At 46.9% G+C, this 142569-nt stretch overlaps 17 protein-coding genes across 17 annotated transcripts; 11 read left to right on the top strand and 6 right to left on the bottom strand.

The window, feature by feature from the left end:
• Positions 1–18023: 18023 nt before the first annotated feature.
• On the bottom strand, positions 18024–19077 carry PtA15_5A13 (uncharacterized protein; the record flags this gene model as incomplete). Its single annotated transcript, XM_053168871.1, has 5 exons — positions 18024–18057; positions 18151–18224; positions 18300–18351; positions 18437–18777; positions 18916–19077. 5 exons carry the CDS (start codon positions 19075–19077, stop codon positions 18024–18026), a joined length of 663 nt encoding a protein of 220 aa, XP_053019998.1.
• Positions 19078–19734: 657 nt separating this feature from the next.
• Positions 19735–22275, top strand: PtA15_5A14 (uncharacterized protein; the record flags this gene model as incomplete). The annotated part of the gene is made up of 6 exons (XM_053168882.1): positions 19735–19904; positions 20007–20169; positions 20252–20386; positions 20494–21702; positions 21808–21931; positions 22001–22275. 6 exons carry the CDS (start codon positions 19735–19737, stop codon positions 22273–22275), a joined length of 2076 nt encoding a protein of 691 aa, XP_053019999.1.
• Positions 22276–29660: 7385 nt separating this feature from the next.
• On the top strand, positions 29661–30880 carry PtA15_5A15 (uncharacterized protein; the record flags this gene model as incomplete). Its single annotated transcript, XM_053168891.1, has 5 exons — positions 29661–29875; positions 29975–30070; positions 30147–30227; positions 30302–30671; positions 30761–30880. The coding sequence occupies 5 exons, from the start codon at positions 29661–29663 to the stop codon at positions 30878–30880; spliced, it is 882 nt and encodes a 293-aa protein (XP_053020000.1).
• A 402-nt stretch (positions 30881–31282) lies between these two features.
• Positions 31283–33049, bottom strand: PtA15_5A16 (uncharacterized protein; the record flags this gene model as incomplete). Its single annotated transcript, XM_053168901.1, has 3 exons — positions 31283–31484; positions 31562–32904; positions 32975–33049. 3 exons carry the CDS (start codon positions 33047–33049, stop codon positions 31283–31285), a joined length of 1620 nt encoding a protein of 539 aa, XP_053020001.1.
• A 963-nt stretch (positions 33050–34012) lies between these two features.
• PtA15_5A17 (uncharacterized protein) lies at positions 34013–35444 on the top strand (the record flags this gene model as incomplete). Its single annotated transcript, XM_053168912.1, has 4 exons — positions 34013–34159; positions 34238–34526; positions 34605–34994; positions 35086–35444. The coding sequence occupies 4 exons, from the start codon at positions 34013–34015 to the stop codon at positions 35442–35444; spliced, it is 1185 nt and encodes a 394-aa protein (XP_053020002.1).
• Positions 35445–38877: 3433 nt separating this feature from the next.
• PtA15_5A18 (uncharacterized protein) lies at positions 38878–43060 on the top strand (the record flags this gene model as incomplete). Its single annotated transcript, XM_053168923.1, has 10 exons — positions 38878–39002; positions 39116–39205; positions 39455–40019; positions 40095–40315; positions 40386–40427; positions 40491–40723; positions 40809–40925; positions 40996–41302; positions 41377–41509; positions 41591–43060. The coding sequence occupies 10 exons, from the start codon at positions 38878–38880 to the stop codon at positions 43058–43060; spliced, it is 3303 nt and encodes a 1100-aa protein (XP_053020003.1).
• A 4703-nt stretch (positions 43061–47763) lies between these two features.
• On the bottom strand, positions 47764–48898 carry PtA15_5A19 (uncharacterized protein; the record flags this gene model as incomplete). Its single annotated transcript, XM_053168934.1, has 3 exons — positions 47764–48132; positions 48195–48652; positions 48712–48898. The coding sequence occupies 3 exons, from the start codon at positions 48896–48898 to the stop codon at positions 47764–47766; spliced, it is 1014 nt and encodes a 337-aa protein (XP_053020004.1).
• Positions 48899–51418: 2520 nt separating this feature from the next.
• On the top strand, positions 51419–53601 carry PtA15_5A20 (uncharacterized protein; the record flags this gene model as incomplete). Its single annotated transcript, XM_053168946.1, has 15 exons — positions 51419–51559; positions 51649–51719; positions 51843–51851; positions 51912–51993; positions 52058–52088; positions 52179–52215; positions 52353–52421; positions 52497–52543; positions 52631–52651; positions 52741–52895; positions 52966–53016; positions 53090–53222; positions 53298–53337; positions 53403–53451; positions 53545–53601. The coding sequence occupies 15 exons, from the start codon at positions 51419–51421 to the stop codon at positions 53599–53601; spliced, it is 993 nt and encodes a 330-aa protein (XP_053020005.1).
• A 73-nt stretch (positions 53602–53674) lies between these two features.
• Positions 53675–54084, top strand: PtA15_5A21 (uncharacterized protein; the record flags this gene model as incomplete). The annotated part of the gene is made up of 2 exons (XM_053168957.1): positions 53675–53705; positions 53771–54084. 2 exons carry the CDS (start codon positions 53675–53677, stop codon positions 54082–54084), a joined length of 345 nt encoding a protein of 114 aa, XP_053020006.1.
• A 977-nt stretch (positions 54085–55061) lies between these two features.
• PtA15_5A22 (uncharacterized protein) lies at positions 55062–57372 on the bottom strand (the record flags this gene model as incomplete). The annotated part of the gene is made up of 11 exons (XM_053168968.1): positions 55062–55178; positions 55291–55417; positions 55478–55610; positions 55684–55788; positions 55871–56554; positions 56625–56705; positions 56772–56855; positions 56926–57024; positions 57083–57095; positions 57175–57221; positions 57291–57372. 11 exons carry the CDS (start codon positions 57370–57372, stop codon positions 55062–55064), a joined length of 1572 nt encoding a protein of 523 aa, XP_053020007.1.
• Positions 57373–66769: 9397 nt separating this feature from the next.
• On the top strand, positions 66770–67558 carry PtA15_5A23 (uncharacterized protein; the record flags this gene model as incomplete). The annotated part of the gene is made up of 4 exons (XM_053168979.1): positions 66770–66869; positions 66923–67095; positions 67330–67417; positions 67476–67558. The coding sequence occupies 4 exons, from the start codon at positions 66770–66772 to the stop codon at positions 67556–67558; spliced, it is 444 nt and encodes a 147-aa protein (XP_053020008.1).
• Positions 67559–67687: 129 nt separating this feature from the next.
• On the bottom strand, positions 67688–68060 carry PtA15_5A24 (uncharacterized protein; the record flags this gene model as incomplete). Its single annotated transcript, XM_053168990.1, is given in 2 exon segments — positions 67688–67830; positions 67844–68060. The coding sequence occupies 2 exon segments, from the start codon at positions 68058–68060 to the stop codon at positions 67688–67690; spliced, it is 360 nt and encodes a 119-aa protein (XP_053020009.1).
• Positions 68061–70071: 2011 nt separating this feature from the next.
• PtA15_5A25 (uncharacterized protein) lies at positions 70072–71239 on the top strand (the record flags this gene model as incomplete). The annotated part of the gene is made up of 2 exons (XM_053169001.1): positions 70072–70723; positions 71223–71239. The coding sequence occupies 2 exons, from the start codon at positions 70072–70074 to the stop codon at positions 71237–71239; spliced, it is 669 nt and encodes a 222-aa protein (XP_053020010.1).
• A 29140-nt stretch (positions 71240–100379) lies between these two features.
• Positions 100380–100752, bottom strand: PtA15_5A26 (uncharacterized protein; the record flags this gene model as incomplete). The annotated part of the gene is made up of 2 exons (XM_053169012.1): positions 100380–100438; positions 100512–100752. 2 exons carry the CDS (start codon positions 100750–100752, stop codon positions 100380–100382), a joined length of 300 nt encoding a protein of 99 aa, XP_053020011.1.
• Positions 100753–106017: 5265 nt separating this feature from the next.
• PtA15_5A27 (uncharacterized protein) lies at positions 106018–106697 on the top strand (the record flags this gene model as incomplete). The annotated part of the gene is made up of 2 exons (XM_053169023.1): positions 106018–106034; positions 106421–106697. 2 exons carry the CDS (start codon positions 106018–106020, stop codon positions 106695–106697), a joined length of 294 nt encoding a protein of 97 aa, XP_053020012.1.
• Positions 106698–118423: 11726 nt separating this feature from the next.
• Positions 118424–120259, top strand: PtA15_5A28 (uncharacterized protein; the record flags this gene model as incomplete). Its single annotated transcript, XM_053169034.1, has 6 exons — positions 118424–118497; positions 118824–118964; positions 119061–119272; positions 119376–119486; positions 119562–119605; positions 119681–120259. 6 exons carry the CDS (start codon positions 118424–118426, stop codon positions 120257–120259), a joined length of 1161 nt encoding a protein of 386 aa, XP_053020013.1.
• Positions 120260–121062: 803 nt separating this feature from the next.
• PtA15_5A29 (uncharacterized protein) lies at positions 121063–122844 on the top strand (the record flags this gene model as incomplete). The annotated part of the gene is made up of 5 exons (XM_053169045.1): positions 121063–121587; positions 121657–121872; positions 121932–122262; positions 122325–122635; positions 122698–122844. 5 exons carry the CDS (start codon positions 121063–121065, stop codon positions 122842–122844), a joined length of 1530 nt encoding a protein of 509 aa, XP_053020014.1.
• Between the last annotated feature and the right edge of the window lie 19725 nt (positions 122845–142569).

The raw sequence follows: 142569 nt of genomic DNA on the forward strand, positions 1-142569 counted from the left end.
GAACACAGTACCCGACAATCAACTATAGATACCGTGCAATGACTGCCATCGAGAGACAAATGAAGGAAACTGCGGCTAATCCTAGCAATCTAATAAACGCCAATAAGATGATCGGTCCAATGCAGGCAAAATTCAAAAAATATTGGGAGCCAGCCAAAGAACTCCTGGCCATTGGTCTTGTCCTGGACCCACCATACAAGATGTGATATCTCTGGTTTGATCTCAAACAACATGCAGCGGCTGACAAAGATGTGAATCAGTTCATCACTAAAGTAAGGTCCGCAATTTTCTCACTATGGGACCTCTATGTTCCAGCGCCATCATCTGTCACCAAACCATCTAGCAGTCAACCGCAACCGAGCTCAAAGAAAATCATCAACAAGGAAGTGACGGCTGACAGCTCTGTTTATGAAGCTTAGGGCAAAAACCCGTCAAAATAAGGGTTTTGGGCCCTAGCACTATAACTGTGCTGATGTAAACACTGGTAATTTAAATTACCAAGCTTGTTACGTGGCAAATATGGACACTACAAGGGTTTTAACACTCTGTAACAGAGGAGGAATTAATTATGTAATTAATAATATGTAATTATTAATTACAGGGAATTAATATGGCGTAAAAGTAGGTGGTAAGCGCTTAAACTGATTGGCTGCTTGACAGAGGCGGTGGTCTTACGGCAACTACTTATAAGGATAAAGCTTTAAATATGCTAATAAGGGATTTTTGATGATTTAAAGGGTTTAATCCAGTGGATTTTTACGTGCTGGGGATGGTTTATAGGGAAAAGTGGCTACAAATGTAGCAGAGGAGAATATTCACGGCAAACTTACAGTTTATGGGCGGTGAATGGTCTGGGGGATCTTTTCCTGAGGGCCAAATAGGCCTCTATTTATAGAGGGGACTTCAGTGGGCGTAAACACTGAGTCCTTTTCTCCCTATGGGAGTATCCAGGGGTGTAGCCGTGAAACGGGCTTGGCTGTGGGTAATTTAATTGTATTGTAATAGACTAATTTCCCTGACTCTGTCACATGACATGTTTATAACCAATTGTCATGTGAAAGAGCTTCAGTAGAAGTCTACATAATACTTTCACGGGGTATTTTTACACGATTAATATTACTCATTAATGTACAATAGTTTAATTTTATGTACATTGTTTGTTTTACTAAATTTATGTATGTAATACTATTTTTGGGCGCTTTCTGGGGCCAATTCTTATTTATACAATTAGTACATGAAGGAATAGGAATAAGGGGGTACTTTCAGTGGGTGACCCCCCTTAATTTATGATGAGGAATTTGATTCTGCAATAATAATTTAACAGTTATTATTATTTACTAAGTTATTGCAGTCTTTTGGATACTTGATGTATCTCTAAGGCTGACAACGGCGTTCCATCAATATATGGCCGGAACCATGGAAGCTTCTCATAATGCACCTGCGGCCGAGTTGGATCTGTACCTTGAAGAACAAAACATCCTTCTCCCTGACAAAGCCGATTTGGAGTTCAATGTCCTTAGCTGGTGGAAGATGAATGCCGCACGATTCCCATTGCTATCCGAGATCGCCCAAACCATTCTAATGATCCCAACGACTTCAGTTGCGTCCGAGGCAGCTTTCTCAACAGGTGGGCGTGTTCTTGATGATTATCGAATGCGCCTCAATGAAGACTCCGTCGAGGCATTAATCTGCACTCAAGACTGGATCAAGGCCGGCAAGCGGGCGGCCTTAAGGTGATTTTTCTTGCTTTTTCTTATGACTTTATGTATGTTATTAGCATTACCTCTTCCTGGGTATAAGCTAGAAGCGAATCAACATGCAATACATGCCCTATAGGGGGTCTGAAAGTTAAAAGTAGCTTTCTTTTTTTTTGGCTGGGGCCCGCCGGCGGCCCGCGGGTGGCCCGTGGGCTGCCCGCATATTAAACGGGTTCGGGCTGGGCCGCAATTTGGCTGATAATGGCCCGGCCCAACCTGTCCATTAACTAGTTGGGCTGTCTCGGGTCGGCCCGAGCCTGCCCGATTATCATCCCTAATCCAAATACCCGATCCGCAATCCGTGCATTCCGGTTTGCGCGTGACTTTCCGTAAGCTTTCTTAGTGTGCTTTCCTGACATCATCCTCAGTGCTTATGTCACCGGAATGCACTCTGCCTGAGCCGCTTTGTGCATTCCCGGCCGCTGTGGTATGCTTTATGGTTACCCATCTAGCCCATTTCAAAAATTCCTTTTTTCTCATATGTACACTCTCAAATCAACCAATATGGCGGCACCACTGGATTCTACGGCCAAACCTACACAGGACACCATGGAAAAAACACCTTAAACCCCTCTGGATCACAAGTTACAACCCCTTCAAGACACCATCATTCAGTTTCACACACACAAACACCATACTCAGGTCATGTAATCCGTTACATGAACCACACTTACCCAGGACATGTAATCCGTTACATGAACCACCCTGACAGCTTGTCTAAACCTTTACATATACTTTACCTCATCAGCTTCACTCATTTCATTGTGCTATGCACATGTCATGCAGTGTCATGCAGTGTTATGCACACTTGATGCAGGCTTATGCAGTCTGACAGTTGACAGATGACATCATGCAGGTGTCAAGATAGCAAAAACCCCTCATGCAGCTTGCAGATGACATCAGTTGACAGGCCAGGCCAGCTAAAATACCTCACCTCCTATTTCTCACTAGCTAAATTCTCTCATATGACATCATGACCTCATGTGACCTGTCAACCACCAGCCAAAATACCTCATTGTAGCTTTCAGGGCAGCTAAAACCCCTCATTCTCTTGTTCCCCTGGAGCTAAAATGCCTCACTCTTTTCTATTTAAGGAGGCTCTCCTCCCCCCAGTTGTAATTTCTCTCAGCAAACTACTTGCACTCAGCTTACCCCATAACAGTACAATACTTGCTCACTCTACAGTATTAGCCCCACTCTATATTGTGGTTTTACACCCTTACATACAAATTACAACCTCATTACAACACTTACACATCAGCTACATTACCATAACCCTTAAGCCACCTGCTCAAAGTAGGCTATCTTTTGATACACCTCCACTATCACTACATAAACCTTCCAATCGTAGATTGGGGGGCTTGTTTTAGTGTCTAGTGACCCAGGAAAGGCAGAGGTAACCTCATTCATCTCTTTCTGCACTCAGCAAAAGGTTCTCAGGAACGCTTTTGAGCTTTACACCGCGCTATCCCGGCGTGGACATTCTACTGCGCTTGCCTATATAAATCACCACAACGGCCTGGTTGGAATTGTGGGAGCTGATTGCGCTGATGATAGTGTGGTCGACAATCGCGATCAGGACCAAGGTGCACAAGTTGCCTACGGAATGAATAGGGGTAGAGGAGCCTCAGTTTAAGTGGGTCTGCGGACCTTAGTCTTTCTAGTCTAGGAAAACCAAGTGGGCTTTTTTGGTGGCGGTGGTGGGGAGAGCAGGGAAAGGTAGACTCAACTTCTACGACTGGGCCCAAAAGGTCTATCAGGATCATGAAGCCAGCATTGCTACAGAAAGACAGAGGCAAAGACACGGTCAATGAGCTCTGGAACAGATCTTCGAAGAGGGAGTGTCAAACCTCTGTTAGTTCTGACAGCACAGAGGTTTGCCATGGACCACCCCTTACGCGGCCAGAACAACTTCTGCCGCCGTAATGAAGCGCGGCAATGGACTCGGCAAAGCACTGACCTAGTGGTGCTGCCAAGTTGCGGTGTTGAGTAGCACAATGTGCAGTGTAGATTACTATGCCCGTCTAACAGCGGGCTGGAAGTTAGGAGAAGAAAGGATTCCGCGCGCGGAGATCCTTTCTCCCTTTATATAGTAGGGGAGGCTCTTGTCAAGAGAACTTCCCCCAGAGTTTTTGGTACCAAGCCCGCCTATATTGTTGAGCATACTCAACGATTGGGGCTTTTTATCCTTGAAAACTCGACAACAGCTTTTCTTTTCCTTTCCTTAGCTCTCGAACTCGAAAACTCCGCTTTTCTCGACCAACCTCCTCTGATCTGCTACTTATCCCCGGCTCCAGCTTTGCTTATCGGATCCTCTACAGTCTCCGACAAGGTAAGCTTGCCGGATCCCAACCTTAGTTCTTCCTAGCTATATTTGAGTGGATCCTTTGATCCCGGTACGACTCCGCTCTACTCAGGCCCCTCCATTTTGGAGGAGTGGCTCCCGCCTAGTCGGTAGAGTTGAGACGGACTTTGGTCTCCCCTTACTGGGTGTTCTCCGCTCCGCCAGCGTGTATCCGTAGACACTTAGTGTCGTTGCTTAGTTGGGTGTTGTAACATTAGAGACCCGCCCCGACAGGGGAGGCTCTTACAAGAGTACGCCCATGAAGATGATGCCCAAGATCATCCAAGCGATCGCAGGGTCCTTGACGACTTCAAAGCGCTCGATGCCCGACCGGTTGAGCAGGGGGCTGTGGATCCAGAGAAGACAAAGTGACGCGAGGCCGAGCATGGTCGTCATGAGGTTGGCGTCAAGCAGGCTGTCCTCGCCGTAGAGGCTGGGCGGCGCCGGGCCGTGCGTCCCGTTGTAGCCGACGCCACTCGTACCTAGGCTACATGAGCCCTGACGCCACCTCCTGAACCAGTTGGCCCAGGCTGCGGCGCCAGGGTGCGCCAGTTCTCATAGCCCTGGTTTCAGCCACCCGTAGTTTCTGCCCAGACCAGTTGGTCTAGTTGTACGCGCCTCATGCGCTGATGTTGTTCTTGGTTTTTGTAGTCAAAGACTCGGGTATATAAACCCTCATCTTTTCACTCTTTGTCTCTTTTCCTCAGTCATCCAGTTTCCTTCCATTGTTTTGCTTCTAGCAGCGTTTTAGCTTTTCATTTGCATTGCATTCTCCGTTCTCAAGCGCTCCGCAGCCGTAGCCCTTAGTCTTATCCCCGAGTCCGGTAGCCTTCTGGCTTCACCGTCCGGTTCCAATCTGCCCTTCGGCCGCCCCTGCTCCTCCTCCTCTCCGCCCCTTCTGATCCAAGCGGGGTCAGGGAGGAGGCCAGGTACTCCGGGTCAGCCATCTCGGTGTCAGAGCCGCTGCTCTCGTGGTGCTCGGACAGCAGCAGCTCAGAAAATCCGGACTTGGGAGGGCACATGGAACTTGTGTAGGAGTCCGACCAGTGTCAGGTTGTGGTTCTGCTACTCTTAGCTTTATCATACCTGCTGGTGTCACTCATTCATGACTTGTCATTTACAGGTCTTACCCTCAATTAGGGACCTTCATGTGACACCAGTGGATGTTCATTCACCCACCTGCAGCCATTCATATCCAAGCGTCCTTAGTACAGTGGTTAGTACACTTGACATGGATATAAGAGACATGGGTTCAACTCCCATAGGACACATAATATTTTATGGAGTTTCACAGGTTATGAGCCCAGCGCTACCGCGTGATACCTAGGATATTATGGAGTCTTGGTATGATAAACCCCTTTCATAGCACGGGGGGCTGTCAGGTTGTGGTTCTGCTACTCTTAGCTTTATCATACCTGCTGGTGTCACTCATTCATGACTTGTCATTTACAGGTCTTACCCTCAATTAGGGACCTTCATGTGACACCAGTGGATGTTCATTCACCCACCTGCAGCCATTCATATCCAAGCGTCCTTAGTACAGTGGTTAGTACACTTGACATGGATATAAGAGACATGGGTTCAACTCCCATAGGACACATAATATTTTATGGAGTTTCACAACCAGGCAATCGTGCACTTGTACCAGATCTCGTAGAGGGCGTATCCAATACTGCCGAGGAGGGCGAGAGAGATGCCGAGGATGCGGAGCTCGGCACGCGCTTTCTGGCCCTCGTTGTGGCCGGCGTCGGGGGGGATGGTCGGAGGCGAGGTGGTATTGGTTGATAGCGATTGTGCAATAGTAAAGGGCGAGTTCCTTGTTGAGGGCGCAGGCGAAAGACAAAGATACTGGCGCCGGTGCCAATGCCAACACTGATACTGATAGTGCTAATGCAAGGCTGAGGATGGAGAGGGTAGCTTGATGCTCTGACAACAGTTGCTGATGAGATTCGATGCAATTTTTTTTTTTGGTCGGACAGAATGTATGTGAGCCAAGTTGTGGTGGTCATCACGGTCAATATTACCAAGAAAGACGCATAAGACCAACCTAATCTCACACAAGGGTCTTGTTGGCAACACCTTATAGCCAGTGAGAGCACCGCCCCGCAGGTCAAGAGGCATCGGAGGGGCGTGGCGGTGGCATAGTTGTCATGGCTTGATGAATGCAGCAGTTGAGAGCATCCACATCGGTTGCGTTAAAGCCCGCGCTAAGCCAAATTTAGCAACAGAAACACCACACCGGTGTCGTTAAATCCCCTGGTATCGTTAAAAAATTTGGCTTTCGTCGACAAAGGTCGGCAAATATAGCAAGGGTTATCAACGATGCTATAGCTGCGCATTCCTTCCCCGCATCACTATCCAAGCCAGCTGTGCCAACCCACAACAAGGATACATATCGAAAGAAGGACTTTGATATCACTCAATTTCTCTACCGTCCACAGCCGTCCACCCATCCAAATACAAACAGGAGATTTCCAATGGGATGCGGTTCAAATTTCCTCGATGAAGAAGATGCTCAACTTGCGAGGAGCTGGCTTCAAACTTTGATGCACCCAATCTTTGCAAACTCCATGAAAAAGGATCAGTTTTGGGTGAAATGTGCCGAGCATTTCAACAAGAACACATCCGGTCAGCACCAAGAGGGAACACTCAAATACCGGCAAGTTTTTTTTTTTTTCAAGCTCTACCCCCAATTTCATTGCTGATTAAGATGGTCAAGTCTCAGACCTGCCATCTCGAGATTCTGTGGGATCTATTCTTCAATCAAACAAAACCCCCCCTCAGGAAGCGGACCATCAGACTGGATTGCTCAAGCAAAGATCCTTTTTCAAGATCAGACTGACAAGGGCTTCACCTTTGAACGTGCCTCAATTGAGTTGCACGATAAACCAAAGTGGAAGTCTTCACTTGAGAAGAACCCGGCACCAGCATTGATTCGAACAACGGAGGTCTCTTCACCTGCAGCAACTCCAACTCCATCAACCAATCCTCCGAATAACCCTCCGGAGAACAATCCGGACACCCCTACTCCCAGCGGTGATGGTAGCCGACCAACTGGAATCAAGGCAGCTAAACGAGCCTTGACGCACACGGAACTGCTGAACAAGAAATTGAAGCTGATGGAGACCACAGCTGGAAAGACCCATACAATGAGTCAGAAGAGATACTCAGAAATGGCGCGAGCAGACAACATCCAAGAAAAACTCGTCAACATGGACATCTTGTCCAAAGATCTCTCAACCTGTGTTGACAAGTACAAGCTAGCTTATTTCACCCAAGCAAAGAAAGACATCATCACTCAGATGGAAGCTCGCCGAAATCAGCCCTGTCCTGATTTGAATCCAAATCCGACTTCAATTGAGAACTCTGAATCACAGGCCTCATCATCTTTGGCTCCAATAAACAATCCATCAAGCCATGCTCCCAGCTTGGAGCCCAACAAAAGTCTTCTGAGATCCAACGGGGATGAATATGAACAAACCAGCCGGGAAGAAGATGAACAACCAAATGACAATCATGACCCTGGAAATGCCTGCGACAACAACAAGCTTCCAATTGATCCGGCTATTTTTTCCTGATATTTTTTAAGCTCATGTTTTGATATGCAGTCTGCTCAGATCGACAACTCCACATATTTTTTCTTGTCCCTTTTTTCAAGTTGTCTCAGAAAATAAAAGAGTGTTCCAAAGAAAAACAGCATTATCCATCTCAAAAAAACAATCTCTCCTTTTCATGTCAGGTTTAGTATGTACAAATCTGGAAACAATATAATCTAGTTTGAAAAGAAAAATAAACAGCCATATATGTTTAAGGGGGAATCAGGTTGAGTCGTTATGGGTTCCCCTTTGCTCCCACTGATACTTGATAAGTGCAGCAGTGAGGTCGCAATGGGTTCTCTTGGATTGTATTTGATTTGCAACCCTTTGGCGGTCTTCAAAAGTGTTTGACATTGTTGCTGGCTTGATTGAAACTGAAGGGATGCTTCGTGTGTGGGTGGGATCGCCGGCAAAAAATGAGTTGCGCTCCTCGACCATCATGTTGTGTAGGATTATACAGCAGAGGACAATTGAATATATGTCGTCTTCATACCAGAATCGGATTGGACTCATTAAGATGTGCCACTTGCTTTTTAAACCTCCAAACGTGCGCTTGATGTCCTTTTGTACAGCCTCTTGGATAGTATTGAAGTGTTTTGTTGCTAAGTCCGAAGCTGTTGGTATTGACTTGATAAGAAAATCCCAGGACGGATATATGCCATTGCCCAGGTAGTATCCAGAGTCAAATTGAGTTCCACCAAGTTGAAAGCTAACTGTTGGTGATTGACCGTTCAAAATATTATCAAACAACGGAGAACGATCGAGTATGTTGATGTTGTTGTTGGTACCAGTTGTGCCAAAAAAACTGTGCCAGATCCATTGGTTTCGGGTTGCAACAGCTTTGAGAACAAGTGTTGTCCCCTTCTCTTTCCCTTTGTATTGGCCAGCACAACCTGTTGGGCAGTTCTTCCAGCCAACATGCATACAATCAAGGCTTCCCAAGCAGCCGGGGAACCCTTGAGCAGCGTTTTTGTCAAGTATTTGTCGCATGTCTTCAGCAGTGGGCTGGCGGAGGTATTCAGGTCCGTATAATGAAACAACCAAGGATGCAAATATCTTCAGGGTCTCTCAAGCAGTTGTCTCTCCAATGCGAACATATTCATCAACCACATCGGCAGTGACACCATATCCAAGCTGACGTAAGGCTGTGGTGACCTTTTGCGGCGTGGAGAGGCCGAGTTTACTGGTATAATCCTGGAAGTTTGAAGACACATTTCAGCTTTACTCCAATTACCAAAAATTTCCACCAATGATCATTATCTTACCCGTCTTTGAACAAAGTAGTTTGTTGAGAGTTTGGTCTGAAAGTCATTGCACAATTGGAAAAAGATGCCTTTAGTGACGCAAAATTGGTGTTCAAATTCAAGACTACTGTACACCAAATCTTCATTCAAATAGTCAGTCATCATTTTTTCATGGCCTTCAGTTGCGTTGCAGTTTTTGTTTGGGACACGGTTCAAGATTGGCAGTTGTTCTGCTCTGCAGGTTTCATCGTCAGAGTCATCAAACATTTCCATCAAGTTGGCTTCTGTCAGAATTTGAGCTTGTCAGTCCGCTCACTTTCTTTATCTTATGGTCCTGTCCCCAGTCCATGTTCCAGTCCCAGTTCCTGTTCCTGTTTCCAGTTCCTGTTCCTGTTCCTGTCCCCAGTTCCAGTTCCAGTTCCAGTTCCTGTCCCCAGTTCCAGTCCCTGTTCCAGTTCCAGTTCCTGTCCCCAGTTCCAGTTCCTGTCCCCAGTTCCTGTCCATGTCACAGTTCCAGTTCCAGTACATGTTGTGTTCCTGTTGTCTTGTGTTACATGCTTTTAGGCCCCCTCTGGATCTTGTGCAGGGGGCTCTCTAGTTGTGTATACGTGTCTGCTCCTCGGATAAGAAATTAATGATCGAGTTTGAGCCTTAACCAACCTGACCCACCTGTGTCCCCCACCACCAGCTCCTCTTTCACCACCCCTTGTCTCCATCGCCTCATCACCTTGAGCTGAAATCTCAACAGCTTTTTCCTCACGGGCCTCTTTGTCGATATCAGCAAGGAACTTAAGGTGTTGTTGGAACTGTTGAAGATGTTTTTGAAGTTGCTGCATGTTGTCAAGACCAGTGTAGACAGTTGGTGGTGGGTGTTGTTGGCGCAGTCAAATGAGTTTAACACTTGATTTGGCTCAACCGGTGCGGAGTCCCATCCGCGTGGATTAAATTTAGCTTTAGCGATTGGTACTTTAGCTTAGCATTCAGCTGAACCGATGTGGATGCTCTGAGTTCGCTGCTGGAGTCTGGTATAACTTAACACAAGTCCCCCACTTCGGAGGGCCCTGGTACAGCCTGGGCTGGCGCGAAGCGCGACCTCCAAAGGAGGGACTTGTGACTAATGTCCACTTTTTGGTATGATGGTTTGAGGCCTTTTGGTGGGTTTTTTGTGCCATTCAAAATTTGACCGGCCCCAGGCATGCCCTTTGGATCATGAAACTTGTCTCACTCTTCCCTATCTTTTGCCGCTACAAACGTCTCTGGAAGTCCAAGCGTTCTCCTCCCATGACCCTCCAAACTTATGGTTTTTGGGGTATTCTGGGATGTATAACATGTGTGGATTGAACTGACCTCGTAAAACAGTATGCTCATTCAATTCAATTCCACAGGATCCAAGCTCTCCGAGCTCTGGTCAATACGCCTTGGCCAATCCAGCTCATGCATCCAATCCTCATTATGAGGACATGGATATGAATCCAAGATGGTCAGCTATATTGACCCTTCAGGGCTTTAGCAGAGGCTTGTCAGTTTTTGCTGTGTGGAGGACAAAAGGAAAAAAGGGCATAAAAAGCCACAAAAGCCCCAAACTCTCAGGCAAAAAGTATGACATAAGTCATAAGCCCCTCCTGCGGAGAGTCCCTTCGGGATGTGCCCCCCCCCCTCCCCCTCCGTTCAAGAGGCTTAGCTAGGCTAGGAGTCTGGTAGGGCAGTGGCGGATTGTCTATAAGATGGGCCTTGGCTTGCCTGTACTTCCAGCGTGCGGTTTGTCCTCACCCCCTCCGCTGTTGCACTTGCGCAGTTTGAGGGGCTCTACTCGGTGGCCCCCCTTTGCATAATGCCTTCAATGCGGCGCGCTGGCGGTCATCCTCTCACCATTCTTTAACCCTGCTAGACAGGGATGGATGGTGGGCCACGCTGCATCAGCTTGCTGATTTTAGGTGGCTGGGTGCAGATTTTTGCTCTGTTTTTGGTTGTTGTAACATTGTTGTTGTTTTGTTGATTTTGGCATTTGTAGAGGGAAAACCTTTCATCTTTTTTTCCTGGAGGTTGTAAAGGGAAAACCCTTGATTTTTTTTGTGATTTTTGAAGATTTGTAGGGGAAACCCTTGAAGTTTTGTTTTGTGATTCAGAGGCTTTAATAAACTTGGACTCTAGAACACATTTTCAACTACCTTGCAAAGCAATATCAAATACTTGGCAGAAACAAGGTATTTACCATGGGAATCATATATTTCTAGAGCTGGCCCCTATGATCTGTTGGCGGGTACTTGGCACCTGCGGGCAGGTACCTGTGGAAGTGCGCAGATATCCGCTGGGTGCGGGTGCAGGTGTCCAATCTGGGTCCAAATTCAGACAGGTACCTGCGCACAAATAGCCATTCTGCAAAGCTCTGCTTGCCCCTAGTGCCCATTGGCAGGTACTAGGTACCTGTGGCTGGGTACCTGTGGAAGTACGCAGGTAACAGCCAGCAGGTACGGGTGTCCATTCTGGGTAGAAATTCAGGAAGGTACCTGCACCCGCTGCGGGTACCCGGGTGCAAATTGCCAGCTCTATATATTTGATTCTATCATGTGTTTATCATAAATCCCAAAAATCTCAAGATATATTAGTGGTACACAAAAAGATACGCGTGTAAGTTTGTGTGACACATTCTTTAGTTACTGATTTTTTTCACAAAATATGAAGTTCTGGGAAAAGTCCAGCGGAAAAAACCTCATATTAATCAGGAGTTGTGTATTATTTCAGAAAATATCCCCAAAATCATTTGTATACATGTGGCTGAAGGTTATAAATAATTTTTGAAGGGTCCACCTAAGCCACTGGCTCTGAATGAGCACTCAGGTTGGCATCAGTTAGCTCAGTGATGAAAAATGTGACACACCAGCACACATGTGTAAATTTGTGTGACACATTCTTCAGCTGCTAAATTTTGTCCCAAGGGAGTTAGAATTCTGAGACAAGTCCAGGGGAGCCTCAGATTACCCAGGGTTTGTGAATGAATTCAGAAAATCTCCTCAACAGGATTTCTGTACTGATGGATGAAAATCAGATACAATTATCAAAGGATTCAGCTAATTTGCCCCTGGGATTGCGGGGCACTCATCTTGGCATGATATGGCTGGGTGATGGTCTATGTGTCACACAAACACGCGCGTGTACATTTGTGTGACACAATGTGTCACAGAAACCCGCACAAGTTACATGGTTTTGTGATAGTTGGCCCCACAGCGCCAAAGTCAAACCATAGTACCGGAGCAAAATCAGACCTCCCACTAGAGCTGACACATTGCACCTGGGGACCCGCGGCGGGTCTGGGTACCTGCCTGAATTTTGACCCAGAATGGACACCTGCACCCGTACCCGGTGTGGAACTCCTAAAAGATCAGGAAAGAGCTGTGAGGGGAAATAGTCAAGTACACTACTAATAATGTAGAAGAGGCTACAGGTGCTGGTGAGGCTGCCCTCTTGACTAATGCTGATGGAGAGGGGGTTACACTAAGAAAAAGAAAAGGGTGTGGCTGATGATTCTCTTTGACTTAGATGACTTTAACACTTTATGAGTTTGAGGTGTATCAATCCTACTGAGTGAGAGAGGAGAAGTGAGAAGGGGAGAAAAGCAGAAGCTCTTGGGGAGTCACTCTGAGATGTGAAATGAGATATATGCTGGGAGATATATTTCTATGGTGATGAAAGTTTATCTAAGTGTGATGTGTAAAGGTGCTACAGAGAGTATGGGGGGAGAGGTGCATACAAAGTGTAGTGGGTGAAAAGTGCATATAAGGGTGATGTTAAAAGGTGCTACAGAGGGGATGTAGTAGAAAGTGCATGATGGGGACACAACATCTAGAGGGGTGTTTATATATGTGAGAAGTACTACAGGGGGGTGATACATGATGAGCACATAGTAACAATATCTGAAGATGAGCAGTAATGATGGAGGTGCAATGACCAAGGAGTGTACATGAAAGGTAACTATGTAGAAGATGAAATAATGATGAGCATTTGATAATAGCTACAGGAACTATGAAGGAATGTACTGCTGATACCATATGAAGGTTAAAATGAGTAATGAAGTTATGTAAGATCTGCAGTCCTATGTAGCTATGATACTAATGAATGATGTATGTAATAATGCTAAGGATATGTATGAAGAAAATACCTGCCAAAACTATACATGCCAATAACTGCTGATCCATTTGGAAATCCTAGGTGAAATGAGTGGGTGAATAGGGGTAAAATGGGGTGTAGAATCTGAATATGAAGTAATAATGAGGTATTTATGAAGGGTTTTGGTGATATGAGGGTGATAGTATGAACAGGAACAGGGTTACCACACCGGTACCTGCTGTCAGTTACACGTGTACTTCCATGGGTACCCGCCCACAGGTACCTAGTACCCGCCAATGGGCACTAGGGGCAGGCAGAGCTGTGCAGAATGGCAATTTGTGCGTGGGCACCTGCCTGAATTTGGCAACAGTGGGTCAGCTAAGCTAACAATAGCTTTAGCATAGCGTAGTGTTAGCTGTTTTCAGCTATGCTACAGAGAAGCTACTGTTAGCTTCCATTTTTTCCAACTAACACTAAGGCATTTTCTTGAAGAAAAAAAATATCTGTTAGCGTAGTTTTATCTGAAATTGAAAAAGAAAGTTAACACTATTCAAATTCTTTGGAATTATCATTTTAGCGGTTCTAGCGTTCCAAAAAGCTATGCTAACTGTTGGTGTGGTGCTCTTTGAAGTTAGGCTAACTCTCAGTGTGGTGGTTGTGCTTTGATTACATATGTAAACACATGTTGTGTATTTTTGCCCAAGACCAGGTTCTATTTGAACTCAGTGACCTCAGACAGCATCAATTTTCACTCCTGATATACTATATGAGAGTACACAACCATCATTCAGCACACCAAACATCATTTATAATACTCATTCATCACTTTATAACTTCTCCCTCAATAAACTCTACTCATCTCTTGCTTGATTGCTTCAACTCATCACTCACCCACCCTTGTTTCTCTTCTTTTGAATGGTTTGTCTGCTCATATGTTTATTTCCTGTCTTGTTGTGATGTCTATGATAATGAAATCATGAGAGATCTTGAGCAGACATCTGCCTGGGGGAATGAGTGAACAGTTCTGCATTTTGGCTGTAATCCTGGATCAGACATGTTATGAGAAAAACACTACCCATAATGATGTTTGTGTTATATGTAACAATGGCATAAACATGGGCTCAACTTGAAGTTCATACAAAATGGATACTGGCATTACACAAATAATGGGTCAACCTTTATGCACACCAAATAAATTCCACAAGCACACAATTTTGGTGTGCACACCCGTGCACACACTCATGCACTCCAATAAATTGGGGTGCGCACCAATGCACTCCAAAAAGCTGTAGTATGCAGCCATGCACTCCAAAATATTGGATTGTGCACCCATGCACTCCACAATATTGGATTGTGCACCCATGCACTCCAAAATATTGGATTGTGCACCCATGCACTCCAAAAAATTGGACTAGTACACACTCATGCACTCCAAAAATTTGACAGGCACACTCATGCACTCCATAAACAACCTGAATTTTGACTCCATGTGTTTACACTCCAAAAGCCATGGTGTGCACACCACTAACTGATTGGTTAGTGCATTTCTTTGTATTCATTTCCCATGACTCCATTTTTTCAGCAAAATTGGAGTGCATATTTATTTACTCCAACCTTGTTTGAGTGCACTACATATAAAAGTAAGCAGAACAAAATTACATACACATCAAGACAAATAGAAAGCAGTTTGATTACTTATAAAGGAAAAAAAAAAAAAAACATCATTATTTTGCAGCCCAATATGATTGTTTGTTGACATTCAATAAATACATGTTGTAGAAATGGCACCAAGTACCCATTGGTAACTACCTGGTACTTGTAGGGGGAGTACTTGCTAGCTGACAGAAAGTACTTGTGACTGCAAGTTGACTGCAAGTACTTGCCTACGGGTTTTGGGTGTTGGGTGCCGGTGCTGGGATTTTGAGCTGAAAAACAGGCAAGCACTTGTACAAAGTATCTGCTGTACACCCACCCTTATCACATTATTCCAGAAGGCACTCATTCTGGTTAGGGATGATAATCAGGCGGGCTCGGGCCGCCCGCGGGCCAACCCAAGACAGCCCAACTAGTTAATGGAAGGGTTCAGCCGGGCCATTATCAGCCAAATTGCGGCCCAGCCCAAACCCGTTTAATACGCGGGCAGCCCACAGGCCGCCGGCGGGCCGCCGGCGGGCCCCAGCCAAAAAAAAGAAAGCTACTTTTAATTTTCAGACCCCCTATAGGGCATGTATTGCATGTTGATTCGCTTCTAGCTTATACCCAGGAAGAGGTAATGCTAATAACATACATAAAGTCACAAGAAAAACAAGAAAAATCACCTTAAGGCCACCCGCTTGCCGGCCTTGATCCGGTCTTGAGTGCAGATTAATGCCTCGACGGAGTCTTCATTGAGGCGCATTTGATAATCATCGAGAACACACCCACCTGTTGAGAAAGCTGCCTCAGACGCAACTGAAGTCGTTGGGATCATTAGAATGGTTTGGGCAATCTCGGATAGCAATGGGAATTGTGCGGCATTCATCTTCCACCAGCTAAGGACATTGAACTCCAATCGGCTTCGTCAGGGAGAAGGAGGTTTTGTTCTTCAAGGTACAGATCCAACTCGGCCGCGGGTGCATTATGAGAAGCTTCCATGGCTCCGGCCATATATTGGTGGAACGCCGTCAAGTCCTTGTTGATGATTTTCTTTGAGCTTGGTTGCGGTTGACTGCTAGACGGTTTGGTGACAGATGATGGCGCTGGAACATAGAGGTCCCATAGTGAGAAAATTGTGGACCTTACTTTAGTGATGAACTGATTCACATCTTTGTCGGCCGCTGCATGTTGTTCGAGATCAAACCGGAGATATCGCATCTTGTATTGTGGGTCCAGGACAAGACCAACGGCCAGGAGTTCTTTGGCTGGCTCCCAATATTTTTTGAATTTTGCCTGCATCGGACCGATCATCTTATTGGCGTTTATTAGATTGCTAGGATTAGCCGCAGTTTCCTTCATTTGTCTCTTGATGGCAGTCATTGCACGGTATCCATAGTTGATTGTTGGGTACTGTGTTCCACTCAACAGCACGGTAGCTACAACAAAGAATGAGTTAAAAAAAAGGTGAATGATTAATCAGAGAGCTGACACTAATACACAACATACCTTGATAAAAGGGTTCAAGGAATCTTTCCATGGAAGCGAGTTCTTCCCATTGGAGCTCGGTTGGACAATATTCGTATTTGTTGTCCTGGATGGCTAGCTCTTCAAAGGCTAACTTACAGGGAAGAGCGGCCTCAATCATAAGATAAGTTGAGTTCCATTGGGTCGGAACATCCTGACAAGGATGCTTCGACCTGATGTCAACATTGACCGCAATGAGGGCCTTATCGAAAGCGTCCATGCGACTCAAGGATCCATGGATGTAATGTACACTATCTCGGAGTTGATCAATGGCGGTGCCGGCGAATTTGATTCCATCCTTGACAACCAGGTTAATGATATGAGCTAAGCAGCGCAAGTGGAAATAAGTCAAGGTTGCTGCACTGGGGTTAGTCCTGCAATCATCGACATATTGTTGAAGTCTAGTCATGGCGGCGGTGTTTGAGGAAGCATTGTCAACAGTGACAAATGCAATCTTGCTGATAAGCCTCCAGTCACAAAGCACTAGGCTGAGTCGGTCGGCGATTGCAGGGCCCGAGTGGGGAGGGGGGAGCGGTTGGAAACTAACAATGAGCTTCTCCAGGTCCCAACTCTTGGTGACATAGTGGATGGTCACCACCATGTACCCGGTCTGATAGGAGGCGGTCCATAAATCGGTTGTCAGTGCAACCTGCTTGGCGTCCTTGGAAAGCATCTTGATGAGGACAGCCTTTCGTTTGGTGAAGATTTTGATACAATCGTTTTGGACAGTCTGACGGCCTGGCATCTTGAATTGAGGCTGGGATTCTTTCATGAAGTTGATGAAGCCTTTGTGCTTGGCCATGGCGAAGGGGTATTTGTGTTGTATGATCATTTTGGCCAAGCGGGTGCGAGATCAATCTTGGCTGTAAGTCCAGACGGCCCGGCCAGCGGCAGCTTCTGATGTGGTAAAGTTCAGGAGGGACTGTTTGGCTACTTCAACACCACCCTTTTTGACTATACATTTCTTCAAGTGGCGACGGAGATGGTTGGTTCCAGAGGACGAGGCACCTGTGAGTTTCAGATTGCAGTAGTTGCATTTGGCCTTCTCTTTGCCATTGGAATCTAGATATTGACACAGAAATAAATCATTGACTGAGCTTGTTTGATAGGGAAGCCAAAGATAGAAGAAACAAAAGACTCACCTATTATCTTTGTGAAGTGCTCCCAAACCCCGCTGGTGAGTTTTCGCCTTTTGCTTTGCTGGTCTTTCTCTTGTGATTCACTCTGGCTTTCGGTTGGGCCGGCAGTAACCTGGATGTTGATTTCCTCACCGGGAGCCTCCGAGTCCGCCATGACGTCAAGACTTGAGGGTGGCGGCCAATATTGTCAAAGTAACTGGTAGTCTGGACTCTGGTTGTGGTTCATGGATTGGCCTTGGGAACTCCGAATCGGAACTCCTGGAGTCCATATATCTGCACGGGGGTTGCCCCCGGGTGATACGGGGTCGGCCCGACGGGGGCCCGACGGGCTGACCGCCCGGACCCGAGAACTCTCGCGGGTCCGCCGGGCCGGGCCAACATTCGAGATTTACCAAAAACAACTGCCCAAGCCCGGCCCAAACCCGACCGGGTTCGGGCGGCCCGTCGGCGGACCCTCCCGATTATCATCCCTAATTCTGGTAACTAGAGCTGATCTTGTTGATTGATTTTTGACAGAAATATGACCAGGTGTTGCTGCTGAATGTTTAATTGAGTCTACCTAGAAAAACAAGGAGATGCGGGGGCTCGATTGAAGAAAAAAAATGTTCAAATTCAAAAGCATTTTACAGGCAAGAAGAAAGAAAACCAGAGATATGTAGATGACATGGTATGGCGTCTTCTTATACTCTCACATACTTGCCAGGAGAGTTGAAGCTGATGGTTGTGGTTTTGATGATTGGGAAGAACGGGGGACACTCAGTTTGCCTCCCCAGCAATCATCATTTGTCAAGGTTTAGCGGGACTCACAACTTCCGTACTATCCATACTTGAGTAAATGAGATTCCGATTAGTAACAGACTGATTCCGAGGTTAAAATAAAACTGTAATCAAAGGCAGCAATCCATCTCAGTGGTCCACGAGAACGAGTAATCAGGTACAAGGAAGACAGAACTCACGATCCGATTTTGAGTGTCTTTCACTGTTGCCGAGTTTCGGTTCTCGCGTGTTCTGGATATCAAGTCAAGAGTCTGAGAATCGGAAAAAAGGAGGCGTAGGAAGTGTGAGTGGGAAAGATCAGGGAAAGGTTGGATACCTGAAATACTTCTGAGTCCGTTGGATGTTACTGAGACTGCCGCTGAGTTTGTAGATACTTTCTTCGAGACTACTGGCCTGGTCCAGAAGACTGGTTTGTTTGAGCGGCGGGCTTGATCGGGGTTCGTTTTCGATCATGATATCGAAGTCGACGGTCTTCTCGCTGAAGGAAGACATATCGTTATTGAGGCAGAATGAATATTCTCCTATCTCATGCGCCGTAAGTACAAAGTCGCCCTGTCGCTCCTTCTCTCCCTCGAGTATTATCTTATCTCGAGGATCTGTGATCGACCAATCGATATCAAACGATCCACCCGCTTGAACTGCAAAATAGAATCCCACCTATCAAAGACACCAATCCAAGAATAGATTGCACCACTGGATCAGCTTATCAATAGGACTCGATCGAAGGGGCGCAGGCTGTACATACTGCAGTTGTAGCTGGAATTTGCCATACAATAAACAAACATAGAAACATACCTTCTCCTTTGGTTTGTCGACCCAGGCATGGAAGCAGAGTTTCTCTCCTGGTGCGACGGTAGTGGTAAGTGCTGAGGCCTCGACTTCTGGCCGGCCTAGAGAGGACATGAAAGCCAGCAGGACGCATCCAACGTAAGTTGAGATCGACTTTGTGCGCGCCATTCAGCTTGAAGGTTCTAGGTTGGATGTCTGGAGACTCAATGGATTGCCGCAACGCTTGCTCGATGGGTTGACTGAATTGGTTGGTTTCGTTGGACGTGGAGAGTGAGACGGCGAGCGTGCCCCGGCCGCTTGGCCCCCCGAGGGGGTCGATGCATAAAAGCCTGGCCGGGTGGTGGTGACATGCATATCGAGGTCTGATCAAAGGACAGCTGAGCCGCCTGGCCCCAGGAAGACAGCAACACTGTTCAATAATAATATGTAGCAGGGATGATGGTTAAAAGATATGTGAGGGCCCATCACGCTCGAAAGGAAACATAAAAAAAGAAAACGGATCCTTCTGTTCAGGTCATGAGTTTTTGGGGAGTACATATCGGGAAGCACTGTCTAAAACCAAAAATCACTTCTACAAAAACGCAGGCCAGAGGTTGTAAGGAAATATGGGTTAGGAGACATTCAAATAAGTCTCCATGAATGCAAACAAAATTCATGGCCAGTTACATAATAATTGTGTTTCCATAGAAGTGAAGGATGGATGGGTGTTGTATGGCTATATAGGGTGTGATATGGGGTTAGAGATGTTCACAGCAGCCTCCTCGGCCAGCCGGAGCCAACTCTTCCACCCAAACCTTAACTGTCGACTGCAGAGCCCTCCTGCCGATGGCTTACTCCCCCGGCTCGTCTTCCTCCACTGCCTCGTCGCTCGACGACACCTTCCATCTCCACCAGCAGCGTATCAGCAAGAAGGCCGACCAGGAGAACATGGCCTCCCCCATCATCTTCACCCTCACAAGCGCAGACCATCTTTTTCCTCAGCGCACACTCACACCGTCGGTCTCCATCTCCATCTCCTCACTGCCAATCAGACCCATCGAGCTGACTTCTCTCTCACCCCCCTCGATCGCCCGACCGAACACTGCTTGACCGTACAGTCCCTCGAGCGGGCTGCCTATCATAATCGGAAGGGCTGCTGACCCCGACAAGCAGGCCAAGTTCAAGACTTCTGCCCCTTATCAAGCTGCACCCGATAATGCAAAGTTCCACTGCCCCGTGATGAGCAGGACTCATGCCCAACTCACCTGGATCGATCACCGAGTCTGTCCTCCCTTCCTCAGCCATCCTCATCTTGCTCCCCTGCTGACACCCTCACTATCGCAATCAATCCCTTCGGCCACAGCCTTATCTTCAAGACACTGGATCCACCCATGGTACATGGTATCAACCCAACCGAGTCTTCGTTGCTGACTCGAAGGGCCGCAAGATTCGCGCCGGCTCGCATGCGGCCTGGGAAAAGATCCCTAAATCACTACCTGTGATTATCATCATATCTTAAATTCAAGAATCAAAAGAGGAAAGAGGAAGCGTCAAGAATATTGATTCATTACAATTGCTACTTTTTTCTTCCTGCATCTTCTGCAGTTACAGGAAGGTATGAGCATCCGATTCGGCAGGGCGATCACCAATCCATCCAACGGTACTCGTCACACTCCATTAGAAGTCAAGGTTCGATTCCACAGACCATCCGAGCCGTTCAAACCGGGTACCTACGGCTTAAAGGATTCGCACATCAACTCATCCGATGACAGCGGTGACGAGGATCGATCGCACAAGACTGACGATGATGCTGTCGATGGTGCTAGATTGACGACCGCCTCCAAAAACCAATCTCCTGAACGACTTCCCGGACCTCCTGGCTCAAAGTCTGACCTGATCAGCGTTGCCCGCAATGCCAACCCTCCCGATTCGAGTTTAACTGTTGGACACGCCGCTCCGGAAACCGTCGATCGATTTTTATCTAGCAATTCGCCCTGCAACTCGACGCGATCCTCAGACAAGAATCCTTCTCCACTTTTGGATAGGTCTCTAATCAAGCGTCCCAATGTCAAACTATTGACTCTCGCGGTCCAGCAACCAGACGCATGCCCCAAGCAGCTTTCTTCTGTTGCCTCCCGCGTCGCTAAGCCAACTGAAGAGGCCGCTAATAGCCAAGACAAGGCGGCGAATGAGGAAGAGCCGGGCGAGCTCAGTGATGGACTCGAAGAAGAGAATGGCGAATTCGACTTGCAGTGCACTTATGGTGCGAGAGAAGCACCAAGTCACATCGAAGAAGAGCACAGCGATGTCGACCAACAGCACAGCGCTGTCGAGCAAGAGCACAGCGCTGTCGACCAAGAGCACAGCAGTGCCGAAGAGGATGACAGCAACGACGAAGAAGAACAGAGTGAAATCGAAGAGGAAGATAGTGGGATCGCAGATGATTCAGTTGAACTTCAAGCTGCGCAAGACGGAGAAGCTGCTCCTCTAGCTTCTGTTCATCAAGAACGTGATGTTGATCCAAATGGACGACAAACTCGGAACCAAAACGAAGTATCTCAACCTGGCGCACAAGAAGCCAGTGAGGTGAGCATGGAAAACAGTCAAGAGAGCGTCAACGACGACTCAGTGTCTTCCTCAGCCTCTAGCCAAGAAGCATCTCCGCCGAAGATCTCCTCAGTCGTAGACTCTGTCCAAAAGAAACACGTCTCGAAGTCGTTCAAGGATCTCTCGGTTGTGACTACCATTACCAGCCAAACTAAATTCACAGAGTCATTAAACCGATTACCTGAGAGCCTCGCCAAAACTGTCCAGGTAAGCTTCAAGCTCAAGCCTTTCCATCCAAGCTCCTTAGGCCGAACCCTCACGGAATTTAATGTTTCTAATCGGATGCCGATTATCCATATCGATCTCGCCAAGTCTCCGAAATTCAAACGCTTACATAAATCTAGTGGCGAGCAAGAGACCGCAAAGAATCGCTCTGCTCTTACCGGGAACTCGAATCCAAGCGATGCTCGAGTGGCTCCTGTAGAAGTTGTTGACGGTAAGCCGTAGATTATCTCCCATCCCAACCATTGAAATCGAAACTCAATCCTTGATTTCAAATAACCAGGGCCATCGCCTGTCCAAGCTAAAAGAAAGAGACCAGCCGAGTTTGACGAAGAAGAGTCCGGGAATCTGTCGGCCAAGGCGCCCGTCAGTTCCCGAAAAGCGAGCAAACGTGCACCAGGGAGCGTCTGTCAACACTGCGCTCACGAAGTCCATCCGGCCAAGAAGCCCAAGCTGTCCAGCAAGCTTGTCTCGGCCGCCCAATCCCTCGCCATCTTCGCCCTCGGTGGTGTCGCTACTGTCGCTGGCATCCTCGCGTTTGAAAACGTCATTGAATAGTCCTCTTTCCCCGGACCTCTGAAATGAGTCAGTCTTCATTGCATCCTCAGCATCAAGAGAAACTCACTCATCAACGACAATCATGTTTTTTTTTTTGGTTTCCTGTCCACCACTGGGATCTTCCTCCTTCCCAGAATAACTTCTAAACTAACAATATATATATATATACTTGTACATAATCCTAGTGTTATCGCCGTTCTAAGCTTGTCCAGAAAGACGGAAATTTGTACAGAAAGCTCTTATGTATTTTTATCGTTTGATCCTTTATTTCGTTTTGGCACACATGAACATATAAAGACAGATGCTGCCCACCAGGTGATCACGCTATTTTCCTGCCCTCTTTCTCTCTCTCTCTCTCTCTCTCGGTTGTGGTATATACATACTTTGTAATCAAGTCGTTTGTTGCTAACAAATTACTCGTTGTGATAAGGTTTGGCTATGCTGTGGGCCCTGTAGCACAGGCACATGTGTTTTCGAGCTTAACTAATCGTGGTGAGCTCGAGTCTGAGTGGCAGCCCAGTCTCGCCAGAGAGGCTTACGCGCAAATGCACATAGCTTGCGTGAGCCGGACGTAATGTACACACCATTATTTCTCTCCTGGTTTCTAGGTCACTCATCGTTTTTTTTTTTTTTTTCTAACAGGTTACCATCTTGATTTTTCAGTATTTTTTTGTTGTTGCATTCTCACCCCTTCATGTTCTGAAACTTGACAATAAGAAGTAGTACGACATGGTCCTTGTCATATGTATTATGAGGTGCAAGGCTGATGTGTTCAAAATCTTGAACTTCAATAAAAAAATTTACTTGATCCAATTATCAAGATTTTATAGCAAAAAAGATGTCAAAAAATCAAGAACATGGAGATTATGGTATTCAAAATTGCATAAGATTTTTTCACATAAAATCATAAACTGCAATTTTGGCTGGGAGATGTCACTTTGAGTTCTATGTACACTGACATCTCCCAGCCAAAATTGTCTTTATGATTTTATTTAAACAACAACATATGCGATTTTGAATACCATAGACGATAGACGCATTACATATCCAAACCTAGGTGTTGTGATGGAAACAAGGCCGCTCCCACAAAAACCTTGGATCTGGCTCACACCAGAAAGGTGTTTTAGTATGCAAGGCCCTCCCCCCGTTCCCAAATGCTGCATGGCGGCACAGAGGCTGGGGCTTGTGTCAAGGTTGGTGTGTTTTCCTGGCTCTGTCAGTCAGTTGTGCGGACATGCAACAAGAATGGGAGAAATTCCCGCCAGTCAGTGAGACTACTTCAGCACCTTCACACATCATAGAGTTCTGGTCAAGAGATAGCCCTGATGGATCCAATTGATCAGATTTCCCTAGAAGGCATGGCTATTTTATAGGGGGTTGAGAAATCAACTCCCACAAATCAAAAAATCGACTCCCAAATGCAATTTACGGTGCCCGGACCGCCTCGGGACATCTTTACCAGGTCCTTGCAATCACATTTTGACCCGGGGGCGTATTGGGAGTCGGAATTGTAATTCCGCAATCCCAAACGGGAGTCAGGATTTTAATCTTACAAAAAATCTCAGAAAATAAAGAAATATTTGTATCTCCTCACTGGAGCACCCAAACGCTCCCAAAATTTTACAGCAATCTAGATACACTGTCTAGAAAATATGTTGAGATTTACAGCAGTAGAAAACATCAGGAAGGCCTTGATGAACAGGGGGATTAATTTGGCGGATTTCCTACTAAGGCAAACCCCCGAAACCTTATCTATGGTGCTCCAAATGGTCTCAATTTCTTTCTACCACAAGAATACACTCTTTAAAACATATGCTGAGCTTCACAGCATTATCACACCTCAGGGACACCTTGTGTAGCCGGGGGGTGATTTGGCGGATTTCCTACTAAGGCAAACCCCTGAAACCTTATCTACGGTGCTTCAAACGGCCCCAAATTTTTTCTGCCAGAAGAATACACTCTTTGAAACATATTTTAAGCTTCACGGCATTAGAGCTCCTCAGGAAGACCCTGTGTAGCTGGGGGGCTGATTTGGCGGATTTCCTACTGAGGCAAACCCCCAAAACCTTATCTACGGTGCTCCAAACAGCCCCAATTTTTTTCTGCCATAAGAATACACTCTCTAAAAAATATTTCAATCTCCAAGGAGGTAGTACACATCAGGAACACCTTATATTGACCATGGTGTAGTGTAGCTTATTCTTGTGGCAGAAAAAAATTGGGGCCATTTGGAGCACCTTAGATAAGGTTTTGGGGGTTTGCCTTAGTAGGAAATCCGCCAAATCAGCCCCCGGCTACACAAGTTTTCCCTGAGTTGTGCTAATGCCGTGAAGCTCGGCATATTTTTTAAAGAGTTTATTCTTGTGGCATAGAAAAATTGGGGCCATTTGGAGAACCATAGATAAGGTTTTGGGGGTTTCCCTTAGTAGGAAATCCACCGAATTAACCCCCCTGTTCCACAAGGCCTACCTGATGGTTTCTACTGCTTTAAATCTCAACATATTTTCTAGACAGTGTATCTAGATGGCTGTAAAATTTTGGGAGCGTTTGGGTGCTCCAGTGAGGAGATATAAATATTTCTCTATTTTCTGGGATTTTTTGTAAAATTACAATCCCAACTCCCGTTTGGGATTGCAGAATTAAAATTCTGACTCCCAAAACGCCCCCGAGTCAAAACGCGGTCGCGAGGACCCGGGAAGGACGTCCCAAGGCGGTCCGCGCGACGTAAATTGCGTTTGGGAATCGATTTTTTAATTTGTGGGAGTCAATTTCTGAACCCCCATTTTATATCAAGAAAAATTCTCAAGATCAATTGTATTTAATACTTGAGAGTGCTAAACTGATTTAGAAGACCTGTGCAGGTAAATTGAATTGATTGCACATAGCTTAGACATGATTTACATACAACTACAAAACTGTTTTGCTACATGCAGTCCTGCAATTGTGTTGGGATTTGAACTGAAGACCGCAGCACAACAGAACACAGGGATGAGGCTATGGGCTTGAGAAAGGAAAATGAGGGTTGATTGCTCACCGGATTGGCTCAGATTGGAGGTGCAAAAAAATGGAGGAAGAACCAATGGGTTTGATTTCTTGATACTTGGTGTGGTAGACGGAAAAGTGGAAAAATAAAAAGTTTTTCCTATGCAACATAATTACTCATACTAGGCCTCAAGATACCACCAAATGGACCCCAGAAATGGATTATACGGTCAATCTCACCCCTAGTCACCAATGGAAGCCCCCCTGGGCCCCCTCTAGTGTGGAAGTTACACCTCATGGACAGCTATCACACGGCCAGCCCCAGTAACCCAGCTGTTACCTGCCTCAAACCAAGTTTCACAGTAGTACACTTATACATATCACAGGATACAAACATACATCTCCCTGTCAGGCTACACTCATTACATATTGGCTAAATACACTCCTTTATATACATAGTATGACATCATTTACACTGTTTCTGCAGCCTCAGACTTTGTGTATATACTAAGGGGTTTTAAAGTAGACCCGCACATGCAACTTCCAAGGCAAGGCAAGCCGGTGTTCAACTCAAATGTTGAAAGTCAACTTGCAGTCTCCCCACAAAACTGGGTTATGCAAAGTGACCTGCATGCACCCGCAGGTCTAATTTGAAACCCCCTACTAATTACTCCTGTATGACAGCTCATGCAGTCTACTGTCACTTTATGCATGCATTAGAATGTTCTGTTGTATATTCTGACATTGTGTATGGGCCCCTGGCATGTTTAGAATGTTTTGCTGTATATTCTGACACCATTCATGCGCCCCTGAGGGGTTATGACATCATTTGTATCTAATCCCACCAGCTAAAATGCCTCACCCTGTTGTCTAGATTAGCTGAAACCCTAACCCACAAGCCCCTCTGGGGCTCCACTTTTGTCTATACAAGGAGCTCTCTCCACCCCCAGTGGTCTGCTCCCCAGTTCCTCACCCAGAACTCACAAGTCACCCAACACTCATCCACACTCAAATCCTAAAACCCTTATAATAAAGGAATTCAACCCTTATAACAAAGTAATTAAAACACTTACATGTTGCCAGTCAAACAGATTTCATCTGGAACAGACCAGATCTATCACTTAATAAAACTTGCCAAGCAGAGCTTGGTGGTCAACAGAAGGGCAGAGATTGCAACTCTATCATACCCTTTGAAATTCAGCAAAAGGGTTTCATTACCACTTTTGAGTCTTACATTGGCTATGATATATAGACAAGTAAAAAACAGATCAAATTGTGGGTGACAACATACTGAATATAAAGAAAAATGAACAGAACACTCTAGAATCTCAGAGAAGACTATCAGAGGAGACTAGTATCTGTCACAGGCAGAGAACGCACACACAAGGAAAGCTATCAGTCTATCTGCAAATTTTCCCAACCATTTGGGTTGGAGAAAATGTCAACTTTTTTTTGACAGAATGGTACAGTAAGCCCCCATTTGGCTGTGCCCAGCGTCATATGTGGAAATAAGCTGCTGCATAATAATCCCAAGCAAGTTTTATGAACCTTATTGGGATTATTACCAGGCTTTGATTATTTTACATGGCCGTTTGGGGCAGCCACCGTCATGAGCGCTGAGGCTGTGGTTTGAGGCAGGTGGGAAGCGGAAATTACAGGGAAATTTTGGGTCGGACCAAAATATCCCTTTTGGCGGGGGGAATAATGGAGCCTCAACTCCGGTTGTCAAGTTTATGAAGCTCAGTGGGATGCCAAACAGGGACATGGGATATTGTCATTTCCCCTGTCCCCCCAAAAATAATCTGCATATCTGCTTATTACACTCTCACGTTTTTGGGGCCGGCCAAACGGAGCCGAAGAAAAATTCAGCTAAAAATGAGCTAACCTGAGCATGCTCAGCACCAAACCAAAACTTGCCAGACTGAATAGACATACATTCTACTCAGCTTGAAGTTTTTTCCTGAGGATTCTCAGTATAGCTGAGTTTTTAATTTTGGCAAATTTTTGCAAAATGGGTTGTAGATTTTCCACGCCCCCCAGGTCCTATTTTCTTTTGGGTCATGCTTTATGCACTACCAAAAACTAACACATACACTCCAAAAATTAGTGCATCCTGCACAATCAAAGAATCTTGCAGTGCAGGATTCTACACTCCAACAAAGCTGGTGGATCTTTTGCGCACTCCAAAGGCAGTCTAACCCTGGAGTGTGCAAGATAACTCCCGCTTTTTTGAAGTATAGCATCCTACACTCCTTGCTCATCTGAATATGGCATCAAGATAACTCAAAGTCCGTCTTGATGACTGGAAGTGGACCAACCAGTCACTGAGAGGACTCACCACTCTCAATTACCGGGACTGACTGGTCCTCCCTCAATGAGACTCAGCCCTCTCAGACTTGATGAAAGGGACCTGCTGTTCATTGAGAGGGTTCACCTCAATCATTTTCAATCATCCCCCAAGTAAAATGGGACCTTTGGATGGGGAAAATCTATAACTAATTTTGCAGAAATTCACCAGAAGTAAAAACTCCGCTATACTGACTATGCTCAGTTTTTTTTTTACAAACTGAGAAGAATGGATTTTTACTTAGTCTGGAAAGTTTTGGGGTGGTTTTTAGCATGCTCATTGCTCATTTTAGCTCATTTTTACCTCAATTTTCACTACTGTGCCATTTTGTTAAAACAATTGACAACAGACTATTTTTCTTGGGGAAAAATTCAAGATGATTTTAGTGGCTTTATCTTATCAATTTCCTGTCTTTACTGTTCATTGAAAGTGTTGAGTCCCCTCAGGCTTGATGATTGGTCTGTACTGGCCATAGAGAGGGCTGAGTCATTTTGATGAACTTTCTGTACCAGTCATTGAGAGAGCTGTATGTTCTCAATGACCAGCCTGTACCAGTCATAGAGAGGGTTTTATCCCCTCAATGACTGGTCTACTGATCATTGAGAAGTTTGTATGCTCTCCATGGGTGGTATGACTATGGATTGGTCATTGAGAGGGATGGTAGTGTGTACTCTGTCAATGATGTCCTTGTGTTGAAAAGGTGCCACAACCAATTTACCAAAGGGGGTTGAGAAATCAACTCCCAAAAATTAAAAAATTGACTCCCAAATCGAGGTTACGTCGCGCGGACCGTGTTAAGCTTCATGGCATTAGCACACCTCAGGGAGACCCTGTGTAGCCGGGGGCGGATTTGGCGGATTTCCTACTAACACAATACGCCATGTCCTGAGATAAGGTGATCCAAATGCCCCCAAAATTTTACAGCACTCTAAATACACTCTCTAGAGAATATGTTAAGCTTCACGGCATTAGCAAACCTCAGGGAGACCCTGTGTAGCCGGGGGCGGATTTGGCGGATTTCCTACTAACAAAATGTGCCATGTCCTGAGATATGGTGATCCAAATGCCCCCAAAGTTTTTCTGCCACATAAATACACTCTCTAGAGCATATGTCAAGATTCACGTCATTTGAAAACCTCAGGGAGACCCTGTGTAGCCGGGGGGGTGGATTTGGCAGATTTCCTACTACTTATCCTCACTTGAACCCTCTATATCTTCTGATCAAGAAGAGATAAAAAAACGGAGGGCACTCAAAGGATTCCCCGCCCTCCTATCTACAATAACCAATACAGACCGCAAAAATATTATCTCAGGACATGGCGCATTGCGTTAGTAGGAAATCCGCCAAATCCGCCCCCGGCTACACAGGGTCTCCCTGAGGTGTGCTAATGCCGTGAAGCTTAAAATATGCTCTAGGGAGTGTATTTAGAGTGCTGTAGAATTTTGGGGGCATTTGGATCACCGTATCTCAGGACATGGCGCATTGTGTTAGTAGGAAATCCGCCAAATCCGCCCCCGGCTACACAGGGTCTCCCTGAGGTGTGCTAATGCCGTGAAGCTTAACATATGCTCTAGAGAGTGTATTTAGAGTGCTGTAAAATTTTGGGGGGCTTTGGGTGCCCCAGTGCGGAGGTATAAATTTTTCTTTATTTTCCGGCATTTTTTGCAAAATTAAGATTCCGACTCCAGTTTGGGATTGCGGAATTACAAAATTGACTCCCAAAATGCCCCCGGGTCAAAATTGGGTCATGGGGACCCGGGACAGACGTCGCGCGGCGGTCCGCGCGACGTAAACTCGATTTGGGAGTCGATTTTTTAATTTTTGGGAGTCGATTTCTCAACCCCCTTTACCAAATCATGACGCGTAGAATATACTGTGACAGGTTCAGCATTGGTTGCGTCACCCCGAAGAAAGGACCCCACGACATGCACGCGACATCTCACTCGCCACAGTCACTCTTGGAGTCTTGACTGTTCGATCGCCATCGGATCATTGCCAACGACAAATCGACTTTCATAGAAATACCAAGCAAGATCCGAGTGACAAGAAGTAAAGATGACTCAGACAGATCATGAAGCTAACTCGAACGGCTTCGACTTCTCCAATCATTTGAGGAACTCGCACCTTACCTCGGCCTCTGGTCCCTCCAAGCTCGCTTTGCCCAAGGCGACCAGCACTGGGACGACAATCGTAGGCTTGGTTTGGGAAGGCGGGATCTGTCTTGGTGCTGATACAAGAGCAACTGAAGGCCCAATCGTCGCCGACAAAAAGTCTGTCTTTCCCTCCTTCTCCTTCATAATATACTTTTGAAATCGATACCCACCTAATGTTCGATTTCTCTCCACTCCTTGCCTATTGATCGTCTCCAGTTGTGAAAAGATCCATTTCATTTCTGACAATATCAGATGTTGTGGTGCTGGTACTGCGGCAGACACCGAATTCGTCACAGCAATGATCTCCAGCAAGTTGAGTGAAAATCAACACCTCGTCCGGATAGCCAATCAGCTCAATCCTATTTCCATCATATTCGAATATGTTTAGCATCCAGTTGCATGCACTCTCGACTGGGCGCAAACCCAGAGTCGTAACGGCAATGACAATGCTCAAACAGCATCTCTACAAGTGAGTTTGGGCTCTGCCTGATGTAGTCTGAGTCTGTAAACTGACAGGATTGTGTGGTCTGTAAATGTGTAAAGGTATCAAGGCCACGTCGGTGCAGCTTTGGTGATCGGAGGAGTCGATCCGACTGGACCCCATCTCTTCACTGTCGCACCACACGGTTCGACGGACAAGCTACCCTATGTCACGATGGGTTCTGGTTCGCTGGCAGCAATGGCGGTGTTCGAAACAAAATGGAAGCCGAAAATGGCCCGTCAAGAGGCTATCGATCTTGTCGTCCAAGCCATCTATGCTGGAATCTTTAACGATCTTGGATCGGGAAGCAATTGTGACGTATGCGTCATCGAGGCCACTGGTACTGAAATGCTCAGAAACTATGCGATGCCAAACGAGAGAGTTGCAAAGGAACTCAACTACACTATGCGTCGAGGGACTACCGCTTGGATTGTGAGCCATACAACTGCTTTCTTATTCTCATCCGCTTTCACTAAACGTGCTCAATTGCATATTTCATTTTTTCCCCTCGAATTTTATAGAAGCAAGACATTAAAAAGTTGATCGTCTCCGAATCTATCACTCGTATCGGTGGTGGAGTGGTTGAAGGCGGACCAGGTACGGGTGCTGGCGCGGCTGAGGGCATGGAATTAGACAAATAATCCACCAGTCTCAATTGAAACTGCCGTTGTATCAAACACTGAACGATTATATTCGCTATGAACTAAGAGCTCCTCTCGATCATTTGATGTCAAGTAATGATTCTTTTGGGCATTTTCTGAGGCACGCTGGTACATCTCCTTCACAAAGGCGACGCTATCTTTCCAGATGCGTGTATCACATACATTATGTGACAGATTCAATAAGACTTCGATAGGGAAAGCCAAACAGATATTTTGAATCAAGTTCCACGTAGAGATTGGAAAGCTGATCAAAGAGATATTAGGTATGAAAATCAAAAACAGGCAACAACAGAGAAAGAAAGACAGAAGGGTGTGTGTTATGCCCGTGTGGTAGTCGGTGAATGACCAGAGTTGACAAATTCAAGCCTTCGAGTGAAAGTTTCAAGACTCCGGCGATGCCTTTCGGCGTAATTTTTTAGTGGGTGATCGACCAACGAAACCTCCAGGATAGACTTCAGGGGCAGGTTTGGCTTTCACTTTTTTAGATCCTGACACGCTTGTTCCTTTTCTTTTCTGTCTTACAGAAGAAACCGTGATCGCTGATCTGCTTTTGTGAATTCCGCGTGACTGGTGTCTGGTGGAACTGGAAGGTATGAATAAAGAAAAGAAGATTAGATTGATAGATCAGGGATATATGACCGTCATGACTGAATTACGCACCTTGCTACACTTTTAGTTGCACTGCATGATGGCAGAGGCGGTAATTTTCGACTCTTAGCAGCCAACGGCCTCTCTGAAGAAACATGGCTATCCAAAAGCTGGCTTGAATATTCTGCAAATTCTCGAGAATCGGTTCCCGAGATGGTTGGTTCACGAGATCGCTTTTGTTTCGAGATCACAGCGGTTGAATGTGCATCCCATGTGTAAGCTGGGACTGACGGTAAAGCGATATCTGCCAATGAAAGATCGGGCCTGAGGCCCAGGGGGATGTGGGACTGGGCCTCTAATCCGACGAGTTTTTCGTCATAGTGCTCCATCTCATCCTCATTCACCAATCGCCCAACTTCATTCCATCGTCCCCGAGCTGAATCTTGTCTGACTCTGCTGTGGGCTGAGCCCAGACTGCTGAATTTGGTACGGCCGCTGATGCTGTCCTTTAACCGAGTGAGGAGGTAGGAGACTCCTCCAGTCGGAGGTACATCGCCTTGGTTTGAACTGTACTGGTCATAATCAAATGCGCTGGAAGCACGAGCAGCATAGTCATAGAACAGTTCTTCTTTCTCTTCCTTCTCCTCATACAGCGATTCTCCTGGCGCCATGGAGGTTGCCTCGTGCGTCGACAGCTCGGGTACATCGACCGACCGGCCCACGGCGTATTTGAATCCACGGGATGTGTGGGAACCATATTTTGAGCGGTACTTGCCGACGCCTAAACCTGGAGTTACCAAACGAGTTAGGTTATCTTTGGCAGGTCTAGTCCCCCATAACCAACCTCGTTCCTCGTCAACTTGCTCGACTGGGCCGGCGAATGAAGCTCTCCCGATATGAAAAAAGGTTTGCAATCGACTCTGTCTTGGGACGCCGCGTTCGAAGGGTTCGGCCTCTTTATCAGCTATTAAACCGGCGGTGGATTCTCTCTGGGAGACTTCGCCCATTGATGAAGTCGGTCTTCCTCGTGCGACTTTCCATTTATTTTCTGGGTAACGGGACCAATGTTTCTCCTTCCATAATCTGAATCTTTGGCTGGTAAGGAATCCAGAGATAAAAATGATCCCAAACACAGCCACTATGATAAACACACTGACCACCACTGCAACGGTCGAGCCATGTTGGTTGGGTGGTTTTACTACTCCGATTGGTCTGATGGAAGTCCCGGATGGTGTTGGGATTGATGAAATTGAGGTGGCAGTAGATTGGAAAGAGCTAACGCTCTGCAAGCTGGCCGGACTGCTGATCGGGGAGATCGGTGAAACAGCAGGAAAGTTTGCAGGTGGAGGTTCCGGGATGGTTTCTGGGGCCGGGGCTGCTGCGACTGGTGTGGCCACGGGTGTTGTGGATGCAGGCTAGTTCAATCATTCAAGGAGATTTCTCAGATAGCTGTCGGTGGAGATGATTCAGATCGCTCCCACTCACCGTGACTGCCGGTGCGGGATTCGGAGGGTGGTAGAGGCCATCATCAAAGGTAGGGGTTGTTATAAGTGCGGCCATTTGTAAGGAAAGTGGGAATGAATGGGCGGGGGTATGAAGGTTCTGCTATCGGAACAGATTGGAGTTGCTTGGATGAGAGCAGAGTCAGACTAAAGTGAGGGTAATAGCGAGCGTTTATAAAAGACCTTTGAAGATAGGAAAATGGTGTGGCCGAGTGTCAGACACGAAAGAAACTTGCAGATAGCGGAAGAGCGTCGAGAGGAGATGGAGGGGTTTTATAGAGACAACTCAGGCTCAAACTGAAAGCAGGGACACTGATGCAGACCGACCAGCCATCTTCTTCCAGGCCTGCCCCAAGCTCAGCAGTCGGGCTGGAAATCTTCAAGGCGCGGTGTATGTACCAGAAGCACCCCGGCCCAACACCGCCAGCCCATTCCAACACCGACGGGTTGCAGAGCAGCGGAGGGCGAGCCAGGCTTGCCATGAGAGGCAACCAGAAATCACCCGGAGAGCCTGAGTGACCGGAGACTCGGTTACCAGACCAATAGGATCAACAAGGGCCCGCCGATCCCACCGAGCTCCGAGCTGATGAGGTGAGTGTGAGGAGGAGTCTTGGGTTTCCTTTTTTTCGTTTTGTGCTGACCCGTCCTGCTGTGTTTTTCCAGAGGATGTGGCTGCTATGTTGTTTTGATTGGGTTTTGTTGTTTTGATTTCGTTTTTTGTTTTGATTTCGTTTTTTGTTTTGATTTCGTTTTTGTTTTGATTTCGTTTTTTGTTTTGTTTTGATTTCGTTTTTTGTTTCGTTTTTTGTTTTAATGTTTTGATTTCGTTTTTTTGTTTTGTTTTGATTTCGTTTTTTGTTTTGTTTTGATTTCGTTTTTTGTTTTGATTTGATTTCGTTTTTTTGTTTTGTTTTGTGTTCGTTTTTTTGTTTTGTTTTGATTTCGTTTTTTGTTTTGATTTGATTTCGTTTTTTTGTTTTGTTTTGTGTTCGTTTTTTTGTTTTGTTTTGTGTTTTTGGGGATGAACCTCCACTTCGTCTTCTTCGTGCTCCTCAGCCTGGCCGTCGCCGCCCTCTGTCTCTTCGACATCATCCGCCAGACAGCCTCCGCACTCCGCCCGACGGCCATCCAGCTCACCGCCATCGCCCTCGGCTCCTGCTTCCTCGTCGTCCGTCGCTTCTCTCCATCCCCCCACATCCACACCCACACCCACTGACCCACACCCTTCCCATCCCATCCCATCCAGCTCGTCGTCTCCTTCTTCACCTCCCTCTCCCGCTACCTCACCGTCAAACATGCCCTCGCACTCATCCCCAAGCCATACATCCCCATCTCCCAGCTCGACCTGCCCCGCCCAATCGCCCAGACCATCAACCAAGAGTACGCCCGCATCGCCATCATCGCCCACCTAGCCAGCAAGCCCGACAACTCGCACCCCCACCAACGAGGCGGACTGGCCGGATGGGGCAAACCCGGGACGATCCACCAAGCCAAACGGTTTTCCGATCAGATCCTGAAAGACTTCGCCTCAATCGGTAGGCACACCCCACACCCAGCACACATCACCCCATCTCCTGAACCTTCTTGACTCTCCCTCTCGCTCCAACCACCAGAGCGTGCCCTCGATGGCTTGTTACCCACCCAACCCAAGCCACCCATTCCGACCCGCCAATCCGCAACGCTCGACGGCCCCCTCACCCGATATCTCGACATCCTCACCCCATCCTCACCCACCCAACCCACACCCATCCTCCTCACACCCCCTCAGAAACTCATCCTCAACCGATACGCACTCCTCATCCAGAAATCTCTGTCCCCAACCGCGATCGTCTCCGAAGCCGACTACCAGGTCGCCTGCAAATGCCTCGTGATCCTCGTCGATCAGATCCAGCTCTCCCGCTCGCCTGATTGGTCTAACCCGGAGGGATTCGGTCCCAAAGGACATCCGCTCTACCAGGGCATCAGGTTCAAGGACGCGATCATCGAAACGGCGATCAAACTAGGTACCACATTGTACTATCATCTCCCCGCTTGACTTGCATATTCATCATGCCTCCTCTCTCGCCTGTTGGGATTGGATTGGAACGATCGTAGAGAAATCATTAGCACAGAAGCTCATGGCTCAATCGACCAAACCGGGCAAGCCGAGCAGTCTCACGCCTCCCTCGACGATGCAAACGAGCCGGCCGGGGAGCGGGATGCGGACGACGGTGGCGGGAGGGGGAACGACGACGAGCGGGAAGGAGGCGATCGAGAACCTGCTCAAGAAGATCTTCCCACTCATCTATCCCCCCTTCCTCCCCAGCGCCTATGGTCCGATCATCACCGGCTACGAAGCTCTCATCAGGGATATCTCCTTCATCCATCCTCACTTGGAACGCTCGCTTGAGGAATACGAATACGCACTCAGGTGTATCGGCTCACTCATCTCGCACGTCCATAAAACTTTGTAGGTCTTATTCATCAACTTGATCAACTAGCGCTTGTGACAGTCAATCTTTTCTAGTGTGTACATACCTACATCCCCCGAAGAGAGGCTTCAAACAAAGATTCTGGATTTCACGGCATCGCATACTTGCTGAACGAAATCAAGTCAAAACCATGAGAGGAATGTAGACAAATGATAAAATAACTGCCAGAATCCTCCCAGGGGCGAGGGAAAAATCCATCCCGCCGAGTAGGTACAAAGATGCATGTGTCTGCTTGGTTAGCCAGGCACCCAATTGGGAAGTGCGATAGCTGAGGGTGATCATCCCGCAGGCACATATTCAGCTAAGGTGGATTGGGCAAAACTGGAATTGCTTTGGTTATATTCAGCCCACCCCTGCCAAGATATGATTAACACCGAGCAGTGCCTACCCTCACTATGCTCAAGCAATGCTGTTGCTCGATAACAAGAAAATCCATCACTACATAACAGTCTTGTACTGTTTTCTTTTTGAAGCCACCCCAACCAATCGCCGAGGCTAGATTGTTCTAGCTGGAGTGCTGAGAAGGGGATGGACTGATCATGAGCACAACGATTCCCCGGATGTCTATCTGAGTTAGCGTCTTGTGATGTTCTTCTGATAAGAACGGCCGGGCCGGTCAAGAGTCAGCTTGGAGAAAGATACATAGATACATGCATACATAAAAGCCGCCACTACTGGCCATTTGGCGCGATGGATGTATCCTTGAGCCGGCCGATTGTAATTACCCAGATCTTGCGGTGTGTTGTGGACTGTTTAGCGAGCGGCTGAAGCCACAATCTCTGCCACTTGGCACTGCCTGCCGGTAGATACCCCGCACTCCTCTAGCCTCCTCTCAAAACCCTCCGCTCTCACCTCTTGCCATCATATCGCCTCTTTATTTTCCCCTTCTTCTTCTTCTTCTTCTTCTTCAGACAGAAAAAGGAACTTTGTCCAAGCACAACCCAACAGAACAGCGCCCGAAACGTGGCTACGCCCGTGTACAAACCAGGACCCCTGAGCTCCTCTTACAGGCACCTCCCACCCCCCCCCCCCCCCACCCCCGGTTTGGTGACGACTATGACGATCCAAAAGCCTTCCCGCATCGTTTATTTGCACGATCTCAATGGTTGATGGTGATGGAGATTGCATTTTCCAGTGAAGATGTTAAGATTGGATTGCAGTGAACATGTTAAGATAAATAGGTTAGATACACCAACACAGATACATACGCATTGACATATTTAAATAAATGAACAAATTGACCATAAATATTTAGATATGAGATAACTTGACCTCTGTAACCCAAACATGGCCGTAGTAAGACGATTCCGTAAGACACAGAAATTTGCTTGAAATGTAAATATAACTTTTAACCAGCCATCCTCTCCCGGCCTTTAGCGCATGGAGGGGCAAGCAGATAGTATACATACAGAATCAATCTGGTTGGCTGTTCTAGATATTTATTGTAAATAAACGTATGCACTGGGTGAGCTTGTATGACGGTGGTTTGCCTCTTTTTTCATGCTCTCTCCTTGTCGGTTGAGATTGGAGCGCTTTTGGATATGCCAAGTTCTGTTTGAGATTCAAGCGCCCCTTGTCTTATTTGTAATACGTACGATGGATTCCAAACAGCGGGTTGGTTGCAACTCTCAAGAGCTTGTTGGTGAAGGAGATGAGATCCAGTCGGAATGAGCTGAAGTTGAGGATGAACCCTGTATCTGATGATGCATACATCATATATCTTGATCCTGCAGCCCAGATCCTTTTTTTTTTCTTCTTTCCCTTTTCTTTGAATTCGAGCCAGAAAGAAAGAAAGGAAACCACCGGCAGCTGGAAAGTGAGGGGTTTTGTGGTTGGCGTTAGGGTCTCGGAAGTATGTATACGATAAGATGAAGATTGGCGATAGAGATAATATTTATTTATGTGTATTGGTTTATGATATTATTTATTATTTACCAGATATTATGATTGTTGGAATGGGTTCATGATTTGAGTTCAACCGCGTCCCGGCTCAAAGCGCTGTCGATGTCAATGCTTGTGAAGCCTTGGGAATCAGAAGCTGTAAGGAAAGGAGCTCAATCGAGTCGGAGTCCCACACACATCTCGTGATACATATAGTCGTTTGAGTTTGGGGGGTGGAAGAGAGAGAGAGAGATGGGTTGATTGGTGTCTACTGCATCGCAGGGGAGTTGAGCGAGCCGGCTTGTTGTATGTATTACTTTTACAACTTGAAGTGACCGTGTGGATTGAGGTGCTGGCGAAGGTGTGATTTGTGGGTGTTTAGTCCGGTACAGGTCGATCTGGAAAGTGCGCTGAGATTGATGGTTGCTGTATTCAGAGTTTTAATGCATTGTTACAGGCTGGCAGTGGCAGGCTGGTTTCACCTTTTGTATTTTGTACATGCCGACACCAAAACACGGCAGAAATCTCTAAAAAAAGTATAAAAAACAGCTACAGGACGGTCGATCACTCTCCGCCCCGATTCCCGAGCAGATAGTATACTCGCCCTCTACCTTCCGCCAGCTCTGGATGGTCAGCAGCCCTTTCCCTCTCCCGATCTGGATACTGCATATTGCAGTTTGCAAGCACGATCGAGCTTCTTCTTCTACTACATCATAGCTGGGCAAGTGCAGGCACGGCCAGTCGAGGGCCTGGCTGAAGAGGCTGCCGAGTGCTTGATGCCATTATAGATTTCGTTCTGTTGTACTGTTGTTGTATTATCGTCGATCAGCGCTGGTTTGAGTTGGCTTGTGCTGTGAGTGTGGTGTTCTGAGTTCTTCTCTCCGATTTTTTGTGATTCGCCTGCCGATGGCATCCCATTCCCATGAGCTGGTGAGTCCCTCTTCGTATTTTATTTCGTGAGTCCTTCCCCCGCCAGGCCTCGTCCTCGTCCTCGCCCTCGCCCTCGCCCTCGCCCTCGCGCTGCCGCCCCCAGCCACTCACTGCCCACTGCCAGGCTCGAGCACTGAGCCCATCCAGCTCCTCGGCGGCGGCTTGTCGTGCGCTGCCGAGTCCGCCAACTTCCTCCACCTCCCTCTCGCCTGCTTCCCTCTCCTCCCGCTTCCTCCTCCGCCGCACTCTGCCCGTTCCACTCGATCGGCCACGGCCCACCATCCACTCACTTCACTCTCCCTCTGCAGCCCTTCTTCCCCTATCACGCCCAAGCGCAAACTCGCTCCCTCTCCCCCGTCAAGCAAGTCAGCTTACTCATCCATCCACCCGCTCTCTTCTCCGCTGTCTCCACCCCCACCCCTGTCAGCCCACCCAGGCCAGCATCCTCGCCATGGACCAGGCTGACAGCCTCCCCGAGCACCACCACCACCACCACCACCACCACCACCATTCTCAGTCGCAGCCGCAGGAACAGCCCTATCAGCAGCAGCAGCAGCCACTCCACTCCCCACAGTCCTTCTCTCTCTCCTCCTCGCAGCCCGCCATGTCCCCCTCTGGACAAACCACCTCAACCCTGGCCAGCTTCACCCCCCATCCCGATGACCATCGCCGCCGCAAGAGGAACCGCACAATGCAATCCTGCCTGCCCTGCCACACAAACAAACGCAAGTCAGTCCCATCCACCCACCCACCCACACGCATACACACCCATCCACGCTCAAGTCCGACAGTTTCATTGACTTGCCCCCCCCCCCCCCCCCCCTTGCCTTTCCGGATCACAGGTGCAACCGAGGACGGCCGTGCGAGCGATGCACCTCGCTCGGGATCACTGGAAATTGCGTCTACGAGACCGAGGATCCAAGCGTGATCAAGTAGGTTTATCATTGATTATTATTGATGATTATCCTTATTATTACTATCATTACTATCCTTATTATGATATATATATCTATCTATCTATCTATCTATCTATCTACCTATCTATCTGCCTACCCCAAATGTCCCCCACCCCCATCTCTCTACCTGTCCATCATTCATTATTATCATCACTACAACAATGCCCCTCCAACAATGTTTTGTTTGCAACAACTCAATTCATGCCCCTTTCGATCTCTTTCCAGAAAGATTGACCTCAAAGACCCCGCATGCGAGATTGCCCGTCTGCGGGATCGTATTGCTGAACTCGAAGGGGTCGTCCGGATCCTTAAGGGAAGACCCCATCCCAAGCAACAGCGTCACCCTAATGGTTCCATCGGAGCCCAATCCAGTCTGAATAGCCCAACCCTCGGTCCATCAAGTCCAACTTTCTCTCGCTCCCACTCTCAATCTCTTGGTGCCTGGAGCATCCAAGATGACGGTAATCATCCAATGTTAGACCTCTTCCAATCTTCTTCTTCTCATCGGAATCGGGACAATGACAGCTCTGAGCCCGTCTCACCATCCTTTGGTGGCCTGAACTATAGCCATACGCGCCCGACGAGAAGTTCAAGCTTCAGGACCGATCTGGGCTCACTAGTCGAAGATCTCAAAGAAAACCAACGCCTCGAAAATATACCCTATCTCCGACAGTCAAGTTGTCCACCCGGAATGAAATGCTATGGAGAAGATCAGAACGTGATCGAGGACGACGAAGATGGCCGGAAGATGTTTCTCGGACACGCAGCAGGGGGATCACTGCTGCGAAAGGTCAGGAATTTCTTTGTTCTTCTTTTCCCTTGACTTATATAATAAAACTGATCTTCGCGTGTTTGACCTGCCCAGCTCCAAGGTCTAACCTCTCCCGAGCTCAAACCTCATACCTTGGACTCTGACACCAGCCCGCCACGAAACGAAATGATTACTGCAAAAGTGGCCTACATGGGTCTTTTTGGTGGTAAAATCGGAAAGCGCTGGGCCTTCGAAACACCCGGATCAGTCACTAGCAGTTCAGATATGAGAAATGTATTACTAGATGCTTTGCCTTCCACAGCGTGCGCCCAACAGTAAGTACCTCATTTAGTGAGATAGTGGACGAGGAAGTCAAAAATCCTGACCGCATCCTTTTCCCGGCAGGCTTTTGGAAGCATTTCTTCAGGACGTGGATTGTTTTTACCAGTAAGCATGAATTCTATCTCTCAATTTGACAAGCATCAGACAACTAATCTCAGCTTACCACAGCGCATGGCATACCCCAACAATCATCGATCTATACCAGGGATTCTTCTCGTCATCAAGGTCGGAACAGGAGCGACTACCTTTCAGCAAATTGAGTGTTATCCTCAGCATTCTCACCGCTACCTCCGACCTTGCGAGTCATATCATAGATGCCCCTCCAATGATGGTCGGGGAGGCCAAGGAAGACTACCAGAAGAGGTTGAAAACATGGCGTTTCTCCTTCTCCAACAAGCTTGGTGAGTTTTTCCCGCTTTTCCCTTTGCTCACCGGTCTACCCTATCTTTCTCATCCGTTTTTTTCTTTTTCTTTTGTGTCGAGCAGCCTCCTGTACGGTCCATTCTCTCAAACTAGCCTCCTATTTGGGGCACCCATCGATCGAGTGCATCCAAGCTCAATTATTGCTCGTCCTTTACATGGTCAATAACGATCGTTGCACTGGTAGGCTTAAAATCACCTCCCAACTAAACTCTTCAGTCAGCCATTCTAATCGAACTTGGTCCTGTCATAGATGCGTGGTGCTTTATTGGCGGCGTAATCAAACAGGCTCAGTGTTTGGGCTTACACATCGACCCATCAAAACTCAATCCACATATGCCCGTCCTTGAGCAGGAATTACGTCGCCGGGTTTGGTGGTCAGTTCAGACGTGGGATGTCTTCCTAGGCATTGCATTTGGATGGCCAGCTGGTGTCACCTTGAGTGATTCCGATCTCCCCTCCGATCGAACTGAGGACAGTTTGATGGGACAAGCTCTGGCTACCCCTCCCAGCCTACCTCCACAAGGTGTCACAGAGCTAACGTTTCATGTCTTCAACTGGTAAACCGCACCCAAAGACATCTGTTCAGGCTTCCGTTGGACACTGATATCATCTTGCTTGCTCTTTCTTTCAGGGAGACTTGCCTTTACGCTCGTAACATGATGGATAGAATCTTTGGACAAGCTTCGTGGGGCTGGTGCAAGACATCAGAGCCACCGAAGGGGCCAAAGTACGAACATGTCGTCGAATTGGATACGACCATCAAGGTATTGTCGAATCATTGTACGGACTCCTCCCTTAGCCGACAGGTACTTATTTGATTTTGTTACTATTGTTTTTTGCGCTAGACATGGTATAACCGTGTGCCAGCTGCGATGAGATTTGAACCAGACCCAATCGAAGAGTACTCAGCCACCAAGCCAAGCGGGTCCTTTCAGCAGACGACCAGTCAAGTTTTTCAACCCTCGTCCACTGGTGTGGGTATAGATGATATTCGGCGGCGTGAACCGATGCTGGCCAAACAGGCACTCTTATTATCGATATCTCAGAATACAATCCTTTTGCTGCTACATCGCCCGTTCCTTAGCCTCTCATTGGAAAATTCAGCCGGTGCCACAGGACACCAAATGTCGGAGGAGCAATGCGTCAGGTCATCTCAAGTGATCATCGAGGCCCAACGTTTGCTTGTAGAGCTCTTCCCGGCAACTCGAAGGATGTGGTACGGCTGGTACCTCACATTTCATGCTGCAATGACATGTGCTTGGATATCCCTTCTTCGCACTCCAACCCATCCGATGTCTGGCCTGTCGCGGAAATGTATCACTTTGGGAATCGAAACCTTTGAGCTGGCTATCAAGACGCCCGAGAGCTTGCCCGAAAACTACCTTCGTGCCTGCTCTCAGCTACGAGCCATCCGAAATTACAGTAATCGCAAATTGAATCCTCCCAAGGCAATCACTTATTCCACGCATGTCTTCGGGCCCACGAGCTCTATCTCACCACTTGCTTATAGCCTTGCCCCTCGCGCCATGAGTACGCTTGCTAGAAATATCGACAAGTATCCAAACTTTGTAGAGCCTTCGGCCCGACTAAACTTCGGAAACGAGCAACATATGATTGTCTTCGACGACCCGGCGAGCTCTTCACACTCTTTAACATCCAAAGCATCATCCTATCCCAAGGAGTCCTCCTCCCATCATAGTTCCTTATCAAACTCTGATGACAAAGCAAGCTGTTTAGACGAACCAAGTTCAGATCCCCAACTCCACGCCCCAGTCCACCATCCACCATTCCGCTTTGACTCGAATAACCAGCAAACTTTTACGCGGTTCACGCGATCCGCGGAAGTTGGAAGTCAGGATCACAATAACGATTTTTCTGTCGGCTCTGATCCTTTGCACCGATCTTCTGATTCCTCAACCAAGCATCGGTCCCATCTCGCTCATCCGGGATCCATGCACCCTCTCGACTCTTATTCCACCATCGGCCATTTGACTCAGCCGCAACTCCCTCCAATCCATGGATTTTCCTCTCCCGCCTCCGGTTCTGGCATCGGCTTTTGTTCGGGGACCGCCTCTAGTACGGCGCCCCCGCTCTATGCGGCCCAATATGCAATGAACTCTCTTCAATACCAAGACGTCAACGTGAATATGAACGTTCCCCTCTCGATGTTGGTCATGCATCATGTCAACTCGGCTGAAGAACATGGCGAATCCCATCATCCCAACGAGCATTATTCGTATGACTCGGTGGGACAGATCCGAGAGGAAAACCCGGCCAATAACTTACTTTTTGGGAGCTATCTTGGGGAAAATTGACCGACTCTGTGTAAATATTAGCTGGCCTTGGCGATCCACTTCATCTTGCTCTCTCCATCTTGTTTTCACTCTTATCCGGATGCAGCATTGGCAATGTTCTTGTGATTTTATGAATTGGTCATTGATCTATCTTCTTCTATATTGTACCGGGAAAAAACAATTCAAGGGACTTCATGCTAACATAGCTAGTCAGATGGCTATTTCCTTCTTCTTGTTCTTCTTCTTCCTCTTCTCATTCTACAATCTTGGTTCATCCTTCACCAGTGGATTCACACATATGTAATACGTCCCTTGATCAATTGGTCGATCTTATTATGCTATTATTCTGTTTCTGTCTTCTCCCCATATCAAACTGCCCCGTTTATCTTCAGAAGCTGTTTCATCATTGATCATCATCTTCTAAAAACTTGACACACTATAGATCTATCTATTGCTTTGTTTCTTCCCTTCTGGGTTCTCTATTCTTCATCCGTTGTTCTTTTACATATTTATACAAAACTATATAAATATATAAATATATATATATATATATATATATATATATATATAAACACATATGTACCTTCTTAATCTGTTTCAATCTGTTTTGGATTGTCTTTTCTTCGTGACATTTGGCTATAATGGAAAAAAGGGGACCAATTGTGATGAATGGATGTTTTTTTTTGTATGTATCTATAGTCCACACAAACACTGAAACATGCATGGTTAATTTATACATTCATAGATCTGTTTGTTATATATATATTTTCAATGGATAATCAAGACAATTGTATACCTTATTGCTGAGCCTTTGGAATGCTATTGGAGAGTTGAGGCCCTTGAGGTGCATCCAGCTTCATTGGGGGCTGTCAAACAATATAAAGCTGTGTTCCATCATCATGGTGACAGGGTGGCCAAGTGGTTAAGGCAGCAGTTTTGAATTATGGTGTGTGCCTGGGGGATCATCAACATTCTAGCTATTTCACTTTGTGAGTGTGAGTTCAAACCTCACTCCTGTGGAGAATTATTTTTGCTTGTCTGTCCCTCCAGATACATCAAGAGCAACTCTTGCCATGATTGGGTTACAGTGATGTGTGCATGGTAACTGATTTTGTGGTGCTAAGGAATTTTTATCTTGTGTGGATTGGTGCTTTTGTTTTGTTCAGTCCAGCAGCTACAGACTACATATGTAAGCCCGCCAGATCTATGTCCCCCACAAGGAATGGTTTCTGGAAGTGATCAAAAATCTCTTTTTGTGGTGTTGAACAACAGAGTACCATTTAGAAATTTTTGGCCAGTTTGCAAGAAATGCTTTGAAAAATTAGGAGATTGCACCACGTACTGGCCCACTTTGGCAGATTTCATGCAAAATCTCCTAATTTTTCAAAACCATATTCTTGCACAAAGTGGACAGGAAATTCTGAAACACTTGAATATATATCCATAATGATCTAGTAATTATTTGGAATCTTTGACATGCAGGAACAAGAATTCCAGGTCCCCAAATGACTGTACTTGTTTTGCTTCTTAATGGGTGTTTTGAGTATACAAGAAGTGAAAAGACTCCCCAAATAAGGAAATAGGACAACCAGAGATTCACCAAAACAAAACAAAAAGCTCAAAAAACTTGCTTCCTTCACCCGCAGAGCAAGAAATGCACGCACTGCACAGTGTGCAAAGAGTTTCTTGCAGTGTGCAAAGAAAGTCCCTAAAATCATCACAAAAATTAAGACATATGGCTCTTAATTTATTTTACTCTAGACTTGTAGTTCTAGAAAGATTTAAATGTGTAGTTCTAAATAGTTTTTACTCCAAACATGTAGCTCTTGAGTAGGCTTGAGTTCATGTAATTATCTGTCACAAGTGTGACAGGTCAGCTTGATTTATATTTCCACCTGAAAAATTAAATCAGGAGTCAGTGCAATTTCTTCTGTTGAACACCCTCAACTTGTCAAGAAGTCATCAAGAAAATCAAGTAACCTATAAGCTCCTCTTTCACAACCCCTTCCTCATCATCTTTCACAACCCCTTTCTCATCATCTTTCACAACCCCTTCCTCATCAGGAGCTTCAACACATGTTACTGAATTTCACAATAACATCTTGATGATGCGAGCAGCTCCAACTAATGCAAGGAGCAAAAGTAGGTTCAAGGATAATCCCACCCAAAGGTCTCTGTCCAAGAGAATCACATCAAGAGCCAAAAGTAAGCAGAGTGATTATGCTCAAGGACAGCTGATCAGATAGTAGCTAATTCCCTATCCAAGGCACAGGCCTATCTGAGTAAGGACCTCAGTAGTCTCCTGTCTGTAAAAGGTGGCATGTTAGCTAACACTATCCTTGTTTAATCAGATTAGATTGCTCCAATCCCCTGAAATTTCAGTTAAAAGTTTCTATTCTCACTTATATTTTCTTCAAGTACAGAGTGGTCAATCTCCTCCTCTTAGGTAAAATAAGCTTGTCATTTCATAATCTGTTATTTTTAAATATGAATAAAAACAGTTTTCTAACTAAGAAATAAATCTTAGTCCTTCATAATCTTTCACATACAACATACCTTAGATAAGCTGATGTTGCATCTACTGCACATCCTACAGTGGTTAAGCCATATAATCTTTACATTCTCTTCATTATTTTCATATCATTGAGTTGCTCCCTTTACTTTCTCTTTATGATTTGTAATTTTTTCATTCTGTGCTTGAGAGAAATCCAATAAAAGCCAACATTACCAACACATTTCCTCTTCATCCTCAGATACATATCTGAATCACTTCCTGTACACTATGAAAAGAAAAATCAAGAAACTGAAGCCAGTTGATATGCAATATTACAAAGTTGCCTTTGTATTATAAACTGGCAGGATTTTCACGGGTTTTTTCATAGTGGAAGATTGCAAGCTCACAATCAATAACCAAATCACTGTCATAGCACCGTCTTTGAATTTATCATATCATCATCCAAATTTCACTACCAAGACACCAGCTGACAAATTCACTGCAAGAATATCTTGTGCAACTGATGCCATTCCACATGCAAGATGCTCCTGTGTAATGGTTGTTGTAGTGTTGGCCAAGGAATCAAAATTTGTTTTTGTGCAGATGTGACTGTGCATTGAAGATTGGTGAACAAAAAACTTTTGACAAAGGCTTTTGTAGCACCACAAGCTTCTTTGGAGCTCTTGAATTTCAACTGGCATCAATTCACAAGCTATAATTGCAGTGATTCTGATCAGATAGTACCAGTTTGATAAAACACTGATAACTCATCAGGAAGGGCTCCTGAATATATTTCTTTAATGATGAAGCCCTAGAGTAGAAGGTATTTTTTGGGGTCCTTTAAGGTTTGCTATGTAGCATTGTAGCTTCATGGCTGTTAAGGTACCACATCAAATTGCTTGAGGGTGGAGGCTGACCCAACCACTGTAAGGATTGATTGAGTCTCAAAAATGGAAATTTTCTGATACTATCAATCACGGAGAGGGATATCCAACTGACTAGAGCTGGACTCTATTACTCACTGGCGGGTACTAGGCACCTGTGGGAGTGTTTTTGAACCCACCAATGGGTGCCAGGTGCTGGTGCAGGTTTCTGGTCTGGGCGGAAATTCAGGTACCTGCACCAGCCATGGGGACCTGGATGTGAAGTGCTAGCTCTAGAAGTGACACTATGTTCAAGTACTGTGATTGGATTTTGCATCAAGATATGAAAATCCCACATATAGAATTTCTGAAAAAAGTGATGATCATCTTCACAATGAGCAACACTTGTACTAGGGGTGGGCCCTGGGTCTTCCTGGCCTTCCGTGGTGATTGTCTTTGGGCCAGGCGTCATCCTGCCCTCCAACCTTGTTGAGTCAAGTTATACCCGGATTTTGCCCCAACCAAAAGCCCACCTACGCTCTAGTGAACCGCTGGTGCCAATATTTGTGCATACCTGTTGACACTGTTCTTGGGTCCGACTCCCAGCCCTACTAAAAGATAAATTGCTTAAACATTCTTGCACAATTCATCTATTAAAAAATGATTCTCTCAAGGAAAAGATTGCAGTCTATTTCAAGAAAAGAAAATCCAAAAATGAAAAGCGCTGCTTGCGGTATAGCTCCGAAACGCGCCCTCGCCAAAGACGTCTCCGTGGCGCAATTGGTTAGCGCGTTCGACTGTTACCGGAGCCACTGGCGGAGTGACATCGAGAGGTTGACAGTTCAATCCTGTCCGGGGACGTTAGCTTTTGCCCCGACCTGTGGGCCCTCCTCGCCACTGCGTATGGCAAGTCGGGATACCTCAGTGACCACTGCTGATTGACCTGTCGTGTTTAGTTTTGCCTTCCTGATTGCAACGGTCGCAATGCGGAGTTGTCACATGCCCTTGCTTGATTTCAGATTGCATCACAAACGCAATTGAAGAGAGATATCAATTACACTGAACATATGCACAAAATATCATGGATTTGCAAAATCGCGTGACATGAACTATTTTCTCAGCCAGTGTTGCTCAAGCTGAATAGATGCTACAAGATAAGCCGGAAATCGTAAAGCAAATAAAGAAATAGCTGGAAAGGGTCTGGAGTGCCAGGATTACAAAGTAGTTGAAAAAACGAATTGCGTAATCGGGATAGAGATGGTGGATGGAGTAATGCAAAACCAACAGTGTGGCGCTACATGAATGATAAAAAGAGATGACTCATTTGCCCCAAAAAGGTTGACATATGTACAGAGAGAAAAGTCCCCTTAAAAATTGGTTGAAGCCCGGAAGTTACCGTACCACGATTTCGCCCTCTTGATAACGGTGCTGGTCGAATTCGAAGCGACCTCGGATATTCTGATCTTCTTGTTCTGGGGGCTGTCAGAATCCGGCGACACCACATGTCTTGTGTCCAGCCGGATGACGATCGGGCTGCAGAGAGGGGTTGACGGGACTTCCTCGCTGTCGACTGATGTGGTGCGAGTGGTATTGCAAGAGGCGAGGGAAGGCGCTTGACGGTCCATCAAGCTGGGCTTCTGGCTTGATGGTGTGGGCAGAAACGGGGCACACATGGCCAGAAGGTAATCTTCCTCCACTCGCAGTTCGTAATCGAGGAGCATCAAAAGCTCTTGTTCCTAAGGGCCGAAAAAATGTCAGCCAATGTCTTCTCGTTGTACTGGATTCTCCGGCCACATACCATCAAGTTGACCTCGCTGAGCGTGAAGAGACCACTCCATTTAACCCAGTGAATATTCCTGGGGCAGCAGTCGTTACAGTATTTCGCGGCCGCGATGAGGCATGCGAGGAAAAGTCGATGATATGTACACTGCATGCCCTTAGCAGCTTTAGCACCCTTCAACCTTCTGCGAAGTCGGTCGAGGTAGACGAGCGTCACGAGCAGGGTAGGGGCTTGGGCGTTGGATTGCGAAGCGGTAAGCTTAATGAAAGTGGTTAAAGAAGGAACTGATGAGCCGTTTGAGGCGTCTGGTACGGTAAGGGAATTCTTTCCAAGAGAATCAGGGGACAGAGATTGGCGGGAGGTGCGTGACATGGGCAGGCGAAATGAAGCTTTGACCGGAGTGCTAGGGGGCGTAGGTAATTGGACAGGATCGGTGGGGGTTGCAACTACCGCCAAGGTGCGTTCGGCAACGTATTCTGGGGGTGATTTCTGGTCAGTATGTGTAAAGAGTCAGGTCTAAGTAGGGCAAACTCACCAATGAGATCATCATTGACTGGTGCCTTCAACAAGCCAAGGAGAACAGGGTCGTGCATGTGACGAGGAATCAGGGACGCAGGGTGCCTCCGAAGCATATTGGCAGGAATGGGGGCCGGGGCAGAAGATCGATCGTCGGAACCAGCCGATGACATGGAGAGAGTGCTCTTGTTTAGAGAGACGGCCATCGCTAACAGATTTTATTTGGAGAGTGGTTGAGGAGAGGAGATGCTTGTTGCGAGACACGGAACAAGGACAGAGGCCTGAATTATAAGTGTGATGAAAGATCAGGAGCAAGGAGCGTAGACAATGTTCCTGTGATTAAAGCAGAGGGAGGGATACAATGCGGCAGGTTGAGCAGTGGCGAAAAGCTAAGGTTTTTGAGGTTTTGACGATGGCAGGGAAAGGGTAGGATTAGGTCTGATTTGGTGGGGTTTGGTGAAGTTTTAATCTAGGAGCCGGCTCGAGGGAAAGAGAGAAAGCCGAAAAGGGAGCAAAGAAGGGTGACTATTTGAGCAAATGGGAAAGATTGTCTGTAAAGGTGGGCGGCAGCCGATCAAACGGTTTGTGCCCGAGAGGTCAGCGGACCACGCACTGCTACCGAGCGTCCTTAGTGGGCTTGCGCGAGGGGCCCAGGCCACAGTGAAATCCCGTGGTTTTCGCTGGTGGAAGTCGAGAAATATGCACCAGTTGTGAGCTCGAGATGGCAAGATTTGTGGAGTGGTCTGTGTGAAGCTTAGCGGCTTCTGGTCCGGGCAGATTTTGATTGAGTGGATGGTGGCGATTGATGATGATATGAACTTGAGTATTGGGGGGCAGGTGCACCGTGCCTGGCTGCAAGGGTCCAGAAAGATGCTGATGTCGCGCTAGGAGCCTGAGGTGTCTGGGGATGTTTCCTTCGACTGGCCGATTGGAACGTGGACCGCGTTAAAGCAGGCCTGGGGCAGCACACAAAGTAGTCTTGGAGCTTTCCTCTCGGGCGGGAGTCCGCATATGAAGTATCCAACAATTTCCAGCTCGGTGATCGGGCGAAGGGGCTCTTTAGTATGGATCGACGCAACCAATACAGCCCGTAATAGGCAACCGTCGGGTTTGTTCGCGTCCGATTGCATCGCCCGCGAGTGGTGCTTGTACCACCTTTTCTTGTTGCTTGCAATACTGAGAAACGACCCAGTTCTTGGCTTGGCCCAACGCCGGAACAGGACTTGGTTGTCCCCAGCAGCATCTCCAGCCACCCGCGATAGGCCGCGCCAGCCAGCCCCCCGCTGGAATTGGCGCAATACAACACTCATGGAATCGTACTTCCTATTCCTAACACATGCCTTTGCATGGAGATGGATAATTCGTCGACATGGCTACACGTGAGAAATACAATGTCGTTTGTTCATTCTACTCCTGTTGCCTCACTAGCTTCGGTATGCCTGCCCGTCAGCTGCCGCCCGTCGTTGCGATAAGCTCTTTAATGTAAGTATAGGAGCGGGCCCCAAGGAAAATTTGTTATATTCTTCTCATGAGGTTCATAGAGATTCCTACGAAAAGCTCTGCGATCGATTGAGGCGTCCTAACCAGTTGCAACTCGACACCCAGCCCTTGTCTCACTTCCAGTCACACAGAAAGAGCTCCGCAAATTAATCAGCAGTTGAGATGTGCTTTTGGTTATAGTACGACCGAACTGAGTGCCCTGCACATTCCTGAATCGCCAAGGAACAGCGCAATCTGGCAAAGCAAAGCATACATCTGCCAATGCATGGATGGGTAGATAGGCACCTATCAGGCGAAAAAAGTTACTGGTCGTGAGTGAAACGGACTTAATGGAGAATTTCTTGTCAAATTGCCGCGACCTGGTGACCCTTTTTTACCCATGAGGGCCGAGATGGTAACCAATGTTTGCTCGAGGGCGATGAACCAGCTCTGGAGTAGAGTCTTTGAATCGTGTATCATTGTTAAATTCCGGACTCCTTGACCGACGGACGCTCTACAGCGCTCTACAACGCTCCACAACTACTTGGCAATCCAGTCCTCATCGGGTTGCCAAGAACCCGAGAGAATGCCACACACATGAGTTTCGTCGATTGGCGAACAAGTCGCAAGGAAAGGTGTCGGACGCAGCCTGCTGGCTGTGTTCAACACAGGCTTATATAGCGGTGTTGCCGACGAAAGTTGACCATCACCCACCAACACTTCAATATTTACTGCCACTGACCCCTATACACAGTTACTTCCTACTGAGGCTGTCAACCTTCTTATTGATCTTTCGTTTTTACATCACGTTGTCTGTGTCGACAGTCTGAAATCAACACACAGATTATATTCGCATTCCTTTGAACAACTTCACATTCACTACTCGCCTACCTGTAACCCCGATCGTTTGCGCAACTTCCTTACCACCGGATAGCTTATCACAGAAGCATCGCCACCCTCAACAATTATAATTTGCGCTGTGAACTACCTCGGAGTTGATTGCTTCCTTGTAGCCGACTCGGTTTCGAGGCACCGCCGTCGTCATCATTTCAATTCAAGTCATTCATTATTCCAACTGCCCTTGCCTCTCTAGATACATTGATATAAAGCATTCAAAAGCACGCAAGTGATTTTGCGAAACCCTGCTGGCATCTAATCCACCACTTATCCTGGTAAGTTCTATCTGGGAATGGGAACGATTTGAATTTCAGGTGGTCATCCTTGTTTTGTGTTTGCAACCATCAGATATGACGGCCGACAATCCCCAAAGCTTAGGCTCGCGGGCCCATCAGCGCATGTCGCGTATTAATCGCCGTATTTCTGTTCTACCTGTTCCCACTGTCTCCAACTTTTCTAAACGAATCCATGGTATAACCTGGCAAGCATATGTGAGTCAAAATATACGCCTTCTGTCTATGTATGCATCTATATGTTTGCTTGGAGAAGAGCTGAACAATTTTCTCCCACTTTGCGATAGCCGGTCGGTCTGGGTAAGTTCATGCCGATTTCTCATCGAACTCACCAGCTGCTGATAATGGTTTGTTTCAGGTACCGCGACCGGATACATTCTACTGGCTAATCTCAAGCCCCATCTGTCTTTCCTCACTCCAATTGAAATCGGACTTTTTATCCTGAATATCATCGTGTTTTCCCTAACCACCGGATTGCTAGTCGTTCAAGGTATGTTCACCCCGCATGATTGTCTCGAAATTTCGGGGTTGATCCTTTTCTTTATGGTAGCGGTCCTATATCCCAGGCAGTTCAAAAGGGTAGCGCTCGATCCAAACAAGAACTCCTTTATACCAACCTGCGTACTAGTTTTGTTGGTTCAATTCACAATTATCTATTTTCTGAAGCGTAATTCTAACATGAGATCTTTTATGTAGTGCAACCATTATCGTTGGAACTGTCAACTATGTAAGCCTCACACAGATTTTCTCCCCTATTCATCTTGTCACCTCCAGCTAATAATTTGGGTAATAGGGTACGCATTGTTTTGTTCTATAGGTCCATTGGACATTGTTTCGGGAAAATTTATTTTTTGGTCGTTTTGCGTTGGATTTGACATATTTTATTACCAGGGTACGCAATCTTCTAACCTTCCAAACCTCGAATGGAAGAGCCCGAACAGTGACTAATGCTACTCTGACCCCCCCCCCCCCCCCTTGACACATATTTTAGTGACCGAGTAGGAATAACGGCCGATGAGCTCATTGTTTTCTTTTGGATCTATGTGACAGTGGCGATCATGTGTGTATTTGATCTGATATCATTTATCATTATGATCTATGCTTACTATTCCCTTGCAACTTCATCTGAATTTAGTGTTGCGTTTACTGTTCTGACCATATGGTTTTCTTCGCCGAGAAATCGTAAGTTTAGTATCTGCCATTTTGATAAATCCTTTGATTTGATATGTGATATTTCTGTCTTAAAACTGAATGATCTTCTGATTATAGCGACCGCTGCTATGACTCCTGGTATGTTGACCTTGGATTATACACCTGAGCTGTTCAATGCGTGTAACATTAATCTGAATTCTTGGGGCTCTTTTTCTTCTTACAATCAGCCTGGGCATTCCCTGTGTTCCCATTGCTTTTGACGGGGGTTGTCACTTTTAACGTACTTCGTATCGTGCCATTGACGGATCCGAGGGCTGTGTCAATTTTTGTGACTGGTCTGTTCATGTTTGGGGCTGGCGCTTTCATGTGCATCTTTTACTTGGTCAGTCGCCACCAGAGGAATATCGTAAAAGTGAAGAAAGGCAAATTGCTCAAGTCTATGAGAGTATTAGGCAATCTTCCTCCTCCGGATCATGACGACTGGGTTTCTGGACGGCCATCAGGTAATTGCATTTTTTTCCTCTCCCAGCAATCGGAGATAGAACCTCATGATTACACAATCCTTATCTTTTATAGGCAAACGGAGCTTTTATCGCTGCCGGACCACCCGTGCGTCCTTCATTCTGTTCATCGCATTGGAGTTATACTAATTTGGACGGCTCTGTTTATCTTATCTCATACTATCATCGATTCTTGCAGGGATTTTCCGGTGAGTGTTGACATTTAACACATATCCGATGATTGTAAGCGACGTAGCTCACATGATGATTGGCTCGTAAACCAGCCCTCGTACTTTTCAATATGGGCAAAATTGCCTCGAAGCTGTAAGAGACCAGCTCCAAACTTCACATGTTCAAGTGATGAGGCTGACAATTCTATGTTTCTGTAGTTTCCCGATCCATTCTTTGATATCACCAAACGCTGGCGAAATCGTTTTTGTAAGTTGAAATAATTCTTGGGCTGACATCAATTTGAGCACTGATCCTTCGAGGCCGCTTCATCTGTTACCTTATTTTCTTTTCTTTGAAAAGGGTGAGCTCCTCTGTCTTTCGCAGGTGATTTTTTTTTCCAGCGAAGACCAAAATTAACTTATTTGATTCTATAGCGGGATGTGTATTTGTGGGAACAATGCTGACAGGCTGTTCCGCGGTTCTTTTCATCATGGCGGCAATCCCCTATTGGACAAGACTTCGTCAGTTTTTACTGAGATATGCGTAGATTGTGGTGAAGACTGAGACTCTGTTTTTAATATTTCAGACAAACATCTGAATGAAATTCTTGGATGCTGGGCGACTACATTTCCGAATATCGGCCTCATTCTATCGCTCAAGTTCCTTGGAGAAACCTTCGACTCGAACGTTTTCTTCATATTTCAAACGGGGCTAACAATCATGGTCTTCTCTGTCTACCTGATTGTTTTATTCTTGACGATCCTGGCGATTTGGAAAGGGCTTGTGTTGATGTCCGACGATAAATCCGTTTACATGGATAATATTGGGATTTCTGATGAGAAGACCGATTTGGAGAAGGGTGGACACGGTTCCGATCACGAATCGGTCCATAAGCACTAGCTATAAAAGGAAAAAGAAGAAAGAAACATCAGCCCTCCCGATTACTGCCGCCCGGACACCGCTGCGCGGGCTCTGCACTCTTGGATCCAACTTTCGAAAGGACAAGCCGAATGGGAAGTAGAATGGCCTGAGGATGACGAACCGTTCCAGGGGCACTTTTTAACAATAATGTAGATTTTTTCAGCTGGATTAAGTTTTTTTTTTGCTATTGCTGGTATCACAACAAGAGCTGCGCAAGGACAAGCATCAGGACATTCCTCAACCAATTTGCTCAAGTTACAATGTAGATAGATTTTACAAGGACATGAGATTCTCGAGGCATAAAGCTATTGAAATCACTATTATTACTAGATTCAACGTCCTGATCATATTGTTGGTCGAAACTTTTTGAATGATTCGAGATTTCAGGAGGTGCCATGCGAGGTCCTTATAGAGGTCAATCATTTGGCTAGCCAATGATTCTGAATTTCTACGAGTGGGATAAGTTCATACATCAAATAAATCTCTTGCATATTGTCAATCTGCTTTACCGGGTCGACTTGTTGGCAAATGCATCAGGGTTTACATGGAGGGTTGACGATCCTCTTTCTACTGGGAGTGTGAGTCCCCCATCCTTGATATTTATAGATAAGCGGCTTGGAGAGCAGGACATGCGATGCATTAATAAAGGCGCAACTCAGACGCAAATGATTGAGTTCTATAAGAACGACAGCAACAACGAAAAGATCTATATAGCTTGAAAAGGATATTCTTCTGCGGAGTATATATGGCAGCGTGGTGAAAAAAAAAGAAAAAATCAGACATAGCAAATTATAGAAAAATCGAAACAAAAGGAAACATCAGATATGGACAGAAAGTTACAAGCCATAAGTCGTTTCTTAACCTAGGTAGTTTGTATGAGCATATATTTAAAAGCACAAAAACGAGGCTGATAAAATTGATACAGGACGAAGAGATGATGAGATCCACTCTGCTCCTCACGGCGCGCCAGAATCACCTGCAGTAATTCGGGACTGCATGCTCCCAGGGGGGCAGCAAGCTTCCTGGTCACATGTCTCGTCGCATTGTTGCAAACATCCATCCACGTCGATGAACTGTCAAGACATTTGGTCAATCAATGTCGTCAATAATTAGCCATACGTTGCATAAATAAAAGTAAGAAATCAGGCCACTTGGACTGGCTCATCTTAGAAAAAAATACTTTACATTTGAAACATTGGTTAGTGGGGCAGAGTTTGGACGCGATCGAGCGGGGGAAGGAACCGTGGAGCTGGTCGACACTGCTCTTAGACTGTTGACTTGCTCCTCGAGAAGGATCTCGGGTTGGATGGTACTGCGGGAAAAATGAGACATTCAGTTAAGGTGGAGATCCTCGACCTCAAATGTGCTTTACCTGGAGTGAATGCCATAATGATGAAGACATTTTCGGATGTGGCGACTAATCGTGACAAAATCGTCTTGGTTTTTGATGAGTACGTGTACCGAGGCGACTAACTTGAGTTCAGATAAGCTCCAAATGTGAAGTTCTGCAATTGATTGCGGCTCGTCAGTTCTCAGGTGCGGTGACTAACACGTAAGAAGAGGGAGGAATGAACTTACCGTGAACCTGCAAAACCCCTTTGATGGCCTCGAGTGATTTTTGAACCCTACCAAGGTTCACATGGGAAGGGGTCCCTTGCAACAAAATCAAACTTGCAGATCTCACTGCGCAATGAAGGGCAAGTCAATATTACTGATACCGCTATGTTAGAGCGCTGCCAACAAAAGAGAATGGAAGATTGTTTACCCAACGGGAGTGCAGATGTAAAGATGATTCCGGTGATCACCAAGCTGATTGCAGGATCAGCGTAAACGATCCACCCGTTCTTTCCAACGTTTCCGTTTTGGTCAATCCTGGGTACCAGCCAAATCAGCAGCCCTGTCACGATCACACCCACATTACCGAGGGCATCCCCCAAAGCATGCAAGAATATGGCGCGCATGTTCATGTGCGAATGAGAGGAGTGGCCATGTTGATGAGAAGCCTCGGGATCGGTGGTGGTCTGAGCAGGAGGCATGCTGGGATTGTCAGTCTTGGGAGGAGGCTGGGTGCGCGAGCTCGAATGATGGTGACTGAGCTGGTCACGCTGTAATTCAGCGGCTCTAAGGATGTTGTTTCTGGTTTGAGCAGGATGGACACAAATCAAGGATTGGCGCTTGTCGGGTTTGGGTGAGATGGTACCGGTTGACGAGGAGTCGTAGGATGAGATCGAACTAGAGGAAACTTGTCGGGCCAGTGGGGAAGACGAGGGGGCTGAGGCGGAGAGTAGAAGTGGGGTATGTTCATCAGCAGATTCGGGCTGGGGGGGTTGTGAATCAAGAGTATCGATGTGTTGGTGCGCCGGGAGTGGGAGATGGTCTGGATGAGAATGAGAATGAGAGTGTGAATGTCCATGATGTGAATGTCCGCCTCCATGGGCATGGCCATGTTCTGTGGCATGAGTGAATGATGGTCAGTAAAGTTGAACCATTCAAGTTGATTTTGATGGGTTGGACTTTACCATGAAATAAGAGTAAGCCAACAATGTTAGAGGCCAGACCCAAGGAGCCGACCAGCACGACCAGTGGTGGTTTTGAGATATCTACAATGGCAATGTCGTTCCAGTTAAGAAAAAGAAAGAGAGAGAGGAATACAGAGAGCTGCTCACTGATCGGATCAAAGACCCTTTGGATAGCTTCGAGGAAGATCGAGAAACACAGTGCCAGCAGGAATACACCATTGATCAGGGCACCTGAGGTTGGGATGGGAATAGATCAGTTATCGAGGTTAGGATCCATCTGAACCGAATTGGGGGCACTTACCGAGTACCTCTGCACGTTGCCAACCGTAAGAATATTCGTGACTCCTCTTCGAGTTCCCGGCCAGTTTGATGGCATAGAGTGCAACCAATAGCGAACAGACTGGATTGAATAATTAGTCAGTTGAGAGTCTTAAGGCGTGAATTCAAGGCCTACGAACCATCGTTGAGCATCTGCGAGAGTGGCAAAAGAGTTGGTTGGTTCATCAGCAAAATTATTCGAGTACCTATTGAGAAGAAAAGGAAGGCTGACATGAAAGCTGTCGGCAACAAGCGCCAAGCTCCCGACGGAGTAGCCGACTGAAAGAAACATCGCAGTCAGCCTGTCTGATAGAAGATAAGCCCAAATTTGGAAGAAGGCGGACTCACCGATGAGTTCGAGGAAGAAGAAGGCAGTATCGATGAGAAGTAGGATCTTGATCCTCAGCGATCTGGATGAATCGAGTCCCATCGCAGCGTCGGGCGAGAATTTTCTGTTCGCCGGCCGTCGTTAGGATTGAAGAATCGGGGTTGGATATATGTATGCGCTTGAGGTGGAAGCCGGCAGGAAGTTGGTTGAGGACTGCTTTCTCCCAAAATGTTTGACTGCAAGTCCTTGCACTTATGCTTACATAATCTGTAAATATGTAATATGGATACATGTATGTGGTTGAATGCATACATAAAAAGAGCCATGTGTAAATACATATTCATACCAACCCTCCTTCGCCAAAACTGAAAACCCTGAGACCTCCTGATCCCCAGAAAACATCCACTTTCCTGGCTGGACAGCAAACAGAAATTTTCCAGGTCCAGCTTCAGCCTCCGCTGTCCACCACATAGCCCGGCCCGGCTACTTTCACCCAGTGTGGAACTTCTTGCGGCAGCAAGACAAACTTGAATGGAACTTCTCACAGAAGTAAGGTGAGCCTAGTGGGCATTGGTCATACTCATGAATGGCTGCACTGAAAAAATGTACCATTATTAAGGTGCTTGGAGGGCTTCCCTCTAAGGTTCACAATTGAAATTTACAAAACTTTTGGACACATTTTAAGGTGAGGCTTGGAAAAACAACTCCAAAATATTGGGAAAACAGCTCCAATTATCAACCAGCTCTGGACGTTGGCCTAGCCCCTTTTTGAGCAGTTGTTCTCCTACAACAATGGGCCTTTACTATACAGGTAGGGAGTTGAAAAATTGACTCCCAAAAATTAATAAATCAACTCCCAAATGTTGCAGACGTCCCAAAGAGCGCAGTTTGACGTCCACCTTGGTTTGCCAGGACCCCAAATAGATCCAGGATTTTTTTAGGAGTTGGAAAATTAATTCTGCTATCCAGAATGGGAGTTGGGATTTTAAGTTAACAAAAAGTGCCAAATAATAAAGAAAAAAATATACCTCCTCACTGGGGCGCCCAAAGCCCCCCAAAATTTTACAGCAGTCAGAAAGTTCTCTTAAGAGCACATGGTGAACTGCACGACATTAGCACACCCCAGGAAATGGGTGTGCTACTGTGGGGGATTTCCTACTAAGGAAATCTGCCAAAGCATTAGCTATGGTGCCTCAAAGCCCCCAAAAATTTTGCAGTGTGCAGAAAGACCTCTGAACAACACCTTGTGAGCTTCTTGGCAGTAGCATACCCCAGGAAAGCTACAGTGCTGCAAAGTGCACCAAATTTTGAATAATTCAAATACTCTGTACCCAAATAGCTAGCTGAAATGCATTAACCCACCAACAGATATAATTCTGGGGCAGCTGGGGCTTTTGGTCATATCTACTACTAATTGCCTTCGCCACAGTTATTGTCCCTCCGCCACAGTTATTAGTCCCTCTAGTGCCAGTTAATAGTGCCTCCGCCACAGTTATTAGTCCCTCTGAAACAGTTATTAGTCCCCCTGCCACACTTATCAGTTCCCCGCCACAGTTATTAGTCCCTCCAGCAGCTATTAGTCCCTCCGCCTATTAACTGTGGTACATGGACTAATAACTGCGGTGGATGGACTACTAAATGTGGTGGATGGACTATTAACTGTGGTGGAGGGACTGAAAACTGTGGAAGAGGGACTAATAACTGTGGTTGAGGGACTAATAGCTGTGGCAGAGGTAATAATAACTGTGGTTGAGGGACTAATAACTGTGGCAGAGGGACTAATAACTGTGGCAGAGGGACTAATAAATGTGGCGGGCTAATAACTGTGGCAGAGGGAATAATAACTGTGGGGGAGGCACAATCAACTGTGGCAGAAGCAATTAGTGAAAAACTCCAAAGACACCAGGGGAGATATGTTCCCACTCCCCAGGGAGTTCCAGAGCTGAATTTGATGTGAGTTTTGGTTGGATGTGAGCCTGATGTGCATCAGTAACTCATCCCTAAATGAATTGAAGTGGATGCAGAAGTGAGTCAAAAGTCAGTCAGAATTGATGTGGGAGTCAACACAATGTTGTGTAGAATTCTTTTGTTTTCTAGGTACAACTAGAGGAAAAAATATGATGAAATGATATTTCACCCAAGTCCAACTCATCAATTGCTCCTGTTTAATGATGTCAAAGGATAGGAAAGCAAAATTGCCATTCTTGAATGTAATTCCTGTAAAAAAATGAGTTTCTTGTAATTCACATTATATGCCCTCATGTACAAAATTAAAGTAAAAGTCAACTTGGTATTATTGGATTTAGAATTTTGGAATGTGGTAATGTTGCAGTAAAATTAGTGAAACCCATTTTCTTGGAAATTCTGTAATTAATTTGAATTTGGCTAAAAAAATGGTGAAAAACTATTGTATTGGGGTGAAAGTCTGAGGTAAGTCAAGGTTGGATTGCAGTGCTACCCCAGTTTGGCCACATATCCTGGCCTCTTCACAAAAATGATTGTTGTTGTTTTTTTGCTTTTCAAAATCCACATGTGCACATGCAAGTGAACTTTTTTGCACTTTGCTAATAGTCACCCTAATGTACGCGCGTACATTGAGGTGTAAATATCACAGGATGGGCCTTTCACAGCCACATGAAAAGTAAAAACTTTGTGTTGAGACACCAATTGTCCCCCTGATGTACGCAAGTACATGAGGGGGACAATATGACATACTGCGCCTTTCACATCCCCATGAAAAGGACACACTGGTCATGGAGCCAAGAAAGGCCTATATTTTGGATGAGTTCTGGATGAATTCCAGATGAGTGGATTATTCCTTGGCATGTTATGGTTTATTTCAGGATGATTTCCAACTGATTTCAAGCTGACTTCCAGTCTTGTTCATCCCTATTCAATATTTCTTTACCAAAGGCCTCCAGCACAGTTATGGAAAAAAGTTACAGTAAGGCACTCCCTGGGGAGTGGGAACATATCTCCCCTGGTGAGAACTAAGAGATTTTATTTTAATCAGACTGTGTAACTAGAAGTATGTACAATAGTTTTATGGAAGAAAATAAAGCTGAAGAATGAGGAAATATACCTAAGAGAAGGAATAGGGATGCTCTCTACTAGTTAAGATAAAGTATAAGAAAAGGAAACAGTCCTGTTTCGGACCTGCAAGACAGAGAGTGATATTGTGGTGTTAGCTCTTTCTCCCAGCTTGATTCCTCTCTTTTGTTTCTCTCTAAGCATTTGGTCTTAATCGGTGTAGTCTTTTGACCTGTGATATCCCTCACTAAGCGTCGTCGAAATTGGGAAGCAGTTGAGCAATGTTGTCTGCTTCAAGACATAGTTGCATCAGCTGCTGCCTTTGGTTTGCGCTTAGCCTTATAACGCGGCACACTTACCAATAGGTTTTCCAACTCTTTGAGTGGTTATATTGGTGCAGACGGTCTGATTGCCTTTGACTATTTCGTCTAGGAAGAAACAAGGTAGTGCGTTAGCTTCTATCTGTCTAACTTTGTCTTGGGAACTCAGCCGCTTACCTTTGGCGCTGGCTGAGGTTCTTTTGACCAGCGGTTTTTGTCCGGGATTTTCCACGTGCCTGATCTTGCTGGCGGATGTCGGATCTGCTTACATCAACAAGATGAATTTAGTTTCACAACACCACTGCACAGACTTTGGACTGCAGAAGTGGTTTGTATTTGCTTACCAAATTCCGCAGCTGGGGTAGCTCCCAACGTCTTACTCAATTTATGAGTTTGACGCCGCTTGCCTAGACTGGAATTCTCACAATCAGTAGTAGATATGACCAAAGTCCCCAGCTGCCTCAAAATTATTTCTGTTGGTGGTTTAATGCCTTGAAGCTAACTATTTGGGTACAGAGTATTCAACTTGATGATCCAAAATTGTTGGAATTTTCAGCACTGATATGTAGCTAAGGTTCTGGCGGATATCTGTAGTAGGAAATCCACCAAATTAGACCCCCAGTTTCACATGACTTTCCTGGGGTGTGCTACTGCCAGTTTAAGAAAAGAAAAAAACACCAAATACTATACAGGCCACTTGCAACAAGGGCCAATACTAGTACAGTTATTAGCATAGGTTGGTACACCCAGCCCTATACACTAACAGAACAGCCCGGTTATTGTAGAGTATATTATAGGCCCATTGTTGTCTCCTAAAATGAATTTTCATTTTGACTTACTTTGCGCAGCAGAGGAAAACTCTTCACGTACACAATTAAACATCTCCTGACGTTGACAGTTGCTGTGCGCGCAAGCTAAAAATTAATTTGCACACAGAAAAGAAGGAGTGCATAATTCCCACCTTTTTTTTCTCAATCAAAAGAGGGGGTTTTCCTTACCCCCCTCAAAATGTTTCATAGTTTTTGGAGGAATTCTTGTGATGCAAAAAAATGTATAAAAAGTAATAAAAATAATTGGGTCTACTTTGTGCAGCAGCAACGATTGGAAGTTACATTATCCAGTTTGCCTAGATGTCATTCAGTTATCCATTCCTATGTGGTGTGAAATCCAACATAAATTGAATCTGTGGGTGTCAAGAGAAAGGTTTAATGTTGTTTAAAAATATGGACCCCAATTTATTCCAAGGAAATCCTATTTTTGATGTTAAAATAACGCTTTTGTGACCAAATATCAGTTATCTGGTCTGAGTTACCCAGATAACTGATTTTTGGTCACAAAAGTGATATTTCAACATCAAAAATAGGATTATCTTGGACAAAAAGTGGAACCATACTGTTAATCAACATTCAGCCTATCTTTTGACACCCACAGATTCAATTTATGTTGGATTTCATACCCCAGAGGAATGGATAACTCAATCACACCTAGGTGAACTGGATAACATAACTTCCCATTGTTGGCAGCAGAAAAAAACTCTTTGCGCACAGAATCAACCGTCTCTTGACATCAAGGCCCGCTGGGCGCGCAAGCTGGCTTCGCGCACAGCGTTCTCCCCCAAAAGAAGAAGAGGGTTTTTTTTTTTTTTTTTTTTGATAAATCAAAAGAGGGAGTCCTAATTATCCCCTCCTAAATTTAGTGCAAAGTTTTTGCACCACACTTTGGCTTTTCAGAAACATTGGGGGTTTGCTACTTTTAGAATTAGTGCATACTGCAGCACCCAGCCACTGGCAATTTGTCTAATGGACCTGGTGCTGTAGCAAAATAGTGCTGTCAGCTGTACTTCTATAAAGTGTGTGATTTCTGTCCTGCAGCACAGTGATTTGCCCTTGAGGCTTGCCGCGGCGAAGCCGCCTTGGCCTCTAGTTATTCATAAAGCACATAAAATCATTTGACAAAACCATTATGTAGAATATAGCAACTTTAAAGGTTCAGCCAACTGTTATACAAATACTTGCATATTTCTGCTGTGCCTATTTCTGTATGAACTTGGGAGGAAATTTGAATTTCTATTCTTTCAAACAGTGCCAAAGCTGGGAAAATCGGTGACCTGCAATTTCTCACCTGGAATATGAAATGTGAAAAATACTGGAGGCATTTTACCCTAACACTTTAGCCAGGGGATGGACCATTTCATGAGGGTAAAGTTTGAAGTGCCATCAGCTTTTCATTTGGTACCACGCAAATGGAATACAGGAATACACATTGCAAAATTTTCATAACTTTACCTCAACCTGATTGAAAAATGCAGTGGCCAAGGGCAAAAAGACTTGAGCTTCTCCTGCAAAAGGGAAGTAGATTGGTGGATATCACCAGGTGTATCATAATATTTCAGTGATCCTGGCAGCAGAGGGAGAAATAATTCAAAGGCTGGCCTGAGAACTCCAAGTTGAACATCCAATTCTGAAATTCCCATGAAGATCCCAGCAATATAAGTCACAAATTTTTCCTTTCAATTGTGCATATTCACATCTTTTACCTGAATGTTTGTCAATTTTTTTTAGTTAGCATTCCTTCATCACAGGTACCATTGTGTTCATGTGTATTGTGAATTTTTTTTTGTTGATTGCTCTTATCAAATTGTACTTCAGTAGTACTGGCTGTCAGATAATGATGATGCACTGTGGACATGCATTATCCAGACCAATGAAAATCATTGTCATTGAAGTAATGGAAGTGGTACACATTTGTGGTGAAAAAATAAAATAAAAAATGTCAGGAAGCTTCAAGCCAGGCAGAAGTCAACTACGGTGGCGGGGTGGAAAGGTGGATGTGCTTGGTATCCCTGTGTTTTCCTGTGAAATGTGTTGTTTCTTTGTGAAATGTCCACCCTGATGTTTGCGCGAACATCAGGGTGGACATTGACCAGTGGATTATGTAACCTGGACTCAATGGACACTGCTTGATGTCATCAAGCTCCAAAAGCTCTGCTCATTTGGAAAGCTCCGCTCATTCAACAGTACCAAATACTGGTCATTGAGCCTGGCTTTTCTAGGCTCAATGGCCAGTATGTACTGATTTTGAGTTCGGAAAAGCCCAGATCAATGACCAGTATGTGCTGGTAATTGGTCTGGGGCTCACGAACTAAATTGCTAGTAAACCTGGTCATTGATCTGGGAGAGGCCGTGCTTTACAGCCATAATTCCATTAAAGTCATCAATCCACAGCCACCCCGAAATCAAATTTGATGACCAGTAAATAATTATCATCAAAGCAGGCAGACCCTAGCTCAACTACCAGCCCATTCTGGTAATTTAGAAGGACTTTTGGAGCTTTTTAGCCTGCATATACTGGCCACCCAGCTTAGAAAAGACCAGCTGGATGGTCAGTATATACTTTCCATTGAGTCGGGAATTTCCCAGTGCGATGGACAGTACTTACTGGTAAGTCAAGCTGGGAAAGGCCTGGATCATGGACCAAAATGGAGTAATGGACATTGAACTGGGATTTTCCCAGCCAAGTGCTCTGTAATAAAGTGGAGGGTTGTTGAATTTTGAATTGAATCCCGCAAGTCCAGCAAGAGTGTTGAGAAGAGAAGAGCAAAGTGGCTCGAGAAAAATGGGTGGTGAGGATGAAGTATTAACCGGATGCTGCTCAGGTGGGCCACAAAAATTTCTCTCCACTCAATGGCTGGTAATGTATATGGTCATCAGGTGGTGACACCCTCCACTCAATGGAAATCCAAAAGTCATCAAGTGGAGGGTGTCTTGAGTGTAGGGTGTCTCTACTTGATGGCCAGTACAATGTGTTGAGTTGTCTGTTAGTCTGCTACCATGATGTATCACCACAGTATGGAGGGCTGTTGGATTGACCCATGAGCACTACCAACCAACCACCCAGCTGGCAGCCACAAGCGTCTGTAGCCTAGTTGGTAAAGGCAGCACTCTAGTATGTGTCTCAGCATAGCTGAGGTCATGAGTTTGAATCTCACCAGACACATCTTCATTTTACAGTCTCTACACAATGTTGGTGTAGAATCCCAATGTGCACCAACCATGGAGTGGATGTACCCTCCACTGAACTAACAGTATGGCCACCATTGGTTTGATCAAAGTTCAGCCTCAGTTGAACATAACATCAAATTATTTGAAGCCAAAATCAAACATGTTTGAACAGTTGATATCAGGAAGGGTTACAGAAAGAAAATATGGTATGGCACTCTCTAGAGAGTGCCACACATTCCCCCCTGGTGAAATCTATCACTAACACTCATCACTATGATCAGATTAGTGTGCATTGTTGGTACTTGTTGTATCAAGTGTAGATACTACCATAGCTACCTTCTAAAAGTTCACTGAGTTCATTAATTTTGGGGAGTGTGCTGGTTGGTGCTGGCAAAGAATGTGTCCAAAATGTGAGCTAGTGAGGTTCAGTGCCTTGGCCTCTAGTTTTTCATAAAGGCCTGAAAATTGGCTCTAAAGTTTGATTTCCATTCTAGTGTGATTCACAGTGAGTCTCCCTAATATGATAAAAACAAAAATTTCGAGCCAATTTCAAGGCCTTTTTTATGACCCATAGCACAGGCTCACAGCCTCCCATGTACATGTTGCAGACAGCACTCTCAAGGTTTGAGAGTCTAAAGATCAAGACTGCTTCCTCATCCTTCAATCTACCATCTTGAACCAGAACCCCAGAAACCCAGATCCTAGACTCTCTCTCTCTCTCTTTCTCTCTACAGACTAGACCTTTTTTATGATCCATGGTGCGGGCTCCACAGCACAGGCTCCTATGTACATAGCTTACATGTACATGTCACAGACAGCACTTTCAAGGCTTGAGAGTCTGGAGATCCCAGAATGCTTCCTCATCCTGCAATCTACCATCTTGGATCCAGAACCCTACTCCCCAAATCCCATCTTCCTCTCTTAAGACTTGACCATAAAAACCTTAAAATATTGCAGGCTCTATAAAATGGATACAAAGAGACTGAACTGTAAGAACAGCAGAAGCCAAATGTTATGAGCTGCACCCGCGCACCATAGCCCATCCCTAGACATGTCTTGTAGTTACACATACATGTCACAGCTCCTCAACACAAGGAGGAGCTGGGGGGAGATCCTTACACTCTCCCCATCTAGCAATTTGCCAACTAGCTAGGAACCTCAGACCCAGATCCCTCCTTCCCCTCCGCCAGAGCCCAGCCCTTACACCAAACTGATTGCCTCTGAAACCCTGAAAATCCCAAATCCAACTCCAAAACCTTGTCTATCCCTACTCCAAACCTCATCATCTCCAATTCCATTCTCCCAACGCTGCAATCAATCCAATCCAAGACAGGTATTGGCAATACCGTGGATGGTATTGTTTTTTTGATACGGAATTGCTTCGCGCACTGCAAAAAGCTCTTTGCACACTGCACATGAAGGGCGCAACTTTATCAAATTACTTTTTGACCAATCAATAGACAAGCTTATTATTGTCCTCTGTGAATTTATTTGGAGTTTTTTGAAGCTTCTCTGTATGCTTAAAAATTCCACCAATAAAAAGAACAAGTACAGTCATTTGGGGACCTGGAATCCATATTTCCACCAGCCAAAAACTCCAAATAATTTAGTGAATCATTATAAATATGTATTTGAACTTTTCAGAGTTTTTTTGCCACTTTGTGAAAGAATCCAAGTTTATCCCACTTTCTTAAATCCACAAAATCCTAGACCTCTGGATCTAAGTTTTGGGGTGTTTTATTTACAAAACCACACAAAAAGAATAGTGCACACAAGTTGAAAATCCCCAAAGACCCAAAGGCCCTATGGATAACCCTCCAGCTGTGCCGCAGCAACGAGCAAAAGTGGGCCGGTTGTTAGAGTAGTCCAGGAAGGCCCTAATCAAGTGATTAGTGGGCTCCCAGGGAGGGGGTAGGACAAAACCGGAACCCCTGGGAGGACAATGGACACCAACCCACCCCTCCTTAAATATTCAAGCTGCACCCCTTCGCCTGTGAGACTCTGACTTGGTAGCTGCCTCGGCGCCGCGCACACCTTATCCTTGCCAACGCCTCGCCCAGCGCCACACCACTTGTACCCTTGCCAGCGCATCACCCACTACCCTTGCGAACGCCACACCAACGCTCACGCCCGCCGCGGCAAACACAGATGTCTCCGACAACCGGCTGTTCAAGTGGATCCAACCCTACGGGTAGCAGAGCATTAGTAGTCTGGAAATGGCGTGAAGTGACGCGGATCGTCCAGCTTGGTGAGTCTCTCTCCCCCCCTTCTTTTATTTGTCTTCTGTAGTGTATTGTGTAGGTCAACAGACAAACCCGTCTGCGGCCATCTCGCTCTTTGGCGAGACGTTTAGTAGTTTCCAGGTGAACGGCGTCATCCGCTGCTTCAGCATTGTCAAGCGGAGGCTTGTCTCGCAGCACACGGTGCAGACAAGCTACAAGCGGGGCCTGGACAAGCCTTCCCCGGGCGGCGAGGTTTTCCAGTTACGCTACCCTCCCCCTTTCACCTTGTTTCCTTCTGGCTGAAGAAGCTGGTTTTTTGTCTAGATGGTTTGTGGCCGAAGCCCAGCGGGTGATCATCAAGACAAAAACAAAAATCTTCCCGCTGGAGTACAACCTAAATTTGACGGGGTGCGGGGCTGATGGGCTGTTGAATGTGGACTTGGCCCCGCCCCACGGCTCATCTTTCGCACGCCCATCACCCACGAGCTTAACTCTGGCACCCTCGACGTGCTCAAGCGCATGTTTGCGGCCGCACTGAGGTCCGCCACCCGGCTCGGGGACGACATGCGGATCTGTTTGTCCCCACTTTCTTTCGCATATCTATGACTCACTGATCTTTTCTTTGCAAACAGTCATTGGCCATCTGCCCAAACATCCTATCGACCAACAAGAGGACAATGTAGACGACCAGGAGACGGATGCCAATGGATTGTAGCCAATGGGCGGGAAATGGCTTGACGCCAACGCCATGGTCGGGTATCTTTGCGTGTGTGTAGACCACAATGATTGCGTCGTCCCGCTCCTCAGCTCCAAGTACGTCCAGCTTGGTCTTAAAATCAATCAGTCATTCAACCATCCCCGCGTCTTGTTTTGCCTCATCCTTGCCCCCGCTGGCTTTTTCATCCAGCTTTACCCCCGTCAGCTTGATCCACTGCGGAAACTTGTCCGGAGATGTTGCAATGGTCGCTCGCCAAGTCTGGTCAGCAGCTTGTAGAACCACCCAGCAAAGCAGCCGCGGCCTCATCGGGGAAGCTTTCCAGGAGCCTGACAGGCCCATGGGTGACTAAGCTGTCGAGATGAACAAGGATAAAGTTTGACTCGACCAGCTGAAGGTTACCTTGAGGAGTTGGCCTTTCAGGGTTCGGTCGGGAGCAGACGCTGTTTAATAGCTCAACCTTTGACTCAAGTCGGTTCTTGATGTTTTTCAAGTATCCCATTGGTCCGCCAACGCTCAAGACGTTTGACTCGACGTCATGGGCGCTTGCCTTCCTGACTATAGAAGGACTCCTTTGTTTGTTCCAGAGACGAGCCAATCAGACTGGAAAATCCCATAGCCCCGAAGGCCGTGAATGCCAGCTGAGTCAACGCCTAAAGAAGCACAAGCGGTATTGTCTGGCCTGATTGTTCAAGGGTGATCTGCACACAAATGACAACTGATAGCAAAAGGAAAATTGTATTTCATGGTCGTCCAATCATGGTCTTCCAGAAAAAATCCAAACCAAGTTCCCTATTAAAAAAATCAAAACAGCAAAACAAATAGAATTATAGTAAACACTTGAGTCAAAATCACAAGATCAGTTTTTTTTGTAAGTTGAAAAGAATACAAGGTTAATTATTATTTTTTTGTGCATGGAAACTGACCAAATGGGGAGGATGTCTTGAGATCAAGCAAGAATTAAGCAATTGAGATGAACAAGCATACTTTGGATGAGACATCAATATTGGTTGTACCAATATTCAGCCACACGGTATGAGCTTTTTAAAACCAAGAGTGACAACGGGGTTGATTGAAGAGTGCAATAGATGGCATGATATTGACAGAGTTGGAGGAGAGCAAGGAGTCAAAGACCGGGTTAGTGGGCTAATTTGTTATTTTGCTACTTTCTAAAAACTAAATACCATGTGAAGAGTGTTTTGATGTGACTCCTATTATGTGAGATGATCAAGATTAAGAAGGCTTGAATAGCAAGGGAGGTCAAACATGCCAAATTTGAGAAGTGAAGTGTTTTCTTTTTTCCTCTATTGCTTTAGGGCCAAGTTTGAAAATATCTAGAACCATGATTTACATGATTGCATTAAAGTCTCCTGGATTGTGACACACCCAGTCCCTGCTTGCCCTGCTGCAGGAAGACTTGCTGTTGAGATTTTTCTGGGGCAGGCAAGTGGGGGGGGAGGAATATCAGTGAGTGGTGACCCATCTATTGGAATGCTGATGAGGTGGCTTGGGTAGCTGTTTGGTAGAACAGGAGAATGGATCCGTACCCTGAGCGGCGGAGCCGCCTTGGCCTCTAGTTAAATTCACAAAAACACAGCAAGAAAGATCTAAGTTTTGGCGCGCAGCCACATGATGGCCACTGTTGAAAAGATTATCCCCAAACACTATGTGCCACGGATAGACTCTCCAGCTTGTGACAGTGCAACAAGCAAAAAAGAGTCGGCATTTTGTTGTCTCAAGCAGGGGCCTAATCAAGCAAAGTAGGGGGCCTGCAGGGAGGGGCCAGGACAAAACCGGAACCCCTGGGGAACTCATCTCAGTCCCCCCCCCCCCCCCCTCTATTTATAACAAACGGACCGGCCTACTCGACCATCCTCAGTTGTCACTTCACCCAAGCCTCACCTTACCCTTCACAATGGTTGCTGGAGAGCCCAAACAATCCCCACCAACGCAAGCCACTGTCTTCCAAGCAAAGGCAACAACCACAATCATCCCAACGAGTTGCTATGACCACGCTCAAGCCCGCAAGAAGAAACTCTCTGCGACCAGAAGAGCAGTCAAACGGGATCATGGGGCCAGAGAAACAGAGCATTCTCAGGATCATCATGCTGTATCCAATCTCGAAACCATCCCGCCTCCTTCCTAGACCTCATCGCCTACCGGTCCACCAACCCTCCTTGATGTAGCCCTGCAAGGGCATCCGCAGTCGCCGCTGTCTCGCCGTTGTGCCCCGTTGTCAGGCCATCACCTGTCCGCCTCCGACCCCTACTTTTGTACACCAGTCTCAGAAGTCTCAAGGAGATCGACTGTGCAATACCAGAGTTCAAGGAGGCCTTTGCCTGCGCCAGGTCAGTCGCTCTCTCTCATCCTTGGTTTCTTCCTTGAGGTCTCCGCGACACTGACAAACTTTCCCTGTTTGTGTGGGCCAGGCAGCCCAGCTCGCCGCTCAACCCAACCTCCTCGGCGCCCGGTCTTCTGCTTCATCTGCTCACCATCCGGTACCAAGGAACGTTATGGAGCTGGACTTGTCCAGGAACCTACTAGGAGATTGTATCAATGTCTTGAGTCACCTCAGAAACCTCCAGAAACTTACCAAACTGAACCTTTATGGATGCGGGCTCTTGGATAGGATCTTTTGGTTTGATTTAGAAGGAGATTACGACCAGCTAGATAACGAAAATAATGGCCCATTCAAACACTTGGCTGAGCTTGATTTGTCTCACAACGCGATTGATTCTTTAGAACCCCTGGAGTCTTTCTTCGATCAACATTGCCCCCGTCTGCCAAGGCTTGACTATGAGGGATTGCCTCGAGAATTGGTCAAGGTCGTCATCCAACATGGACAGGGGGCGGGAGAGGTGGAAGTGATGATCGGTAATAACTTCCTACGCGATGAGGCTAGACGGCGTTGGAAAGTCAAGATGATGACCGCTCAATCCAGTCCGAAACTTGTTGAGCCCGCTGACAGCGCTCCTGGTGCGGCGGTAGGGATAGAGAAGCCTTTACCGGAAGATGAAGAGTCGAAATCGTCTCCGGAAGAAATTAAAGACGCAAGAACGGGAAAATCATTGTCATCATCCTCAAAACAAATTGACATTGCGCCGAAACCGATTGAAACGATGTTGCTCAAACACCACAGCCCAAAGACGTCTTCACTCAACATGAGTTTGCTTCAACAAGCTACTCACAACCTAGCCCTCTTCGACGCCCAGACGAAGAAGCTTGTGGCGCTGACGGCGGCGGCGCCTGAGGCCCGTCTGGTGGCCACCATCAACACCCGTACTGGTCTGTTCCTGCGCGACCACATGAGCCTGATCTGCTCCTCAGGTCTGCTCGGCACACACTTCTCCCCTCACCCCCCTCCTCCTTGAGGCCGGGCCCGCCCCCTTCTCCTCCTGCTCGCGAAACCTTGCACATCAAGACACTCAGCGCCGACTCCTCCGTTGACGCTCATCAGCCCGCTCGCAACGCTCAAGCCTCCCTTGTCAAGCTCAACGTCCTGCTCGAGCAAGAGCTTCAAATCAAGTGCTTCCTCGCCACCGCCCGTGCCAAGCGCCAGCCTCTTTGCATGCCTCATTGACATGTACGTTGCCTCCTCCTCCTTGGGTACCCAACCAAACAAACAATGAAAACCTAATCTGCTCCCTTCCTCAACCTAAAAAAGTTTTTGTCAGCGGTTGATGTCCTGTCTTACACCACCTGCTCTATACTATTCACAATATCACCACTCACCACCCCATCCCCCCTCATTCCATTTGCCTGCTCATCATCAACTCCATTTTCTGCATGGCCTCCTTCCTTTTGGTTTGTTTTAATCTTCCATGTATTTGTTGTGTATCTTTCCTTGATTATCATTTTATGGCTTTATAATATTCCTGTACTACTTTGGCTCTCTCCCACTCTGTTTTGTTCTCTTTTTTTCTCATCCTGCTTGTTATTTTTTTGCTTCTTTTTCTTCTGATTGGGAATTGTATCATTAAATCAATCAAGTGAAGATGTTTATACACACCAGCTAAATATATATATGTCCATATTTATGTATAGACAGATTCCTTGGAGGAATTTCATCCAGTCTACACTGTACTGCTAACAATTGATCAATCATAATTCCTCATGTGTTTTCTTGCTACATCAGAAATTTGTCTACTTGGTCCACTCTGCTCACCTTGCCTTCAACTGATCCATGGTTTCTTGAATCCTGGCTCAATACTCTCTTTCTAAATTCTTTGTTGTTGATTGGTTGGCTATAGTTTCTCTTCCTTTTTTTATTGGACATCATCCTTGCCATCATCATGATGGTCTGGCATTTGTGTTGTAGTCCAGTTGGATCAGCATAGCACAACTTTGGGGCATAGGTGAAGAGATGATGAACTTCTTTCCATGCTTGAAATTGTGCTATGATTGGATCATTGGATGAGCAAAAGGCCATCAGTTTCAGCAGTATTTTCAGTTAGACATGATTTAGTCATGGACATCAACATAAATCTTATGAGTTAAAGTGAGCCATAGGAATGTTAATTGTTCTACTTGATCTTTTACTTTGGGTAGATTTAATTGAATTTGGGGATGAAAAGAACAACTGGTCTACAGAACCCCAAGCATTTCAACAATTGTTGTCATCAAAAAACCTAAGCCAATAAACAGGGGTCATAGTAACAACACTAATCAATTGATTTTTTTGTATCTATTAGCCTAAGTGTGCCTGGCTGTAGAGGTCCTAATGCTCACTATTGTGTGTCAATGGAGACTTGAAGGCAGAGCTCAAAATCGATGTTTCAAGTTTGCCTGAGCATTATGAGCCAAGCTGACCTGGCTACCTGTAATGTAGTTAAATCACCTGTTTGACCTGTTGCAAATGGAGATTTGATTTAGGAGTAGCTGCCTGGAAGTGGAGATTAGCTTGGGCAACCCGGTGGTAGAGGGATGGGTGCTTGCAGCGGCGGAGCCGCTTTGGCCTCTAGTAAGGCTTTCAAAAATTAGGAAAGTTCATCACTTACTGGTGCATTTTGGCATATTTTGAGAAAAAGTTACTGGTTTTTGAAAGCCTTGTGCTTGTACAAAGTGTCCAAAAAGTTCTAAAACTTTTGAATACATATTTAATATGATTCCCTAAATTATTTGGATGTTTTGGCCTGTGGGAATATGAATTCCAGGTCCCCAAATGGCTGTACTGGTTTTTCTTTATTGGTGGGATTTTTAAGCATACAAGGAAGCTTCAAAAAACTCCAAATAAATTCACAGAGGAAGATAATAAGCTTTTCTATTGATTGGTCAAAGAATAATTTGATAAAGTTGCGCCCTTCACGCGCAGTGCGCAAAGTGTTTGCAAACTTCGCGCACTGCACAGTGCGCGAAGAGCTTTTTGCAGTGCGCAAAGTAAGTCCGTTTTGATATGCAATGTAAGAGCTTCACCCTTACTGAAGCTAGAACACACATGCATATGCAATTAGATAGCACACTCTTCTATATAAGCTTGTAGTACAGAACATGCTTTCTTTTCCCCAAGCTGGTCTTCATCCTTCTCCTTCCTCTTATTGGCCAATCTCAGGAATTCACACTCTTTTTATAGACTTCTGGCCTTTGGCCCTCCGTCCCTCCATTCCTTCCAGTGAGGGTTCACAGAACCCTTACATGCAAGAATTTGATACCTTGTATTGTATTGGCAAACAGATACAATGTGATGGTATTGTATTCATTTTTTTCTCTTCCTTTTCTGGGCCATTTGGACAAAATCCAATGGGCCACCCAAGCAATATGTTGAATATTGGATTGGGGAACCAATCGTAGTATATCAATACATCTGGATTGTATTGGCTGGGAGATTGTCAGCCTCGGTGATGCCAAGAACAGTGTTCTTCCAGCTACACCGGGTGATAAGAGATAACTTTAGGGTTTTTGATAGAATAGTTTTGTTTATTTATTTCAAAGAAATAAATATAAAGAAAAAAAGGAGGGGTCCGACCTATCGGGGGTGGTTTGATCCCTCTGAGATTGGTTGCTGGGGCCTGATAACAGGTTTGGTTGTGTTCCCAGGCTTACAAAAAGAAGAAACAAGGCGATAATGTGAAGGGTTTATTACTTACTAATAATAACCTATCAATTATCGCGACAATCTTCAAAGATGCGGACGGAGAAGGCGGCGTTTAGACAAACGAGTTACTGTAAACTGTATTGATTGGTTTCAGATACGAATTCGAGTCAATAGAGTAGTCAGTTGATTGTTTGGTGTGGTATACAAAATGGGAAAAATCAAAAGTTTTTCTTTCATTTGTGTAATTAGTCATAGAATGCCTCACGGTACGACCATATGGACCCCAGAAATGGAATCTACGGCCAAATTACCCCCTAGTCCCCACTGGAAGCGTAGCCAGAACCCCACTACACTGGAAGTTAGCCCTTTGGACAACCTGTAGCATCCCATCAAACCCCTGTCACGCATCTCAAGTCACCTTTCCCTCACTATACACATACACACCCATATGTTCCCTGCTACACTCTAGCTCCACTGCATATATTAGTTTGTATTTGTTTGCCATCCGCATTACATCATGTAGCACTGCCCCTGCGGCTGTGCCCTGCAACCCCATTGTTCCCCGCCTCATTTATGCACCTCCTTGCATAAATTAAGCACAGCCTCACTCATGCACGCACCCCTTGCATAAATTGTACACAGCCACTCCTGTATTTGCACAGCCCCCCTGGAGCAAAAATCCCTCACATTTGTCTATATAAGGAGCTCTCCCCCCCCCATTTTTGTTCCTCAGTCTATTAATGATCAGTGATTTACTCACCACCTATACTCATAACACTTAAAACTTACTACTACACTCATAACAACCCTTACATAGCAATACAACCTTATACTGTGTCTCGAACAAACTCATCTTGAGCATACCACACCTATCACCTTATTAAAACTTGCCAAGCGGAGCTTGGTGGGTCTTGTAGCTGGTAGTATAGAAGGGCAGAGCTTGCAACTCCTTCATACCCTTCTCCATTCAGCAAAAGGGTTTCACAACCACTTTTGAGTCTTACAAGGGAGTCCCCAACATGATAGGATAAATTTTTTTCGATCGACACCGTATTACCGATTTCAACGACTCGAACTAACGTCAAAGGAAACGACTTCTAGCGGCGAAAGGATTGAATTCATCAACAAAATCTACAAACTCAACGGCATATTCAGTTATTCTGTTGGACAACCAGTCAAATAATAGACACCATCTTACAAAACAAATTACGTACCTCTGAAAAGAAACGTTACAACCACTTTGAGACGAGGATCTTGAAGAAGCAGTATAACTTATTAAACCAGGAGACGGGCAGAACGACCTTAGGAATCTGGATAAGTTAGGGGTCTGTTGAAGAGAACTCTGGAACTACTCGAGGTGCAGCTTGATTTATTTTTGAGAAGACGGGAAAGAGACCCTACCTTCTGGATAAATTGGTGAACCGTTGAAAAGTACTTCCCATAGTGTTAAGTAAATTTTGATATTTAAAGAAAGAAATCCCCCAATTTGCCCTGGTAAAGAGACCAGAGACCAGATATTATTGTTTCTTTTTCAGAGCACAGTAAAAACAGTTATCAACAGATCGTGATATTACAAAACTAGGAATCAACAAGACAACATGAGTTTACCGTTCAGCGCACCAGATTTGGAAAATGGATTTGCTCCTCCCTCGACCCCTTTTAGGAACAGACCTGCGGCTGGAACTTCAGCCTTGAATTGGAATACAGATACGATGAATCCACCTGCACCACCCAGAAAAGACAAAGGGAAGGGAGTCAACCTTCAACTCAGAGACCAATATGAAGATGAATTGTCAGATTCAGACAAAACTCCTCAAAACAATATCTTACCGCAACGTAACAATACTCCACGTCAACCTATATCTGCATACGGAATCCACAACACAGAAAATATTCGAGAACCTATGTATCAACCTCAATTTCAACAACAACAACAGCCAATTCCACCCCCACCGGTTCAACAACCACCTATTCAGCATCCACAAGCTTTTTATCCGCAGTACTACCAACCACCAGCAGTCCAACAAGTCAAACCGGTCATTATTAAGGAACCTGGTCTCTTCTATGATGGCAACCAATTCATGAAGTTCTTAAAACGTTTCAAAAGAACGGCCAACGCTTTCCAAGCAACGGATTACAATAAGGCGCTTCAGATTGGACGATTTGTGCGGACGGAGGAACTCAAGAGCGAACTTGAGGAGATGGACGGATACAACGACTGCAACTGGAAAAAATTACAAAAAGAAATGGTCAAAACGTGGGGGGACTTAGATAACACCATTATGTACACCACGGACGACCTAATCAAATTGGCTAAACAACAAGCCAAGAGCGGGATTACAAACTACCGAGACTATAAATCTTACCTTGGAAAACTTACCTCAATCCTCAAGTATCTTGTCATGAATGATCATATTAGCAAGGAGGAGGACGCGGCCCTGTTATTCTTGAGTGCCTTTTTGAACGAAAGTCAAAGAAGCATTAAACAAACCCTAGTCAACAAAGGGCAACTCCCAAAAGCCAAGGACGGAAGCAACAAGGCACCCAAATGGGAAGACCTTGTAGCAGCGGAAGAAACCAAAATCCGCATTGACAAAGGCTATGTTAACTTCTCAAGCTTTTCCAAATCAAACCAAATAATGCAGAAGTCTCTGGACGCAAAGAAAGGCGATAGTCAACAACGAGATCAAATGGTTGCGGAAGCTCCCACTGCAAAGGTGGTAGACAACAAAATGGATGAAGTTATGCAAGAGCTTGCTACACTTAAACAACAGCTAAAGAGTGTATTACCAGTCTTGTATAATTGATCTGGACCTTCTGACAAACCTGAATTCGCTCGTGGAAACACTCGACCAGCAACACCGTTATACAAGAGCAAGACTTGCTTTTATTGCCTTCGGGATGGACATCTGACCTACAAATGCCCAGATTTAGCCAAGGACAAAAGTCAGGGTTTAGTTGCTCGCAGGGGGAAGGACTATTACCTGCCAAACGGGCAACAGATACCTTGGGTATCCTCCCGACCTATACGATCAGTAGTTGCAACAGCTTCGGCAGATCCCCAAATGCAAGATGCAATAAAGAATTTGGTGGAATCCAGACAAACTGGAAACACCGCAGCAGGAAGTACTCCAGTAATGCAAAGCTCCGCACAGACCATTGACTGGCAACCACCACAAATTGGGGCTGAGAACTATTTGAAGACTCACGCAATTACTTGATCGGAAGCCCAGAAGGGTCGTCGTAACGTCAGGATTCAGGAACCAGACAAAGATGATATGGAAGTTGATCAGGAAGACGAGATAGCCGACCTCACTCAAAATGAAACTCCTAGAAGAGCGCCAGAGAAAGTTTGGAGTCGAGCCCACACTCCACCTGTTATCAAGAATGATTCACCAGAAGACGCCTTGCTACAAGACTTAGATCATGTGAAAATCCCAACAACATTTGCTCAACTCACCACAATTTCACCGTCTTACACGGAGCAGGTCATTGCTAGACTACAGGGACGCCTCCAAGGCAAGAAAAACACAACTTACATGGCTACGGAAACTACCAAGGTTGCCGCGGCAATGGCCAATTCTCCGCAAGAAGAAGATCCATCAGACCCTTGTTACTATAGCTGCGCTTTAGGATACGTAACAGCCGAAATTGGCGGAGCTAAGGTTGACTTTATGGTTGATTCCGGATCCATGGTTAATGTCATGCCTCAAACTGTAGCAGATGACTTGGACCTGGAAATAGTATCAGTTGACATACCTATGAAAGGAGTCGGCGGAGCTAGGTGTGATATAACCGGTGTAGCCAAAAACTGTCCAGTAGGAATCGGTCAATTCTCCGGACCAGCCCATCTTTTTGTTTCGCCAAAAGCACAGGACTGTATTCTAGGAAGACCTTTTCTTTTTGACTACAACTGCACTTTGGAGTACCACAAAACCGGTGAAACACTCTCTTTCCAAGGAACCAAAGGCAGGAGAATATCTGTACCTTTAGCTGGGATTGGTCACGGAAGAGGCTGGGATAACAGGAAGGAACTTAGTGCCAATGTAATAAGGCCGTTTACTGGATCAACTCCTAACCAGGCGGATAATGAAGAACATCAAATGTTTACAAAGAAATCTATTCAGCATTTTTTATGAACACCGGTGTTCACTTAGGGAATAACTCACTGAAGCTAGTCAAGCGGGTTATATCTCGAACGCCGGGTTTCCTAGACTGGCTCAAAACATTTTTTCTTGACTTATTCAAAAAACTACCAAAACAAACTAAAAAATATTTCTTTAAATTGATGCTATTAAAAAAGAACATATCAATTATTTTCCTTCTACTATTAAAAATCTGTAAAACAAGTGCGACTCGACTTACCAATACGAAAACGATAAAACACGATAAAAAATTTCAAACTTCCAAGATCTCTGGTCCAATTTCATCTATCAATACTGTACAATTATCTCCACCAAAAAAGCCAATTAGCTACCAAGAGATGGGACGACTATTTGCAAAGGGCCTAGGATTAACTGTTCAAACCAAATTATGCCAGAGCTGGAAATACGGAAGCCTATGGTGCATGACCAAGTACAAACCTGTTGCAAAGAAAATCCGGCCCATCAACCAACCCATCCCTCAAATGCTAAATCCACCACTTCAACAACCACCACTCTCACGAGATCCGTACAAGACACCACTCACACCAAATCCACCAGAATTCAAACCCACCGCCAGGATTACAGAGGATCGCCTGAAGGTAGTCAACTTTGGACCAGAAGGATGGCTTTGGGAAGAAGAATTAAAGCTCTTGAAGCACTTAATTGTAATTCGGGAAAAGGCCATAGCATTCACCCCAGAGGAGAGAGGACTCTTGAAGCATTCCTATGGTCTACCGTATATTATACCAGTGGTGGATCACCAACCTTGGCAGAAAAAACCAATCCCAATACCTGCGGCCATTAAAGACGAATATGTGGAGCAAGTACGGGAACGTGTACAAAACAAGCTTTACGAACAATTGACATCCAGCTATTCCAGCCCAGTTTTCTGTGTCCTCAAGCATGACGGAAAGCTAAGAATTGTTCATGACTTACAAGAAATGAACAAGGTCACCATCAAGGATGCTGGGCTACCTCCTGCGACAGAAGAATTTGTGGAATCCTTTGCAGGGCGCGCCTGTTACGGACTAGGCAACATCATGGGCGGCTACGACGAACGGGAATTGGCCCCAGAGTCAAGACCCTTAACCACCTTTGATACCCCACTAGGAAGATTCCAACTTACAAGGCTTCCCCAAGGAGCAACAAATTCTGTGGCGGTTTACCAAGCTCAAATGATGTGGATCCTCCAGGACGAGATACCGGAACACGTAGGCGTATTTATTGACGATGGCGGTATAAAAGGACCTGTTTCAACATACAATGATGAGGCACTAGAAGAAAATCCGGGAATTTGGCGGTTTATTTGGGAATACGCTCAAACTCTTGAAAGAGTTTTATTTCGGATTGAAGAAGCAGGACTTACCATCTCAGGAAAGAAGTTTGCGTGTTGTGTACCTGCTTTGGACATTGTTGGACACGTGGTCTGCAGAGAAGGAAGGCGTGTTTCATCCCAGAAGAAAAACAAAATCTCAACCTGGCCTACTCCAAATAATGTCACAGAACTCCGAGGCTTCATGGGAATAGTAACCTATGTCAGAATTTTTATTAAAAATCTGTCAGAGATTGCTGCACCTCTCAGGAAACTCACGCGAAAAGATGTCAAATGGGCCTGGGACAAGGACTGTGATCAAGCTTTCAACCGTCTCAAAAAGACCATTGGAGAAGACATCACCTTGAAAAGCCTTGACTATTCTGAAGATGCCGGACTTATTATCTTAGCCGTGGATTCCAGCTTCATTGCGGCAGGAGGAGTACTTTCTCAGCAAGAACTACAAACAGGACTTATTCGACCAGTTCTTTATGAATCAGTTGTCTTCTCACCGGTGGAATCAAAATATTCCCAGCCTAAGTTAGAGCTCTGTGGCGTAGCCAGGATCCTCAAGAAATTACAGACACTTCTTTGGGGCCAACACTTTGAGTTACAAGTGGACGCCCAATCCCTAATCCAAATGATCAACTCTCCTTCGCTTCCCAATGCACCTATGACCAGATGGGTGGCTTTCATTCAGCTATTCTCATTTGATATGGTACATAAGCCAGGGAAGACGTTTACTTTACCGGATGCCTTATCAAGATGCCCAATAAGCAATGACGAGGACGAATTTTATAACGATTCAGACAACTTTGATGAAGAGGAACCACTGATTAAAGTCTGCTCCCAATTTAGAACATTCTCAATTTCCACAAAAATTCTGGAATGGGAATCACCTGGATTTTGGAAAGATCTGAAGGACTATTTACAAACCCTGTGTAAACCACAAGGATTGGATCCTGAAGAATTCCAGAAACTCAAACGAAAATCAGCAAATTATTTTATTCAGGATGGACGACTGATGCGCCGGCACTCTCCAATGGCGCAACTAGTAATCTCTAACATCTCGTACCAAATCTGAAGAAAAAAGTTCGCTTATGGGTACAAAGCTGTGAACCCTGTCAAAAACGGGACCCACTAGTACCTAGGGAAATTTGAAACCCAACTGGTGAAAACACTTTATTCGGACGAGTAGCGTTGGACGTCTGTCACATCAAGGCTGGAAGATATAAATATTTACTTGTGGCTCGAGATGACTTATCAGGATGGGTAGAGGCAGCTCCTTTGGTCAAACTCACAGCGGCAACAATTGGAAAATTTATCTTGGAGGAATGGGTTTATTGGTACGGGGCAATCAAGACGGTTACGGCAGACAATGGACCCGAATTCAAAAATGAATTTATCAAAGCTGTGGAAAAGATTGGTGCAACTTTCAAACCACCTACACCTTATTATCCAGAGGCCAACGACATGATAGAAAGAGGACACCGACCAATTAAAGACACATTGATCAAGATGTGCGGCGAGTCTGGAGGGAAATGGAGAGAATATCTACATCTAGTGCTTTTTTCAGACAGGATTTCGACAAAACGTACAACAGTTTTCTCACCATTTGAACTGGTTTTTGGACAAAAAGCGGTGCTACCTGTGGATCTAGAAATGGACACCTATCTAGGAATTGATTGGACAACAATCAAAACTACGGAAGAACTCTTGGAAGCCCGAACAAAGCAGTTGGAACAACGGGACGATATTTTGGCAATAGCTTACGAGAAACTAATGAAAGTCAGAGAATCCTCTTTCAGGTACTGGGACCGAAAAATGGTGGCAAGACTTTGAAATCCTCTTGAACCGGGCGAACTAGTTTTAATTTACAATAAAAGCTTGGAGGACCAATGGGGAAAGCTTTTTCTTAATCGATGGAATGGTCCTTTTAGAATCACTAAACAATTACCAAAGGGGTCGTATATCTTGGTGGAATTGGATGGTGTAGAACTTAAAAGGGCTTACGCAGCTTCTCATATCAAACACTTTTACCCACGTGGACGTGAACTTGAGGAGATTCAACAAGACAAGGACCCAGATCAACCTGATTTGTTGGACGAGGACAACACGGGTGAAAATTTGCATGAAGATTCTGATGAAGAACTGGACAACAATCTGAATTGGTGCCCATCTCCAAGTTGGGGGAGAAAACAACATTCTATTTGAGAATGTTTTAACACTCTCCCTAGCAAAAATGTTATATTTAGATTTGAAATTTTTCTCTTTGGATTATCCTTGAACAACACATTTTCTTTATTTTGAAGTCATTCAGAACACTAAAAACTCACTTCTCAGGCAAGGTTGAGGACAACCTGTTTAAGTTGAGGGAGGGGTGTTGGTATATATATTTCAAGCTAATAATAAGAAGAGAATAAAAGAAAAAGACTAGCCTACTGTACAAGAGATAAAAGAAAAGAATAATACATTTTTTTTTGGTTTTACCTCATATAAGTTTTTTTTATTTTTTTCTATTATCTATCGATTTTTTTGGGTTGTGTGACAATTTTTACCCCAGGAAACACGCGGCATAGGCGCTCAAAGAAGCAAAACAAAAGCAAAAACAAAAGCAAAAAAAAAAAAAAAAAACTCACCTTTTGTCATCAGTCATTGACAAACGTAGTGATCAGCGGCAAGGTATTGATCGGCCCAGGCCTGGAACAAATGAATACGCTCTATGTGATCGAAATCGTTGGGAGACGGGCTGCGGTTTGAATATGCAATGAAGTCCTCGACTAGCCCGGTATAGAAGTGAAAGAGTACAGCCGGCTCAACGGTGATGGGAGGCGCGGGAACAGGATCGTGGCGACGGTTGAGAAGGGCCTCAATCTGGTGAGGGCGAAGAAAAGCAAACTCGGTGATACCGTAATCACCACGAACCGCGGGCGAAGGAATGCGAGGGTACTCGGGGTTACTACGGTAACCATCTTCTGATAACCCGTCATGCTCATGATCGGAACTAGTGGGAGCAGCCTCCTTACCGCTCTGAGGGAGGTCAGGATGATTATCAACCTCGATTGGCTGATGATCGGCAGGCTCAGACTTGCAAGGAACCATTGGTTTGGACATCCAGTCTGGCAATTGGGTCCAAGAATCGTCGAAGGCGATTTTGTTAGATGAAAAATCCTGGAGAAAGAAAGAATTCAACAACTGAGCATCACATGCGACGGTCAAACAGCAAGCAATAAAAGTCTACATACTGGGACAGCAGGACTTTCCAAAACCTTGGCTGGATAGACCGGAGAATCAGCAGAAGAACGACGACCGGGAGTTCGAGGTTGATAAGTGGGCGACTCCCACGCGGAAGCGGTTGTATCTACAGAGATGGCAGGATATGGGGTTGGCGTTCGGTATCAAGGATGAAGGCCAACGAGGCCAGGCGGTATTGCCAAGCCGTCGACCTCTGAGGAAGGAGATGGGTGAAGCACTCTTTCATTGCTCGAGGGAGCAGAGACATCTTGACCCGAGTTCACAACCTGAAGAAACAAAATCAGCACCCAAAATCATATACAGAAGTAATGTGGAACTTACTCTCTTCAAGGTATCCATTGTTGCATCGCCAACGATGATCTCGCGAAGAGCTTCTGGGGAGTCGGAGCAAATATCAGACATCACCAGCGACTGGGTGAGGTAGTCACGGCGCTCTTGGGTCCAGTTCATGCGGCCAGACAATGCGCGAGCTGCTTGCTCAACGGGGGTAGCATCAGCATCCTGGGAGAAGAGAGATCATTATCAGTTTTTTCTCTCTAAAAAGACAATAACAAAACGTGAACAACTTACCCCAGGGAACGGCTGCCCTAATGGATGATGATTAAGCAAATTGCGATCAAACCCGAGGGGATCGATGGACGGGTAATCAATATATGAGCAGGAGAGCACCTCAGTACCAATCAACGAGTGGTGTTGAATAAAGAATGCACTCTAGTTGTAACGGAACTTGCACAAGGGCGCAAGCTGTATGGATGAGATGCGCGGTCTGGAAGAGGAAACATGACTGCTAGTGAAGACTTTGATGCAGAGGTTGTGTTGAATACTGTTGCAAACGAAGGGAGGATGATGAGCTGCTCTGATTGCCAGGGAAAGAGGCCTTTTTATAAGCCAGCCCCTCAAGCACACACCACAAAAAAGAAACACAACTCACCCAGCGGCATCTCGACGACAAAGGGCTGTTTGGCGATGACAAAGGGCTGCAGGCCCCGCGATCTGGACCTTTGATCTTGAAGAGGCGGGGTAGTTTTGAGGTAATAAAGACAAATGCCTCTGCAGTTAAGCAGGGCATGACCTCGACAAATCAACCTGGACATAGGGACTATGAAAGGGAAAATCAGCGGGGTCAAGCAAGCAAATAAGCAATATAAACAAATAAATACGTACGTCGTGGTGCACCCGGCTCCGAATGTTTGGACTGTCGGCAGAAGATCGCAGAAGGCGGTCGGTTGGTTTGGGTTTGTTGGAATCAGTCTGGCGGCGAAATCGACGGATCGGCTCTGAGGCACCGCGGGCGCCTCAAAGGAATCCGTCCCAGGAGAGGGAGGAGGTGGTCGGCGAAGTCGGCTTGTGAGTTGTTGGAGGTCGTTTGGATTGAGAAGACGGCGGAAGGGCGCGAAGTTTGGTCCCATGCAGCTCGAGGCTGCAGAAGCGAGCTCCAATTCGATCCTGAGGCTAGCGGTGGTAGGACCCTGGAAACCCCCTATAAATGGGGTAATGTAAAATCCAGAATTTCGCCAAAATTCATACATTTTGTGACTTGATTCATACACAGTTCATGCCTACACTCAGGGGATTTTTCAGTTTTTCATACATTTTTAATGCCTACCATTGCTGCCAAGGGGGGGGGGGGGGGGGGGGGGGGGGGGGTGGCGCAGAAGAATAAAATCTTGCTTCAATTTTGCAAAGTTTCCATTTTTCTTGTCCTCTATGCAAAAAAAGAAAACAATAGGAGGGTTCAATTGTGGGCTTAAGAATGCCTTCTGGTGATTTTCAGCTTAAGTTTTAAGAAGTATTGAGGGAAATAAAATTGGTAAAATTGACTTTTGATGCCCTATGCCAATGGTATAGGCCCTAAGACAAGGGGGGCTGCTGAGGGGGGGAAGGGGCTTTTCTGTTGCACTCTCAGGAATTTCATACATCTTAGTTACTACCCTCCCTTACCCAGGAAAAAATTCATACACTTGAAGTGCTTACCATTGAGGCCAAAAAAGCCCATTCATACCCTTTTTGTGCCTACCATTTTGGGTTTTTGCCAAAAAATTCATACATTTTCATTACCCCCATTTATAGAGGGTTTCCAGGGTCCTGCGGTGGTGGAGGCGACGACAGCTTGATGAATCGTGGGCAACGAAGTCGAGTATTCTCTCTGAATCTGGGAACCCCACTGCGTAGAGGGTTGCGACAGACTCTGAGAGAATACCCCCAGCTATGTGTCGGGAGGATTATCTACTGTTGTGATCCGAGTCGGACCTCAGGTATGGTCGGAGCCAAACACGATCGGCCGGCATCGCAGACGGGGGGGGGGGGGGGTCAGAAAGACTGGACGGGTAGCTCGCGTCCCCGATCACTACTCGACAACAGAACGGGCGGGCGCGATCAACACAGAGCACCCAGGCCCAGGGCCCGTTTACTCAGGAACAGCGTACGGGTCCCCAATCAATACTCGTTGACCTGGGCTTGCGGCTTCAAGCGCGCGCACTCTGGAGTTCTAGCGCAGCGACTACGTACAACGGCGACACAAAGTCACATGCTGCAGAACTGCGCAGCTGCGCAGCTGCGGACTGCGCACAGCACTTCAACTCCCAGACATGAAAAATTTTCCAGCTCACAAATCAACTCAAAAATCACAAAATCCAATTTTTGTGCAAACTTCACTCCATGGTACCCCAGCGACAAAAGAAAGCCAATATTCCAGAATTCTGGAATGACAGCTGTGCAAACTCAAATTTCAAGCTTTCAAAACTCAAAAGGTAGCACTTTTTCACGGCAAATTGTCTGGGGACAGACAATAAGTTGGGGGAGGATGTGGTATACAAAATGGGAAAAATCAAAAGTTTTTCTTTCATTTGCGTAATTAGTCATAGAATGCCTCACGGTACGACCATATGGACCCCAGAAATGGAATCTACGGCCAAATTACCCCCTAGTCCCCACTGGAAGCGTAGCCAGAACCCCACTACACTGGAAGTTAGCCCTTTGGACAACCTGTAGCATCCCATCAAACCCCTGTCACGCATCTCAAGTCACCTTTCCCTCACTATACACATACACACCCATATGTTCCCTGCTACACTCTAGCTCCACTGCATATATTAGTTTGTATTTGTTTGCCATCCGCATTACATCATGTAGCACTGCCCCTGCGGCTGTGCCCTGCAACCCCATTGTTCCCCGCCTCATTTATGCACCTCCTTGCATAAATTAAGCACAGCCTCACTCATGCACGCACCCCTTGCATAAATTGTACACAGCCACTCCTGTATTTGCACAGCCCCCCTGGAGCAAAAATCCCTCACATTTGTCTATATAAGGAGCTCTCCCCCCCCCATTTTTGTTCCTCAGTCTATTAATGATCAGTGATTTACTCACCACCTATACTCATAACACTTAAAACTTACTACTACACTCATAACAACCCTTACATAGCAATACAACCTTATACTGTGTCTTGAACAAACTCATCTTGAGCATACCACACCTATCACCTTATTAAAACTTGCCAAGCGGAGCTTGGTGGGTCTTGTAGCTGGTAGTATAGAAGGGCAGAGCTTGCAACTCCTTCATACCCTTCTCCATTCAGCAAAAGGGTTTCACAACCACTTTTGAGTCTTACATCGGTGTGTCTAAGCTGAGGAGAGAGGAAAAGAGGGATAACTGACCTCTTTAAATATCTTTTGCTATCTCCTGGTTCGATGGGGAAGTCTCTTCAATGACTACGGACTGGGGCGGTCCCTATCGCTTGAGGATCAATCAACTTGCAATGGTGCTGTCGATATCTGTCCGTTTATTCTTGAACTCGATTGGGGTGGTTGTTTATTGATGTCAATTGGTTTATAGCGCTCAAACTCGGATGGGATCTTTGGTTGTCTGGAGAATCCTAGTTGGGGATAATTTCTTAGTTCTCAGACATCATCGGATAAGTGACACCTGTCACTTAAATGTCATTGACAGGAATTTATTTAGCTCTTGCGCCCGAGTGTAGTTTAGTATTCACCCGGACTATATTTTCAATACTCACTACTTTTCAACTTAAACTATATGTACATATAGTTAATATGTATTTATTATATATTTATATTATCAGTGACATGTTACATCTATGTCTGTCACAAAAAACCCATGAAATATTAATTAATATTATTTATAATTATTTAAACAAGTGTTACACTGGCTTGCGTTGCTTAGCCGGCTGACAGAGATCCAATACAGATACAATGTATTGAGTGTCAAATGGATCTGATATCAATCAATACCAATATGTGTATTGGATTGGATGCAGCATTGCATATGATCTGGCAAACAAACTTTGGGACTAGGCTAAATTTTTTCCTTGAATGAATTTGCAAGGGTTTGGATAGGACCCTGGAAAGCCCCTATGGAACACAGTAACAAAAATTTATGAATTTTTGGTCACAAAACAAAAAATGTACGCACCCCAGATGTATGAATGGGAAATTTGGCGGATAAGGTACTCACCCCAATTGTATGAAGTTTTTTGGGGGACAAGGGGGGTAGTAACCAAAAATGTATGAGAATGAGGATATGATGCCAGGGTTTTTTTTGCACCCCCCCCCCCCCCTATATTGGTCCAGCTCTTCCTGTATCAACCACATATCCCAATTGCGGCTGGTTTCTACACTTCCTTGCCAAGTTCCGGGATTTTTGTGCATCTTGAAGTAGCACATCTACACCATTTATTCCCAGTCACCAAAGGCAATATTACGGATGCTGGTGGGAATTGTGTATCCATCTCCCAGAGATTACATTCTCTTCTTATTACAATGTCTCAAATTGCTTTTCTAGAACACTGGCAGAAAATTTTTTTGAAGATAAAAGCTCTCAAAAAAAGCAATAAAAATGTAGATGAAGAGTAACAATCAGTTGTTGATGATAGTCTATGCATTTTTCTACTTGAATGTGAAATTTAAAATATCTTCTTCTTCCATTTTTTACCTTTGTCACTGCTCCTCTGGGTATTTAGCAGAAATGGCTACTCAAAAAAGTATTCCTGGGAGTATTTCTTCACGCCCTGGCAAAAAAAATGTACGCACAAAATTTGTATGAATTTTTTGAAAAAGCTCTGCACCTACGCACAAAACGTGTATGAATGGGCTCAAAAAATTAGAGTGTTCAAAGTTGACTTGCATAAAATCATAACACCATAAAATCATAAAATTCTGAGCTGAAAAAAAAATGTACCACCCAACCACTCAAATTAAAGCAACATTCCTAGAATGGTACATATAAAATCATCACTTGAAAGTTTTATGATTTTGTGATTTTATGTATTGAAAATTTTATGATTTCAACTTTGAACACCTTAAATGTATGAATTTTTCAAAAATCTTGGAATTTAGGTTACTGTGTTCCACAGGGGCTTTCCAGGGTCCTGTTTGGATCAACTGTGACAAAGATGTACTCTAATGCCCAGAAGATCACACTGCGGACATCTAAGTGTTGCTGCTGCCTGCCGCAACATCATGCACCTGACCGGTCCTCATATTCCCTCCTTGAAGGATTGTTCCCGCACGCGCAGGAGACATCCTTCAAGGGTGTGTTCCACCCAACCAGCGGCATACAAAACTTGCCAAACATAGCGGTTTGGCTGCCATTTACAGTTGATCAACCTTGCAAAAGTCAATCAACTTTGTTCCTCTTGTCAACATTTTTTCATATCCCCCCAAGGACCTAACCTAAGAGCTGGTTGGGGTGGTTGAGAGGGATGTTGTCAGATTCCGACTTCGTCAAAATCCAAACTTCAAGTCGCGCGAGGTATGGCAGCCAAACTGCCATGTTTGGCAAGTTTGGCATGCCACTGGTTGGGTGGAACACACCCTTGAAGGATGTCTACCGCGCGCGCGGGAACAATCCTTCAAGGAGGGAATATGCCAACTTCTCAGGTGACATCATGTTGCTTACATTGGGGGTACATGCGCAGTCACGCGGGCCTGATTTGTCATGATGTTGCAGCATCCGGTGTAAGACTCAAAAGCAGTTGTGAAACCCTTTTGCTGAATGGTGAAGGGTATGATGGAGGTGCAAAACTCTGCCCTTCTGCTATCAGATCACAAGACCCACCAAGCTATGCTTGGCAAGTTTTAATCAAGTGATAGGTCTGGTCTAACTCCAGATGAAGTTGTTTGATGATAGGTATGTGAGATTTGAGAGTGAGTTCAGTAGTTATTTGCAAATATACGGGATGTAGTGATGTGTGGTGGTGATGGTAAGTGTGAAGGGTGGTATGTAAATAACTGGTGAGTACTGAGCTGGGGAGGAGAGAGCTCCTTATATAGACAAATTTGAGGGATTTTAGCTGAAAGGGGACCCCTGGTTGAGGGATTTTAACTGGCCTGAACAGGGGTTTGAGGGATTTTAGCTAGTGGGAGTAGATACAAGTGATGTCATGATACGTCAAGGGTACATCAATGATGTCAGAAGAATGCAGTAGGGCCGCATGAAGGCTGCGTAAAGTGACAGTAGACTGCATGAGTTGACAGGTGGATGCAGGGGGTGCATAAATGAAGTCTGAGGCTGCAGAGTCAGTGTGCGATGACATCATAATATGGAAATAGAAGAGTACTTGATAATATGTAATGACTGTAGTCTGATGGGGAGATGTATGTTTGTATCCTGTGATGTGTACAAGCATAATGCTGTGATCCTTGACTTGAGGCTTGTGACAGGCTGGTGACTGGGTATGTTGAACGTGTGATGGGTGTCCAGTGTCCAAAGAAGTGTAGGTTCCAATCCAGTGGGGTTCAGGTGATGCTTCCAGTGGTGACTAGGGGTAAAATTGGCCGCAGAATCCATTTCTGAGGTCTGTTTGATGGTATCTTGAGGCGTATTACGAGTAAATATATTTATGAGAAAAACTTTTGATTTTTCACTTTTCCGTCTACCACACCGGGAACCAGACCAAAGTGCCCGCAGCGGCAGGTCACACTGCGGGCATCTCGTTGTGGCTGCGGGCCGCAGCAACATCTGACGACTCAGTGGGGATTCAAACTGTGGGGAGCTGGGGGTACCAAGATTGCAAACCGTGGTAATCAGAGTGACATATACATAACCTTACTCATCTTATGGTTATGCATATATTCATAGTTGTCATCTGCCTACTGCGGCTGCGGCCTTGTTGAATGTAGTCTAGCTCGCCGCCTGGTACCGGTTCTACTCTTTCCTCACCGAGAGTTGGATTGATACCAGGCGTGCTCAGAGCTGATCAGCGGCATGTTTCTTGTTGTCAGGTTAGTAATCATACCAAGAGTTGGATCAATACCGGGCGTGCTCAGAGCTGATCAGCAGTGTGTTTCTTGTTGTCAGATTCACATCCTATCAGCTTCTTATAGGTTAAAAGCCGTATTCTACCAGCCGCTAACCGTGTGTTGAATTCATTTCTTGGGAGACCAGCAATTGAACGGTCGGAAAAGGAGGAAAGATAAAAGAAATCAAAGAAAAAGCGATTAAAGAGACTTTATAAAAACAACAAATCAAAAGAGAAAAAGAAGAAGAAGAAAGACTGCGGACAATCCGACAATTTGAAGAGAATCAGAAAAGATTGTACAAACAATTCAACCAACCTGCACAATCATCCTCCTCGGTAGATGTTGAAATGGCTGGACAACCGTCTGCAGAAGACTACTATCATCTGAAAGCCGAAATCAATCAACTATTGCTCCTGATCCCTGCACCTATACAACAATCTGAAGGGAACAGCGTCCTCAATAGCTTCCACAAGAAGCCTTTCAACCTTCACTATATGCACAACCCAAAAAAGACCCGACTTGCAAAAGGAAAGGCTAATTTCAAGGTCTGGGATCAAGAAATCAACCAAACTCTCAAGTACATGTTCAAAAACACCAATTAGTTTACTGCTGTAGAATCAAATTTCAAGTCCAGATCCGCCAAGGACCAAGCAGCCATCGCGTGTCTCCTACGGTTGACAATCGAGACATCTCTACTTGATATTGTGGACGGAACTAACTCGGACAACCCGTGGACAATCTTCACAAGCCTCAAGAGCCAATGCAATCAATCTGATCAACAACACAAACTCGACCTCATTAGTCAGTTCGCAGACTTCATGGCAAACCAATTGATTCTGGGAACTGACGTCAACCTAGCGAAGTGGAGCAAGGTTTGGGCTGAGATGGCTCAACTCAAGATATCTTTTGAGGAGATGGGCGGGATGTGCTTACAAAGCAGCTTCTCAGCGCCAGCCGGGATTGATCCAAAGACGTTTGAATTCGTGGTCGGCCAAAAACTCGAGACAGTGACTAACGTTTCCATGAATGATGTCATGACGTTAATCCAAGCAGCGACCGGGAAATCTCAGCAGAAATCTAGTACAACCATTGAAGATCACTATACCCCAATGGATCTAGATGCTATCAATGCCGTACGCACGAACGCCGGTAGATATGCCCCGCCACATTGTTGATTCCCTCAGCAATACCCGCAAAACAATTGTCAACCCGGGCCTCAGCAAAACAGATTGCCGACGTCTCAACCTAAACCACAGCTTTCAATTGAGAAAGCAATAGCATTTCGTGGTGTTCCCCTCAACAGTAATCTCACGGACAAATGGGGTATCCAATGCCACTACTGCAAGCAGAATGGGCATTGGTACAACAATTGCCCATTATTTTGGGAGTTATTCAACCTCCTCCTGATGGACACAACACCCCGGGTTTGAACTACTTACCTCCAGACCGCAATTTTGGCAAACACAACCGATTGCGTCAACTCAATGTCCCAGAGGTTAGTAACAGAAAAATTCTGCTAGACTTGGGTGCCTCGACTCACGTGAGTGGCTCGCTTGACATGTACATATCCCGTGAAGAACCCGCCATACCTAGGCACATCCTGCTTGCGGTGGCTGACTGCTCCGTTGATGTCAGATTCAAGGGGACAATCTCCATCCCGACGTCAAAGGGAACGGTGACGATTGAGGACGTATACTACTTCCCCAGTGTTGACAGTGTCATCCTCTCAGTCGGTTGTCTGACAGAAGTAGGATGGAAATTTAATTGTCAAGGAAGATCTGCAACGTTAACTAGCCCAACCAATGTTATCTTCAACACGTTGTATTGGAATTTCTGCTGGTTTTTGTCACATCTAAATCAATCTTTGAAATTAAATAAAATTACTCAACACCCTTCATTTGATCCATTCTTATGGCATCGGAGACCAGGACATGTTTCTGAGGAAGTTGTCCGAAAATACCTCAAAGATCATTACCCGGACGAAGTACAAGGCAAAATGTGGGAGTCCTTCTTCTGTACTCAGTGCGCAAAATCAAAGAGTCTTGACAAGAAATCCCCAGGTGGCAACTCTCTAATACCGCACATTAAACCGCTGGATCTACTTGTATCCGACGTAGCTGGCCCTTTTCCCCATGACATGTCTGGAAAACGGTATGTGTTAACCATGAGAGATCACGCTTTGACATACCTATGGTGTGACGTAATGACGGAGAGGAGTGAAGTCCCAGCAAAACTCATGCCTTGGCTTAATCACATCAAGAACACTTTTGGCCGTTTTCCCAAGAATTTGCGCTGCAACAATGCACCCAAATACACGGCATCATTAAAAAAACTCCTGGTCCCAATCGGAGTGGGTTTGGCGCTGTGGAACTACTCTTGGGATGAATAGAGCTGGAGAGGGAATGGTGCTTTAATGGGCTGCCTCTCTGGGAACAAGAAAAAGATGTAAGAGTGTGGACTCTTATGGAAAGGTGTGGCTATAGAGGATTCTTGAGGTATGTCTTGAGGTTTACTTTTCTACTAATCTAATATTTTGTACACAGATAAAAAGCTTGTCCAATCTGATTTATTGACATAAGCAAGGCTAATGATAGGTGACCAGTGATCTGAATTACTTTGACAGGATCTGATGGGGAAAAAATGAAGAGGAAAACAACCCAGTTTATATACACAAGAAAGAGGAGCTATGAGGAAACAAGGATAAACTGAAGGGAAGCATAGAACATTCTACTTCTATAGGATGAAAAAGCCATGTGGTCAGAGTAGTGGGTCAAGGAGTCACATGATGGTGTAATAGTGGATGGGGATGATGCCATCTTCTGGGGGCTATGGTGCAATCTTCCTAGTTGGAGGAGGGGATATGCGAGACATAACAGGGGTAGAATATTCTATGATCTAAGATAGGAGGAGTTAGGTGTTTCAGGAAGTGTTTCAGGAAGACGTAATCTAAGGATCTAAGATAGGAGGAGTCAGGTGTTTCATCAAGTGTTTCAGGAAGTAATAATCTAGGTGGGGTTTGGGGCTATGTCTGGTATAATGTGTATCATGTTGGGTTTGGAGGGTGAAGGGTTTCAAGGTTGCTTATACATCTTTGAGCACATGGTTCTAAGGAAACACTAGAAGAAGGGGGTAACATGTGATCTGGGTAGATGTTTGAGACTAGGGAGAGGGTTTATCCAAGAGAGGGGGAGTGTGGGAATAGGAAATACTATTATCCAGGGTATGGCCATTGAGTGGGGATGTTGAGGGCCTTGGGCTTTGCTGACAAGGGGGCCAGAGGTATGGGATTTAGTCTTGAGGTGTGACAGCCTTGTGATTGATGGTTGCTGGTTTTCTGGGTAGATCAGGATTGGCTTACCACAGCGCCGGTACCTATTTATAGTCCAGAGCAAAACGGAGAAGCAGAACGAGTTAACCATACCCTGGGCGATATGGCAAGGACAATGCTACACGAATCACAGATGCCACAACCTTATTGGAGCTATGCGTATAAACTTGCCGCTCACATCCACAACAGAGTACCAAACAAGAAGATTGAATCCTGCCCAGTTACTGCGCTGTATGGAATCGTCATAGACCCCAACACCCTGTATCCATTTGGTGCACAGGCAATCGTACATGTTCCAAAAGAGAAACGAGACAAGCTGTCCAACCAAGCAATTGAGGGACAACTGATTGGGTATCTGGTTTCAGGAGGCGGTTGGCTTATACACTTGAATCACGACGGGCGGATTCTCCACTCAACATTGGTTATATTTCCAGAGTTCCAGAACTTACCAGTCAAAAAGAAAGAACCAAAGAAAGGCAATCTAGATTTGATCCTAAATCAAATTGTATTGAAACTCGGCAAAGAAGACACGGAAGTGAATGCAAAGGCTGAACAAGAGGCAATGTCAAATCTTCCGGTAACCCAAGACAGACAACTACCCAATAACATCAAATCAGCACTAGCGAACCCGGAAGCAGCCAAATTGATCCAAGCGGCAAATCATGAGATTGACAAGTTCTTCAAACTTGATGCATGGGATGTTGTCAAACCGTTTGGTGGTGTGAAGCCTTTGGGATGTTGATGGGTGTTTGTCATTAAACCAGGCAAGAGAGAAGGTGACCCAGAGATCTTCCGCGCTCGGTACGTCGCAAAAGGTTTTAACCAGGTGATGGGCCGTGATTGCAATGAAACATATGCGCCCACAGCTTCACTGGTCACTCTGCAAATGCTAATCTCACTGGCAATCAAATACCATTACCCAATGGCGACTTTCAAAGTCAGCTTGGCATATCTCTAGAGCCCAATTGATGATGAAGTGTACGTCCAACCTCCCGTGGAATTCAGACCGGAACTCAAAGGAAAAATCTCAAAGCTCAAGAAAGCCATAGTGGTATTCAAAATTCACATCATAAATTCAATGATGCATAAATCATAAAAACTGATGACAAAAAATTTATGGACCCCCCGAACCCCTAACCTCCCCCCCACATAAATCATAAATACATACGTCCGCTCCACCCTCCAGCACCACAACTTGTCCGCTCCACCCTCCATCCCAGGTCTTTGCCTCTTTTAGTCAACAAACAAATCCAAATTGCAATGTCTGAATCAATCCAATTGCCTCTATTGACTCAATCTCAATCACGGTCCGTGGACTCTATGTCAACCAGCTCAGCGCACCGCCGTCGCCAACAAGCTCGTTCAGCAGAGCGCAGAAACACGAGGGAATCAAACGGTCCCACCTCAGGCGGGCAGAGACCCATGGTCTCATGGACTCGAGACCGCAACGCGGATGGAAAGTCCAGCCTTGATCTCATTGTTGATTGGCTGACTGTACAAGGCAACTACGACCTCTGGCGCAGCGGACGAGTAAGCAAGCAAGATGTTTCTGAAAGGATTGTGACTTACCTTGTCAACAATGGTGCAGCACAACGTGAATGGCGCGGAGTCGAGCAGCAAGTGTGTACCCCTAGTTCAGCTTATGTGATGCTTGCAATTGATTATCTGAGTTTTTTTGGGCTGCCGGGCTTTTAGATCTTGACCCTTGAGAGAAATTTCCGTAAGGCTCTGGCATTTCAAAATCAAACTGGCCAGGGCATCATGGATGAGGCAGAACTAGAGCGGGCGCGGCAAGACGAGGCGGATTTAAATATGTCAGACATTGAGGACCATGTGGAAAATGCACAGAATGAAATCGAGGTGAAAATTCAAAAGAAATGCAAGTATTTCTATGAATTAGAACCAATCATGAAAGACCGGCCATCTTCTAGACCTCTGGACTTGCATGAACTTAGGCGAGGGGACAATACGGGTCTGGAAGAGGCACTCAATGTTGGGGGCACACAAAATCACCAGTCCACTCCCTCAGATTGGAGCAACAGCGGTCGGGAGGGCAATGATCGCCCAAACGATGATATGCATATTGATGAGAATGATGAGGGAATCAGACCCAATCAATCTCAGAACACTGCTCCTGCTGGCTCAACTGGCACACTTCCTCAAGGTTTGGAATCCTCCTCAGGCAGAGTTCAGTCAGCAACAGGCAATCTTGCAAGCCCGACCCCTCAACCTTTGCAATTGGAGAGTCGCACTCAGCCTCAGTCTCAGTCTCAGTCTCAGCGGCGCCTGAATTATGCCAAGCGGATTACCGATTGGATCTTCCCCACCCGCGAGGAGATGATGGCTCAGTCCAATGCTCAGTTATCCTTGAATCGAGAGCGCTTACACTCGGACATGCAAATGGTTCAGACCAACATTGAGCTGGCCGCAGCGTTTTGCCAAGGGATGCAAGCCGATGCGGATAACCAAGAACGGATGGCACTTCAACTCCAACAGCTCCACTTGGATATTGAACATCGACAGCTTCAAATCACCCGAGAGCAAGCAACCCTCTGTCAGATGGAGGAACAGTTGACTGGGCTGTTTGCACGAGCAAGGATGGTTTGAGAATTTCTTCAATCTGGCCTCTCTCTGTCTGAGCCAGAATCACAATGAACGGATTCTTTTGGTGAGCTTGCAGTGATCATTTGTCCTTCACAATTATCTATCCTGTGAAGGGCTTATTCTGATTCATTTTTATCAATTATGTTCTATCTGCAAGTCAGCTCAGTCTTGGCCAATTTATTCTTGAGACACAGCTTAGCCAAACACGTTGAAACAAGATAGCTTTCTCATTTTTTTTTTTTACAAGTCATCTCGGTATCGGTCCCTTTGTTTGGGAGACCAAGGTAATTAAAAAATATTGAAATGTCATGGTCATAGAGTACTGTGTTGTGTCTTATCAATTATCAAACAATTTAAGCCGAACTCAACCCATTTCAAAGACAGAATTTGCGAAAAAGGGCATCACGAAATCTGGTGTCTTCGCCGGAAACAGTTTCATCCTCCGCGTCATCATTCTGTTCAGAGTTTAGTGGCTGCCAAAGGTCGTCCCAGGTCGTATCGTTCTTTTGGATGAGAAAATTATGTAGGGTCACACATGCTCTGATCCAACAATTCAGACGCCGTGTATCTGCAGAGAAACTATCTTAAGGGACTGCCAACAATTTTTTAGCATCCCAATTGTATGCTCTACGGTAACTTGTTGTCGACTTGGCCTTGTTGAATCGCTGCTTCGGCTCGGGCAGAGATTGGCCACCCGACCGTTTGAACGCTGGTACAACCGTCGCCAATGCTGTGTAAGCTGAATCAGCCAAAATGTATTCTCCTTGAGAAAAGAAATTTGTGGGTTGGATGCAGAGCTTGTTTAAATAAGAGCGAATAACATTTTCAGCCGCATACACCGTTATTGAGATAAGATCAAGCTCTCTTACCTGAGAGTTTTTAAAAACCCTTTGATCGTGTGCACTTCCACACCACCCGTGAACGGCATAGATAATTCTCTTGCTTGAGTCACAAACAAACATAGAATTTACGGCGTATACCATTTTTCGCATCCAATAGTCTTCCTTGTGCTTTGTTGGAGCACTTGCAAGAGGAAAAATTGTGCCATCCACGAAGCCGACACATTGATTGAAGACAGTCCTTCCTTGACGTTCTGAGCAAGATATTGCGCGAGCTTCCGGACTCGGCCAATACACCTGCTGCTCTTCGAGTTTATCGATGATCGCCAAAATACAGCGGTTCATGTAATTTTCAACTGACCCCTCTGGGGAAACAACCATATGAGCTTTGGAAAAAGTACTTGGGCAAAGCCCATGTTATATCACTCACCACAGATATTGAAAAGCTGGCCAATAACAAGTGGCAAGCCACCATTTCCGGAGAGGCCAAGATGAGATAATGCGACTAAGAGCTGCCATTTGACTGGGGCTTGGGCATGGTTAGAATTATTGTAAAAGAAGTGATGGTCTTCAATTGCAGATACAAGGCTTACGAAACTTTCTAGGGACATCCGAGCCTATTAAAATCTTATGAGCTCGCATCAACAATGATCCAATGCATTGCCTCAGAAAAAAGACTGACCCATTTCATGAACATTGTTCCATTGGTCGCTGTTAACACATCAAATGTCCTTGGGAGTGTGTAAGAGCCAAAGCTCTTCACTGGGCTAGAGGGTTGGCACAGGGGAGACGAGGGTCTCAGGAGTTCTGATACCAACGTGGGGCTTGTATTGCACGTCTAGCTCAGGAGAGATGAGTAGTCAGTCGGGATCTCTGCTGTATATACAACTAAGTGGAAGGGAAATGGAAGAATGAAAAGGGGAGGCTCACCTAGCTCAGGAGAGATGAGTAGTCAGTTGGGATCTCTGCTGAGCTAGGATGAGACCGGGGAACAGGCTATATCGGATTGAAGTGGAGTCTTGTGAAAGGCTTGTGAAATCCGCGGCGCCTCCGGCGCGGGGGTTTTATAGTCTCCCCCCCTATATTGAAAGGGAAGGAAGCTTGAGTGGTTGATTGGGACAAGGGCGGTTGAGCGGCACGACGGTATTTTTGTTGGGTCGCAGAGGAGGATGGTCGCGAGCTTGCAGTGGTTGGAGTAGTGGAAGGCGGTGCGGTGGGGCGCGTCGCGGGGGGCTTTGGTCGGTCGCGAGTGTTTTTAGTGGAAACGGGCTTTTTGGTCGGGTGGGTAGCAGACAATTTGATGGTCGGGTCTATTGCGCAGACGAAAAATGTTAGAATTTTTGAATGGAGTCGGATGGTGAGCGTTCTATCGTGTGGAGTCAGGCCGGTTGTTGGCGCTAGGGGTCGCCGGTGCAATCCTGGTGGTTCAATCCTCCGACCTGTATGAACAGCGCCTCGTAAGCACCTACCAGCGTGGAACTGATGGAGTCTCGTCTGCCGGGGTGAATGGGGCCGGACGTACCCATCATCAGCCGAATCATCTTTGGTGAACTCCGCCGCCAGCTCGTTGAGCAAGGCCGGGTTAAATCCTGGGTAGTCCAGCATGAGCGCCTCGCCTTCCATGAAGGCTTGGCGTTCCGCTTCAATGATTGAATCCGTCGCTGTAGCAGCAACGGAGCCGAAGGACGAGCCGGGCGGTCCGACGCCTGTGTCGTCACGGAGGGAGGACTCTATGTCGTCAACCGTTGTTATTGCCGCCGCGTGATACTCATCAAAGTCGGTGTCGTCGTCGATCACGGCCGTTGGGTCCAGCAAGTCGTCCCCCTGGTCGGCGACTGCCGCTACTCCTGCCGGTTTACCAGTTGGGCGCCCAGGTTGTGAGAACCCGACCTTGGCTCCGGTTGCCTGCGGTTTGTTCCACGCCCTGGGGGCCACATAGTCTGCTGGCTTCGGAGGCACGATGAAGGAGGGAGGAACGTCGACGGGGCCGCGGTAGGCCGGACCAGGGCAAGTGCCGGCCGCGTTGCCGCAATATTGTTTGCAATGATGGCACTTACCCACCGAGTCCAGGTACGAGTGGATCCGCCAGATGTATTCCTCTCGGGGCAAGGAGCTCAGGGTTGATCCTTGTTGAGCTGTCGAGTTTGATCCTCCGAAACGGGAGCGTGGGGTCTTCTTAGGCATTGCGTTGTAACAGTTCCCTACCCTCCTGACGAATTCTTTGAATTTGAACTCCTCTGGCTTGAGTATGTCCAGCTTCTTGACTTTGTTCTCAAGCTCTTGGGGAAGACCAAATGTCATCCCCTCCGCGAGCTGGAAGTCGGTGAGTGAGGTGCCGTTGAAGTTAATCATCCGCTGGAGCGTCCGCGCGCGGGTTGTGTACTGATTAAAGGACTCGGAGTCCATCATCTTGAGGTAGCGGACCTCTCTCTGAAGGTCGGAAAACCATTGTGACGGTAGTGCCGCGTCGAACAGATCTGCCTTTACTTCAGCCCAAGATCTTCCAGTCATCTTCTGCGCCTCGGCTTGAAAGAAGGACAAGAGGTTCGTTTCCGAAATTAGACGGCCGATGATGAGGAGTTTGTCGTGGTCGTTGGTGACGTCTTTTGACGTGAAGAAGATCTCCACGGCGTTGATCCAAAGTAGAAAAGGCTCTACCTCCATGTAGGGACCTACGTACTTCGGCGCATCGGTTGTGTTGAATCGACGGTGATCCACTCGGTCCCTTGGTGTAGCTGTGAACCGACCCGAAGCCAGGGAGCTATCCAGGAGGCTTGCGAATGCCTCCTCCAGTCGGGCTGTACGATTGGCGGCGGCCTCCTCAGCTCTCGCCAGACGGGCCGCATATTCCACCCTATCCGCGTGAGCCTGAGTAATGCTGGCGTGTTGGGAGGACATCAGCATCTTCATGCAATCCCTTGTGGAGAGGCTGCTGGATGGTGGGGGTGGCGGCGGGGGGGGGGTTGGTTTGGAACCCTGTTTTGGGGTCTGTCGGTTGGCCTGAGTCCTTCGGCTTGGTTTCCTGTCCCGCTCCAGGATCTCCCGAGGCGCCCGTCGTAGTCGTGTTCGGCGGGGCTTGGAGGCTAGAGTCGGTCATGGAGGGGGGAATCATTGGGGAGGAGTCTTCCGCCGGGTCCTGCGGGTCCGGGCCGGGTGTGGGGAGTGGTTCTTGAGGGTCTACCGTGAGGGCGAGTTGTACACCAGAAGGGAGCGACGCTGGTGCGGAGCCTACTATCAGTGGAGCAAACGCGTGGGGCGCGATCGATTTGGTTTCCGTGGCTTCTAGGGGACTGTTGAGTTGGGCCGCGGTCGACGCCGCTTGCTGAAGCCTCCTTTGTTCGGCTCGTGCCCGCCGTAGGATATCCTCGGGATCGGTCAAGGGAAGGAGTTGATCGGACAAAATCGTTCGTCGAGTGGACATGAGCTGTCCACCGTTGAGTGAGGAGAAGAAGTTGTAGATCGGCAACTTTGGCTGGGGTCAAGAGGAAGAGTTAGGAGAACTCGATGAGTCCAGGAGTTCGTGAGTTCGGGAAAAAAAATGCGGGCAGTTCGGTAGTTTGTTTAGTTCGTGTAGTCCACGCAACGGAGTAGTCAAGATCCCGTCGTCAGTCGAACGGGTCCGTTGTGATCAAGTTCGGAATGAGTCGAGAGAAAGGAAGAAGAAGAAAAAAAAAAAAATCCTTCGTTGGGATCAGAAAAAAAAAGTGTAAGAGCCGAAGCTCTTCACTGGGCTAGAGGGTTGGCACAGGGGAGACGAGGGTCTCAGGAGTTCTGATACCAACGTGGGGCTTGTATTGCACGTCTAGCTCAGGAGAGATGAGTAGTCAGTCGGGATCTCTGCTGTATATACAACTAAGTGGAAGGGAAATGGAAGAATGAAAAGGGGAGGCTCACCTAGCTCAGGAGAGATGAGTAGTCAGTCGGGATCTCTGCTGAGCTAGGATGAGACCGGGGAACAGGCTATATCGGATTGAAGTGGAGTCTTGTGAAAGGCTTGTGAAATCCACGGCGCCTCCGGCGCGGGGGTTTTACAGAGTGAAGCGATTCATGGGTCGAGGAACTCGAGAAACCAGATATTGAGTTCTTGAGAGGTCATCAAGGAAACTGAGCAGCATGAGTAACCGGTTATTGCAGAGAAGATCATTATATTGAGCCCAGTTCCGTTCAAAAGCCAAACTCAATTGGCAATACTGAAAATTAGCCAGCATCAGGTAGCCATGCTGGCTGATGACGTTGTCGGGGAATTTCATCTTTTTGAGAATAGCGAGCTTCGTGAATGAAAACGAGAGTTTGTTCAGCGGATTGGACCAAAAGGGTTTGATAGAGAGGCAATCGGCCATTTGCATCTTCCATAGGCTTGTGACGAGCATGAATTTGACTTCCTCGTGGAGGTGTTGACGATCTGTCTTGTGAGACATAATCAAGGAGAAAGGTAACAACTGGCCGGGGTTGAAGGTGAGAGGTTCCCGCCTTCCTCCACTCACTCTTTTTCTCTCAACTATTTTTCTATTTTACCATTCTTCTCCACCTCTCTTATCCACTCACAATTCCAACTCAATCCATGTTGAGTATGTTACTCAGGTTTTAGTCTTGTATCTTTTATTCTGCTTCTCCCATGTCCCGCATCTCTCACACACATGTCACAAGATGTATGTAGTCTATCTGAGGCAGCAGGCGTGGAAGGATCCTTTCACTATCCTTCCACGACTATCGAACACCGCCCCGTACCGTGCCTGCTGTCCTCAGGTCAGTCTCTCTTTTCTTTTGTCTTTTGTCTCTTTCCCTTTTCCTCTCTTCTTCTTCTTTGTTTTCCATTCCACTTCATTCTGATCTGCAATTCACCATCCTTCCACGACTATCGAACACCGCCCCGTACCGTGCCTGCTGTCCTCAGCCCGTCTCTCTCTCATCAGGTTATGAGCGCCAGTTAGCCTCCGGCTAATTCAGCTTCGCTAGACACGTTAAATATTGGCGATTACGGTGTGACGAATCGTGCTCATCTCAAGGATCAACTTACCATTTCACTTCCCTTCCAACCCTCATGTCTAACGACACAAAGGGAGAACCCTCTTCTACTCATGCCGAGTTCGGCAACAACTCTCAAGTCTCGTCTGTAGCCTCAAAGATCTCCATCGCAAGGCTTCCCATTCTCAAATCCCCCGGAAACGACTTGAACTATCTTAACTGGAAGAAAGTTGTTCATCGTGTTTTCACCTGTGTCACTCCAATTCTTCGGTCCCAAACCGAAGAAAATATGGTCATATCATCGGTTTGGGACCGTATAGCGCCCAGAGCTGAGGGGGCCAGCTCTCCTTATTGACGGTTTCAAACCGAATGGCCCCCAGAGCTGTGGGGGCCAGCTCTCCACAGTCACAGGAGAGCCAGGCAGATGAAATCCAATTAGTCAGCTCACCCAGCTCCTTCAACCACACAGCTTCACCCAGCTCCCCCAGCTCTGTCCACCACCCAGCTCACCTAGCTCCCCACACTACACATATATCCAGCTCCCCCAGCTCCCCAGACCACACATATACCCAGCTCCCCCAGCTCCACTACAACCTGCTCACCCAGCCCCCCAGACCACATATATTCCCAGCTCACCCAGCTCCACCAACCTCACCACTACACCCAGCTCTCCCAGCTCCCTGGGCCACACATATACCCAGCTCACCCAGCTCCACCAACCCCACCAACACCCCCAGCTCCCCCAGCTCCCTGGGCCACACATTTACCCAGCTCACCCAGCTTCGCCAGCTCCCAGGAACACACATATATCCAGCTCACCCAGCTCCACCAATCCCACCACAACCAGCTCACCCAGCTCACGCAGCTTCCCGGACCACATATATACCCAGCTCACCCAGCTCCACCAACCCCACCACAACCAGATCCCCCAGCTCCCTGGGCCACACATATACCTAGCTCACCCAGCTCCACCAACCCCACCACCACACCCAGCTCCCCCAGCTCCCTGGGCCACACATTTACCCAGCTCACCCAGCTCCGCCAGCTCCCAGGACCACACATATATCCAGCTCACCCAGCTCCACCAATGCCACAACCAGCTCACCCAGCTCACGCAGCTTCCCGGACCACATATATACCTAGCTCACCCAGATCCACCCACCCCACCACAACACCCAGCTCTGCCAGCTCCCAGGACCACACATATATCCAGCTCACCCAGCTCCACCAACCCCAGCACAACCAGCTCACCCAGCTCCCTGGGCCACAAATATACCTAGCTCACCCAGCTCCACCAACCCCATCACCACACCCAGCTCCTCCAGCTCCCTGGGCCACACATTTACCCAGCTCACCCAGCTCACGCAGCTTCCCGGACCACACATATATCCAGCTCACCCAGCTTTAACAACCCCACCATAACACCCAGCTCCGCCAGCTCCCAGGACCACACATATATACGCAGCTCACCCAGCTCCACCAAACCCACCACAACACCCAGCTCTGCCAGCTCCCAGGAGCACACATATATCCAGCTTACCAGCTCCACCAACCCCACCACAACACCCAGCTCTGCCAGCTCCCAGGAGCACACATATATCCAGCTTACCAGCTCCACCAACTCCACCACTAGCCCCAGCTCCCCCAGCTCCCCCAGCTCCCTGGGCCACACATATACACAGCTCACCCAGCTCCGCCAGCTCCCGGGACCACACATATACCCAGCTCCGCCAGCTCCGGGGATCACACATATACCCAGCTCACCCAGCTCCACCAACCCCACCACAACACCCAGCTCTGCCAGCTCCCAGGACCACACATATACCCATCTCACACAGCTCCACCAAACCCACCAGTGCCACAACGAGCTCATTCAACTCCCCGGACCACATGTATACCTGGCTCACCCAGCTCTACCAACCCCACCACTACACCCAGCTCCCAGCTCCCTGGGCCACAAATATACCTATGTCAGCCTACGTGATGCCAAGGATATTATCCTTCTAGCTACACGTGGTGCAAAGCAAAAGATTAGAGTTATAAAACTCTAAGACAAGGTTATAAGGGTTAATTCCAACGTAATTGTTGGGAATTAAGGCGTAAGAATAAGGCAATTTGGGCCAATTTGGGCCAATTTGATGTAATAAAATGAATATATGTAATTTTAAGAGGGGCCTGATAAATCAGGGGTGTTTAATCCCTCTAGAATAAAGAACTGGGGCCTGTAAACAGGGGTGTTTCAAATCCCAGAAAGAAATAGCGGAGAATCTCAAGAGAAGGGGCTTAAACTTACTAGTATAAGACCCTAGGGGCACTTGAGGTTCTTCAGGCGTGAAGTTGGGCAGTTGGAGGCGCTCAGAAGAGGTAATCTTGAGGGCAGGGTGGTTACTGGACAGCTTCAGGGCGGAAATTGGGGCTAAAAATCACGAAAGTAGGTATTTTACCTGGCAAATCACAGGCTAATGAGGCTGTTGAAGGCGGGTAAAATTCTAGTAGGTAATGTAAAGCTGGGGAATCTCTTTTTGGTCGGAGAAAGGGCCCTTTTTATAGCCTAGGCAGGCCTCCAGGGGCGCCCAGGGGACATGGGGACACTTGTGGGCGCATTCTGAGGCAATTTGGTTGCGCTAGAAGGCGCTGTGGGTCGTGGAACCTTGGGGCTTGGATACAAGGGTTGCCAAGGATCATTTACAGAGGTTCTGCGTGATTTTACACATGCCTTCCACGTCATGGGGGCTGGTTTGGGGGTTCTGTGACGCTCATTTCCGTGGAAATGTGCCACAGAAGGTACTAGAACTGGCTTCTGTGTACTTGTACACGTGTAAGCAGTGCTTTATACATGTTCTGGAGGCGCTCATTGATTGCTCCAGTTCATTTGACCCCTTCTACATATTTACTACAGTTGTAATTTACGTGTAGTGAGGCTTGGGAGAAGCTGGGGCGCTTTCTAGTGTCTCCTGTGCACGCTGCAAGAGCTCTTTTCAGTCTAGAATGTTTTCATATTGAATGATGTGGTAATTACATCTTGTTTGGTGATTAATTACATGTTTCCAAGCCCCATAACACATGTAATATTGTTATTGGGGCGTATTCTGGCCCATTCTTACTTATTGGTAGCCTGAGCGCTTTGATTGCGGGCTAGTTTATGCATTATGCATATATGTACACTATGGGCGCGGGCTTGAGCTCTAGGCAACAGAACACGCGGGCTTGGGTGCGCCACACAACAAATAAAGCTATCTTTTGAACTGTACACAACACCTCAGTTACGTCACTGAAAATGGTTGTAAGTATATGTAGTTATATATATATGTGCATACAATGCACTTGTGTAAACTTTGTAGTTAGTTTACACAAGGAAGGGGTAATAATTAAGGGTACTTGTAAGTGAGGTACCCTAGGTTATTTTACCCGTAGAATAAGAATCTTCTATAATATTTTACATATTAATTACATAAAGCTGAGTAATTAATTAATTATATATGTATTTAATGTTTTTGCGTAGTTTTACATATGTAAGAGTAATAATGTCTCTTTCATATGTAAAACTACTTTTTATATTTTTATTTTTCACGGTGGCTCTGCCATAGTAGCCAGCTGACAACCTAGCTCACCCAGCTCCACCAACCGCACTAATATGTACAGCCATCTCTGCCCACCAAACATTTACCCTGCTCACCCAGCTCCCAGCACCAGAGATATACCCAGATTGTCCGGATCTCCAAATCACCCATCTCTGCCTACCACACACATCAATGGTAGGCTGCTATGCTACACCACGCTACAGGGCCACTTGGTTTCAGTGTAGCAGCACTAACAGTGTCCACGTTTCCTGTAGAGTTAGAATAGCAATGTGCTACTGCCAATAAGCTACATTAACTTCTCTATGGCCCTTTTGGTGGTCAAATAGGTCAAGATAGGCCAAAAGTCTGCTACATGGTGCAGTAGTGCAACATATGCACTACAAGAAAAACTCACGCATACAAAAGCAGTTGTTCTAGCTCCACCCAGACACTTGACAGTCTTTTTTTGCACAGTAACTGTGCATCATGCACAGTGAATGTGCATTGAAGGTTGGTCAACACAACTCAACAAAGGATGGAGTAGCACCAAAACTTTTCCCAATGCTCTCACATGTGAACTGCTTGAAGGTGCGCAACTTTTTCTTGCAGTGAGGGTCACTTTTTTGCACCCTGTGTGTGTAGCATTAGCAAAGAGATGGCAGAATTCTGATAATGCTACACTCAAAGCTAGCACAATTCTGCTATGCTACAGTTAGCATAGCTGGCCCACAGTGTCACACATGCTCAGCTCCGCCTAGCACACACATACCCAGCTCCCCGCACTAATGGCTGTGATACAAACAGAAAAGCAAAACTGTCAGTGTGGCAACTTTTGGGAGGGCTGCACTGCACTGCAAATCAGCTGGTGTAGCAATGTGCTAAGCACTGATTGAAATGACTGGAGAACTTTCTTGAATTTCAGCTTGCTCAATCAGCAACCAATCAGTGGCACAGTGATTTGAGCCTCTGCTCACACTGTTTCCAGTTGAAAACTACTTGTGTCAGTGGCAGAACAGTGGGAAAACAGCTGAATGGCCACTGACAGCTGCTGAACACCACTGACGGCTTTTTCAGCATCAGTGAGCTGATTTTTCTGTGTCTGAATGTGGTTATAAGGTCCAAGGGTGGCAAAGGGTGATAGGAAGATTGATTGGGGGAATGCAGCAGTGGCAGACGTCCAGATGCTGGTGGCACTGCTGCAGCAGTAGTTGTTGCAAATCAGCTACACTATAGGTTAGTGTAGCAGGATGGGTGTCCCCATAGCATAGCGTAATAAATTTTGCCAGTCTAGGACAGTAGAAACTGGGAAGAAACAACACTCCAGTTGGTTTTCCTGTATTTGCGTGAAAACTGGGCTGTTGTTCCTGCCCCTCCATCCAATGAAGCCAACTCTGGCACTACAGAACATCTGTATGGCCTCAAGAAATTACAGGGGTTTGTCTCATGGAACCAGACCTGTAGGCCCGGTCAACACCTTCAAACGCCTCAGCTTCAACAGCCTCCCAACACCCTATCACTCCATTTTTGCCCTTTCCACTGTCTTTTTTTGTCTCCTGCCCAGTGTGCCCCCAACCAGTGTGCCCCCACCCAGTGTGCCCCCACCCAGTGTGCCCCCACCCAGTGTGCCCCCACCCAGTGTGCCCCCACCCAGTGTGCCCCCACCCAGTGTGCCCCCACCCAGTGTGCCCCCACCCAGTGTGCCCCCACCCAGTGTGCCCCCACCCAGTGTGCCCCCACCCAGTGTGCCCCCACCCAGTGTGCCCCCACCCAGTGTGCCCCCACCCAGTGTGCCCCCACCCAGTGTGCCCCCACCCAGTGTGCCCCCACCCAGTGTGTAGCTCAACATGCCCAATGAGCCCACTCTCTGGCTGGATGCCTATTCCCACCAGACACTGTGCAAGCTCCTGGACAAGTGAGTGCTGGTGATTGTGCTTGAAGGTTGCTGACAGCCGCGGACAGTTGCCAACTCATAGAGAATCTGCTGTTGGACCCGCGGCAGGTACCCGGCACCTGTTGGCAGGTACCTCCGGCACCCGCCCCGCACCCGCGCGCGGGTGCCTGGTGCGGGAATCCCTTCCGGGAGACGAGGCTGTTGTAGCCTCGTCGTCCGGGAGGAATCCCTTCCGGGAGACGAGGCTGTTGTAGCCTCGTCGTCCGGGAGGAATCCCTTCTGGGAGACGAGGCTGTTGTAGCCTCGTCGTCTGGGAGGAATCCCTTCCGGGAGACGAGGCTGTTGTAGCGTCGTCGTCCGGGAGGGATCCCTTCAGTGAGACTAGGCTGTTGTAGCCGCGTCGTCCGGATCCCTCGCGGAGGACGAGGCTACAACAGCCTCGTCTCCCGGAAGGGATCCCTTGCGGACGAGGAGGCTGTATCTCGTCGTCCGCAAGGGATCACTTGCGGACGACGAGTTGTAGCCTCGTCGTCCGCAAGTGATCCCTTGCGGACGACAAGATACAGCCTCCTCGTCCGCAAGTGAACCCTTGCGGACGACAAGATACAGCCTCGTCGCCCGCAAGGGATCACTTGCGAGCGACGAGGCTGTATCTTGTCGTCCGCGGATCCCTTGCGAGCGACGAGGCTGTTGTAGCCTCGTCGTCCGCGGATCCCTTGCGGACAACAAGACTACAACAGCCTCGTCTCCCGGAAGGGATCCTTTCCGGCGGCACCCGCCGGTACACCGCCGGTACACCCGCGGCACCCGCCGGCAGGTGCCGGGTACGGGTGCGGTGCCTATTTTTCAGGAAAACGGGTGCGACACCTGGGTGCCGCGACCCCCACAATCTTAACAAACTGGAGTATAATTGGGGACCGATGGGCCACAGGAGAGGAAAGTATTAGGAAGTTTGGAACGAGTTGCACACTTGTAGATCACATACATTTCTTTCTTTTTCAGCTAAAGCAACTACATATCTTCTGTTTGGTTAAATGGGAATGGATTTTCGTGGAATTGTAATGCTTCATCCTCTAAAACATCCTCCTCCTCTTGATCATCCGGTGTTTCAAACTCCATCATAACGGTTTCAACACCAATTAGTTTTCTCCATATTTCCTGGGAGTTCATGATTAATAAATCCCACTGCTCCTTGAGATTTTCTTCAGCTTCGTGTGCAGTTTCAACAAAGGGGCGACTCCATCTCAGCAGTTCCAAGCAGTGGCAATTCCACGACATCCAAAGACGACAGTGAGATTTGGCGAGGTTGCTGAAAATTGATTGGAGTACAGTCACAGGGAATCCATTCTCTGAACAGATTTGCTGCAATTGATCTTGTCCCTCTGAAGAAGGAACGACATGGCCTGTCTGATCTATCATAGACAAAGATGTAATGAAACTTCAGTTTGGATTTGAAGTTCGGCAAAAAATATGTGTACCCACAATCTTGTAACAGGGCACCAATATTGTCAATTTTCTTCGATTTTTCAATTGCCCATTGCATCCCCTGCCTCGCCTCCCTTGCAATTCAATGCAGCTCATCCTGGCAGTTAGTAACCTGAAGATATGCACGGATTCCATTTATTGTGTTCAAATCGACCGCCCACGGCTCAGACGGATGGTTTAGCGAGCCAAAATTCCAAAAAGGATTGTCGATCTCAAAAGCTTTGACATCATCTAAAGTCGGTGTCTCTAACAGGTTTTCAGGGGTGAAAGTTGAATTGTGATGATCTGCTCGGTTATTATATGCAACCAATTTCTTCCGCACAAGACACATCTTAGCATTCATCAGCTTTTTAAATCTGGCTTGGGCTCGAGTTCCTAAAGTGTTGTAAACTTTTGTCAGCTTGAATCCTTGTTGAGAGGTTGCTTGATAAGTTAAGCCCTACCGGATCCCCTTTGGTCCCACTTCCTTTGAATCTCAAGGACACCAACTTTGGCTTCGTAAAGTTTTGACTTGCTTATTTTAAGCTTGATCAAAGACCTTGTTTGTGGATCTACATTCAATACATACTTGTGAGTAACAACTTAACAAGTAAGCTTCCATTATTCAAGATTTAAGATCACAAACCAGAGCCGCCAGCCAAATTCCGGAATTCGTCAGAGCCTAGTGTCTCAATTGCTTGCTCTATCTCACTTTCAAGACTTATTAATGTATCTGGAAGTTGTCCTAATTGTTGTGACTGTGCCTCGGTACGATTTCGTCTCCGGGTCTGGCTAAGTTGAATCATATCATAGCTGGGTATTTAACAAATGGAAATAAAATATCGATTCCTGGTGCAACAAACAACTAGATAAGAGATAAAAACCCAACTGTGTCTCTCGGAGTTTGTCCTCCAGCTCAACAAGGGCTTCCACTTGTTCTCTCATCTGTTTTTCAGTATCGGTCTCAATTGCTGAAAGCTGGATTTGCCTCTGCCGATCCCATTGCTCCTTGAAATAAGACAATTCATAGCCAGTTTCATCCCGTATATCTTGCAATTCCGCCTCGGATTTTTTCAAAATCGTTAATATATGCTTTGCCCGATGTAACAACAATCGGACTGTTTTACGGGATTAGTATACAGGGATTCATTTGTACAAAAATGCGGAGTATTCAAATCTTACATGAATAAGTCTTTCCTATCTTGTTGTGATGTTCCAACTGAATGTTGACTGCCACAAGTCTGTGGTTTTTTGATGAGTATCGAAGTGGGCCAATCACAGGGGACAAGGAAGACCATCTCCGTTCTAAGCCCTCGCCATCAGACATTCCCCAACCCTTGTTCAGCCTGGGATTGTATTTAAGCTGGCAAGACCACTCATGTACATAAGAATGGAATACACTTGTTCCGAACATCAGAAGATTGGATTCTAGTTCTTCTGGGAATTGATTTCGCTAGGAAAGAGGAATAAAAAAATCTGTAAGAAAATTATAAAACAATCGCTCATTTTAATTTGCTTACTCGGACTATACCCTTTTCAACATGACACCCAATATCATACAAAAAAGCCAATTTCTTCCGACTGAAGCCCTGTTTGGTAATTTCTATGAGGTTATTGATCATAGTCATTGGGAAATAAGCCCTAATGATTGGTTGGATTTGATCAAAGGGTGATTAAGTTACTTTAGCAAGACAGAGATATTCAACCCAACCAACCAAAGACTTACTTTTCACCGCTCTGAACAATGTTGATGATCCGTATCATCTGATCATGTCGACATGCCATTCCAAATAAACCGGTATCGTCACACTCCTTCCAGGTTCCGCCAGTCCTTGCATCATCCGCAGCTGTGTGGCTCTGACCACACGGATCCTAAATGAAAAAAATTAACATTAGCGATCAACACAATGTGTTTAGCCTTGAGTAATTTTTACTACAGTATCCCTAGGATTGTTGTTTCTCTGATAGGCTCGATTCATGTACTGTTCCATTTCAGCAACCTCTTTGGCAGGTACAAAGAGGCTTGGGGTCTTGAGAGTTTCAGGTATCTCCAAACTAGCTTCCTTATGTCTCCGGTGCTGAAAATTTCCATCCATGCATACTATGAAATCGGGTTCATGGTCTTTCTTCCCAGGAACATGGGGACCATAACACACTGGACAGATATCAGCCAACTTGTCCATGGATCCCATACCAAAAAGCTGGTCGCATATGAGTTTTTCCCTCCGTAACATTTCGCGAAAGGCATCTACAGCTGAAGAAAGGGTTCTTCTCCATTGGCGAGTCTGTAGAAATGGGCTGGTTAAACACATAAAATAAGATAAAAGAGGAATAAAACTTACACCAACAGAGATTTCAGGGTCATCTTCATTTTTCTTTGGGATCAAAACGAGTGGATTGTTTGCATCCAAGAACTCGTCCAGTGCTTTAGAAAATGGTAACATAGCCACTGCACTATTCTTCCATAGTATATGGTGAAACTGTAACAACCGAATCGAAAAAGCTGTCCTTGGGAACTTGGGGGAGCCACCTATGTAGCCCATCTGGATGAGGCGGACTTGATCGGGCTGGCATTTACAAAATTGGACATCCGACTGCTTTCGAGCTGAATAGATATGTGTGAAAAATTCCAGTCTCAGCCACTGCTTTAATGATGTCAAGGAAGGAAGTTTAGAAAGGCAGCAGAACTTAATATATCAACCAGAATCATAGGTCGAGTTTGACTTTCTGCGCAGTGGCATCCAGGCTTCCAGTCATGATCCCAGTTTTCAAGATTCCCCCAAGTGTTTGTTTTAGCTGAACACTGGTAGAACCAGGTGAACATCTGATTATATACCTCTTCCCAGTTTTTTTCTTCCAATAGTTTCCTTCGTTTGTAGTTTTGGCTGGTCAGGTATTCGTGAAGCCCCTGCACCTGAGGATCAGCTTCATCATTCATGGGTCGATCATCATATTCACCTGGATTGAGGTCGATTCCTTGTTGTTGAAGATTATGGTGATCAGTACTATAAGTTTCTTCATGAAGGTTCAAAGGTGGGATGTGTGTCCTATTTGAAGCTATAAAGTTCTGGCTGGCCTGTTCGGATTCCTGTATGTATTGTCTGCCTTTCTCCGTTCGTGGTTTTTTCCGCCGTCGAGACTTCTTGCCACCCTCACCTTCAAATCCACGCATTTCGAGTTGAACAGTTGAAGGTGACCAACTCTGAGTTGAAAGATTCAACTTGAACTGTGTGAGAGAGATAGTTTTGATTTTAAATCTCCCAGGTTACAACCTGGTTACAACTCCCCGTTGTGGGGTCTGCAACCTGACCAAGAATTCATTCTCTGGTCAAGTCATGAGAACAAAGCCCTGATTGAACCTAGCCAAACTACCACATGAGATTTTCATACTAGAGTGTGGTTTGGTATGACCTCTGGCAGGTACACATAACTGTCCTAATGGTCTGCTGCAAAAAAATGAAATATTATCAGTAGGTATCTAATCTGACATTGTAATTATATTCCGGATCCAGTGCATCTCACATGATGAAATATAAATTATTGATTGAGATAAAGGATTGCTCTTCTGTGATGTTTTGCACAGTTCATTACTTCTGATAATTTTTTGAGATCAAAATATCCAATTTGATTCCCAAATAAAAAAATAAGACAAAAAAAGTGCATGTTGCTCTCAAAGTGGTTAATCATTGAAGTCTGAAGATAGTAAAATCATATTAGGCCCTGTTTGGCACCAATATAATTATAGGTGATATATAATTGCTGATTATTTCAATAAAAAATATAAAATTCAACATAAAGCCTCCAAATTTTTTTTGTGGGCAACCTACAGTGCTGGTCTCTTCAAATCTGAAATCAGATCTAACTGATTCAGCCATCTTCAGCCCCATAATACCATTATATCACTTTTGACCAATATGAAGTGATATAATGGTATTATGGTGCTGAAGATGGCTGGATAAGTTGATTCTGGGTTCACAGTTGAAGAGACCAGCACTGTAGGTTGCCTACAAAAAACATTTGGAGGCTTTATGTTGAATTTTGTATTTTTTATTCAATTAACCAGTGATTATATCACCTATATTTATATCAGTGCCAAACAGGGCCTTAGTTGCCAGTGGGAAGTCTTTGGATTCAGAATCATTTCTGCAAATCAAAGACATCCTTTCATTTTTGTCCAGCACTGTTAATAGTTCATCCGGAAACAATTACCAGTCCCAAAGGAACTATTAACAGTGCCAGAGGCACTATTGACAGTTCCGGAGGAACTATTAACAGTGCCAGAGGCACTATTGACAGTTCTGGAGGAACTACTTACTCCTGTAAATATTTCTAAATTCTGCAATCTAGTGTTAAATAATGTTCAAAACCTTGGCAAAGATTCAGCAGAATGTTGGGAGTTTACTGCTGCATCTTTTGATTTACAATCAAGTTAGACCCTTTCCTGATTTGGTTGGTATTTTTCAGCAACAGCAGCCCAAAGCTACAGTGACAGTCTTGAAACAAGCTATATTCCCAAGTTTCTCCTAGTTAGTTGCACCTCTTCTGAGTATTAATTGGGACCACAAAATCATGATTTCAATCCCAATCCCAAACCTGTTAAGGAGTCACTAACCAAATTGATGTTGGTTTTTCATGATGAAGGTATCAGTCTTGTGTGTCTAAAATCATTGAGGGATTCTTATCAAATCTCAAGATCCTCCATTAATCACTTTTTTTGGTGACTTTTAGGGAAATCTACCAGTTGCACTTTTTCTCTTGACACCATTGCAAATAAAGTCTAGATATTTTTGTCTTTCAGAAAAATAACAGCAATTCTTTTTGTTTGATTGGACACCTAATTGATCAGTTGAATAATTCACTATTGGTGACATTGTTGTTAACAACAATAGCTTTTTGATGAATAAATTATCATCTACCCAAAAGGAAAATTTTGATCAATTCAAATTGTCTTGCATTGTATCTGCAGGTTTGCCAAACATAATTATCTTTTTTTTGCATTCCTTTGCAAATTACTCTTGAATTGCCAAAGAGGAGGACTTCAATATCAAGTGTTGGTGTATACTGGTCCGGGGGCAAACTCCCCAGCCGGGTGTAGTCGGGCAGGCTACAAGGCTATGAAAATGGGCCTGCGGCGGAGCAAAGCTACACGCGGCTAAATGACAAAGAAGAGGTGTCTGGATTTCCAACGACAGGGGATGGATGCGGGAAACAGACATACAAGAGAGGCCCTTTTATAAGGGCCGACAATGGAAAAGAGAACCAAACAACAAGAAGAAAACGATGAATGATAATTCAACGGTACAGACAATATGGGCGTGTACAGGTCACGCCTTGTCTGAGAAAAGAAAGAAGAAACAAAACCAACAACCCCTTGCGTGCAGTACGCAGGGGCTTCGGCACCTCTAACTCCTGGCTCGTGCGGAGCCGGAGCCGGAGCCGGAAAAACCTAACACGCGTACAGCGCGCCCCTAGTATGGGCGCCTGTCGCGTAGCCAATTGTAGCACGGCTACAACCGCCCCCCCCTAGACAGGGGCTGCCCCAGCACCTTCCGGGAGCAGCTGGCCGTCAAAACAGACGCGTATCTTCCGCGCCGGCTGAGCCGGGGTAGCCGGAGAATCAGTAACCGACGGGGCCGGAGGCCTTCCGGCGCCTTTAACCTTTTTAGCCTTTACCGGCTTAGATAACTTTGCCACCGAAGTGGTCTTCTTAAGCAGGGCCTTGGCCACGCGGGCCTCAGCCTGCCGCTCCCGCTGAGCAATTGCGGGGGGCGTCGCCCACATCCCATTGACCACCAAAGATCGTAGGGACACCGGCTTCAAGCTATTTCCGTTCACGGGCCTCGAGTATTCGTCGCCATTTTGGTCGTTAAGAATATAAGCATTATTCGGCAAAATTGCCTTGATCTCGAAGGGGCCGAACCAACGTGGGCTGCCCTTCGTGTGCTCCTCGTTGCGAAGTTTAACAGATTGGCCCACAACAAGGGCGTCTACATCGCGAGCAAACCTAGTTTTATTATCGAAAGCGGCTTTATTGGCCTCGGCGCGAATGGCAGTATTACCTGCTGCCGCCAACCTGAGCTTATTAAGCTCCTCAATCCTGGCAGCTAATTCATGCTCGCCAGGACAGGCCTCATCTGCGGCGACCATGCGTCGCTTATCACCCAACAGCCGTGGTTTTACACCATAAACAAGCTCGAAGGGCGAGAACTTACTACTATCACTTGCGTGAATCCTAGTAGAGAATAGAGCAGCGGGGAGAAAATCCTCCCACCGTTTGGGGTCCCCAGTTGTATTCAGGCGGAAAAGAGCCTTCTCCAGGATACCATTAAACCGTTCACATTTCCCGTTGGTACGGGGGTGATAACCAGAAGTATTAAGCTTCTTAACTCCTGCCTTGGCCAAAAAGCTGGCAAACCCGGCAGACAAAAAGTTAGACCCGCGGTCCGTGAGGAATTCGCGAGGTAACCCAAAAGGGGTGATCACATGATCAAACACGGCTTCTGCGATAGCATCTGCCGTAGCGTTTTTTAGAGGGATGGCTATTGGCCAGGATGTACAATGGTCGACAATAGTCAAGATCCAATTGTATCCCGCCTTATAACTCTCCGGCATCTTAATGAAGTCGGAGGACCACCGCTCAAACGGCATCACCGCAGGCAAAGGGACCTGAAGTCCTGTTTCCTGCGACGCGTGCGCACGCTCATGCACTTGGCACGGCGCACAAGTGGCAATATAACTTTTAACATCCTCGTACCGTCTGGGCCACCAACCTCGGCCACGCAGCACCTGTAGTGTGCAGTCACGGCCACGGTGACCTAAATCATCATGAACCGCTCGAAGTAGATCGAACCGGTGTGCTAGCGGGATAAACGGTGAGCGTTCGAGCAGTCCGGGACGCCCCAGATAGATCAGGGTCTCGTCGTCCGAGTCATATTCAAAGGACTTCAAATTCTGCTCCGCTCTCATTACGAGCCCCTCGGGGACCCAAGCTGGAATCTCCCTTTTATCAATCAAGTAAGGGATTATCAAAGGCCAATCGGTCTCATCAAGGACGTCGCCAATATCATCCACGAGTGATAAATCACTCCGTCGGGACAGCGCGTCAGGAACAATGTTGTCAGCGCCTTTCTTATAACGGATTTCAATGTCCATTTCGGCGAACTCCTCCAGCCAGCGGCAGAGCCGCTTGGACGGGAGCTTCTGGCATTTCAAATAAACCAGGGACGCATGATCTGTATACACGATGGTTGTGACAACAGCGCCATCTAAATAAACATGCCATTTCCGCCAAGCGTGGATAATGGCCAACAACTCCCGCTCTTGTGCCGGGTAGTTAATCTGGGCTTTGTTGAGCTTGCAGCTCTCGAAAGCAACCGGGTGCAGACGCTCATCGTCGCCATATTGCAACAGTACCGCGCCGACAGCAAAGTCTGACGCGTCAGTCTCCATAATGAAGGCCTTAGCTGTATCCGGGGTAAGGAGGATTGGTGTAGACACCAGAGCCTCTTTAAGAAAAACAAACGCCGCGTCATGGACGGGCAACCACAAGATCTTTTCGCGTTTCTTTACGCCTCCAGCCGTCAGGCCATGAAGAGGGGTAGCAATTTTCGCGAAGTTTTTAACATAACGGCGGTAAAACCCGCACAATCCTAAGAAAGCCCGGACGTCATAGACAGTCGTGGGGCGCGGCCAAGATTGAATACATTCAATCTTTTCTTTCATCGGACGGATCGTGTTAAATCCAACAACGTGGCCTACATACTGCATTTCACGCAAGCCAAAGGAGCATTTAGCTCCAGAACACTTCAACTCTTCGTCTCGAAGGACTTGGAGAACCGTGCGCACATGCTCGAGGTGCTCGACCTCGGACCTAGAGTACACCAGGATGTCATCCAAGTATACTTGGACGAACACATCGATGAATTCCCTCAAGATGTGGGTCATCATACGCTGGAAAGTACTGGGCGCATTAACCAAACCAAAGGGCATTACGAGCCACTTGAAGTGACCGTATTTAGTCCCGAACGCAGTTTTGGGTACATCATCAGGGGCTATCCTCATCTGATGGAATCCTTGCTGCAAATCAATCTTGGAAAAGAACCTCGCGCCGCGAAGCGCATCAAAACACTCTTGAATTACCGGCAGCGGGTGCCGTCTTTCTTCGTGACAGCATTCACCTGCCGGTAATCAACACACAACCTTACCTTCCCGGAGGAAGGATTTTTAACAAACACAATCGGTGAAGACCACGCCGACGTAGATGGCCGGATAAATCCGGCATCTTGAAGGCCATTAAGTCTCTCTTTCAGAGTACCCAGCAGAGCTGGCGACAGTTGTCGGACCGGCTGATAAATAGGCGCGGCCGTACCAGTATCAACAAGATGCTCGATCACGCGTTTGCGTGTCGAGGCTTTAACAATGGGGGAAAAGAGGTCCGAGAACTCGGCTATTAGCGCACGAAGCTCTTCACCTAACTTCTCCTTCCCAAACACAGTGGGCAGGTCGGCCGGGCGTTCTTCACGCGGGCCTTCCACGCCCTCCGATTCCGTGAGCGCAAGCAGCTTTTCTGCTGCACCTTCCCAGATGCCACGGCGCCTAAAAAATTTGGGTAACAAAACTTCATCCTCGTCCGTCAGCGGCGCGAGGACTGTCTCCTGAATCAAGGAGATAGCGGGCAAGGAAGGCTGAAAAACGACAACATTACCGCTTGGCCCCTTAAGACGCCACGAGTTGTGCTCCCAATCCGTCGACGAAACGTGCGTTGCGATCCAATCACGACCAAGTATCACGTCGTAACTAGCTAACGGCGCGATCCTGCAAACACAAACAAAGTCCACTTCAGAAAAGGAGAAATGGACGTTAGCAAGCCGGTTATCTTTAATTTTATCACCAAAAGCGCCGGCTCACGGGTCCGTCGAGATTCATCTGCCCAACAATATGGGTCAACATCTTAACAACGTCACTACTATTCGTCGTAGTGTGACTTACAGCATCATTATCGTATCCGATGAGATCCTCCTGGCATTGAGGGAGGTCTCTGTGGTTATCGTACCACAGACGCTTGGCTGGGTTCATCGCCTCGACCTCGCGTTTCGAGTATCGGACGCCATCCTGCGGGGGTTGAGGGACAACCTCGCTGCCAACGGTAGGAAGAGGTTGCTTCCCACTTGGGGGACTATGACCAACGGGCATCTAATCACGGACAGAAACAAAAAACAAAAGGATAATTTCGACACGTCAGTGACTGTGAAGAAAAAACACCAGACGAATGCGCGCGCAGCACGCCAAGCAGGACCCTGCCCCAGAGGACCAGTCGACAAGAGACTGGGGACTCCAACTGAAGCAACCGTGACCCAGACCAAACCAAAGAGATGTCTAATCTTACGTTTTTTATTTGCCGAAGCGCAAAGAAAAAGACTACGATTTTAAAGGGTTGTTTGATTGGTATTATAGGGAAAGCGGTGCCGAAAGTGGAGTCCAAAAAACGTCGGAACGTAAAAAGGAACTCGCTACCACTTGTAGTCGGGCAGGCTACAAGGCTATGAAAATGGGCCTGCGGCGGAGCAAAGCTACACGCGGCTAAATGACAAAGAAGAGGTGTCTGGATTTCCAACGACAGGGGATGGATGCGGGAAACAGACATACAAGAGAGGCCCTTTTATAAGGGCCGACAATGGAAAAGAGAACCAAACAACAAGAAGAAAACGATGAATGATAATTCAACGGTACAGACAATATGGGCGTGTACAGGTCACGCCTTGTCTGAGAAAAGAAAGAAGAAACAAAACCAACAACCCCTTGCGTGCAGTACGCAGGGGCTTCGGCACCTCTAACTCCTGGCTCGTGCGGAGCCGGAGCCGGAGCCGGAAAAACCTAACACGCGTACAGCGCGCCCCTAGTATGGGCGCCTGTCGCGTAGCCAATTGTAGCACGGCTACACGGGGGCCCAATCCACTTCAAACCAATGTGGGCCTACATCCATGGACCACATTCATTGCCGGCTTCGAACTATCAATTCCTGGGGTCAAGCAACCTGTAAGTATTTCTTAATTTCACTTATCCTGTCCCCTTTCTACCCCTCCTCCCTCCCACCATCTTCTTCTCTTCTTCCCCCTAGAACAGTTTCAGATTGGGTCGTCGAGGTGAGGTCATGGCAAGCGGCGGACTGGCTGTATGTATGCTAGCAGTCCAGTCCACCCCATTTCCGAGATGCTCTGGCGGCAGGACTTGAACTCAACATGTGGCGGTGACCGGACCCACATCAATCAGGCAGGGCAAAGAATGTAAGATATCCCACTTGTAGATCAGAATCTTTTCTTGATGATGGCCACCCCCGTGAACTGAAATCGTACCAAAATTGAACAGAAAACCCATCTCCCTCGCCACTACTGACAGACCTCTTACCCCGGACGACCGTCACAACGCCGCCCTATCAAGCACAATCCCCCTCGACTGGATTAACTTCTTCTCCACTGTCATGAAGAAGGGGTAAAGCTCGGGACGATCGTCAAAGCCCTCTAGAACAAAGCTGTTCGACTGGAAGCCCAGGGTCTCAGACCCCATGTCGTTTGCATCAAACCAGGTGCAGTCGGCCTCCTCGCTGACAAAGACACATTCGGACACGCGACTGCGTCCCGGAAACCGCCCGGACCGACCATCAGCGCCGACGCCGACGCCGGGGCAGCATAGTCCAAGGATCCGACGAGGGTGCACGCACCAGCCCACGAGGCTACGGACGGACGATGCTTGCGTTCGTCCACCACCACCACCACCTTTTCCTCTTATCCTGAATCTTCCTCCATTCATTCACTCACTACCTTCCCTACACCTCTTAGATTAATCTCAGATATGGTGTCGTGGCTGGGGAAGGTACTGAGACATGCACGGCGGGCGCCGGCTCATTGCTGCTCGAGTTCGCCACGCTCTTGCGACTAGTCGGCGTCCCGATCTACGAGGTCCGTCCTACGCGTGATCGCCTGGCTCAGGCCGGCGGACAGTACAACCTCATCGATTGCACACCCTCCTTCAAACGGGATGTCTATCATCTCTCGCCATCAGGTGAGTATCTACCAATGCATGTATCTGTCTGTGAACAATGTACAAACTCGTCGGGCTGACTTTCTCCGACCCTCTGATATTTTTCCTTGCACCCAGCCAAAAGGTCAAACATATGCTCGCGTTCGACTTGGTCAAATCCGACAGATCGCGGGCTCAATCCACCCCCATCACCGCCAAGGGTACCTTATCACCCCAACCACTAACGCTGCCGAAGGTATGTAGTTTGTCTACTGTGGGATCGATCGGGCTTGTAGGCCCAAGTTGATATGCTCGCGTTCGACTTGGTCAGATCAGCCGGATCATGGGCTCAATCCACGCCCATCACCGCCAAGGGTACCTAATCACCCCAACCACTAACCTCGCCAAAGGTATGTAGTTTTTCTACCATTGGATCAATCGGACTTGTAGGCCCAAGTTGATTTCTCATTAAGATCATGGATTATTTTGTCTTTTCCAAACACCGTTGGCCCCGGCCTATCATGGACAGAAATCATCCGCAAGTACCTCAAGCACAATCCTGATCAAGCTCGTAAGTGGCTCTTGGTCCAGCTCCCTCTGAAAGCTTCGATTGGTCAGGAGGGCAAGCGTCGGCTGACCGAGGCCGTCAGTCCCCAGAAGGATGTCAACGGCTTTCATGCGTACAACCTTGGACTGCTCAGCTCCAGGGGCTCCGAGCCACTCTTTAACCCGTGCACCCCCGCCAGGGTCATCAGATTGATCGACTCTACCGGCTTTCAACTCTCCTGTAAGCATGCCGTCGTCTTGGGCCGGAGTGATATTGTTGGCACCCCAGTCTGCTCTCTTCTCCGTTGCAAAAATGCCACCGTCACCCAGTGCCATAGGTACACTCAGCACCTCCCGACAGTCTGGAAAATATGTAGGGGTTGTTGGGTATGTCTATCATCTGTGATCGAGTCCAAGCTGGCCAACCAGCTGATTTTTTTACTGCACCCACACCCACAAACAGTATTACACCTACTCCTCTAGGAGAAGGTAAATCTACCAATGCTATTGGCCTGGTCCAAGCCCTCTTTTGCAACCGTACGACAGCCTTCCCAGGGCCCAACATTCAGAATCAAAGGTGGCGCGGCTGGCAGTGGATACAGTCTGTCAAGAAAACCGATACAGTTTGACTGTAATTTAATCATGCACGCTCTATTTCTTGTGGCAGAGAATCTGAAGTTTTTTTTCTTCTTTTTTTCGAATGTTTTGGTTGAATGATGAGAGATACAGGTCTGAATCAAATACACGAGGTCACAAAAGTGCCTGTCTCCCACAAGCCACCCTCATCCAAACAGTACTATGGATCCCGATCAGTCAGCCAATCCTCAAGCCATCCGCAGCATCCAGCCCAAACGAACTCCAATCAGATTGGATTCCGAGCATACACTGATCAACTGATTCCAAGCACCCCCTCCCCCCCCATTTTCACTTACTGCTAATTTCAATATCTTATTGTGGAAGTAACCTCTTTTGGTGTTCTGACCATAAATTTAATCATTCGCGCAGTTAGTGCTTTTAGATTTATCAGTGCAGGTAGTTAGCCAATCAACTATACAATGGTCAAAGTAAGCAACTTTTCATACATACAAAAAAAATATTTCACAGGTTGGTGGATGTTGTCAAGGGTGCTGTGTGATGGCGGGATGAAGTGCGAAACCTCACCTGCCACCACATGGTGGGATCAATAACCACTTGGCGCGAAGACAAGGGGTTATTGATCCTTACCCCACAACAACACTTACACCAACTGGTGGCGTTGAAAACTGACCCCGAATTCAACCAGTAAGATGGATTCTAGCCAATCACAGGTTTCAGTTGGATTTGAACGGGGCTCCGATTACAAAGACACCTCCAGCCTCAACTCGCAAGCACTCCACTTCTTGCAGAAACAGCATTCTTCGGCGATTACAAAGGTCGTTGACTTTGATCTACTGGCAGTCTTTCTAATGCAGGGATTTGATGCTGGACATCACATCTGCAAGATCATCGGAATGGTTGAGGGGGCTTTTACTGAGGCCACCCCACCTCAAAACATGCTGATGTATCAAATTGTTAATGCAGCAAAATTGGTTAAAACTCGGATTCAGACGTACCAGGACCAATTGAAGACTAACCCCAGCACCAGAAAACCTTTTTGCCTCCGCTTTCCAACATATGAATTGGTTCTACAGCATTCCAGCAAACTCGAAAAGATGTGCGAAGTGTTGCCAACCGACGTCATGGTTGTGCTGATTGATGAGGGTGGTATTTGTGTTGGAGTTGGACTTCCACCAAAGCCTCCATCTGACAAGACCGGCCATATGCCCTGTGATGTATGTAATTCCACAATTTGTTGTCAACAGGATGGAATTGATTTAACCCATCAATTTCTTTGCCAATAGGTGCGGGCCATAAAGACGCTGGATACGTTTGTATCCAAAAATGTTGTTAAAATCAAAGAAGATGAGGCTGTCCGCATTGGTCCAAACGAAAACACTGCTCCACATCCGCAATCACCCTTTCCACTCTCATCCAACCCAAAAGGCCTTGTCCGTTCTGCAAAGGGGGCCAAGGATTCAATGTGCTCTTATCAAACATATGGATTTGGCTTAGGCAGTGTGAGTATTCTTCTTTTGGACAACGTTTCAATAACTTACACAACATTCACTGCAAGCAGCCACTCTCAGCCGGAGCTGCCGACAAGAAGATTCCATGTTCAACTCACCAAATCAAGACTGAAGAGTTGCAGGGCCATGGTGAAGAATGGAAGTCTGAACCCGAACCTCACCTTCCGGAACCAATGCGGTCTGAAACTGGTGCAACCCTTTGTGGCTTAGTTGAGCTTCGATATGATACTGTATTTTATTCAAAGCTTTCGTATTGGATAAATCGAATCTTCCTACCCGAATCATCTGCCGTTGCCGAACGTGCCATTGAATTTTTATCCAAAAATCGATCCTCGGCTGTCAAAGAAGCAATTGAACAAGAAAACAACCGAATTGTTGCTTGTAAGTCTTCTACAAGTTCATCCTGATTATAAAATATACTCCTGAGAATCACTACCTCCCAGCTCGAACTGTCTCAGTGAATGTGCAGCCTTACACCCACCACGACATTAATAATGCCCTCTTAATGGACAGCGTATTCTTTTTCGGGAATCATCTTGGTGGGGAGTTTATTCTCCCATCGCTTGGGGTGGCATACTGTGGATTGCATGGATACTCATTCCATGGACCGTTTGGTATCCTTTTGCATGGTGTGGCACAATATTACTTCTTGGAAGAAGTCAAGGAACCTAGGCGCTTTTCTCTGGCTATGTGGAGCAGGGCTACGACTTTTTCAGCTATTGCTCGAGGGGCTGCGTACAAAGCCGGTAATCAAGTAAGCCCCTTTGTGAATAACTATGTCCTTTTCAGAGCTAAGTCTGACACTTTATGGTACAGATTTTTAGTGATCCGGCATACTGGCTACCCCTTTATCCGGAATACTCATTGGAAAAAGTTTGTGATTTGTTCAAAGAAGAATGTAAAATTGATAAGAAAATTAGGAAGATAGAATCAATCAAAAACAAGCAAATGATTCCTGTTTAGTATTTAGTTTCTAATTAAAATCATTCGGGCTTATTAATTAGTTTCTAAATTTTTACTCCATTTCTGATCATCTGAATGTTAAGCTCAAAATCGGTATATTAAATCAGTTCAAAACTTTTGTTTCTTGAAGATAAGCAAAATGGTTTAAATTTGAGATGAATATGAATTTTTAATTATATCAAAAGCAGTTAAGGAAAAAACACTATTTGGGTATTTGAGGAAGGATTTGGAAAGCCCCACTCTCAATATCATTAAGCCATTTTTCTCTATATTCTGAGTGCATTGATTCTAATCCGACCATCAATACTTCCTCACTTAGAGTGCAATCTTCTGATCGGAGAATCTTCACAGTAGGATAATCCTTAGATACAATTGACAAAGGATCCCTTTGCTTCGGAAAATTGACTTTGTCGCGGCCTAGAGCTTGAGCTGTGATTTCAAAAATCAGCATTGCACAGAGATTAATGGTGGTTTGATTACTCACCCAGCAAACTGTTAAGTTGAGCACGAAGCTGGGATTGTATTTGATCACTACGTTTGGGCCTTTTTGCGTGGCGAGGATTGGAGGGAGCTGAGGGATCTGATTCAGAGGCTTGTTGCAAAGAGCATTGTTGTACAATTTTTTGAATATCCCGTCCATGACTAAATGCTTCAAAGGTTTCCTTGGCAACCCAGTAGTCTTTTGCCACTCCCAGCCAGGACTGATCGTTCAATAACTCTTTGCAGAAGCTGCCAATTCCTGGATTTCTGGTGGCAGACAACAGATAGAAGGTCAAGTTGTAAAGGTTTGAAATAGTAAAGAGCTTTGAGGGCATAGGTCAGTATCTCAACCAAGTATTCCAAAACAAAAGATTTGCAATCACCTCTGCATTGATTCGCATGACATGCTTGAGGGCATTTTTTTCGTCTTTGGTGCCAAGCTCAGGTGGTTTGTCGGCAACCAATGCGACCTTCTCATGGTTAACTAAATCTTCGTAGAGGGGTCTATACAAAACCTCTTCCTCTGGAGTAAGAAGATCAGCAGGTTGGTTTTCCTCATCTTCACCATCTTCCATATTTTCATCGTCATAGTAATGGATTGGAAGTTTGGAGAAGAAACCAAATATCCGTGCATCGAATACCATTCTTTCAGTCGGGGATCGTTTCTTCCACGCTTGTCCTATTTTAACATTCCTTTCCTCCCATCCAATAGAGCAATGTCGTGGAGGCACTGAAGGAATACAACTTTGTCAATCTTTTGATATTGAAACAAGTTTATAGAGGAGGTGCCAACCTGGTATCTCGGCACTGTCCATGCTGAATGCCACATAGCAATTCCAGTTGCTTTTTTTCGTGGTGGTTGATTTTCACCCCTGTGATTGTAATGGAAAGTTGTTAGTTGTTGCAAAGTAGGTGAATCAGTTTATTCTAATTGAACACACAGAAATGAGTTGACCATCTTTTCAGAGATGTTACCAATGCAAGCAAGCATCAACTTTGCCTTTATGTAGTTCCTTTTGTGGAATCGAAGTGCCTCTTCTATGTTGGTTGGGATTCGGTTTGATGGTTTGCTCTGTTTTTCTAAAACTTTTCGGAGTTGGTTTTTGGTCCAATTGTTTAATTGACTCTCATAATTTTCCAATGTTAACTCAAAAGGTAGGGGCTCTTCTTCTTGATCGTTATGTTGGTGCCTACTGGTATGGTATTGGTTGTCCCCCGATTCAGATTGGGATTGTTCCTGTGCCCGTCCGCCTCCTTCGTGTGCCGTTCCGACTCCATTAGGTCCTTGTTCTTGCCCTTGAGCTCGTTGACTGCCTCCACTCCCTCTGTAGCCGCCTCTACCGCCTCGTCCTCCTGCTCGTCCTCCACGACTCCCTCGTTCGACTCTTCGGCTGATTCCACCTGTGATGACTGTTCCTCCTGTTTGGGCCTGGTTTGATCTAGTTGCAACCATTTTGAATTGTTGGAAATTGATTAGATGGTAGGCTTGATGGGTGGGGTGATTTGGTTGAGACTTGTGTGATGAATTGTGGTATGTGACTCAGTCTTGTGGTGATGGCTGCAGCTTTGCTGCGCCGTGCTGTTTCTGCTTTGCCCGGCTGTGCTGTTTCTGCTTTGCCATGCTGGCCTTTTCTGCTACAAGCAACACATAACACCACTCCCATGCATGCACTGCAAAATAACTCAAGCACATTATTACCAAACACTGCAAATATTGTGTGTGTGCTGCTAAAGCATAGAATTGAGATACCAACAACTAGTCGTCAAACTGTTTATCTGTCCTAACCCTAACCTAACCCTAACCCTGTACCCTAAATTTTATTCCTCTGGTAAATGGGAAAAAATGTGTAAATAAGAGATGTTTGTGGATGTGTCAGAACACCAATGGAAACATAAGAAGTTCCAGGTTACTATGTGGCAGACCTTATTTGTATACATAGGTAGAAGAGGGATCAAAGTTCTTTTCCATGAAAACAATGTTGCAAACACATAATATGAAGAAATCAATTGGATGTGTGGTGCGGGATATGTGGGGCGGGAGCTAGGTGCGCTGGGTATTATGTGTTGTGCGGGAGCTGGGTGAGCAAGGTATTATGTGTGGTGTGGTAGCTGGGAGAGTTGGGTGAGCTGGGTATTATTCGTGGTGTGGGAGCTGGGTGAGCTAGGTATTATGTGTGGTGCGGGGGCTGGGTGATCTGGTGAGCTGGGTGAGCTAGGTATTATTTGTGGTGTAGTAGCTGGGAAAGCTGGGTATTTTGGGAAGCTAGGTGAGCTGGGTAGTATGTGCTGTGCGGAGCTGGGTGAGCTAGGTTTTATGTGTGGTGCAGGAGCTGGGTGAGCCAATGAGCTGGGTTTTATGTGTGTTGGGGGAGCTGGGTGAGCTGGGTGTTATGTGTGTTGGGGGAGCTGGGTGAGCTGGGTGTTATGTGTGGTGGGTGAGCTGGGTGAGCTGGGTGTTATGTGTGGTGGGGGAGCTGGGTGAGCTGGGTGTTATGTGTGGTGGGGGAGCTGGGTGAGCTGGGTGTTATGTGTGGTGGGGGAGCTGGGTGAGCTGGGTGTTATGTGTGATGGGGGAGCTGGGTGAGCTGGGTGTTATGTGTGGTGGGTGAGCTGGGTGAGCTGGGTGAGCTAGGTATTATGTGTGGTGTGGTAGCTGGGAGAGCTGGGGATTTTGGGGAGCTGGGTAAGCTGGGTATTATGTGTTGTGCCAGAGCTGGGTGAGCTAGGTATTATATATGTGTGGTGTGGGGGCTGGGTGAGCTAGGTATTATGTGTGGTGAGGGAGCTGGGTGAGCTGGAGATTATGTGTGGTGCGGGAGCTGGGTATTATGTGTGGTGCGGGAGCTGGGTATTATGTGTGGTGTGGGAGCTGGGTGATCTGGGTGAGGGTGAGCTAGGTATGCTGTGTGGTGAGGGAGCTGGGTGAGCTGGAGAGTATGTGTGGTGCGGGAGCTGGGTGAGCTGGGTATTATGTGTGGTATGGGAGCTTGGTGTGGGAGCTGGGTGATCTGGGTGAGGGTGAGCTAGGTATGTTGTGTGGTGAGGGAGCTGGGTGAGCTGGAGAGTATGTGTGGTGCGGGAGCTGGGTGAGCTGGAGATTATGTGTGGTATGGGAGCTTGGTGTGGGAGCTGGGTGATCTGGGTGAGGGTGAGCTAGGTATGCTGTGTGGTGAGGGAGCTGGGTGAGCTGGAGAGTATGTGTGGTGCGGGAGCTGGGTGAGCTGGAGATTATGTGTGGTACGGGGGCTGGGTGAGCTGGAGATTATGTGTGGTGCGGGAGCTGTGTGGGCTGGAGATTATGTGTGAGCTTAGGTATGATGTGGTGAGGTAGCTGGGCAAGCTGGGTATTTTAGGGAGCTGGGCGAGCTGGGTATTATGTGTGGCTTGGGAGCTGGGTGAGCTGGGTATAATGTGTGGTTTGGGAGCTGGGTGAGCTAGTTATTATGTGTGGTGGGGGAGCTTGGTGAGCTGGGTGGGTGAGCTGGGTACTATGACAGGTGCAGGAGCTGGGTGAGCTGGGTAGTATGACAGGTGCAGGAGCTGGGTGAGCTGGAGATTATGTGTGGTGCAGGAGCTGCATGAGCTGGGTGATCTGGTGTGGTTGGTGGAGCTGGGTGAGCTGGATCTGTGTGGGTTGGGCAGAGCTGGGTGAGCTGGCTACAGTGAGGTGATTCTGTGAGCTGGGTGAGCTGATGATTTATTTCATTGGGCTGCTGTACTCTCCTCAGAATGTGGAGAGCTGGCTCCTTCAGCTCAGGTACCTATACGGTTAAAAACCATTGATGTGCAGAGCTGGCCCCCTCAGCTCTGGGAGCTGTACGGTCGCAAACCAAAGATGTGATCACTTTTTCTTCGGTTTGGGACCGAAGAATCCGTTTGCCAAAACTCCGTGTTTTCAAGTCCGCCAAAGTGAGTCATGTGCTCACACCGGTGGATCGTGCCCGCCGACCAGCGACGTGGGAAGAGGACAACGATCTTGTTTGCGCTATTCTGGTGCAGATAGTCGACGAATCCAACCTTCGCCATCTTGCCGACGAAGATAACGCCGCAAAGATCTGGGAAGACTTATCGCGGGCCCACCAGGATTCCTCGTCTGGCGGCCGTGTTTACTGGATTTGTAAGCTCCTCAACACTCGGTTGGAAGGTGACGACATCCATGCGCATATCGAGTCTCTAGCAAAATCTTACGAACGTCTGGATTCTCTTGTCACTCCCGAGAAACCACTCACACCCGAGGACGTACACAATGCTGCTCTCCTCAGCTCCATCCCACCCAATTGGCTCCATTGCGTCTCGGGCCTCATGAACCAGGAGGGAGTCAAGACTGAAACGATTGTTTCCGCCTTGAAAAACGAAGCCATTCGCCGTGATTCCCAAGGCAAGATCATATCCGTCTCCTCTACAAAAGCCACCGCTTCTAAGCCAAAGAGTTCTCCTAACCCATCAAAGAGCACCCACAACGATCCCTCTAAGAAAACCCGCCGCTGCCCTCTGTGTAACAGTGATTCCCACGATCTGAACTCCTGCAATAACACGCGCAAGCTCATCGCAGAGCACAAGGCGGCGCAAAAGGCTCGTTGGGAGGCTAGCCAACAGGACAAACCACCCTCTTCCAACAAGCCCACGGCTCGGGCCGGCAGAACCTCCGCCGCAACTCTCGGCCAGTCCTCATACAACTACGACGAGGATGAACACTCTGACTACTCAGGATCTGAACTCGAGGTGACGGCAGGGAACGCGGTGGCAGCGCTTTCTATCCCAGCCGATACCCCGCAAGGGGGGGATGCAAACATTGATTCAGGATGCTCCATGTCGATGACGCCGGACGGAGCCGCTCTCGCCGATCTTCAAGTGGATAATACTCCTGTTCGTCTGGCCGACCACTCAGTCGTTGAAGCCACTCACCGTGGCCGTGCTCAAATCCCAATCAAAGGAGGCATAAAAGTCAAAACACTGGTCGTACCCGCCCTCCATGAACCTCTTCTCTCGGTAGCCGGACTCTGCGATGCAGGTGTCACGGTAGTATTCTCCAAAAACGCCTGCGACTTCTACCACTCGGCCACCATCTCCATCAAAGGAGAAAAAACCGGACGCGGGTACAGGAGGGGAAACCTGTACTATCTTCCCTCGGAGCCTGTGAGCTCCTCCTCCTCTCTCACTCTCACTCCCCCTGTATTTGATCGCTCGCTGCTTGGTTTCCACAACCGATTCTTGCATATCGGTTTGAAACCTTTGAAACTCCTACTGAAATCGAACGGCATCATCCCCACAGCAATGAACGAAACGGCCGTCCAACAGTGCCCGATTTGTGTTCAGGCGAAAATGCCACGCAAGGCCTTCAAATATCGTTCTCCTCACCGCGCGACGTTTCCCGGACAACTTATCCACTCAGACGTAGGCTCATACAAGGTAAAATCACGCGAGGGATATTCATATTTCATCACCTTTGTAGATGACTACTCTAAATTCCTTGTTGTATTTCCCATGAAATACAAAAGTGATTCATTTTCCTGCTTCAAACTTTTCCGGGCTTCGTTTGAGAGAAGTGGTGCCCACAAAATCCTGGCTCTACGCTCAGACAACGGTGGGGAATACGTTTCAAACGAGTTCTCCTCTTATCTTTCAACGGCGGGTATCCAACATGAGCCCGGCCCTCCTCACTCTCCTGAGTTAAATGGCGTAGCGGAAAGGACTAACCGGACGATTAGCAATCTGATACAATCGGCTCTCATCAGTTCACACACACCCAAATCCTTTTGGGCGGATGCGCTTCGTCACGCTCTATTTGCATACAACTTGTTTCCATGCAACACACCGGCGGGGTTCCAGTCTCCCAACTCAATACTCAATCTGGCCTCCGTCGATCTGTCATACCTTCACCCATTCGGGTGTCTTGTATGGTATAAAGTCCCCAAAGCTAATCGCAAGAAACTCGACCATAAGGGTCGTGCGGCCCTTCTCCTTTCCTATCTCTTGGACGGGAACGGCTATAGGGTGTGGGACCTTGAGAACCGGTCCGTAGTTAAGACGAGAGATGTTATCTTTCAAGACGACACGTTTCCTTACGGCTCTAAGCTCACGTCTTCTCCTCCTCCCTTATCAGCTGAGATTTCCTGGCCCATCACCCCTCCCTCCGGTCGCAGCACTGATAACTCGAATCCGGTGGAACCTGCCGGTACCGCCCCTTCTCCACCTGTCCAATCAACTATCTCCCCGACTCCATCTCCCCCCCCATCTTCGTCGCCAACCACTCCAGCACCAGCTGTCGCCATCCCGTCTCAAGCACAACCGCCTATGACTCACAGACAATCAATGTCAGAGGCTCCCCTCAACATTCCGCTGAAGCCTAGATTTGACAGACGACTCACAGCCTCTATCCATGCACCTGGGAATGCTCCTCGACAGCCGGATGTCATCACGTCTGATTCGGACAAATCCTTGTCCGAATCCTCGTCAAGTGACTCGCCCATCCCCTCACCCGATATCTCGGTGATCTCTCTGCCGCCACTTTGTCTTTCCCCCTCCCCACCCCGACAAACCTCTCCCCCTCCTCCCATCTCTTTGCCCCCATCTCCTCAACCACCCAAATCCCCATCTCCACAACCAACGCCTCCTTCCCCAATCCCTCACGTTGCCCCGCCTCCTCCGACCAGACCAGCGTCTCCTCCTCGCCGCCGCTCCGCCCGTGACCGTAAAGCACCCAAACGCTACGGTAATTGGGCTAAGAATGCTACTACTGACTCTGATATCGACACTCCAAAGACTTGGAAGCAGCTCCTGAAGTCCCCAAACAAACATCGTTGGATTAAAGCGGCTGAGGAGGAATTTGCGTCTCTGCTCGGTATGCAAACTTGGAAAATTGTTCCCCGTCCCGCGAAAAGGAAGATTATAAAATCGAAATGGGTCTTTAAAGTTAAACGCCGGACTGACCAGAGCATCCAGAAACTCAAAGCACGACTAGTAGCCATGGGGTACTCTCAAGTTCAAGGCCTGGATTACAACCAAGTCTTCTCCCCTACGCTCCGTCTAGAAACCCTTTGTCTGATCCTTAGTCTACTGGCCAGCCGCAGTTGGAAGGGCCGCCAGGTCAACTTCAAAACAGCTTTCCTCAACGGCCATTTGGATGAGCCGGTCTACATGGAGCAACCACCGGGTTTCAAGGACCCCCACCACCCAGACTGGGTATGTGAAGTAAGTCAATCCTTATACGGCTTGAAGCAATCTCCGCGCCAATGGAATATTGAACTTCACAAGGCCCTACTCGAGATTGGCTGGTTGAATTCCACCTATGACCCAACTCTTTACTTCAAACTCTCCTCAAACAAACTCGTCGGTGCGCTAACCACACATGTGGATGATCTCGCGATTGTGGGCGAACCAGACGTTGTTGATTCCATTATTGACTCGATAGGCCGCCGATTCAAGATTGGGGCCAATGAAGAACTCAACCATTTCCTCTCCCTCAAAATCACACGGGATATAAAGAACAAACATGTTTTTCTGAACCAGGCTCACTACATCTCGGAGCTATGTACTCGATTTCTGAATAACAAACCCGTCTCAGTTCCTACTCCCACAGACTTTTCCTTCAAGAACCTCGGGCGCCGGCTCGCGTCAGATCCGTCGTCTCCAGGCCCCTATCCCCAACTCATAGGCTCGCTTCTGTGGGTCTCTCAATGTACAAGGCCGGACGTTTCGTTTGCGGTTCACCGCCTCTCTCAACATCTCCGGGATCCGTCCGAAGCGCACTGGATGGCTGGGCTCAGGATTCTCAATTACCTGGTCTCAACAAAGGACCTCAAACTGCGTCTCGGCGGGGGTCTTACATGCTCAGGATTCTCGGATTCTGACTGGGCGGAAGATCGCAATGATAGGAGATCCACATCAGCATATACCTATCGCATCGGCGACGGCGCCATCTCCTGGAAATCCCGGAAACAGGCCACCGTGTCCCTCTCAAGCACGGAGGCCGAATATAAAGCTCTCTCAGACTCGTGCAAAGAAGGGATGTGGCTCCGTCATTTGCTAACAGAACTTCGTCTCCGCCCGGATTCCGCTATTCCGCTCCATGTCGACAACGAGGGTGCGGAGGCCCTCGCCCTGAACCCCGAACACCATGCAAGAACAAAGCACATTCACGCTAGGTATCATTTTATACGAGAATGCGTCCAGGACTCCGAAATCTCACTTCTTCATGTCTCAACCAAGGACATGCTGGCGGATATGCTCACCAAGCCGCTGCCCTGAGTTCTGCTGGAAAAACATCGCCAAATGTTCGGTATCATCGAGTGACCCTTCCCCGTCTTTTGTTCTCTTTCCCCTTTTTCCTCCCTGCCCTATCTTTTTCTAACCTCCAGTCTCTTCATCCCTATTTCTTCTTTCCCAATCTCTTTCCTTTCCCACCCTTCTTCTCCTACTTTCTTTTTTTTTTTTTTCTTTCTTTCTTCTTCCTCTTTTTCTTTTTCCTCTTTTTTTTCTCTCCATGGTTTCAGCAAGGGGGGGTGTTGAGTATGTTACTCAGGTTTTAGTCTTGTGTCTTTTATTCTGCTTCTCCCATGTCCCGCATCTCTCACACACATGTCACAAGATGTATGTAGTCTATCTGAGGCAGCAGGCGTGGAAGGATCCTTTCACTATCCTTCCACGACTATCAAACACCGCCCCGTACCGTGCCTGCTGTCCTCAGGTCAGTCTCTCTTTTCTTTTGTCTTTTGTCTCTTTCCCTTTTCCTCTCTTCTTCTTCTTTCTTTTCCATTCCACTTCATTCTGATCTGCAATTCACCATCCTTCCACGACTATCAAACACCGCCCCGTACCGTGCCTGCTGTCCTCAGCCCGTCTCTCTCTCATCAATCCACTCCTTCAAAAATCACACTCTTTTTTTCATTTACTTTTTTCTTGGCTTACTCTAACCTCACTTTCTTCAAGGTTGAGGACAACCTGCTAAGTTGGGGGAGGGGGCTTTCAATTCCGTCTTGGATTCATTTTATTTTATTTATTTATTTATTTTTAGCAAAAGGGCACTTTACAACGGCTTAATCAATACTATCTAACACTTTACTCGAATTGGATGGACTGCTTGGCGTCAGTCGGATTGATCACGAAAGCGCTGGTCACTATCCGGGCGCTGGTCAGTATCTGGGCATTGGCGGCGAGTACAACGGGCCCGCAAATCAGCGGATTGTTCAAAGGGATCGAGCCAATCAGTAACCAGTAGTTACGGGGCGGATATCCGTATCAACCTGGACCCAACATGGTCGGATAGAAAAGGAGAAACTTACTTGTTTATCCTGATTGACGGCGGACGGATCAATTAGTATCCAACGGTTGGTGCAGACACGAAGAGCACGACAGGCTCTCGAATCCGCGGATCGATCGATGGCGTTGAGCTGGGCTTGACTCCAATGAATCCAAGAAGATTAAAGACAGAGACATGAACAGCCGGTAATGGAACACAAAAACTAGTAGCTATGATAAAGAGACATACTCGGGACGTGGCCCAGCGGTGGACGCTCTGTTCAAATAGGATATGGATTAGCACGAGGCGAGTATGGTACTGGTGGGATGAGGAGCGAGTGAGGAGAAGGGGCTGGGAAGAGGCCTCTTTTATAGCTTACCAGTCCCTCAGGGGATACACATTTACCTGAATTACCCAACGCGAAAAGCAAGACCCATGGCTCCAACATCATACGACAGCTGAGCTCAGATTGGGTCGAGACGAAAGCGGTCCAAGCTTGAACAATATTGGCATTTGTGGCCGCAAAGGTTAATCTGACAGCTACACATTTACACACAACATGATTGAGACTACTGCCTACTCAGCCAGAAAAAAAATAAGAGGAACCAGCTCGCTCGACAGGTGACGACAGGTGGCGCTGGTGGGGTGTTAAGGCTGCAGATCAAGGATCGAGTCTGTCGAGGTTGGCGGGATCGGAAGGTGGTCGAAGACGTTGGCTTATACCCATACCCCCTATGGGGTACACCATATCCATACCGGGACAGGAGCGAAACCCACGGACAGGACCGGCCGCTATGTACATCGCAGGCTGGAAACAAACCTTGTCGGCGAAAGAAACCCCACCAGAATCCCAAAGACCTGTCAAACTTGGTGGTGCGGGTGGTAGCGGTAATTAATCGGACAGCTGCATATCAAAAATCAACCAACATGGTCGCCCAGTTATCAAGGAATGACGCAAAGGACTCACCTCAAAAATGAACTCTGCTCACCAGCAGGGTTCAGGCTAGTTGTTGGTATGGTTGGGGCGAGAACCCAAGGGCGCCAGCGGTCGACCATCGGCAACCGTGACGTATATATTGGAAGATCGGTGAAGTTGTGTATGGGCCTTGAACCCAAAACCCATACGCACTCGAACCCCTGAAAACCCATACCCTCCGAAGAAGGTACGGCCATATCTATACACATACCACCCCGTGTACCGGGGTAGGGGCATACACACTACTCGGACCCCTGACAAGCTTCATAGACATGAACGGGCGGGTGTGACCAGTACAGCACACCCGGGCCCACAAGCCCGTCTAGCTATTGGTCAGGGACGGTCCACCGGTCCCCGATCACTACTCAATAAGCGGGACTCGCGGCTCCAAGCGCGCGCAATCTAGAGCTCCTGCGCAGACACTGCGGACGCCATGACTTCGCAACGTCAACTACTGCGGAACTGCGTGACTGCGCAGCTGCGGACTGCGCGCAGCACTTTGACTCTCAGAACAGACAAAAAGTTCTTGTCAAGAAAAATCCCAAAATTGACAAAAATCAAATTTTTGGCCAATTTTCACCCTGCGCAGCCTCTCAAGCCACGTGGCCCAGAAGACGTCAAAATGGCCAATTTTCCAAGGATCCTGCAAATCACCACATAAATTCACCATGTCACAGGTTCAAAAGTTGACAAAAAGCACTTTTCACGTCAAAATTGTCTGAGGACAGACAATAAGTTGGGGGAGGATGTGGTAGACAGAAAAGTGAAAAATCAAAAGTTTTTTCTATACTACATATTTACTCACAATACGCCTCAAGATACCATCAAATGGACCCCAGAAATGGATTCTACAGCCAATTTTACCCCTAGTCACCACTGGAAGCGTCACTGGAGCCCCTCTGGATTGGAACCTACACTTCTTTGGACACTGGACACCCATCACAGGTTCAACATACCAAATCACCAACCTGTCACAAGCCTCAAGTCAAAGATCACAGCATTATGCTTATACACATCACAGGATACAAGCATACATCTCCCCATCAGACTACAGTCATTACATATTATCGAGTACTCTTCTATTTCCATATTATGATGTCATCACACACTGACTCTGCAGCCTCAGACACATTTATGCACCCCCTGCATCCACCTGTCAACTCATGCAGTCTACTGTCACTTTACGCAGCCTTCATGCGGCCCTACTGCATTCTTATGACATCATTTATGTACCCCTGACACATTATGACATCATTTGTATCTACTCCAACCAGCTAAAATCCCTCACACTGTTGTCCAGATCAGCTGAAACCCTAACCCACAAGCCCCTCTGGGGCTCCACTTTTGTCTATATAAGGTGCTCTCTCCTCCCCAGTTGTCAGCTCCTCAGCTCAGTACTCACCAGTTATTTACATACCACCCTTCACACTTACCATCACCACCACACATCACTACATCCCGTATATTTGCAAATAACTACTGAACTCACTCTCAAAAGTTACACATACCTGTCATCGAACAACTTCATCTGGAATTAGACCAGACCTATCACTTGATTAAAACCTGCCAAGCATAGCTTGGTGGGTATTGTTGACTGATAGCATAGAAGGGCAGAGTTTGCACCTCCATCATCCCCTTCTGCATTCAGCAAAAGGGTTTCACAACCACTTTTGAGTCTTACACCGATCTGCCCATGGGGAACCCCTTCTGGATGACCAGTACGTCAATTGTCGGCGCCAACATGGCCAGACACCTAATCAGGCCGACTTCTTGCAACGGGAGCGGTTGAATCATCAGGCGCACCCAGAACCGCGACCCAGGCGAGAGGAGGACGACTTGTCTCTCATTGTGGACCAGCGGGCGGTCAATGGACTTGTAAAGGTGGCGATTGACAAATTTGGTGAAGCAAATTTCTTACATTCGGATGGTTCTAACTATGTGATTTGGTTACAGAGCTTAGGAGGCATTGGTCAGAACTTCCTCGACAACCGAGATTTCTTCAGTGGACCATGTGTCAGACCGAGGATGGTGGGCGTGGGACGTTGGATTGTTCTGGGGGCCATCAACCCAACGATGAAATCGGAGTTCCAGGACATGGCGACAGCATGGGAAGTCCTGGAGGCGATCAAGGCAAGGTTCGCCGGCGTGACGAAGGCAAGGATGATGCGGGTTTTTCAGCAGTTGTCCAGAGTGGCGGTGGACATTTCAACGAACCCGGCGCGAGTAGCGACGGAGATGAAAGCCCTTCTGGACGAATTGAATGGGATGGGTACCTCTTTTCTGTATGACGACCTCCTCCCCATCTTAATCCACGAGAATGTAGCTCCCGGTACTGCCCTTTGTTTCGAGTTTGACAGGTGTGTGGATGCGGAGTTCTCTCTCAATGGCCACCAACCAATCACCTTTGAGAAGACGTGGAAGACATTGTCGGCGGCGATTCATCAGGTGCGGTCAACTGAAGCTCTGGAAGCCAATCAACAACAGAAGGTTTGGTTCAATGCAGCTGCGGCGAATGTTTGAGAAGATTCTGTTGTCAGCCATGAAGACAATGTGTATCTCATGGCCGCAAACACAACCACCGGCAAATACAAGTGTTTTCGGTGCAAATTGACCGGACATCTCATCAGCGACTGTCCCCTTGCAAATGGTCCCTCACAGCCACATCCCAATGCCCCAACGTCGAACCCCACCCGCCAAACTCACACTCCTTTCCAGGCTTTCTACCCCATCTTAGCACCCTCCGGTATGAACCCCATGTACTACCCACCGCGACAACCCGTCAGCAATCCCAACATGATCCCTCTCCCTCGACCACGCGACACTTATCGACCAGTCTACCACCCCAACCATTGACCTTCCTACGGCCCACCCCAACCGTCAGCTCGAGCGGCAGAACCCTCTTTTAATCCCCAACACCCTTCCTTCAACAACCTCAAGCTGAACGGACATCCTGCAGGTGATGTGAACCCACAAGAGACCTTGTTTGATACGGGGGCTTCACACCATTTAACTGGTGATAAGTCAGCGTTGTTTAATCTTACTGTTTTACCTAAGCCCATTCCGCTTAGAGTAGCTACTGATGGAAACGTTCAATTCATAACAGCTCAGGGACACCTTCATTTTATTGGGCCCAATGGAATGAATGTGGTTGTGAAGGAAGTGTTATACTGTCCTTTTGCGAATGTCACCCTGATCTCACCGGCATTGCTCCAACTGCAAGGCTTTCACTTCTCCTTTGACATCACGACCGATAGCTTTTTCATTTTTTTGAATTCTGTTGTATGGGCGGTCTGTCGCCTTGATCCTTCCAGCAGAAAGTGGTGTTTTCCTTCCCTCCTCAGATCCCATCTATCTTTATCGAAACCTCATTCTTTTGCCTTTGGTTCCTTTCCCGGTTTCTTTCCCATTTCACCTAATACTGTTGTTTCCTCATATGTTGAACACACCTTCTCCGACTCTGTCAACCTTTCTCTTGCTCAACCCAATGCTCCTGTTACTGTCCCTGTTTTCCCTTCAATGTGCGCAACGGACGCCCCTCTTAATGAAGAGCCTTTTTTAGTTACTGTGCCAGAATCGCGCGCACCTAACTGGCAAGCTCCCAGCCTGACAGAATCTGAGAAACACCTTCTGTTTCTACACAAAAATTTCGGTCACGTAAGCCATTGGACGCTGAGAAGGATGATTGCATGCAAGGTAGGCGAAGGCCTTCCGACCAGCCTACCCCCGGGCAAAATTCATTGCTCCTCTTGCTGGATCGCAAAAAGCAAACATGTTCCGACTTTGAAGAAGGAGGGACGAGTATTTGGACGTCTAGAGGCTCTCACTGTTGATCTCGTGGGGCCATTCGAAATCCCAACGTTCAACGGTGGCCGGTGTGAGATTTCACAAGACTAAGATTTCATTTAACTAGTGAGTATGCGATCAATCCTAACACACTAGGAGATATAATGAAAAGAGATGAAAGAAACATTCATGTACCTAAGAGTGGATACAAGACCAACTCTAGAAAAGGAAATATGAAACTGGATTAGGGAAGGGGAACACTGCAGTGCAGGCTAAGACACGTGATCGTGCTAAAAGAAGCGTGGTTCTTTTAGGAGCAACTGATGTCTATGTCAGTGCCTAGACTCAGTTTAGCTCAGAGTTAAGGGAGCAAGAGATGTCTTCCTTAGACTCGAAGGAGCTTAATCCTTACGGACTCCAGATATGAGCTGCTAAGGAAATGGAGCAGCTGTCGTCTAACACAGAAGTGTAACAATCAGTCAGCTCCTGATCCTTGCTATGGAGTTGGGCTTCTGCAACGATCTACTCACCTCAAATGGAAGGATCCAATATTTGATCGTTGAGGCTGTAACCTTTTTGGTCTGGTTTGGCGTAGGGTGCAAGCTTGCTGCAACATAGTACCATTAGGTACGCATCAGCTTCGGCACTACCTAGCTATGACAAACCCTACACAAGCGTGACTTACCTGCTTGAGGGTCCGCTTTGCTTGGGTCGCTTGGGCTCTTTGTCCGGTTCTGACGTGGCTAAAGGAGAGGAACAGAGTTTGCGCTTTTAGCTTCAAACTTCTGTCTTGGAGCCACATGCATATGCATGGGCCTAGAGAGTACGTAGACTCACCGCTACCCCTTTCGGGGTTAGGGTTTTGATCCTTGCGCTTTCTGTGCGCTTGTGCACCACCTGAGTCTTGACAGCCCGCCGTGCTTTGAGCCGGTAGGCTGGAAGCAACTGATGACGAAGGTTTGATGCCAATGGTTTCGAGTGCTCTTCGAATGTTGATGCGCCCGACAGGTTTGGTGAGGAAGTCGGCCGCATTCGCTTCGGAGCGAATGTAACTAAGCTGGATCAACTGCCGGACCACTAGTTCCCTAACAAAGTGCAATCTGATTGACATATGTTTGGTGCGAAAACTATTTTGAGATGTTTCACTTTTGGCGAGGTTGATAGCACCACGGTTGTCCACCAAGACTTGCACGTTCTGCAGATCAGGCCTCGTTTTCACTTCTGATGTCAAGTTTGATAGCCATGCTAGTTCCCGACCTAGATCAGATAACGCCTTGTATTCCGCTTCAGTGGTGGACAAGGAGACTGTAGCTTGCTTTGATAATTTCCATGCTAGTACGTGAGATCCCGCCAGAATAGCGAAGCCAGTTGAGGATCGTCGAGTGTCGGGACAATTTCCCCAATCAGCATCTACATACGCTTTGAGTGTGTTGTCGCTGTTTTTTAAGAATGTGAGACCCAGATCCTTGGTGCCGGCTAGATACCGGTATACCTGCGCCGCCGCGTGGTAGTGATGAATTCCGGGATGTTTGAGGTACTGAGACAGTGAGCTGACGGCGTAGGAAATGTCAGGGCGAGTCAAGTGTTGGGGTCGGTCTTGGGGAGAGGCTCGGTTCTGGGTCTCCAGGTTAAGTAGATAGATTGCTGGATGGGGAGAGTGTGAGGATCTCTCCCCGGGTTCCCTATGTGTGTCTGGGAACTGTGACATGTAAGTACAACTGTAACATGTCCCTGAGGAGGCTATGGCGCGTGGGCGCAGCTCATAACACTACCCCGCCCTTAACGCCCAAGCCCCCAGCTCTGCGCTCTGTCCTAGGTAGCATTAAAAAACCACGTGGGTAAAAAAGCTTAACCTGTCATTTAAACCGCCTTCCCCTCTTGTGCCGGTCCGTCGCGTGTGGGAATTTTTTTTCGAAATCTTCAATCAGCTCCTTGCAGTTGGTGAGGTTGCCTTCAGGTTCCCAAGAGTTTGATTCCGGTCCGTATCCCTTCCATCCAATGAGATATTCGCGCCGCTTCCTCCTCTTTCGACAGTCAAGAACCTCCTCCACTTCCCACTCCTCTTCGCCCTTGATTATCACTGGTGTTGGTTGCGCCGCTTCGCGGCCTCCAATCGCGTCCGCTTCGAATTTCCTAAGCAAAGAGACGTGGAAGGTGGGGTGTACCCCTTGCATTGAAAGAGGCAATGTTAGTTTATATACCAATGGCGACACTTTAGATGTAATGGGAAATGGCCCTAGCCACCGATGGGAGAGTTTGGGACTCGGCCGGGTTGTTGAAATGTTCTTGCTGTTAATCCAAACCAAGTCTCCAACCTTCCAGTCCGGCGTCTTCCGGACCTTCTTGTCGAACTGAGTCTTCATTGAGGATTGCGCCTGTTCCAGCGCTGATTTGAGCTCCGTCTGGACTTCAGCTATCATCTGTAGTCTTGCCGCCACCGCCGGTACGCATTGTTCCGAAGAGGGTATTCCGCCGTAGGTCAGGTCGAACCCATAATTTGCTCTGAATGGGGACATCCCGGTGGATGTATGCTGGTTATTGTTGTATGCGAATTCGGCCATCGCCAGTAGTGGCTCCCAATCATCCTGCCGATATCCCACGAAGTGCCGTAAAAACTGTTCTACAGCCTTGTTCACTATTTCGGATTGGCCGTCAGTCCGTGGGTGGTACGCTGTCGATGGGCATAGCCGGATCCCCAACCTCTTGCTCAGTTCCCGCGTGACCTGAGATATGAAAATGCTTCCCCTGTCCGAAGTGATGGTTTTAGGGGTTCCATGCAGCCTCCAAACGTGGCGGAGCATCAGATCTGCTAGCGTTTCTGCTGTTGTGTCCTTGCGGCATCCTATAAAATGGCTCATTTTTGTCAATTGGTCCACAACCGTAAGAATGCTGTCGCAGTTGTTCGAGAGGGGTAAATCTGTTATGAGGTCGTAAGAAATATCGGTCCACGGGCCCACCGGTATGGGGAGGGGTTCTAGTGTCCCAAAGGGCTTCTGGGTTGAGGACTTAACCCTTTGACAGGACCCACATCCGTCCACGTACTGGTGCACGAATTTCTTGATCCCTGGCCAATCAAAGCATCGGCGTACCAGATCTAGTGTCTTCGATCTTCCGGGGTGGCCTGCTAGTCGACATTCGTGACGACTCCGTAGGATCGCTCTTTTGAGTTCGTCATTTGCCGGTACTTGGATCACCCCCCTCTTGTACACCACACCGTCTTTTAAAACAAATGTTCGGCCTTCAGGTCGATTGTTGCTCTGTTGTCTGTCGACAAGTTCAGTCAGCCGAGCGTCAGCGCGTGTTGCGTCACGGATGCCACTTATCAACTCAATATCCGTCAGAATTTCTGATGCGGCCCCCTCGCTGTCCGCCGTTTTGTCTTCGAGTCCCAGAATATCCACCTCGAACCAATGTCCCGCGTCCTCTAACTCCACCGACTCGTCCTCAAACCACGTGTCGAACGCCGCCACTTCCGCAAACATTTCGGGTGTGATATTTTCTGGTCGTAGCAGCTGTCCAAAACTTAGCTTGTCCACCTTTGACGGCGCCAAATCGGGTCGCCTGGATAGCGCATTGGGTTTTGCTGCCTGTCGCCCTGGACGGAATACAATGTCGAAATCAAAGCACCCTAATGTCTCCGCCCATCTTGCCTGGCGTCGAGTCAGTTGTTTGGTAGTCATAAAACTTTCGAGGTTACGGTGGTCTGTGTAGACGATAGCCTTCAGTCTGTTAGGGTTACCTTCCAGGTAATGGCGCCATTCTTTGAAAGACGCCACTATTGCCAGCAATTCCTTGTCAAAAATTTCGTAATTCCGCTCCGCCTGTATCAATGATCGCGATAGGTAAGCGACTGGGTGGAGGAGATTATCTTTGGTACAGACTTGCGACAGAACCGCGCCAAGGGCGAAGTCAGAACAGTCGCACTCCAGCACAAATGGTTGGTACGGGTCAGCTATCTTCAATATAGGGGCCGTGGTAAAAGCCGACTTTAGCGCATCAAACGCGGCCTGACAGCGCCCGTCCCATACAAATCGTGTCCCCAGCTTAGTCAGATCGTGCAGTGGTCGTGTCGTTCCTGAAAAGTGATTGATAAAACGCCGGTAAAAATTGGCGAAACCTATGAACCGTTGTAGCTCGGTCACATTTGCAGGCGCCGGCCACTCCGTTACAGCTTTGACCTTCGTCGGGTCCATCCTCAGCCTGTTGCAAGATATCAGTAGGCCTAGATATTCGACTTCCCCTCTCAAGAACTCGCATTTTTCGGGTTTGAGCCATAAATTATGTTTGCTCAGTATGTCTAGAATACCGCTAACCGCTGCTTCGTGGTCGGAACCTTTTTGCGTGTAGATCATAATGTCGTCTAGATAAGCCGCGGTGTCCTTGCCGATTCGACCCAACAGTATGTCTTGCATAAAATATTGGAAGAATCCTGGCGCGCCCGTTGGCCCGAATGGCATCGTCAGCGGCGCAAACTGGCCCGCACGACAAATGAATGCTAGCTTGTCTTCATCCCCTTTGGCCACCCGAAGATTGCCATATGCATTCCTGAGATCTAACTTCGTGAATGTGTCCGCATCTAGGAGGCTATCGACTAGATCCATTGTAAGGGGGAGTGGATACTTGTTCTTGACCGTGACCGCATTCAGCTTTCTGTAATCAAAGCATGGCCGTAGGTTGCCGTCTTTCTTTCCGGTAAATAGCACCGGCGCCGCCCAAGGGGATGTAGTACGCCGTATAGTTCCATTATTTAGACCCTCCTTGACCAATGTGTCTAGCGCCTCATTTTCTGCTGGTGACAGCGGGATGATGCGGCTCGCCTGAGGGGTCGCACCCGGTATCAGGTCCACTCGGAAGTCGTACTTGTGGCGAGGCGGGAACCATTGCAATTCTGACTTGCGGAACATTCCCAGGTATTGGTGGTACCGTTTTGGGACTAGCTCCTCCGCCGTCCGTTGCGGGTCTGTCTTCTTTGCTTGGGCCGCTAGATGTGCTGATGTCGACCAAGATGTCTTTGCCGCCGCGATGTAGGGTTGGTTGGAAAGTTCTGAAAGGGAAGTTCGCTTGCCAGATATTCCTAACACTAAGGGAGGAGAGAAATGCGCGGCGGACTCACATCGCGGGGGTGTTTTACCGCACGTAGTGCGCACCCCCTCGTCAAATACCCTTGCTTGCCTCCCTACGGGCTCCGCCCCGTTGCTGGAGGATGTTTTTGGGTAAGACGAAACCGTCTCGACGATTGCGATGCCGT

The sequence above is a fragment of the Puccinia triticina genome, chromosome 5A (assembly GCF_026914185.1).
Source record: "Puccinia triticina chromosome 5A, complete sequence".
Taxonomy (NCBI): Eukaryota; Fungi; Basidiomycota; class Pucciniomycetes; order Pucciniales; family Pucciniaceae; genus Puccinia; species Puccinia triticina.